Source organism: Panicum virgatum, chromosome 4N, assembly GCF_016808335.1.
Source record: "Panicum virgatum strain AP13 chromosome 4N, P.virgatum_v5, whole genome shotgun sequence".
NCBI lineage: Eukaryota > Viridiplantae > Streptophyta > Magnoliopsida > Poales > Poaceae > Panicum > Panicum virgatum.
In genome coordinates, this window is record NC_053148.1 from 27,203,902 (window position 1) to 27,345,609 (window position 141,708).

Sequence of the window (141,708 nt, forward strand, 5' to 3'; positions counted from 1 at the left end):
CATATGAAAATAACAAATTTCATATGCAAGTGCACTACAGGACAAAATTGTCTTCTAGTGCTTTATGCACTTTGAGTTTGTCGTTTTTGTTTGAATTTTTATAGATTGAGTATGCATCTCAACTTTTGATACAAAGTACATCTAATGATGCACTATGGATGTGCATCATTTGAATTTTTTTTGAATATTCCATATATGTTTTTTCACAGGGTTTTCACGTTTCCACCGAGAAGGTGGTTTGCACTGAATATTTTGCCGGCATCTTAGGCCTTCCGCAGCGTCGAAGTGAAGTCTAAGAAACAGCGGACTTCACTAAAAAAAACAGGCATCGGTCTTCATATGTTACAATGTTTAGGCATCACTAGAGGATCAACATCTGGATCTTTGCGTCATTGAGTTGGGTGAGCTGTTTGCTTATAGAAGAAGAATTTTCTATTTAGCTGGCACCAGCGCTTGTACATTCATCGCTCCCAAAATTTCAGTACTAGCATCACTAACTGTAATGCGTGCACCGTGCCCAAGCTTCTCTCTCCATTTGAACCATCACTTGATGCTGCCATTGTGGAGGGACTTACAACCTATTGATCCAAATAACCCACATATCTATAATTTAAAATATTTTAATATGTAGGTACCATCTTGATTATTATAACCTGTATGTATCCATCCAAAATCTGTCTTAGTTTTATTCTAACTCAAATTTATCTAATTTTGACCAAACTTATTGAAAAATACACCACAATCAACAACATTAACTTAGTTTTATTAAATCTACCATCAAATTAAATATATTTTTGCTAGTGTATATATTTGTTATTGTAGATATTAATATAGTTCTCTATAAACTTATAAAGTTTGACTTAGAACAAAATTAAATACATATTGAAATGGAGGGAATATATCCTTAATGCTATATATACTCACAATGTGTGATGTTGCTTTCTAGTGCTGGGTTGGTTAGATTTGTGCTATGGCAGATCCTATCCACTTCTTCGAGTTCTAGACTCAGTATGGTGCTTGTTGATGCCACATAAAGACATCAAGCATGAATTGCAAATGCACACATCATTTGTAACTTTCACCCTTTAAATATAAAATTCCAGTAATAGATCCAAAGATTTAATTCAGTGAAAGTATGAATAGATAGATATCATCAAGAGATAACCAACCTAGAAGAAGTCTAGACTATGCATAAATTTTAGCACCAAGCATGATAACAGATAAAAAATAGAGTTCTTATTAAAAGCATCTTTAAATTGCCAACTTCGGTCCGACTCTCGAATACTAACATTCTTAAAAAAACAATAGATTTGGATCCTGTATTTTTCAAAAGTATGCCTCAAACTAAGTGTAGCAGACCCACCGAAATTAAACCGGCTTAAATGCGCTAACTATCATCTTAATAAATAATCCAGTTGTCATGCACTTAAAACGGTGTAATCTGACAGTCCGTCGGGTAATTTCCGATTAAACTACTGTACTCCAGGACCACAAATTGCACGGAAATGCTCGCACGAAGACGAGCACAGATGATACAAGCGTACCGGAAATCCCAAATTAATTTACAATACCAGTTATACGGCTAGGTTTCGAAAAACAAATAACAGAGTTCAAACACAGCGGAAACTTTAAAACAAAGTTCAGTTTGAAATACTATAACTACGAAACGACGATACAAGGTGAGCTCCACATCTTGCCCACCGATGTGCGGCCAACCTGCCCGAGCTTCAAGGCGAAGACAGGACCCACTCGACGATCCAACTAGCAGGAAGAGGATGACCAGTCCAAGACGCACAGATCTCCTCAAAGTCAGCGGGAACACAACCTACTCATAAGGGTTACAACCACAACCCTGAGTATACTAATACTCGCAAGGCTTACCCGACTAATGGTATATACTTAACCGACTCCTAACATGTAAAGCTTTTTGGCTGTTGGTTTTGTTTTGATGAAAAGCTCATAAAGGTTGATCCTTACTCTCATTATTTTAGCCAAGTTTAACGTGCCAAGTACCACTAGGTTTGCATAACTAGCTCGAGCAAACATAGCGTAACATATTAATTCTTCAAGAACAACATAGACAACATTATCATTCTATTTTCATTCCAAACCTTTACTACGATGTTACAAAGTGACCAAGGTTCTTATAACCGCGAGTCACGGCGAATCGATCCGATTTAACCTTGCAAGGTGGACCTAACACACATGACGCATGCATGCCTCGTTGAGCCACACACGTCAACTGTTCTCATCATTACTCTGACATCTAAACCACGCCTGCCAAAACCCGGGTGACCCACACAGCGAACTCCCAGAGAACTCGAGGGTGACTACGACACCCGCCATCATACCACGCTCAGAGTAATAGGTCGCAATTTAAAGTATCATTGTAAATCAGGTCTACAACTTATCGATTTTGACTACCTCCTACTTTCGGCATGTGGTTAATACTGTTCAAACTTGATCAACACTTCCAACAATGGTACGGTCCTCAATCGACACAGGCCGAGGCTTACTTTCCATCTGCGTCCAATCTACAACCAAACTCATCTCTGCCTAGTCTCCATTTCTTTCCTCATTGATTCATTCTCAAGCACCTATTCCATCATTCGCAAGACCTATATCTCACGAGTGACAGTAAATCACTCGACTTCAATTGGGTTCTTACTTAGCAAAGCATTTCAAACGGTGCACATATACTAGTAGAAACTCATAGTGAAGCGTCCCCTCATAAGGGAAGACTTAAATGTGTTACAAACATCAGTCCCAGGAGGCTGATGACACATTTATTACATCAGATGGTTCATTACCGTACAACTCTACGCGGTAGTGAGCAGAGAAACGCCACTATCGCGAGGATTACAATCCACACACACGCAATGATATTAAAAACAAAGAGAAAATCATCAGAGTCTGGCGCCATGCGGTATCTCCTGCGGGTGACCCTAATCCACAGGTAAGGCTGGGTGCAGGATGGTACCCCTATTCAACGTCGTCGGGTACAAAGTCTGGATATTCCTCTGTAAAAATAAATAATGGGGTGAGTACAAACGTACTCAGCAAGTCCAACCACACCCACGGAGGGGTATAAACAGAGTATAATGCACAGGGTAAATCAAGGTTAAGGCTAGGGTTTGATTTGCGGAAAACAATATTTTATGCAGGGGTTCGTTTGACAGAAAGCATTTTTAAAACAAGTTTTCTTATATCGAGTAACACCAAGGGTTGATCCTCACAGGATCCAAATTTTAAGACTGCTACCGGACTCCTCGTCCGCCGTAGCACACGGCACAACTGCCGAACACATTTCCAAAACAACTCACGCCAACCCATCCCAAAGTAAACACTAGTTGTGAGACCGCACCATAACTCGCCCAGTACCGTGGGCACGGCTATTCGAATAGATTCTTAACTCTGCAGAGGTGTGCAACTTTACCCACAAGCGGGGTACCGCAACACGATCACCTTAGTGTCGGTGCAGATCCCAACAAAGCCATTACCCACCTTAGCTAGACCTGACTAGCCATCACGGGATGCACCAAGGGGTCATCGACCGTTCACCTAGGTTTAACCGGGGCATAAGTCACTCGGGGCTTATCCCTTCTCCTTAGTCACCCGTTGCTCTCAGCTCTCCTGATGACTATCAGACTAACTAGTGGGATTTATGCTAAGCCGTTGCCCATACAACGGTCGAGTGGTTTGCACGAAAGTGGAGTTAGGTGAGATGTAACACCAACTCGGTCCTTAGTTGTGACAAGATGGATATCTCCCTTCCTTGCCCTGCCACACCGGCACGAGCACACCAATCGGCAAATCACACTAAAATGCCATCCATCCCGTCTAGACCCATCTTTCAAAAATCCACTTTTATCCCTTCCCACACACATACCTTTTCTTTATAAAACAAGTTGTATTGTGTATAAGATCCTAAGCGTTCTAGCAGCGATTAACGTCCAAACAAAATCAGACATTAATCTAGGTGGTCAAGGAATGATTATAACAATCAAGGGGTGGCTATCCAACCGTGTTTCATGCAAGCAAAACATATGCAATTTTGTAAAACAGTCCAATAGGTTGTGTTTATAAAAACTAGGATAAAACTTGCATCAAAGGATGGGATTGATCTTGCCGTCTTCGAAGCCTTCGGGGAGGTCCTGGTCGAAGCACTGTCCTTCGGGCTCGGGGTTGCGGAACTGGTCCTCGTTCATGGGCTTGCAGTACTGCTCGTTAGCGGGCTCTCCTTCGTTCACACTGTGGTCTACGACACAAACAAGCAAGCACACAATCAAGACACAGAAAATAAAAGATTTATCAATGAGCTCGAATCGGAAACACTTAAGATACAGAGTTCGAAGTAATGTTTTCGAGTGGTTTCTTAATGGCATGGACGAAACTAGGTTAAGAAAGGCGTGGTAAAGTTTCGGGCCGATCAGAGTTCGTTTGGTGCATGAAATGATAGGTTATACGGAGGTCTAGGGGTTAAACAAAGAGTTAGGGACCTATTTGTAATTATATTTAAGGAGGCAGGGGCTTGGTTTGTATTTTAGAAACTATTTGGGTCATTCTAAAAAGGGTCAGGGGCTTATTTATAAATATGTTGCATAGTGGAGGGGTCTGTTTGTGAATATCATACAGTGCAGGGATGTTTTTGCATAAAAGCCAAAAGGTGGAGGGATTCTTTAATAAATATAATAGAAGGGAGGGGGTTATGGGCCAAACGCCCTGTCTTCTCCCTTCTCTCGCGCTGGAAAACAGGGAAGGGGGACGGCGCTCGGCGGCGGCGCCCGGGCGGCGGCTCTGGGGTTCGGGAGCGGCCAGGAGGAGGGGGAAAAGAGGAAGGGAGACCCAAAGGGTCGATTCCCCCTTCGATTTTGGGGAAAGGAGCTTACAGGGCGGGGTTTCATGGCGGTGGGCGGCAGTAGGCGGCGGCGGTCATGGAAGCGGCACTGTAGGGCTCGTCGGTGACCCGGACCCGGGGGAAAAGGAGGAGGGGGTCTCGGGGATCCCAATGCCTTCCTTGGCTCGGGCTGTGGTGCTGCGGGGAGGGGAGCTCCGTGGTGGTCGGCGTTCGGGAGCGGCGGTAATGGCAAGTGGCGGTGTTAGGAGGTCAAGGAGGCGGCGGCTCATAGTGGTGGAGCGCAGAGGCGAGGCAGGGGCCTCTTTATAGGCCAAGTAAGGCGGTGGGGAGGGCAGCAGGGCAGTGGCCGTGGTGTGGCCGGCCGGCTAGCCTCGCGGGCGGAATTAATGGCGGGTGGCCACGTTAGGTTGTCGCGGAGCGGCGTGCAGCGGCGAGGGCGTCGAGGCCGCTCACTGTGGCACGTGGAGGGGGAGGCTGGGCCATGACCTTGGCGCGAGCGGTGCTAGGCGACGCGCAGCGCGGCGGGTGCACGTGGAGCAGTGCGTGGGCGGGACCGGGGCGGCCGTGTCCGCGCGTTGAGGCGGCGAGCGGCACGGTGGCTCAGCAAGGCGGGGTCGGGCGGTGCGCGGCCCAGTGATGTCGCGACGCGGCGTGCCGAGCACCGTGCGCGTGTGTACGCGTGGCGGCGTCACGGCTCGGCGAGCGTGCGCGTGTGCCGCGGCGTCGGCGAGCGGCTCTGCGGCATCACGGCGGACGGCGCGGCGGGTGGCCCGGGTGGAGCACGTGGAGGGGAAGGTGGTGGCGACTGCGCGGCCTAGGGTGGCTCGGCTAGGGAAGGGGAAGCGGGTGCGCGGGCGCGGCTCGGTGCGCCGGGCGCTGCATGCGTGCGCGCGTGCGCGTGCGCATGGGCAGGCCGTGGCGGCGCGTGCACAGGGGCGGGGCGCGCGGGCTGGGCAAGCGGGTGGAACCAGGGAGCGGCCGGGGTGGCGCGCGGGGCAGGCAAGCGGGGGTGAGCGGCGTTCGGGGCGCACGCGCGGGAGCGGAGCAGAGGAGAAGGGGGAAGCGGGAGAAGGAAGGAGGGGGAAGAGAAAAATGTAGGAAAAAAGAAAATGGAAAAAAGAAAAAGAAAAGAAAAGGAGGGGAGATAGAGAGAGAGAGAGAAAAAGGAGAGGGAGGTGGAGGGATTCGCGCCGCGATCGCGGCGCCCGGTCTGCCACGCGCGGTGTCGGGCACGCGACGCGCGGGTCGAGGGCGAACAGGGAAAGGGCCGGGTTGGAAATTGGACACAGGAAAAGGTTTTTCCGGGAAAAGGGGTTCGGGGTTTAGGAGGGTTTTGAGCTCAACGATGAAAAAAATATTTAGCGTGTGTTTTTATTTGGTAATTTTTCTGGGATGTGACAAACCTACCCCACTTAAAATGAATCTCGTCCTCGAGATTCGGCTGGTTCCTAAAGAGATGGGGGAACTCCTTCTTCAGGGCGTCTTCGCGTTCCCACGTAGCTTCCTCCACTCCATGTCTGCTCCACTGGACTCTACAAATCTGTACCTCGGAGTTTCTCGTCCTCCTTGTGACAGTGTCCAGAATCTTGATCGGTATCTCCTGGTATCGCAGGTCTGGCTGCAAATCTATTGCTTCTATTGGCACGTGTTCTGCCTTGGGTACTCTTAAACACCTTCTCAACTGCGAGACATGAAACACTGGGTGTATGTCTGACATTTCTTCTGGTAGCTCTAGACGGTACGCTACTGCTCCAACTTTCTTCAGAACTCGGTACGGTCCAATGTACCAAGGGGCCAACTTTCCTTGCACTTGAAATCTCCGAGTTCCCCGGATGGGTGAAACCTTGAGATAGACGAAGTCTCCTGGGTTGAAACTGATTTCGCGTCTTTTCTTGTCAACGTAGCTCTTCTGCCGAGACTGGGCGGCCTTTAACTTCTCGCGGATTTCTGCTACTCTTTCATCGGCTTCTTTTATGAGTGCGGGTCCGACTAGGGCCCGTTCTCTGACTTCTGACCACATTAGGGGAGTTCTGCACTTTCTCCCGTAAAGAGCTTCGAACGGTGACATGCCTAGACTCGCTTGATAACCGTTGTTGTATGAAAATTCTGCATAAGGTAAACTTTGTTCCCAGTCCTTGCCATAGGTGAAAACACACGCTCTCAACATATCCTCCATAATCTGATTCACCCTTTCTGTCTGGCCATCCGTTTGTGGGTGATAAGCGGAGCTGAAATCCAACTTGGTGCCGATGGCTTTATGCAGACTCTTCCAAAACCTAGAGGTGAACTGGGTCCCTCTATCTGAAATAATGCGGCTGGGCACACTATGCAACTTTACTATGTTTTCCACATAGAGCTTGGCTAGTTTTTCTCCACCGTAGTTGGTTCGCACGGGTATGAAGTGAGCCGCTTTAGTGAGTCGGTCCACTACTACCCATACGGAGTCATGTCCTTTCTGGGTCCTAGGCAAACCCACTACAAAACCCATTCCTATCTCGTCCCACTTCCAAACCGGGATGGGTAGGGGTTGCAACAGCCCTGCCGGCTTCTGATGTTCGGCCTTGATTCTTTGACAAGTATCACAACGAGCGACAAACCGTGCAATATCCGCCTTCATCCCATTCCACCAATATTTTTGTTTTAAGTCCATATACATTTTGGTGGATCCTGGGTGAATGGAATATGCCGAGTTGTGGGCTTCATCCATAATTATCTGCCTGAAATCTCCTTTCTGGGGTACACAAATTCTATCTTTATACCATAAGGTTCCCTTATTATCCACTCTAAAATCTGGTGCCTTATTTTCTCCAGTCTGCCTCCGGATTTCCATTAGCCCCTTGTCCGAACTTTGTGCCTTTCGGATTCTGTCTTCTAGCGTGGATTGGACATTCAGCACTTGGCTGGAACCTCGAGGGACAATGTGCACATTTAATCGTGCTATTTCCTCTCGCAGATGATCATCCTTGGGTCCATATGATTTCCGACTTAGGGCATCGGCTACTACATTTGCTTTCCCTGGGGGTAATGGATTTCCAAGTTATAATCCTTAACCAATTCCAGCCATCTTCTCTGCCTTAGGTTCAGATCCGGCTGGGTGAAGATGTACTTCAGGCTCTTATGGTCGGTATAGATTTCGCACTTATTTCCAATCAAATAATGCCTCCAAATTTTAAGAGCGTGTACTACGGCTGCAAGTTCCAAATCATGGGTCGGATAGTTCTGCTCATGAGACCTGAGCTAGCGGGAAGCATATGCAACGACTTTCCCGTCTTGCATCAACACACAACCCAATCCTTGTCGGGATGCATCACAGTAGATGACAAAATCCCGATGAATATCCGGTAGGGTTAGTACTGGATCGGTCGTCAGTCTTTGCTTCAATTCCTGGAAACTCCTTTCACACGACTCCGTCCAGGTGAATTTCTTCTCCTTCTTGAGTAGCTCTGTCATGGGCCGAGCTATCTTGGAAAATCCTTCAATGAATCTCCGATAATACCCAACTAATCCAAAAAAACTTCTGATTTCACTGACGTTGGTCGGTTGCTGCCAGTTGGAGACTGCTTCGACCTTCTCGGGATCCACTGCTACTCCTTCTGCGGTCAGAATATGACCAAGGAAGGCTACTTTCTCCAGCCAGAACTCACACTTGCTGAATTTGGCGTATAGCCTATGCACTCTCAGCTTTTCCAAAACTACCCTCAAGTGCTGCTCGTGCTCCTGAATACTCTTCGAGTAAATAAGTATGTCGTCGATGAAGACTACGACAAACTTATCTAACTCGTCCATAAACACCTTGTTCATGAGGTTCATGAAATAAGCAGGTGCATTTGTCAGTCCAAAAGACATCACTGTGAACTCAAACTGTCCGTATCGGGTGACAAAGGCTGTCTTCGGGATATCGCTCTCTCTAATCTTGAGCTGAAAATATCCGGACCTCATATCGATCTTGGAGAAGTACTTGGCCCCTTTTAACTGATCAAAAAGGTCATCGATCCTAGGAAGGGGGTACTTGTTCTTGATAGTGACTTCATTTAGTGCCCGGTAATCTACACACAACCTCATACTTCCGTCCTTCTTCTTGACAAATAGAACCGGGGATCCCCACGGTGACGAACTTAGCCTAATGAAGCCAATTCGTTGTAGTTCCTCTAGTTGTTTCTTTAACTCTGCCAACTCAGAGGCTGCCATCCTATAAGGTCTCTTGGCTATAGGGGCAGTTCCTGGGACAAGGTCAATAATAAATTCTACATCCCTATCTGGTGGCATACCGGGAAGTTCTTCAAGAAAGACATCTGGGTATTCTTTCACTACTGGGACTTCTTCCAAGGACTTGGCTTCCATGCTAAACACCATCGTGTTTGATCCACTTTCCCGGGTATGACAGGTCACTCGGACTCCTTCCGGGTTTGTGAGGTGTACCACCTTGTCAGTACATCCTATGAGGCCATTGTGTCGACTTAGCCAGTCCATTCCAAGGATCACGTCTATTCCTTTGGACTTTAGTACTACTAAGTCTGCTAAAAATTCTACCCCACTTAAATTGATCCTTACCCGTAGACAACCTAGTTGACACTTGATGTCACCTCCAGGCATCCGGGTTATTAGGGGTGTTTTTAGTAGTACTGTAGGTATTTTGTGCTTTTCCACAAAACTCGAGGATATGAATGAGTGTGATGCTCCAGAATCAAATAACATTGTTGTAAGGGCTGAGCGGACTAGGTACTCACCGAGTACTATGCCCTGAGCTCCTTGAGCCTCCTGTGCGTTGATATGGTTGACGCGGGCTCGTCCAAATGACTGCTGGGGCTGCCTCATCTGTTGACTGTTATTGTTGGCGTTGCTGTTGTTGCGGATGGGCACTCGGTTGGCACTGGTCAAGACTGGCTTCGGTCCGTTCACCGTGTTAGAGAAGGCTGACGTAGCTGGCTTGTTCTTGGCATAGGGGCAGTCGGCGATGAAATGTCCCGTCTCACGGCAGTTGAAGCAGGCCCTCACATTGCTGTTGTTGGTGGTGACCTGGCTTGCATTACTCCGCGGGGCCCTCATGGCGTTCTGGCTTCTGAGCTGGGTGTTAGGGGCCCGTGGTCCTGTCACTTGTGACTGGGTTCTGTACTGCATTGGGGCTTGGGACCTTGGTGTGTTGTAGTTAAAGCTTCTGGGCTTCTGGAAACGATCCTGCTGGCGAGACTTGCTCTCCAGGAACTTGCGCTTATTATCCTTCCTTTCATCAATTTTGGCCCTCTCTGTAAGGATAGCCTTGTTCATCAGGGTGTTGAAATCCGGGTAGATCTGTGGAGTAAGCAGGGCCCGGAGTTCTGGATTTAATCCTTTCTTAAAAATATCCTGCTTCTTCCCATCGTCATTCACCTCTTCTGGGGCATATCGGGCTAACTCCATGAACTGATGGGTGTACTCCTCCACCGACATGCTTCCCTGCTGCAGAGCGCGGAACTCATCTGCCTTGCGCTTCATGGTGGCCGAGGGGATATGATACTGGCGGAATTCCTTCACAAATTCCCCCCAAGTGATGGTGGAGGCATCTTTGGCAGCAGCGCAGTAATTCTCCCACCAGGCTAAGGCAGACCCGGTGAGTTGATGGTCTGCTAGAAGAACCTTGTCCCGATCCTGGCACTCAAATGGCTCGAGCTTTCTCTGAATCACACGAAGCCAGTCGTCTGCATCCAAGGGGTTGCTGGATCCAGCAAAGGTGGGCGGCTTGGTCCTCAGAAAAGCTGCCAGCTTGTCATTCATGGTTTGTCCTCGTGGCTGCCTGTTGACAAGGGCATTGGCCAGTGTTTCTAGGATGAGGGTCTGATTGTGGATTATTTGTGCCAGGTCTCCGAGGGGTGGAGGTGGTGGCAGTGGCACTTCTCCTTGATTCTCTCCTTGGTTCTGACTCACTTCCTGTTCCTCCTGGGGAGGGTTCTGCCCATTCGGCTGCACTCCCATGTCAGCGACTGTAGGATTCCGAATGCGGGAGGCCCTCGTAATGCTTCGGGAGGCCATCTGTAAATTGGGTAGAGTTTTTGTGAGATTGGGATTAAGTGATGTTTGAGTTGTTTAAATCGTATTTTTGAAAAGGCAGAATCTACCTTCTGCCAAAAAGCACGCAAACAACAAGCACACACACACATCACAAACAAGCACAAACAACTTTATTACAGTGCAGGGATATTTTTGCATAAAAGCCAAAAGATGGAGGGATTCTTTAATGAATATAATAGAAGGGAGGGGGTTATGGGCAAACGCCCTGTCTTCTCCCTTCCCTCGCGTTGGAAAACAGGGGAGGGGGATGGCGCTCGCCGGCGGCGCCCGGACGGCGGCTCTGGGGTTCGGGAGCGGCCAGGAGGAGGGGGAAAAGAGGAAGGGAGACCCAAAGGGTCGATTCCCCCCTTCGATTTTGGGGAAAGGAGCTTACAGGGCGGGTTTTCATGGCGGTGGGCGGCAGCAGGCGGCGGCGGTCATGGAAGCGGTACTGCAGGGCTCGTCGGTGACCCGGACCCGGGGGAAAAGGAGGAGGGGGTCTCGGGGATCCCAATGCCTTCCTTGGCTCAGGCTGTGGTGCTGCGGGGAGGGGAGCTCCGTGGTGGTCGACGTTCGGGAGCGGTGGTAATGGCGAGTGGCGGTGTTAGGAGGTCAAGGAGGCGGCGGCTCGTAGTGGTGGAGCACGGAGGCGAGGCAGGGGCCTCTTTATAGGCCAAGTAAGGCGGTGGGGAGGGCGGCAGGGCGGTGGCCGTGGTGTGGCCGGCCGGCGAGCCTCGCGGGCGGAATTAATGGCAGGTGGCCGCGTTAGGTTGTCGCGGAGCGGCGTGCAGCGGCGAGGGCGTCGAGGCCGCTCACTGTGGCACGTGGATGGGGAGGTTGGGCGCTGGCCTTGGCGCGAGCGGCGAGGCGGCGGCTCTGCGGCGGCGCTGTTGCTAGGCGACGCGCAGCGCGGCGGGTGCACGTGGAGCAGTGCGTGGGCGGGACCGGGGCGGCCGTGTCCGTGCGTCGAGGCGGCGAACGGCGCGGTGGCTCCGCAAGGTGGGGTCGGGCGGTGCGTGGCCGAGCGACGTCGCGACGCGGCGTGCCGAGCGCCGTGCGCGTGTGTGCGCGTGGCGGCGTCACGGCTCGGCGAGCGTGTGCGTGTGCCGCGGCATCGGCGAGCGGCTCTGCGGCGTCAAGGCGGACGGCGCGGCGGGTGGCCCGGGTGGAGCACGTGGAGGGGAAGGCGGTGGCGACTGCGCGGCCCAGGGTGGCTCGACTAGGGAAGGGGAAGCGGGTGCGCGGGCGCGGCTCGGTGCGCCGGGCGCTGCGTGCGCGCGTGCGTGCGCGTGCGCATGGGCAGGCCGTGGCGGCGCGCGCACAGGGGCGGGGCGCGCGGGCTGGGCAAGCGGGTGGAAGCAGGGAGCGGCCGGGTGGCGCGCGGGGCAGGCAAGCGGGGGCGAGCGGCGTTCGGGGCGCACGCGCGGGAGCGGAGCAGAGGAGAAGGGGAAGCGGGAGAAGGAAGGAGGGGGAAGAGAAAAAGGGAGGAAAAAAGAAAATGGAAAGGAAAATGGAAAAAAGAAAAAGAACAGAAAAGGAGGGGAGAGAGAGAGAAAAAGGAGAGGGAGGTGGAGGGATTCGCGCCGCGATCGCGGCGCCCGGTCGGCCACGCGCGGTGTCGGGCACGCGACGAGCAGGTCGAGGGCGAACAGGGAAAGGGCCGGGGTTGGAAATCGGACACAGGAAAAGGTTTTTCCGGGAAAAGGGGTTCGGGGTTTAGGAGGGTTTTGAGCTCAACGATGAAAAAAAATATTTAGCGTGTGTTTTTATTTGGTAATTTTTCAAGGATGTGACACATAGGTACCTAGAGATCATACATCTAAGGTTCCAATCAATTTCTAGAAAATTAATGCACAAATACTTAATTAAGAATATTGCATAATTTTAAAATTAGGGTTATGCTCCGAGGCTTACCTTGCTGGTTAGCGGGGTTAGCTACTTCTTCCGGAGCTTGCTCGCCTGCTTCCTCCTGCTGCTCTCCTGTATGCGGCTCCTGAATCGGCTCAGCAACCAATTCGTAGACTACTTCGTTTGCAGTGTCTACACGAATGGAAGGATACCATGCAAGATTTAGAACAACAGTGCGATGAAGAGATGCATGAGTGCTCATGATTCGATGCATTTCAATGCAATGCAATTAAAAGACAGACAAACCTGACAGGCATTGACTGAGTAACCACCACAACTAAAGTTATAACTGAACGTTTTGGGTGTTGATGTGTGGGTTCAGAATTCAACTCCTTTTAGCCAGAAGTGTTTCCTTTAAAGAAAAGCTACCAACTCACTTAGAAAAATTAAACGCAAACCTAGAGCAACAGGAAGTAACTAAGGACTTAAAATTAACCATCAAGCAAACCTGAGCAAGGTACCTACAAACAAGCAACAACCTTGTCTTACAGGTTTAGCATGAATTACACAGAAACTTGTTTTGTTGAGATTACACATGTATAAAAGAATTAACTAGTAACAAAATAAAGGAAAAAGACTATAGCTAGGAACTAATCAAAAGCAAAAGCATAACTTGCCGACATGATCTAGCAACAAAACTTTACCAGATTAACATGCCATTGATAAAGTATGCCACATAATTTTTCCAGCATTTATTTATTTTATCCCTAATAAAATAAACTAAACACAAATAGATCTACACAAATTGCACAACATCAGGACATGAAAATTTTACAGTGGGCTACACATGAAAAGATTAGGCTACTGCATGAATTTCATAATTTTTGGATTAACAGAACTGCAGATATTAAATAAACAAGCTTAAGAACAAATTAAATTCTAGAAGTGATAAAACTGACATTTAACATGCATGAGTATTTTTCCTCTGAAGATCTGGATCTAACTGAACTAAGAAAAAAATTTATTTTGCATGTTTAGCATTTTTTTTACAAATTTTACAATGTGTCAGCTAATATATAGATGGAACTCACTAAACATCATTAACTCTGATTTTGCTGCAACCACATGAAGCCACATCATCACTTAAATGTAAACCGTTAGATTTCTCAAACCTCATATCATCCATATTGTTTTAACCATCCGATTTTTTTCTCAGCCCCTTTCTTTACTCAGCACCTTTGGCAGATTAAGAGCCTCCCCTCTTCTTTACTCGGCACATTGGCAGATCAAGAGACCACCACAGCTTATGGCACTAATGGCATTAGTACTCCATCAATCATCCACATTCCCACTCCTTCGTGCCTTGACGTGCTCCTGCCTACCAACAATTAAAGGGGAACAAAATGCTCTCCTTCCCACTCACGCCATTTGTCAGCCACCACGTCTCTCCAACTTCTTATCCATTCCAATTTTCAGTAAAGCCATAGGTTGCAGCTATTAAGAATCATACTAGTATATAATTACCAATGTGTTTCTCTGTTCTCCTAGCACATGTGTCTAAGATCAACATCTGGACCCTTTCATCATTCCCCAATTCTCCAATGGCCTTGGTGATGGGATTCATGTATGCTCAATTGGTCGATTTAGCAGGCATGCAGGAGCAACAAGTTTCCTGCCATGGCCACATCACAACGTACTTGATCTACTGCATTGATGTTGTTCCTTATACCCAGGTTATCCATCTAAATATTCCTACGACAATTCCTTCCAATGTATGTAGTTCTTCATATATTCTTATTGTAATTTTGGCAGGGGAATTATTTTTAATCATCTGATGACCCTCCTTATGTTGATGCAGCTAGATAAAAAAACCATTGTTTGCCTGAAATTCTTATTTTCTGAATTGGCAAGTTATATCTCTAGAGCACGAGAACCAGCTCTCTTTTTCAGAAGGTAGCATTACATAAAGTTAGGAATTTCATATGCTAGCATTTAATTGACCTTTTACTTATTTTTTCTTTACATCCAATGTCTAATTTACTAGCATGCCTATCTGCAGTGACCAACTTTAACGTTTCATCTGAATTCCAATTATTTTGTCACTGATTTTCTTTCTATGTTCAACATAGTACTAAAGAGATCCATCTTTCACTCCTCGACATGTATGCATAGCCCTCTTTATATCTGTGTACTCACTCAACAGTTGTTCCAGCATTTTTTTTTGATATGATCCAAATATTCCCGCAACAACACGCGGGGAATTCACCTAGTTTAAACAAATAATTGGAACCCTAAACCAGGGCTGACGGCCGGCCCCACAAGTCAGTGGGAGGCCACGGGCCAGCCCCCAGGCTTGCCAGCGCCATGGCCAGTGCACAGCCAGGCACGACAGCGGCGACGGCGTTCCTGCCGGCCGGCGGCGCGGCCTGGCCGGCCCATGGCCAGTGCAGCCTGGCGAGGCTGGTGCACACGGCGGCACGGCATGGACCCCACAGGGGCGGCCCTTGACGGCGCAGCGGGGATCGTGGTGGTTGTGGCGGCGTTCCACTGCCGGCAGCGCGAGAGATAGAGGGAAAAGAGGCAGTGGAGGAAGAGGGGACCTCAGAGAAGTTCACCACGGCACAAGTTGGAGGGAGAAAGATCTGGAAGGAGGTGCTTGATGTGCGGTTGGAGTTGGGGCCGATGGTGGAGCTCTGGTGGCCAGAAATCGGGCCGATTCGGCCAGGGTAAGGCTCGGGCTCGGGGAAGTGCGGAGGTGGTGAGGGACGTGGTTGGGGAGGTGCTTGTGGAAGGAATCGACGAACAATGACTCGAGCTGGCCGGAGCGGCGATGGGGGCGTGCCACTACCCCTGCTCGGCACTGGCCAACCAGAGGAGGAAGAAAGGAGGGTTTGGGAGGGGAATGGCGCTAGGAGCAGATAAGGCCGGCTCGCAGGGTGCGAGGAGCGTCGCGACGGCCAACGCGTGGAAGAGTCGGTGGCGACAGTCGCCCGCATGGGCAAGTACGGCGAGGGTAGGAGGCAGGTAGCACAGTGGGGGGTTTCAAATAATTTGATCCGATTGTGACTAGCTACAACTTCAAATTTTATATTGGAACTCAAAATTTGTCCAAAATAAAAGTTGTAGAGGTAGAGAAGATCTACAACTTTGATATTGGAAAAAGTTGATTGGAGTGCTAGATTTGGCAGAAAAACAAGAACTCAAGCTCAACTAAACATGACATGCAGCCAACCCAAAAACAATTAAAGCTAATGACAATGCTTAGCAATGATTTGGGATTAAGCAGTTGATTAGCATGCAAATTGACACCGGGGTGTTACACTAAGCCTCATGGTTCTGTTTCTGAGAGCCATACCCAACTATGTTGCGCCTCTCACCAATCAACTCTTTTCTGAATTCCGCCTTTCCCATCTAAGTTCCTGAGAGTATCTGAAGATACCTAGAGGGAGGTGGGGGTGAATAGACTAATTTGAAATTAAAACACTTAAAATTTGATCAGCAACAGGTAACCCGGACTCTACGGGTTTGGGTCCGGATACTCCGGACTGCCCGGACTATCCGGGTGAAAATCCGGACTCTCCGGGTCAAGGTGCAATGTGTTAAAAACTGAATAAGAGTATATGAAATTCAGATCGAATAAATTTGGGGTTACCAGGAGATAATTCTAAGACTATTCAACCAGATACACTTGGCAAAAAACTTGTAATCGAGTAGATCGAGCTCAGACCCTAACAAAGGTGTCTTACAAGCAAATATCAAGTAAAAGCAAGTAAAGTACCAACAAGAGACAGAGAATATGTTTCCTCAAGTTCACACCCGAAGGTGCTACGTCTCCATTGAAGAAGAGTTCAAGAGACAGTGCTCAAGAACCCCTATGCTCGTCACCCAAGGGCGAGACCAACACTCAAGCCCGAGTTCACTTACTATGGATTCCTCGGAGAGGAATGAAGCTTACAAACTTCCCGTGTAGCTCACAAATCAGCTTGAGCACTCACGAGCACGCCTAGCCATCTAGGAGCTCAAAGCTCCAAGAGTAAAAAACTTGAAACCACCGACTTGATGAAGAACTAGTGCTCAAGGGTTGGAATGAATGCTCAGTAGCTCAAATCTTTTCTCTTACAAGTCTCTCACTTGAATCCCTCAAGAAATCACTCAAGAATCAAAGGGGAGGGAATGAGAGAACCTTCTCTAGGGTTTGACCTGTTTAGTTTCGAAATGAACAAGAGCGAGTGATTGAAGGGGTATGAGGGATATATATACTCATCTCACAGAAAAAATAGCCGTTGCTCAAGGGTTACCCGGATACTCCGAGTAAACACCCAGATACTCCGGGCCTAGTGCCCAGATTCTCCGGGCTGAAACCCAGACTCTCCGGGCTGAAACCCGGACTCTCCGGGTTTAGCAGCATGCCTCACTCAAGATTGCTTCTATGTGGAATTTTGAGTGGTTTTTGTCTCTCGTTGGGTTTGTTAGTGTTCCTTGAGCACTAGAATCTTGTCACAACCATTAGATTCAAGTCCCCCTTGATAGTACGACATTCTTATACTCAATTATAAATTAAAAGTCTAATTTTTTAATTCATATTCAACACCGCTTTTCGTTTCCTTTTTGAGGGGCGTACTTCATTGTATTTATTTGCTTATCCAACCATAGCTCCTGCACACATGCTTAGATAACAATATTAAACGTATATGGTTTTGTCGTCAAATACCAAAACCCACTCAGGGGCCTAGATATCTCTCAGTTCCGCTCGTATAGACTAATAAGTCTAATCTTTATATTTAAAAAAGATCATAAAACCAAAGATCTAGATATCTGAAAACACGGGGTATGTCTTCAATTCAACCTACATAGAGAGAACATGAAGTATGGTTTGAGTAACTTATTAAAAGGAATTCCTTTTTAAACAAAACAAAAGAAGATTTTGAAGAACATAATAATGCCCATAGAATGTGGAATACATCCCATCATACAATCCACCTGCCACTACCTCATAATACAGAATTTACATATTTCTCATATATCTATTGCAATGTCAAGATAAGGTCATCTATTTTGGTATTAATTGGTTCAGGATTGATAGTCCAAATAATTACAGAAAATGACACAAGCTACAAGATATATGCTGGCCAGATCCATTGCTGTCTTATAGTTCTAGAGAAAATTATATCAGGCCATGTATTGAGGTAGATGTATCTTTTAAAACTTTCATATAAGGTGCAAATGAACGAATGATGGCAGCCTTATTCCAAAGCCAACCATATTTTATTTTGCACCTAAGGAATACCAATTATATCTGAATTAATTGAACTACATTTTTTCGCGAACCTGAGCACATATTTTAAATTAAGAGGAAATTAACTACATTTTTAGATGCACACATGCCATCGAAGTATTTGGAATTTATGGTATGAAACAACTACACTTCCAATTTGAAGCTGAATTGAATTTCATTGTTGACCCAATCTGATCTGTTTTTAGAGACAAACATGGACCAATAAACCAATTGATCCCCAGCTTTGTGAAACCAAATAGGCAAACCGCTAACGCGTCCTAGCCTGGCGCCTGGCGGCCACATCCTGTCCGATCCAAATTCAGAACACCAAAACCCTCGCCGGCGACGCCCTCCGCCGCCGCTGTTTTCGCGAGAAATGGACTTCCAGGTTGTCGTCCTCGCCGGCGGCACCTCCGAGACGCTCTCGCCCCTCGTCTCCAAGGTATCCCCTCCCTCCTCCCACCCCATCTTACCTCACCTTACCCGTTAACCCCGCACCCCCAAATCCCTGACCCTCCTCCTCGCTCAGGATGTCCCCAAGGCGCTGCTCCCGGTCGCGAACCGCCCCTTGCTCTCCTACGCTCTGGACCTCCTCGAGGCCAGCGACCTCAAGGACCTTATCGTGGTGAGCGCTCGCACTTCTTTTTCTCTTCCGCTTGTTAGGGCTGTGGTTCCACAGCGCGAGCGGGGGCTTGTTTGGCTGATGTGGGCGTGGTGCAGGTGGTGGAGGGGCAGGAGGCGGCGCGGCTCGTCGGTGCCTGGGTCTCCAGTGCATACCTGGATCGACTTCGTGTGGAGGTGAGTTTGGTTCTGGTTCCGTGTCTCAGATTGCAATGATTTCGATACTTGGGGCGCTGTGGTTGTGTTGGTGCTAAGAGATATGTAATTGTAGAAAATTGCAGAAACAACTACTGGTGTGCACTGTGCAATCACATCCATTATGCTCGAAGATAAATGATTTGGATAAATTTTCATGGCAGAACAAAATAAGTCTCTAAAGCTAGATAGACTATTTTTCATGTCAATTTTGAGGAGTTTTTTTTCACTAGCCACAAATCACATAGCAATATAGCATTGTAATGGTAGGCTATGCATAGAAATTGCTGCTCATCCCTTCAGTGTTCTTGGGACTATCATTTGTGTCACAATTACTTTTGTTATTGAAATTTATATAAAATAAACTGGTCATGTACTCTGCGGATCTGTGCACGCTTTGGTACCTGTCTTTGTCTAGGTTGTTGAGGTGCTGATATTACAATGGTTGTAGGATAGTCAGTGTTGTAATGGCTGCCCACGTAGGTGCTGGCTGGCCTTCCCCTCTTGTACTTCGGATAATTTGGGGTGAGTTTCTGTTCTTTTTTGCTGATAGTCAGCCACCTAAATGAACCGTAGATGAGGCACTAGGCAGCACCCATCTGCCTAACTATTGTCGAGTGCCTTCTAGAGCATGGATGTTAGTGGGTTTATGATCAAGGTACAAAATAGTGGGCTAAGTCATTTAGCGTTTGGTCTTCAAAAACAGCTAATAGCTAGCCAAATGGTAGCATCACATAAACAAGTTTTAATTCTAAATGAAAATTTGACCTTAAGGTTCGCTCCATCTCTTAGTATCATTTCACTTTATTAATTTATTATTCAAACGATAATGTACTCTTGTGTTCTCCAATTGCTGCTCTTGCTGGGGTTTTAAAATTGGAAGTAAGCAGGCTACAAGTTTGAATACTATAAGATTTCTATTATCTTTACCAATGCTTGAATGTAATTTTTTGTTGTTTCTTCAACACCTCTTTAGTGAAGTGAGAATGCGAAGCTAGCTTGCAGCCTACTCCCTCCATCCTGAAATATAAGGGATTTTGGTTTGTTCTAAGTCAAACAAGGACCAAATTTATAGAGAAGAATATTAACATCTAACACATTAAATAAGTAAATTATGAAAATATATTTCGCAATGGATCTAATTATTTATTATGAAAATATATTCCAAAATATTATTATCCTTTTTATAAATTTGGTCAAACTTAGACCAGTTTGACTTAGGAAAAACTAAAATGCCTGATATTTCAGGATTCAGGGAGTGCCAACTGAAACATAACTCCATTATAGTTAGAATAGCTCGTCAGCATGTCTTTGTTCTAACTTATTTCTTTTTTTTTATCATCAATGTCTTAGTGTATGTTATATAAAATCAGTAAAATATATGGATTTGATATTTCTTAGTAACTTGAACTGCTTGTTTGTTCTTTTTTTAATAAAGTTTTCTCCTAATTGTTCGTTTTCTTGCTATTAGTTTACTTTTTTATGCTATCCTTCTCATTGACAAAGCAATGAACAACTTTAGGAGGAACATATTCTCATTTGTTTGTGGAAGTAACTCTTCCTTGTGTTCAGGTAGTTGCTGTTTCTGAAGATCTTGGAAGTGCTGGTGCATTACGAGCTATTTCAAAGCGACTGACAGCAAATGATATTTTGGTAATGTTTGTGCTTCATACTATGGCAATGTTGACAAAAATTGCATGCTGGAGTAATCTAGATGCTAACACATTGAACTGCATTCGAAAAAGGTAATTAGCGGTGACCTGGTAACAGATGTGTTGCCTGGGGCTGTTGCTGCTACACATAGAAGAAATGGTGCAGCTGTTACTGCTTTACTATGTTCTGTTCCTGTTAGTGGTCCTTCAGAAACTGCTTCTTCTAGTGGGAAAGATAAAGCTAAGAAGCCAAATCGTCTGAACATAGTTGGGCTGGACAAGACTAAACAGTTCTTGTTGCATATCGTATCAGGTTTGCTTACTGTGACTTCATGACCTGTAACAGTAGGTTAGTAATGTCATCCATGATTAATATACTTCTCAATGTCACCTGTAGGAACTGATGTTGAAAAAGATGTTCGAGTTGATAAGAGAAAAATCCAGGCTGTAGGTCAGGTAAGGCACCTATTGCATGTATCAACAACAACAACATAGCCTTTTTTCCCAAGCAAGTTGGGGTAGGCTAGAGATGAAACCCGAAAGAAATAAGTTCAAGGTTCAGGCACATTGATAGCTAGTCTCCAAGCGCTCCTATCCAAAGCTATCTCTTTAGAGATGTTCCAATCCTTAAGGTCTCTCTTAACCGACTCATCCCACGTCAGTTTAGATCTACCTCTACCCCTCTTTACATTATCGACTAGCTCAAGGATCCCATTACGCACCGGCGCCTCAGGAGGCCTTCGTTGGACATGTCCAAACCATCTCAGCCGATGCTGAGTAAGTTTCTCCTCAATTGGTGCCACCCCGACCCTATCCCGAATAACTTCGTTCCGGACTCTATCCCTCTTTGTGTGCCCGCAAAACCACCGCAACATCCGCATCTCTGCTACACTCAGTTGCTGCACATGTCGTCTTTTTGTAGGCCAACATTCAGCACCGTATAATATCGCCGGACGAATTGCTGTCCTATAGAATTTGCCTTTTAGCTTTTGTGGCACCCTCTTGTCACAAAGGATACCAGAAGCTTGTCGCCATTTCAACCAGTCAGCTGAAATTCTATGCCTAACATCTTCATCAATGTCGCAATCCTTTTGTAACACCGATCCTAAATACCGAAACGTATCCTTCTGGACCACCACTTGCCCATCTAGACTAACGTCTCCCCCCTCATGCCTAGTCGCGTTGAAATCGCACATCATGTACTCGGTCTTGGTCCTACTAAGTCTGAACCCTTTCGACTCTAACGTGCGTCTCCACAGCTCTAACTTCCTATTAACCCCTGCCCTACTCTCGTCAACTAGCACCACATCATCAGCAAAGAGCATACACCAAGGGATCTCACCTTGTATATCCCTTGTGATCTCATCCATCACTAAAGCAAATAAATAAGGGCTCAATGCTGACCCCTGGTGTAGGCCTATGTTAATAGGAAAGTCAGTGGTGTTGCCATCACATGTCCGGACAAACGTCGTCGCATCTTTGTACATATCCTTAATGAGGGTAATATACTTGGTTGGGACTTTGTGCTTCTCCAAAGCCCACCACATGACATTTCTCGGTACTTTGTCATATGCCTTCTCAAGGTCAATGAAGACCATGTGCAAGTCCTTCTTCTGCTCCCTATATCTCTCCATCAAGTCAACTATATTTGTTTCCTGAGAATTCCGAGCTTAGTGCTATACTTATGTAATTCGACATTGTCATGCATCACAATTCATGAAAAACAAACAGGCCAATGCTAGGTTGTGTCTCAAGATTTTTGCATCTGGTTTGTCCTTGCATTGATTTAGATGATTTAAGTTTATCTGTTTGTTGGTTGGGGCTGATATCTATATTCAAGAAATTAGGTTGGAAACTGCTATGTCCTTTTTTTTAGCATCAATGTACTTGGTGGTATTTTTTTTGTTATGTCAACAAGACGAGGCTGTCAATGACAGGCAACATTCCCTGTCAAAGACACATTTAGGGATGTCAATGTTGGCTTTAGAAATAAAACTATACATTTTGGAGTGAATGAGTAGTCTATGGGCTCGTTTGGTAGGGCTCCTCACCGAGGGCTCCGCGTGCGGAGCCGGAGCCACAGAGCTACTTTTTGTGGCTCTGCCATGCAGCCCAAAAATGGCTCCGGCTCCTCTTGTAGATGCTCAGAAGCTACTCCTTCGGCGAGGCCGTTTGGTTCGGCTCCGGCTTCTTCGGTAAGCCGGAGCCGGAGCTCTCCCAAATGCGCCCTAAGAGAATTTGTAAGATGTGTAAAGCTAATGCTATTAGATTTGGTACTATGCCTGCCACTGTAAAAATGATTCAATATTCATGGTAATAAGCTATAAGCTATCTTTATTACAAAGTAACTTGATGTTACTGATTGAAGAACAAATCAATGTCAGTTACATCCGTAACTTCTAGCCTAGGCCTTCCCTCAACTTGTACCTCTTTTGTTTCCATCAAGAAGCATTGGAAAACAGGAAGAAACACTATTTCAACAATTCTATCCTATATGTAAAAACCAGTGTTTCAAAGGCAACTAGGTGACCCAAGGCGAGCTGGGTGCGCCTGGATGCCTAGGCAACGCCTTTGAAACACTATGTAAAATGCCCCTCTTTACTATTTCATGTCCTTGTTTCATATGCTGCCTTTTTATCATGTTCACAACTTCACATTGCTGTGTTGTTGGGTAATTTCATTGAACAGACTCTGGTATGGTTGTTTCTTTGGGTTTTGCTTTATTCTTGGATATGGTTCGAGCTCAAATAATTCAGGGGTGCAGGGAGTAATATTCATCAGTTTGTTTTTGGCCCATCTGTACTATGTTATGGTTAGCTGGTCTTCTCAGCAATCTCCTTCCTTCACAATATTTTATGCTTTCATAGTAAAGGTGCGCTAAAGAGGTCGAGCCGAAGTATTGTGACTGAACTATTGTAGCATGCAACAGATGGATTTGTTTTAGACCCTCCATCTTAAAAGTCAATAATGTAGAAATCAGATTATTGAGTTGGCATGCACCAACCAATTCAACCCAAAAGCTTAAGCTGATGGGGAGAGGTGGGCGATTCACTTATATTCCAACACAGATGACTTTGTCATTCATAAGTTTGAGTGAGATATTCCATTTTACTTTGGATCTTTTTTCTCCTTTGTGCCCTCTTCATCCTCCTGTGGCATTGGTATAGGATGTACTTTTACCAAATCAAGTTATTTCAAAACTTACTTTACCCTGAATCTTTAGAAACCTCCTTTTTGGCTGGATTGGTTTCACGAGACATGGCCATTTTGTGGCTAAAGCTTTAGTGCCTTTGCTGTAGACATATTGTCTGATGCAGAGTCTTTAGACTGCCGAAATTTGTTGACTGATGAGGCAATCTGGATTTTGATATAACCTCAAGCTTGACAAAAGCACAACTTAGCTGTGGCAAGTCTTAAAATCATAGGAAATGTACTGTATTGTAACATATTGGAGATGATTGGTAGACAGCCCAGAAAATCTCACATTATTCATTTCAAGGTTCAAAAAAACGCTGAACGCTGAGCGAACGCTAGCCGATGGTTTAGAGTTTTAGTAGTTTAAACGAGATTAAACACGATTAAACGTTTTTTTATTATTTTTATTATTTTTGTGATACTGAGAGCAAAATCAGTAGTAATAACACAACTAGAAGTAATAATAGTGACCATACCTCTTGCTGCACACTTGTTTTTGACATCCCTTACTTTCAGACAACATTCAGGCATACATATATCAGAGCAATCACATCCAAGCATACATATATCAGAGCAATCACATCCAAGCTATCACAAATCAGGCATTTAGAGACTTATTCAAGGCAGGGCTAAGGCAAACACATACACGTACATGCAGATTCAGTATTCAATATTCACTTATCCTGTCATCCAGAGCAGGGGAGAGGAGCAGGGGAGAGCAACAGGGGGTGGAGAAGCGAGCGGGAGGAAGGAGCAGCGAGCAGGGGAGGGCACTGACCTTGGGGGCTTGGGGCGGCTGCAGGGAGGAGCAGCGACGGGAGGCGGACGGGTCCCCTGCAGGGAGGCGGACGGGAAGCCGACGGGTCCCCTGTAGGAGGCGGACGCGCGACGGGTCCCCTGCAGGGAGGCGGAGCTGCAGAGTCGGCGGCGGACAGGGGCCCTGCAGGCCGCAGGGAGGACTAGGAGCAGCAGAGGCGCGACGCGAGTCGCGGAACCCTGGAGGCAGATCCGCAGATGCGCGACTGATTGCGCCGCCCAGACTGTCTTCTAATTCCCGCGCCGGCAACTCCTTTCCCGCGCCATTCTTTCCTTCCTCCCGCTCACGCGCCAACGTTTTTTTCAACGTTTACCCCATAAACGCAACGCTACCCCACCGTTCAGCGTTTAATCTTGATTAAACGACGTTTAATTGTGTTTTTTTGAACCTTGATTCATTTACAAGCAACTGCTAATGGGGGACAGGGATACTCTTCTAAGGAAACAAGCGAAGAACCTTACTGTCCCTTTATGGATGGGATCTATTATGTGAACTGAATGACAGCTCAGTTGGTAGAACCTCCAGTCGAGAGGTTCACCAGTCACCAGTCTTCCTGAGGAGTGAGGACTGGTTTCAGGGAGTTTCCTATCCAGCCAAAGCTTTTGGTATTCCCCTCCTTTAGAGAAAGGCAGGGGTAAGTCTTCCCCCTGTGGTCAAGTTCTTTTACTTTTTGGGATGGAATCTGTACCTTGAGAGTTTATCACTTGCAATATACTCTACTTAGACACAACTTGTGATGATAATGAGTGGTTGAATGGTTTGACTGAATACTTTCTCTATTTTATAATGATTGCATTTTGTTCGGTGTTCATATCAAATTTTAGTGGGCGGTGGTAACAGTCTTGTTAATTGGTTCAATAATGTGTTGCTTTAATTTAAAGTCATAAAGGTACACAGTTTGAATGGTTTATTGAACTAAATGTCTATGCTATCTCCCTTTTTTAGATGGAAATTCGAAGTGACCTGATGGATGCACATCTTTATGCTTTTAAGAGGTAAGTTTATATAATTTTCACATTTTGTGATGTCTGGTTTGGTCGTTCTTTATGCTCAGCCATAAATCTTGCGATAATTTACTGCTGGTTGCAGAACAATATTACAGGACGTAGTGGAACAGAAGGAAGCATACCGTAGCATTAGACTTGAAGTCCTCCCGTATCTAGTGAGAAGTCAATTGGTATGGTGATGCTTAACATGTAAATATATAACAGTGTCTTCTGAATCAGTATTCAAACTGTTGTAAACTTGAACAGAGATCAGCTCCATCAGGTGGCATTGGAACAACAGTTGGTGAAACTGGGAATAATGCTGTTTTCTCCAGTGGTAATTTGCAGTGTTTATCACAGCATCGTGTCATTGCACCATCTGCTTTCAAGCAAGATGTACTGTCAAGATCACATGGTGGACATAGGTGCTGTGCTTATATTGCTACTAAAAGCAAATACTGTCACCGCTTGAACTCGATTCAGTCATACTGTGATATCAATCGAGATGTAAGGATAATTATTTTGTCACATGCACCACTGTTGAATTATGCTTAAATTAACATTTTTTCTTTTGGTATTGCAGGTTACAGGGGAAGCTAGCCATCTGTCTGGTTATTCTTTCTCTGCACAAAACAATATCATCCACCCATCCTCTGTTCTTGGATCAAAGACTACAGTAAGTCTAGTTTAATGCTCAATTATTGAAGAACTAACATCAATGGTTGCTCGAGAATACGGAAAACACATGCTTTAATGAATTTAGGATGCAATTGTGTTAGATGCTACCATGTCATGTATGTGAAGATCTTCATCTGTTGGATTTAAGACTATAATGGTCAATCTGACATATGAGCCATGTGTTTCAAGTTTCAACCAACAAAGTGTATGGCAGCTGGAATGGATCTTGTGGTAGTCAACTTACAGTTTTACCTTATGCAATCATATCCTTGTTGTATACTACTTCCCTTCTCTAATATGACCTTGGTTAGCTTAATTTTGAACCAACCAACATCAAATATTGAAGGTTGGAGGGAGTACAATATAATACGGGAAGATGGAACACTTCCAATTTGCATTAGTGATATCACCGTCTGCAATAAAAGATTGACATCTAAATATCTATTGTTATTATTTTGTGTTTTATATATGTTTATGCTATTCACCTTCATTCCATTTCTTACAGCTTTGTTAGAACTTAGAAAATTGGATGCTTTTAGAATGATCTGCTTCTGTTCGTTTCTTAATCTAGATTTTTTTTCGTGAAAAGTCGAATTTTTTTATTGATAACCTTTGCTGTAGCCTGTGGGTTTGATGAACAAATCACAAAGCTGCACTTGTAAACAGGCATGTTAAGTAGTAGTTCTGTAGTTATAAGATCAATATGCTTCATTTAAATTTGTGAGTGCTGAGTTATATCATGAAACCTTTTAAAAAGGATCGCGACCTGAAAGTAATTCTATTGAGAAATTTAATAATATAATTTGCTTAGAAGTATGCCATTGTCAAAGTTTTTAAAGTTTGGTTGCCCACATTGAGGCTATCTATTTGACATCAAAGGTAGTGTTAAATTGCTTTTGGTACATTAATAATGAGCTTTTCCAGATCTGATTTTGCATCAATGTTCGAAATGGCTACTTTCTTTATTTGTCAAACTTGTATTTTTTGCTTATTTTTGTTGTTTCTTATGTTTGTTTAGATAGGGCCACATTGTATTCTTGCTGAGGGTTCGCAGCTAGGTGACAAGTGTAGTGTTAAGAGATCTGTGATTGGTCGTCATTGCCGAATTGGTTCCAATGTAAAGGTAATTACAGTATGCCCTGTTGTTCTTTTTTTTTTTGTATGCACTTGATTAAAATGATGCTTAGCAACTTGCTGGGTTAACTAGAAAAACCTAGAAATTGGCATATTGGGTGTGCCATGCAAGGTAAACAAGCTGGTTGTAACCAGTAGTATTTTTTTGGATCTAGCCCGCTTAGGCTTAAGAGTGTTAGCCTTCCATGCAGAGACATAGGTAACTTATCCATATTGATATTGCTATATTATTAATGCTTAATATCATGCCGTGTTCCTTAGAAAAAGAGGCAATATTCATAAACCCTTGAAAGATTTTCTGTAGCTAGCAAGATCCAACTGTTAATATTTGTTTATTGCCTGTAAGGCTGTCATTGTCTTGCAATATATTTGCAGCTTTATGGAATTACTAGTTAGATATCATACATGCCAGATTTAAGTTACATTTTGGTTTATGCTCCTTGGTTCCCTTCTCATGAAGAAATCATCTCCCCTGTTGCAGATTGTCAACTCTGTTGTGATGAACCACGTTGTTATTGAAGACGGCTGCCACATCCAAGGTTCTGTTGTATGTAATAATGTTCAACTGCAAGAACGGTCTGTTCTGAAAGATTGCCAGGTAGCCTCTTTTGGACTCTGTAGCAAAAACGAGAGAGAGCATTTTAAAATGCATGTAAGATTGAAATGGTAGCAATATCTTCCATTGTGCCATAGCTTTACTAGGTTTAATAGAAAATTTAATGACCAAAAGTTTCTCGGACTATTGATATCTTTAGTCACGTACTATTAATTGGGTTTTGGGGTTTTGGGCGCACGGGGTGGGGGTGGGGCAGCTGATTACTAGTCATCATTAACTAAAATGAAGCAAAGCTTAAATTCACACCTAGCTCTTGTTCAGTAACATCTTGTAATAATGTATTGTATTGTCTGCTATGTTTCAGATTGGAGCTGGCTATATCGTGACTGCTGGCAGCGAGCACAAAGCAGAATCCCTAGCAAGAAAGTAGAGCAAGTTTTCACAATTTTGGCAGATCCTGAACGATTTTGTGCACTTTAGATGCACCCTCTGAGAAAAAAGGGGGTGGCAGTATATCTTGGTCCCCATAATTTTGATTCTTGTGTAACAGTATGGAAGGTTGTGGTTAACTCTATTCTACTAGTCCGAGCTTGAGCTGCAGTTAGCGAAACATTTCATGCGTATGACGACAATGGCTATAAGTTAGGCTTGTAGTAAGCTAGCAATAGCCTATTAAGACACCATTAATCCTTATCTGAAAGTTAGAAACCTTAAAAACGATGCCGTACAATGCATCATCTGCAGCAATTTATCTGTCATCCCAGCCGCTGGCATCGGAGAGTAGAACGTTGGTGGCTACTATTGTGCGAAATTCTGGATCCACTTCACCTTCATGTGTTTGAATTTTTGCTGTTTCAGCATTTGCTTTCGGCTTCTAGTTAAAAGTCAACCTGAAACAAGCAGCTACCTTCGGAAATCAACTTTTGAGAAGCAATAAAATGGGTCAAACAACCAGCTTTCAAATTTGGCTTCTGACAAGCAAAACCTGTATTTGTTAGTCAAAAACAGGTTTGGAGGTGCGTTTGTTGGCCTCTGTAAGATGCTTTAAGGGTCTGTTTGGATGTTGATATTGGTAGGCGTGGCATTGAATTGGGTTCAATACCAATGCAGCCATGATATTGAAATGGTCATGATTCGAATTCTATTGTTTGGATAACCATTGTATTGGACCTTGGAATCCTAAATAGCAAAACAATTCAATTGTTGTTTGGATGTATAATCATGGAATTGAAAGAGGAGGGGGCCAGAGGAGGACATCGCCGCCGGCCGAGGAGAAGATGGACCACCGCTCCTCTCACCTCCCAACCCTGCTGCTTTGTCGTCGACCTCGAGGCCAAATCGACCTCCACCACGCCGCATCGAGAGGAGCAGAGCAGGGCTCGATGGAGGAGGATAGGAGGGGCATGGAGGAGCACCATGGCAGGCCGGCGGCGGAGGGGAGCGGAGCGGAGCGGCGGCGGAGGGACCGGCGCGGCGACGAAGGGATTGGCGCGGTGGCTTCGGGGCGCGGAGGAGCAGGAGGGGAGCGAGGCGTGCAGGAGCAGGAGGGGAGCAGATGCGACGGCAGGAGTGGCGCGGGGGAGCAGAGCGACGGGAGCAGTGCCGGGGAGCAGAGCAGCAGCGAAGGGAGCAGTGCGAGGCTGAGGGGCGCAGCGGAGGGAGCGACGCGGGGGAGGAGGGGCCGCGGCCGGCAAGGAAGGAGGAGGAGTTGGTGCGGCCGCGGCCAGCGAGGAAGGAGGTGGCTTCGGTGCGGCGGTGGAGGGAGGGACGGCGCGACTGAGCGAGGGTGGGGAGTCGCGGGGAAGAAGAAGGGTGCGCGAATGCAAGCGAATACGGAGCTGCTGGGGTCGGAATTGCGCGAGGGGGTGGAACTGCACGCCGAATACCTCTCGGCATTGGAGGATGTTTCCAATACCAATACCGAGAACAACCAAACAGCTGATATCAAGTTCATACAATACCAATTCTAAATTCCAGCCTTCAATACCTACATCCAAACGCTACCTAAGGGATATTATATGGATTGTCATTTCATTCATTTGAAAGTTAATCTACATAAAAGATATTTTTAGCTTTTCAAAACAAAACTAAAAAAACCCAAGCAACCCTAAAACATGTACACTGGTTTTTTTTATCTTAGGGTCGGTTTGTTTGGCTTTCTTCTTTTCACAAGTGGGCTTCCACGGGTTGCTAGTAAATTTAACTGCAGATTTGTTTTACAATTAGTAAAATATATAATGCATGTAATGCTCTTCAAAACAACATCAAAATGAACTATTGCGGTGCCCATGGGTTTCATAGTACAAATTGCTATTTTTTATCCTTGAAGTTTCCACCAAGACTCAATTTTGACTCTAAACTATCAAAATGACCTTTACAATCCAAAACTTCTTCCCCAGGCTTAATTTCATTTCTTGTTCTATCTTGCCATGTTGCCATGCCTCATTCACATCCAGTCAACTAAGGTGAGTTACCAGGTTTGAACTGACCGTGCTAGACCCTCATTCCCTTGCCTTGATGACTGGATGCCGATGAAGCCCAGTAGAGTGGCAGTACATAGAACGGGGGATAAAATTGACCTCGGGAAGAAGCTTGAGGACGGAATGGTCATTTTTAGTTATTGAATCTTCATCGAATGCTCAAGCGGACAAATGGCTCTTCGTTTCAGTTATTTTTCCAGTTCTAACCCTGTCACCGTTCCGTTCCAGCGGTCGTCGGCGCAGTAATGTATTGTTACTCTGCAGTCTTCACTTTGCCATGCCAATGAGGCCATGAGTTTCAGGTGACAACCGTTACCTGTAGCATAAGCACCTCGCAATGCATTTAAGCATGGCAGCGCCGAGTAAATGGCTCCTGGAAAGATCACCATTGCTTTGGGTGGTGCTTGTAGGAGGACACAAAGACACATCGACGGAGCCCTAGGCAATCTGACGACTGCAATTCAGAGCAGCGAGCTCCGTTCCTGATTCTTGAGATTGTCGTGGGAACCTTTCCACTGCCCGGCCCTGCAATGGTTTTGCCCCTGCTCCGTTCGAAAACTTGTTCGCTTCTGCTTATGGATTTGCTCATATTACTAAGCAAAAGCCGGTGGTGGGATTGCTCAAAGTTAACATCTAAGAGAAGGAGATGGAACAACACAGGAAAGTAAACCGTTCAAACAGCATAGGGGCAGAGGGTTCTGCCAACCAAACTCTGAGATTTCTTTTTTTTTTCACAGAGAGAAACACGCTAGAAATGTTTAATCGATCATGCATCATCAAGGGACAACGGTACTAGGATTTGGAGCATCTCATTCGATCCACAGCACAGCACGGGTAAAAACATGATTTCAACCTCGGGGTATTTAACTTTTTATCATTATAACGGATGATATCTTCTAGGATAGCACTCTTATTTTTAGCGCTACGAAATCAACATAGAAAAGAAAAAAACATTACATTTTTACCAATCTCGCTCACGTGGCTGCCAGCGCGTCGCTCGAGCTCGGCTCCAAATCAGCAGAAGCCCCCGCGCCCGTCCCGAACCCAATTTGCCCAGCCCGCACGTCCAGACCCAACCCACTCCACTCTTTCCCCACTCCCCTGCTCTGCAACCTCCACCCGTAGCGCCGCCGCTGCCAGTGCAACGTCATCCTCGCCGGCTCCACATCGTGGGCGATCAGCCCCAGGCTCTTGCACACCATCTCAATCGCCGTCGACCCGCCGGTCTTGAAGCCGATCTTTGGCCCTCCACCTTGGCTTGCAGACCTGCAGCGCCGCCGCCGCCGCCAGTTCCCTATGCCGACGAAGTCGAGGCGGTAGCGCTCGAGCAGGGGGTGCGAGATGGCCGCCTCTCCGGCGCACTCGCAACCCAGCAGCGCGACGTCGGTGAGGTTGGGGCAGGCGGCGATGGCGCCGTTGACCGCGGCCTTGGGGAGCGCCTTGCTGAGACTGACGACGAGGCGGCCTTCGGCGTCCTCAAGGTGCACAACGGCGGCGTGCGCACCGATGTTGGCGTCTTCTTGCTGGCCCCACCGCCGGGGCAGGGTCGTGCCGTCTACGCGCACGCGCTACCCAACGCGGTGGCGCGGCTGCTCGCTGCCCGTGCGGCTCGCCGGGGCACTTGGCGACCGCCTGCCGCTGGACGCCCCCGCGCTCATGGTGTCCCCGCAGGCCGACCCCACCGCCTGCGTCTTCTGGCTCTCTTTCCTCCCAATAATAAACAACCGTTACCGGGAAGCAAGCTGCACAAGATCAGCTCCTGCCATCCCAGAGGCCCAAGGAATTGAGCCGGAGAAGCAGGTTGTCAAGTGTCAAGCGATCTAGGGGAAGAAGAATTGGTGGTGGTTAGGGAACTGCGCCGCCGGAGGCGGTAGAGAATCCTGATGATGCTCATGGTGTCCCCGCAGGCCGACCCCGCCGCCACCATGCGCCCCGGCCTGGTGCGGAGGCGCGATGACAGGTACGGCTTCTCCACGGAGGAGCTCCGCGCGGGCCGGGCCGACGTCGAGGCGCCCGCCGAGGAGCACCCGGGCCAGGCCGATTACTGGCTCCGCCACCTCAAGGGGTTCGCCGTCGACGTGGTGCCGCACGAGCGCCGTGGCACTCGTTTGCGGTGGCGCGGCTGCTTGTTGATGATTGCCTCGTGTGTGCCGAGTGTGCCTGACACTCAGTAAAGACGCTGAATCCGGTAGTGATCCCATCCATCGATAAGGCACCGCCGGCCAGGAGAGCGACCGCGGCGGCGGTGCAGGAGAGCCGGGGGAGTGCGTCGCCGGAGCAGAGGAGAGGGAAAGAAGAGAGTGGGCTGGGCCGGATTTGGGCGCGCGGGCTGGAGATTTAGGGTAGGGGAAGCCACTGATGACATAAATCCCCGCTGGAGCTAGGGACAAAGTGGCGTCCACGCAAGCAAAAGTGGTAAAACTGTATCGTTTTTTCTCTCTTCTATTTTTCCGTATTGCCAAATCTAAAAGTATTATATGAGAAGGTACCATCTGTTACGTAAAAAGTTAAATACTCTTTCAACCTCTCTTGCAAAGATCCTAAACAATAAGCGTAAAATGAACGAAGCTGGTAGTTTTCTAATTTCTAGGATCCTCTGCAAAATTCAAATTACAAGCTAGTAAACGGTAGTGACGAAGAATCATCAGGCATTCAGGCTAGCTTGAGGCTGCCCTGCCCCGTCTGTGCCGGCCGGCGCGGCAGAGGGTTGCAGGCTTGCAGCTTGTCGGCGTGGCGCCGCACGTGGTCCCTGAGCCGCTGGAGCGCCCTAGCGAACTCCGGCAGCTCCGCCTCCCCGAGCGCCTCCACATCGGCCTCCCACCAGAACCGCTCGCTGCCCGCCGGGACGGCAGTGAGCACCTTGGCCCCGATGGCGCTCATACGCGCCACCCCCGCGGCCACGCGCGCCTTGGTCTCCTCCGCCCGCCGCACCGTCGCCTCCACGTCATCCAGCGCCGGGAGGTACGCGTCGCCGGGGAGCGGGGCGAAGCGGCGGACGACGTGGTCGACGGAGGGCGCGCCCATAGCGAAAGCGAACACGTTCCCGCCGCCGCCGGCCATGCCCGCCTCGTTGCCTGTTAGCAACCGGGAACACGAGATCGATTAACAGATTAGAGAAAGTACAAGCACAGTAGAGTCTGATACAAACTGAAGGGAATAGAGTTTGGGAAGGCAACAAGTAGGGGAAAATGGGAGGAGATCAGCAAGTTCTAGGTACTGGAAGCAATCAGAGATACACCGGAGTCTTGAGGAGGGAGAGAGTAACCAGAGGTTGAGGAAGGAGATGATATATGTGTCTGAATATTTCTTTCTAGCTTCCATTACTTCTGCTGCTAGTTGATATAGTCATTTCTTTCATGGGCCAGCTTGAGTTGAGCCCATATTGAGAAAGCCCATAGTATAGCACAAGTAGATACCTGACATTCCCCCCTTCTTAGAATTCGGCTTGCCCCCAAGCCGATGGAAAAGTAACAACCTGGATCCCATATAGTTTGCAACTTGAACAAGTGTCGAATAACTTATTCAGGAATAACCCTACAATCACCAGTAGCATAGTGCACTAGAGAGATATTATGTATCGGAGAGCTCCAGCAATTGATCTCTCCCTCTAATTGACAAAGAAAGCAGCCAATAGAGAAAAATTCCTTGCAACAGTAGTCAATGTTGCATCCAGTAAACTTGAAGCAATCAACGTCTTGCCATTTTTTCCGATATAATTGCAGCAACTTGAATAAGTGTAGCAGGAGCTGATCAATAATGTTATGCTTGTCGGTACCCTGTAGCAGGGATACCCACTCTTACTGCAGCAAGGCAGGACCTGCGTAGTTATCCGTAACTGCATGGAAATGACAGAGTAGCCAGGCCCCACGGGCCAGGCTCTTCCCTCACCAGGCCAACGGCCCCGGACCCGTTCCCCGCCTGGGAATGGGTCCGGAGACGCCACGTGCCTCTAAGCAAGGGAGGATCAGAGCCGACAGCCTAGACCTCGGACCCCATAGGGGTCCGGGACTTCCTGCACCCGAACGGACCCCCCTTTACCGCGCAGGGGTCCGGAGCCGCCACGTAGCCCGGAGGAACGGGCATGCGCTCGAAGACCCGCACGCCTACCACATTTAATGCAGATGGACAAGGCGAGCTCTGCCGCCGCTGCACGCGAGACAGCCTTTGTCAGGCCTCGCTGTACACCGCGTATTACCAAGGAGCACAGTGCAGCCGCCTGTGCTGCGGCCGCGCAGAGCTCGCTTGCAGTATTAATTGGATACGACAGCACGACACTTTTTCATCATGCCACCTACGCCGCAAGCTACACCGCCCGCTTAAGCAACGTGGCCGGCGATGCCACTAGCTACGTCAGGCTCCGTCCCGACAAGACAGCGCCAGGACATGATGGACGAAGGGCTCCGGGAGCAGGCAAGGGAATCCAGAGAGGGATCTCCTTTGCCTGCGACGCCATAATATATGAACAGTACGTTATTTTATACTACATCGTTGGACCCACCTGTCGGGGACCCAACAGCTGTGTACGCGCCCCCTTGAGATATAAAAGGGAGGCGCTCGCCGTGCACAGGGACATCCAGACAGACTCAAGCTCTCGCAACCCTCTCACTCTCGTGGGAAGGCAGTACAACACACAGTGGACGTAGGGTATTACGCTTCGGCGGCCCGAACCACTCTAAATCCAGCTGTGTTCATCGTGTTCTTGAGTGAGATCGAGCTAGGACTAGCTAACCCCCGAGTACACACCCTCTGGGCTTAGGCGGGTGCCTTCCGCCACCCGGCTGTGGTTTGCAGCACCACGACATTTGGCGCGCCAGGTAGGGGAATTTAGCTGGTCGCAGTTCATCTCTTCTTCGTCCCCATGGTTCGCGTGGACGACGTGGAGATGACGGAGGGTGTGGCGTCCTCCACGCCACATGCCTCTCGCGTTCCTGCTCCAGGGGCAACTGTGCCTGTGGAGCAACCACCATTGGCGGCGGCGCGCGCCGCTCGCCGACAAGAGTCAGGGCGCCCATCAAGGACCCCCTCACAGGCTGCGAGCGGCGGAGCACTGGCAGCGGCTAGGGAGTTGCTTCGCAACCCCCCGGCTGAGGCAGCCTCGCTAGACGCCCTGAAGCAGTGGCGGGACGACGTTGACCGTCTCCTCCACCTGGCTCAGGCCTCTCCCAGTTCTGCAAGGACTGGGCAACGACCTCCGCCCGGCAACGTGGTGGTACCGTACCACCAGTGTCAGGGCGGTGTGTCGGCGTCCGTGCGCTCCCCTACCGTGAGGGGTGCACGAACAGAAGACTTGCGGGCAGAGCTCAACTGCCGGCGCGTGGGAGAAGATGCCCGCATCTCCGTCGAGAGGGCGCGAGAGCGCCGTCTCAACATTGAGGGTCGCAACCTCAATGCTGATCTGGACGCGGTGGTACTCAGGCCTCCGGTGAACGCCCGGATACAGTCAGGCGCACCAGTGGCTGGGGTGGGCTGTGCTGCACTTGCGGAGCACCTTTGCGCCGTGGCGTGGCCACCCAAGTTCCGCCCCCACCTGCCGGAAAAGTACGACGGTACTACTAACCCGTCGGAATTCTTGCAGGTGTACGTTACCGCCATTACAGCGGCTGGTGGTAACGGCGCCGTCATGGCAAGCTACTTTCATGTAGCCTTGTCTGGGCCAGCCCGGACCTGGCTCATGAACCTCACACCTGGGACGATCCAGTCCTGGGAAGAGCTCTGTGCGAGGTTCACAGCGAACTTCGCCAGTGCATACCAGCAGCATGGTGTGGAGGCACACCTTCACGCCGTGAGGCAAAAACCCGGGGAAACGCTCTGGGCCTTCATCTCGCGCTTCACCATGGTACGGGGTACCATTCCTCGTATCTCAGATGCATCTATTATCACTGCTTTCCGCCAGGGGGTACGTGATGAAAAGATGCTCGAGAAGCTGGCGACGCACGAGGTGGAAAGCGTCACTACGCTTTTCTCCCTGGCAGACAAGTGTGCCAGGGCCGCCCAAGACGGAGACACCAATGCTGGTGGCTCCAGTGCTACCGATCAGGGCGGTGGCAAGAAGAAGAAGAACAAGAACCGGGGTCGCGGGGAGCCGCATTCTGGCGGACCAGTCGTTGCAGCAGCAGCGCCAGCGGCGGCGCCGGCAGCGGCTGGGGGCCAGAATGCACATGGTAAACGCCCTCGCCCGCAAGGTGGAAGCGGAGGTTCATGCCCAGTGCATCCCACCGCTCGCCACAGCGCCACTGACTGCCGCGAGATCCAAAAGCTCGCGAAGCGGGTCAGCGGGCGGCGTGAGCAGTCCTCCAAGGACGGTTCACCCCCTCCTCGCCAGCGGGCCGGCAAGGAGAAGGCCTCCGACAGCGGGGCCGCGGCCGGGGAGAAGGAGCTGGGGTACCAGTCCCCCGCTCGAGAGCTGAAGGGCGTCTATCACGACGACGACTCCGATTCCGACAACGGCGACCGCCGCAAGAAGCTGTACGTAATGTATGGCGGAAGCTGGGAGCTTGTCTCCCGGCGGGACGTGAAGACCCTTCGCCGGGAGGTCCTTTCGGTGAAGCCGGGGGTCCCGAAGGCGGCGCCGCACCAGAGGTGGATGAACACCACCATCTCTTTCGGGCCATCCGACTGCCCGGAGAATATGGCCGGAGCTGGTGTGCTACCTTTAGTCACCGCTCCTGTCATATCCAACGTGAGGCTCTATCACGTGCTGATTGACGGTGGGGCTGGCCTCAACGTCATCAGCTATGCAGCGTTCAAGCAGCTGCAGATCCCGGAGTCCAAGCAGACTCCCTCTCGCCCATTCTCCGGAGTGGGCCCACACCCGGTGTTCCCTCTGGGGAGCATCACATTGCCGGTCACGTTCGGGACCGAGGAGAACTTCCGCACAGAGAGCGTTCTGTTCGATGTTGCGGAGGTGAACCTTCCGTTCAACGCCATCATTGGCCGACCGGCACTCTACCGCTTCATGGCCATTGCTCATTACGGGTATTTGGTCTTGAAGATGCCTTCCCCTGCCGGAGTCCTCACCGTGCAGGGCGACCGCACCGCTGCCGTCACTGCAGTTGAGAGACTGCATGCTCTGGCGGCAGAGGCTGCACGTTCTGAGGAGGATCCGTCCACCTCGCAACCCAAGGCGCCTGCAAAGGCTCCCAAGGTCCAACCGTCCGATCCGGACCATGTTCCCGTGAAGACGGTGCAGATTGGAGCAGACTCCACCAGGACCACCCGCATTGCGGGGAACCTGGAGGAGAAATAGGAAGACGCGCTCATCGCTTTCCTCCGGGCAAATGTCGACGTGTTCGCCTGGGAACCGTCACAGATGCCCGGGATCCCCAGGGAAGTGATCGAGCACAATCTGAGGATCTACCCCGACGCCACGCCGGTGCGCCAAAAGCCTCGGAAGCAGTCTGTGGAGCGGCAGAACTTCATCCGCGAAGAAGTCGACAAGCTCCTACACGCTGGCTTCATCGAGGAGGTCCACCACCCCGAATGGTTGGCCAATCCGGTCGTCGTCCCAAAGGCCAACGGGAAGCTTCGGATGTGCATCGACTACACCAGCCTCAACAAGGCATGTCCAAGAGACCCATATCCTCTTCCGCGTATTGATCAGATTGTGGACTCCACCTCCGGGTGTGACCTTTTGTCTTTCCTGGATGCATACTCTGGTTTCCACCAGATTCAGATGTCTAGAGAGGATAGGAAGTATACTGCCTTTGTAACAGTAGATGGGCTTTATTGCTACATTGTCATGCCGTATGGTCTAAGGAATGCCTTACCCATGTTTGTACGAGCTATGAACAAAACCTTCTGTAATCTAATTAGAGATATTGTTGAGGTTTATGTCGATGACATTGTAGTCAAGACTAAGGTAGGGTCAACATTAGTGGAGGACCTGTCCCTCGTCTTCGACCGGCTCCGTGCCACGCGCACAAAGCTGAACCCAGAGAAGTGCATCTTCGGCGTCTCGGCAGGGAAGCTGCTGGGTTTCCTGGTCTCACATCGAGGCATCGAGGCAAACCCAGCCAAGATCAAGGCGATCGAAGCAATGAAGCCTCCTAGCCGTATCAAGGACGTCCAGAAGCTTACTGGGTCTCTCACTGCTCTTAGTCGCTTCATATCGAGGCTGGCCAAGAGGGCCCTTCCCTTCTTCAAGCTATTGAGGAGGTCCGGTCCATTTTCTTGGACCGAAGAGGCTGAACAGGCCTTCCAGGAGCTGAAGCAGCATCTCACCTCGCTGCCAGTATTGGTGGCTCCAGAACCCGGTGAGCCGTTGTTTCTGTATCTTGCTGCGTCTGCGGAGGCAGTCAGCATGGTGCTGGTCGCCGAAAGGACGGAGCAAGCTCGCCAGGGGAACACCAGGGTCCTCCCGGCCAAGGATGGTGAGCCGGACCCCGGACACGGGGGCCCGTCAGCCTCACCCCAGCTTGAAGGTCCGGATTCCGCACAAGCGGATCCGGAGGAGCCTCGTCCCAGTGGGAACCCAGAACCGCTGGGGGGCCAGGGACCTGATGTGGTGGACAAGGGCGAGCCGGACCCGGTAACTAGGGTCCGGACCATCCAAAAACCAGTCTACTACGTCAGCGAAGTCCTCCACGAGGCAAAGGCCAGGTATCTTGAGACGCATAAGCTTATCTATGCAATACTTATTGCGTCCAGGAAACTGCGCCACTACTTTCAAGCACACCGAGTTGTTGTAGTGACCTCTTACCCGTTAAGAGCGATCCTGCACAACTCCAACGCCACAGGCAATATCGCCAAGTGGGCAGCAGAGCTGGCAGAGTTCCAACTGGACTTCCAGCCACGCCATGCAGTCAAGAGCCAGATCCTAGCCGATTTCATAGCGGAGTGGACTCCTTCCCCAAGTAACTCTAGGGGTCCGGTCGTCAACGCTGGACCCCCGGAGCCGGAAATCAGGACACCAGTTTTCACTGAGCCTCACTGGACACTCTTCTTTGACGGGTCCGCCCGCGAGAAGTGGGCCGGAGCTGGTGTGGTCCTCATCGACCCAAACGGAGATCAGCTGAAGTACATGGTGCACCTTGAGTTCAAGGCCACCAACAACATAGCGGAGTACGAAGCTCTGATCTTTGGCCTGACACAAGCCCTCTCATTGGGGGTCCGGCAGCTTCTGGTGAAGGGGGACTCCCAGCTAATCATCAAGTAGGTCCGAGGGGATTCCAACTGCAACAATCCCCAGCTCGCGGCATACCTCATACACGTGAGGAAGCTCGAGAAGGACTTCGACGCCTCGGAACTGCAACACGTTCCCCGCGAGCACAACTCAGCAGCAGATGATCTCTCTGCGAGAGCATCTACCTGGGCATCCGTGCCCGAGGGTGTCTTTGAAAGATGACTGCTGAGACCTACCGCCCAGCCTGCCGAGCTGGGTGAAGGGGATCAAGCTAGCACCTCGAAGCCAGCGGTCCCGGCAGCATTCCACCTATGGCGCCCGGCCTGGGCTGTGTGCTCTGATGAGGATCCCGGTGACCTCACAGAGCCACCCCCACCTACTTTGGGAGCTCCCAATGCATGGATCTCCGAGATCCGGGACTACCTGAAAGATAACATCCTCCCTGATGATGATGTGTTCGCTGAGCGCATAGTCCGATTGGCTAAACGCTACGCGGTGGTAGAAGGGGATCTCTACTGCCGTGGCGCCAACGGTGTCCTCATGCGGTGCATTTCCCAGGGAGAGGGCCGCGAATTGCTCGCGGAGATCCATGGAGGCGAGTACGGAAGTCATTCCTCCTCCCGCACGCTTGTTGGCAAGGCCTTTCGGCATGGCTTCTACTGGCCAACAGCACTCCAGGGTGCGGCTGAGCTGGTAAGGTCCTGCAAAGCATGCCAATTCCATGCAAAGCAAATACACACCCCGGCTCAAGCTCTGCAGATGATTCCGCCCTCATGGCCATTCGCTGTGTGGGGTGTGGATATCCTGGGGCCATTCCCCCGGGCTGTCTGCGGGTACCGGTTCCTCTATGTCGCCATCGACAAGTTCACCAAGTGGCCGGAGGTTACCCCTGTGGTGAATATCACTAAGAAATCAGCAGTCACATTCCTCAGGTCCATTGTGTGCAGATTTGGCGTCCCAAACCGCATCATCGCGGACAACGGGACCCAATTCAAAAGCAGACTCTTCCAAGAGTACTGTGAGGACATCGGCATCCAGCTATGCTTTGCGTCCGTAGCACATCCCTGCAGCAATGGACAGGTTGAGAGAGCGAATGCAGAGATCCTCAGGGGACTCAAGACCCGCACCTACAACTGCTTGAAGAAGCACGGTGCCAAATGGGTTGACGAGCTTCCGTGCGTACTATGGGGCAACCGGACCACACCCAGCCGAGCCACCGGGGAGACTCCGTTCTTCCTGGTCTACGGGGCTGAAGCATGCCTTCCCCCAGAAATTCACCTGGGCTCACCACGGGTCCAGGCCTTTGACGAATCCATGCAGGAGCAGCTGCGGTGCGACAACGTGGACTTCGTTGACGAGCGAAGGTGGCGAGCAGCAATCCGAAATGCACGCTACATCCAGGCACTCCGACGCTATCATCAATGGTTCGTGCACAGCAGGGAGCTCCGGGCTGGCGACCTTGTCCTCAGACGGATCCTGAGCCGAGCAGGGCTCCACAAACTTTCCCCCAGCTGGGAGGGGCCCTTCAGGGTTACAGAGGTATGTAGGCCCGGATGCGTTCGCCTTGCCACAGAAGATGGAGTGCCGCTGCCCAACCCATGGAACATAGAGCATCTGCGTAAGTTTTACACCTAGGCAGAGCAGGGAAATAAACTTTTCCTTTGTAATAAGATAGAGTTAGCGTGTGGCCCAGAGCGGTTGGGGGCCACCCTCGTAAACCCGACCTCTGGCATCCATCGCACTGCCGGCTAACGCGCGGCTCAGAGCGGTTGAGGTCCGACCTCGTAAACCCGGCCTCTGGCATCCATCGCGCAAGCCATGTACATCAAGACTGCAAAGGAAAGTTTTCCTCCTAGTTCTATCTTTGTGTCAAGGTTAAATTATGCATTTCGATTCTCGGAGACTTCGCTTTTCTAACCCCCGCGGGGACCTCTACTCTTGTTGCTACAACTAAGATCTGCATTGAGCTGCTGGACTGCCGTACAGATCCGGACCCTCTTGCTGCTGAAGAGGGGTCCGGACCCCTAGGGACCTACTCTGGAGAGCGGGAGCTTGTTTCCTGGGGTGGTCCGGAGCCCTGTGTAGCCGCTTAGCTGGTTCCGTACCCAAAAGCCTACACACTCCACCACCCTGTAACAAGTGCTCTAGTACCTGGAGCCAGGTAATTAGGGCCCGGACCTCGTTCCAGCTCAACAATTGGCTTCCTAAGTTCAACACGGCATGTCCAGCCCTATATCTCAAAGGATCGAGCACAACAAAGCGACCTCACCCACTGCTGCGAAAGGTCTGGGACGATGAAGCCAGGTCCGGAAAGATCGTGCTGTTTCCTGGAGTGGTCTGGAGTCCTGTGTAGTGCCTTAGCCTGGTTCCGTACCCTAAGCCTACACACTCCGCCACTCTGTAACAAGCGCTGAACTGCCCGGACCTGCACATCTAGAGCCCTGGACCTGGTACCAGTCTGGGATTGGTCAGAAATGAGCCCCGCGGGTCTGCTACTAAGCTATAACTTTGAAGTGGTACACAGGTTAAAGCCAGGTTGGTGGTAGTCAGTCTCAAACCATTGAGCCTACCTACCAGGGGGTCCGAGTATCTGCTTCAAAGCTTTCATGCAGGATAAGATCCGGTCTCGATGGTAGACAGACTCATAACAACTGAGTCTCTCTCCCAGGGGGCCCGGGGCATCCGCTTTGTCCCAGACATCATGGATGGATTCTGCATACGTCAAATAGCTAAGTTGCTATGCGGCCCTATGCCAAGGAGGTCCGGAGTATCTTCTACGGCTCACGTGGCAGACAGGTCCAATCAACTGAACCTATCCGCCAGGGGGCCAGGGCGCCGGGGTGCTGCATACCGCAAATCAACAACAGACAAACAGCTAAGTTGAAGTTTTTTCTATTTCAAAAATTTCATCTCGTACAATGTTTGTTACCTAATGCAAAATGGAAAAGATACAATGCCCAGCTCAAGGGTCTGCAGGCTCTCACTTGAAGTAGGCGGCGACGAAGTCAACGACCTCCCGCACGCTGTCCCGGGCGGCGGCCTCCGTCTCCGCTACAGGACCATCGACCACGGGCGCCAGCGAGATGGTCGGGTCGTGGCTCCGGAGGCAGGTCAGGATGTGCTCCGCCACCACCCGGATCAGCTCGCGGCCCTCTGTTTCGAGCTGTCCAGCAAGGACCGGCCCTAGGCGCTGGAGCCTATCCGAAGCAGAATTCAGCACTGGGAGGGCGTCAGCTATCGAAGCTGGCAGCTCCGCCACCTGGATTGGGCTCAGTCCAAGTGGCACCAGTGCCAGGCTCACTTCGGTCGCCCAGTCAGCGATCCGCTGGGCCTCCACGCGCTGGTCCTCCTGGTGCTTCCGGACCGCCTCCCGGACCGCCTCTTGCACCCGGGTGTCCAGAGCCGCCCTGGCCACCTCCACCTCGCGGGACCTCTCCTCAAGCTTGGTCTCCTTCCGCTCCGCCGACTCCTTCAGCTTTTTGAGCGAGTCCAGCTGGCGGCCAAGTTCCTTCTCTATGCCGGTGACGTGGGCCTCCCGTGCATAAAGGGACTTCCGGGCCTCCTCCAGCTTCGCCTCGTCATCAGTCAGCTTGCCTCCTCACTCCTGCAGTTGCTCGCGCAATCCCTGCAGAGTAGCAGAGAAGACGCCGAGCTCCTGCCTCCGGACCTCGAGGTCCTCGCTGCGAGTCTCCAGCTCGGACTGTTGGGCTGCGAGGTGAGCCTCGAAGTCGGACCGCTGAGCAGCGAAGCCAACAACCTCCAGGGTGAAATCCTGCTCCCGCTGCGCCAAGGATTTCTCTCGGTTCGACATTGCGAACTCTCGGTCAAACACATTCCTAAGGTTGGCTCGGTAGGCCTCTTGGTCCGCCTTGAGTTTCGACCGAGCTTCTGCAGCGCGGGAGGCTTCGGCCTTCGTGTGCGCTTCCAGGCGGGTGTGCCAGTCGGAGAGGCGCTGGCGCTCGCTCTCCAGAGCAGACCACTCCCGCCGGAAGGCCGCCTCGGCGGAGGAGGTTGCCTCCTCGATCGACCGCCGAACCTGAAACAGCACCTGGGGGAGGGGAGTCACATCCTCCTCTGGGAGCTGGAGCTGCAGGAGCTGCCTGCCAAAGACCACCTCCAACTCCTCCTCTGCAACAGGACCGGAGCTGGAGGTGGGCGCTTCTGATGCAGTATTTGTCTCCGGCGCCTCCGCTGCCGCCGCGTCGGGTGCGGCTGTGCCCAGCTTCGGCGCCTCCGCTGCCGCTGTGTCGGGCGCGGCCGGGCCCAGCTCCGGCGCCTCCACCGCCGCTGCGTCGGGTGTGGTTGCGCCCAGCACCGGCGCCTCTTCCGCGGCGTCGGGAGCGGCTGCGCCCAGCACTGGCGCCTCCGCAGCCTCAGCGTCGGGGACGGCAGCACCCAGCACTGGCGCCTCCGCTGCCGCAGCGTCGGGGGCGGCAGCACCCAGCACCGGCGCTTCCGCCGCCGCTGTGTCGGGCGCGGCTGCGTTCAGTGCCGACGCCTCCGCCATTGCCGCGTCGGGCGCGGCTGCACCCAGCACCGGCGCCCTTGCCGCCGCAGCATTGTGCGCTGCTGAGACTGAAAATGACACGCCTGTCAGCATCACGTCACGCACCATTGGGCTGGCATAGGACGCTGTACCTGAGGGTCCCGCACCCGCTGTCGCCGTTGCCGTCGACGCCGAGGCCGCGGCCGCCTGGGCATCAGCCGACGAGCCAGCAATGGTAGAAGAACTGCTGGGGCGAGGAGCCCTGGTAACAAAGCGGAGAAGCCTTCAGGAAAAAAGAAGAGCACCAGCGCAAGAGAAGAGAGCAGGATAACACTAACCCAGAAGTACCGGGTACCCAGCGTCCTCGGAGCCCCGGCCTCTTCTCCTGCGGCTGCTGCTGCTGCTGCCGCCCCTGCAGCTGCAATGCAGGCGCAACCCGAGCCTGCTCCTCCTGCTGCTGTCCCCGTGGCTGCGGCCTGGGTGCGACCCGGGGTTGCACCTGTTGCTGCTGTTAACGCCCTCGCGCCTGCTGCCGCTGCTCTTGCGGCGGCTGCTGCTGCTGCTGTTGCTGCCGGCGGGAGGAATTCCTCGGCGGCGATGGTGGTGGTGCAGTCGCCCCAGAGGACGCGTGGGGGCCGGCAGCCCGGGAGCTACCCTGGCCCGCGCCCTCAGAAGACCTCTGACGTTTCGCGGTGGGCTCCGAGACCAGGGTCCCGTCGCCCCTGAGTAGCCTGCGCAGGCCTGCGTCTCACGACGATGCGCCGGAACTGCTCTGTGCTCGGCTGGAACCAGCTGCGGCCGCGCTGCTAGCCGCGGCCTGCTTCCCCTTCGTGGTGGCGCCGGACCCCGCAGCGCTCAGCGCAGCTTGATCTCCGGACGCGCTAGGGATCCGGAGCCCACGGTTCGGGTCGCCTCCGGTCTGGCGTGGGGCCAGTCCCCCGTCGTCCAGAGTTGGCAGGGTAGCCAGCACCGCCACCCTCGCAGGGTCCTCGCAGAGGGGGACTATGCTCTGCGGCAGGATCAGGTTCTCCGGGATGAAGGCGTCCCCCGTCACGTTCCGCACCAGGACCTCCAAGGCCTCCTGGGTCAGGTCGCTCCCCTCCCCGCGGTGGGTCCTGCTACAGTCGTTGAGGCCGGTAAAGTTCCAAGCAGGGCGCGGCCGCTGCTTCAGGGGGGCGATCCGGTGCTTCACGAAGTCTCCGAGCACGTGCCACGAGGTGAGGCTGCTCTCCGCCAGCGACCTGATCTTGTCCAGCACGGAGTCGAACTCCGGCTGCAGCGACGGCTTGGCCCTCCAGGATGCTTTGTCGGAGGCGGGCCCCTCGGTCGGCAGGGCGAGGCGCTCGTTGGCTTCGGTGGTGGCGATCACCCAATCCCTGCGCCACTCCTCCCACCTTCCGCCAGCAAGGCCGGGAATGTAAGGAGTCGGCAAGTCGCTCCTTATCTGGAAGTAGTACCCTCCCACTTCGTCCCTGCTCCTTCCGGACCTCACCAGAATGAAGAAGTAGCGGAAGAGGATGACGCAGGGGCACAATCCCACGAACATCTCGCATAAATGCACGAAGATGGACGTCAGGAGGAGGGAGTGGGGCGTCATATGCTGAAGTTGGAGGCCGAAGTCTTCCAGCAGCAGCAACAGGAACGAAGAAATCGGCAGTCCCATGCCGGCGGAGATGTGTGAGGTGAATAGCACAAACTCCCCGGCGCGGAGGTTGCCAAGGGGAACCGAGCCCGCTCGCACCCCCCAGCCGGTCTCCCGAGCACTCCACCCAAGCAGGCGGCGCACTGTGTTCAACTCTCCCTCGGTCTGGAAGCGGCGGGGATGGACAAGGGATGCCATCTCTTGGTGGAGTGAGGAGCAGCCTGCGTAGGGGAGAGAAGGGCAAGGAAAGCTCGAAGGCAAAGGGGCGCAAAGGTTGGGAGGAAGAAGACGAATGCGGAAAGTAACCGCGGAATGCGGTACGCCCCATTATAAAGCCTGACCCAACCGGCGCGCCCCGGAACCGTCGTCGGAACTCAAGCGACGTCCGCGCCTGGCGTTAACCGCTCAGTCCATGACATGGGGGCCCAGGCCCACCTGGCGGGGTGAGCGAGTAACCAACAAGGGTGCGAAAAGACGGGATCTGAACCGTCGCCTGCGCGCGCGGGGAGCGAGGCGGAAGCTGAGCTGACGTGTGCGTATTAAGCGCTGGCGTGGCCGGGCTTTTCGGGAACTACACCAGTGGTAAATGATCCGTTTACTCCGGCCGCAACAATGCCGAACGTCGCGCGCGTGACTAGGTGAACCACTGTGCGTGGGGCCCATGGTCAGTAAGCCGTTGCGATGTGATGAGGCAGCAACCAACCCGATGGGTGGTCAAAGCCAGTCAAGATCCCTGCAGTAAGAAGCTTCAAACTGTGTAGAGCCAAATCGCAAAAGTGGCCCCACCTGTGGGTTCGTACCCCCCCAAGGTGGGCCCGGGGGCCACTGTCGGTACCATGTAGCAGGGATACCCACTCTTACTGCAGCAAGGCAGGACCTGCGTAGTTATCCGTAACTGCGTGGAAAGGACAGAGTAGCCAGGCCCCACGGGCTAGGCTCTTCCCTCACCAGGCCAACGGCCCCGGACCCGTTCCCCGCCTGGGAATGGGTCCGGAGACGCCACGTGCCTCTAAGCAAGGGAGGATCAGAGCCGACAGCCTAGACCTCGGACCCCATAGGGGTCCGGGACCTCCTGCACCCGGACGGACCCCCCTTTACCGCGCAGGGGTCCGGAGCCGCCACGTAGCCCGGAGGAACGTGCATGCGCTCGAAGACCCGCGCGCCTACCGCATTTAATGCAGATGGACAAGGCGAGCTCTGCCGCCGCTGCACGCGAGACAGCCTTTGTCAGGCCTCGCTGTACACCGCGTATTACCAAGGAGCACAGTGCAGCCGCCTGTGCTGCGGCCGCGCAGAGCTCGCTTGCAGCATTAATTGGATACGACAGCACGGCACTTGTCCATCATGCCACCTACACCGCAAGCTACACCGCCCGTTTAAGCAACGTGGCCGGCGATGCCACTAGCTACGTCAGGCTCCGTCCCGACAAGACAGCGCCAGGACATGATGGACGAAGGGCTCCGGGAGCAGGCAAGGGAATCCAGAGAGGGATCTCCTTTGCCTGCGACGCCATAATGTATGAACAGTACGTTATTTTATACTACATCGTTGGACCCACCTGTCGGGGACCCAACAGCTGTGTACGCGCCCCCTTGAGATATAAAAGGGAGACGCTCGCCGTGCACAGGGACATCCAGACAGACTCAAGCTCTCGCAACCCTCTCACTCTCGTGGGAAGGCAGTACAACACACAGTGGACGTAGGGTATTACGCTTCGGCGGCCCGAACCACTCTAAATCCAACTGTGTTCATCGTGTTCTTGAGTGAGATCGAGCTAAGACTAGCTAACCCCCGAGTACACACCCTCTAGGCTTAGGCGGGTGCCTTCCGCCACCCGGCTGTGGTTTGCAGCACCACGACAATGCTGATGACCATTAAATGTAGTGGCTCCAAAAAATGGCTGAATGATTTCACTTAGCACTGAACTTTCCAAGCGAGTGATATGGTTGCACATTTTGATTGATGATCACTTTGCATCTTGCTTTCTGTACAACCAGAGCTATTCACGGCCTTTGCTATCAGTTGAATTTGAAGACCCACTCCTGGGAGTGGTAGCAACAATGCACTAGCATGATGTCTCATGACACAAATGTGGCTGTAAGCATTCAAGCCGTTTGGTTGCTCAAGTCCTGTCATTGCGACTTCAGGAAACATGACAGAACTGACGAGAAGTAATGTGTCGAGTAAACAAAAACTAACAACTTCTTTTCTTCTACATTTTCTGGTTGGAAAACTTGATTTCGGATGAGCCTGCACCAATCATCCCCCCACCTTTTCTGAACTTGCTTAAGAAGCCTGGTCACTTGCAATAGGGTCACCTGTCGTTGGTAAACTAGTGGTGGCCAAGGTGTGATCTCAACATTTCTCACTAAGAAGGTCAACATGTCCTTGTTAACAGAGATTGGTTGTAGTTCGAGACCATGACATCTGAATATCACGAATATGAATCCCAAGGACACTACCAGTTCAACCAGCAGACTTCTGAATAGTTGACAAACTGGAGGCAGACATGGTGATTTTGAGAGCAAACTAAAGCACACTTTAACCAAAATAGATTCAAATTAACCACCACACACACACACACACACACACACACACACACAAACACACACACACACTGATTTGACTCTTGTATCAGCATCCAACGACAACTTGGGAACTGATCAGACAATGTCACTGCAATTTTCGCGAGAACCAATGATGTCCATCTCATTTCAAGCCCGCTGTAGTACACCTGCCAAAAATTCATCAGTGGCATCTCAAGAACTTGGAGCATAGTGGCATCTCCTAGAGACAAGTTCTGTCTAAACCTCATCGCTGATATCTCCACTAATTTTTGTCCAACAATAAGTAACCATGTGGGCGGATGGAACAAACCAGAGCACCAGAAAGAACTAACCCCAACCTCTATGAGAAAGGATGGCCATGGCCTTGGCCGAATCTCAACATTGTCACACATGAATTCCATGGGCATCGATGGGAACCATTTCATTGGATGGAGATCAGGTCCATCAAACCTCAACGTAAGTAGCAGAGAGGTCAAGGATGACGTTGGTACCCTGTCATTCATTCTTATGGCTGTCACTGTCAAAGTATGAGCAAGAATAATTGGGCATTTTGTCGAACAATTGCTGGACATGCCGATGCTGATATTGCTGCCCACGCTGCGGTTGGCCGATGAATCCAGAACAATGAAGTCAGGACCAGGAGCAGCCTCCTTGACGATGGTCGCAACCTCTGGCACATGAAGCTCATCATCGATGTCACGATCTGAGTTGGTGACTAGAGGTATAGCAATAGTGCTACCGCCCGCCACTTCCACAAGAGCAGTAGCCTTAGTGTGTTCTCCACTAGCATCCGCCTCCACACGAAACTTCTCAGAGAAAAGCTCATCAATTGTGGACATAGAAGCAGCAGTAGAAAGAAACCACTTGGACGATGAACTTACTGCTGCCTCACCAGAAGGGAACAACACTGATGACGAACTAGCCGTTGTACTGCTGTTGCTCGAGACCACAGAAACGCCGCTCCTGGGAGAAACCCCACTTGATCTCCATCTGGCAGCAACCATCATAAATGTTCCGACCATGCAATTCACCAAAAGCATCACAAGCTTGTTGTTTTGATTGGAATATCACTCGAGCCTCCACCCAGTCCCATCCATTGTACAGATAGATATCCTCCACCACACCAAATGGACCAAAAATTTGACAAAGCAGAGATTTGGTGATGGGGTAGCAAACCTTGTGGATAGTAACCTTGAGGATGCGGTTTGGTCGCCTCAGGTCGTCAGACTCGCTTGTTAACATTTGATCGAACACCTTGTAGGCGTCCTCCTCGTGGGTGATGCTTTTGCCCAAATTCGACTGCATGTTGCTCCAACTGCTAGCACGAATCTCCCAATCCATCTCCATCGCAAAAACCCCAGGGATTGAACAGCTCTGAGTACCAATTGTTAGCAACCGGGAACACGAGATCGATTAACAGATTAGAGAAAGTACGAGCACAGTAGAGTCTGATACAAACTGAAGGGAATAGAGTTTGGGAAGGCAGCAAGTAGGGAAAAACGGGAGGAGATCAGCAAGTTCTAGGTACTGGAAGCAATCAGAGATACACCGGAGTCTTGAGGAGGGAGAGAGTAACCAGAGGTTGAGGAAGGAGATGATATATGTGTCTGAATATTTCTTCCTAGCTTCCATTACTTCTGCTGCTAGTTGATATAGTCATCTCTTTCATGGGCCAGCTTGAGTTGAGCCCATATTGAGAAAGCCCATAGTATAGCACAAGTAGATACCTGACATTGCCGCCCTGCTGGGGCAGCTCCTGCTTCTTGGAGAAGATGACTACGGCGGCGTGCGCGCCGCAGAGCTGGCTGAGCTCGGACGCCTTCTCGAGCAACTCGGCCTTGCGCTCCTCGTTCTCGATGAAGCGGATCTCCTCGTCCTCGATGAAGCGGATCTCTATGACCTGCTTCTTCGTGGTCTTGTTGCCCTCCGGCTCCGGCATCACCATGGTCGCTGCCGCCGTCGCAACGCGGCTCCTGCTGCTTCTGCTTCTTGCTTCGCTCCAATGCGATGCGCGCTCTATATGCTATGGAAGGAACGGAGGACGGGCGGTGAGGGAATATAAGTAGAGGAAGAGCATTGCCAAAAATTACTGCTAGAAGAGGTGAAAGTCGGGGCGGAGGTGGAGTCCGACTCCAAGTCGGACGCGGCAATTCATTTTGAGAAAGAAACGCGCTGCTCCATCATCATCATATTATTCGCGGATCAATGAAGGGTGCTAATTAAAAGGAAGGCGATCTCTCTCAATCTCCGTCCTCTTAAGCTGAGTAAGATCGAGGCTTAAACTTGCTGAGACTGCTGAGTGAAAGGATGGAATAAGTGTCCCGAAAGTTGGGAACGGATGCACCGTACGAAAAATTTCCCATAAGTTTCTTACTGCGCATAGCGATTTGTAAATTAGAGCCAGGTTCGGGACAAACTTTATTATTTAAATTTAAATGTGAAGCTTCACAGCTGAAAACAAATCCTCTTAAAGCAAAAGTAATTAAATTTGGACAGGTGATCATTCACCCGTGGTATACACACGGACCCCGCCATTGTTTTTCGTTTCTACAAGAAGCAATGATCTTCGTGGCACTCAGGCAGCAAGACTTGAGATCTTTGCCAGGGTCTTTGGACCCACGACCAATATTAACAAGTGCTTCATCTCCCCGATACAATGTGATTTGGAAGAGACTGTGGCTCTGATGGGGTTTTTTCCAGCCAAAATTGATTTTTTGCATAGATTTGAGATGTATAGAACTGATGATTTGAATGTGAGAGAAAGGTTATGGGATAGGTTGAGTGTAGGTAATTTATAGTGATTTTTTCAATTATTTTCAAGTAACATAGTTAGTTTGGTAGTTAGTATGCTTCTAATAGGTAGATATTTGTTTTATACATGTATATTATAGATAATTTACAATTTGAATGTTTATGTGTAGGTGAAATGTTAAGTTGAATAATTATTGAAAAGTGAAGCTAAGATTTATACTTGGTAATTAAATAATTATTAATGAATTATTTTGATACTCTAATGATGTATTTATTCAGACTAAACCATCGAGAAGTTAAAAAATCTTTGTTTCAGAATATTATGGGTCCGTTTGGTTGCTTGTGCTAGGCTAGCCAAGCTTAAAATCTAAGCTAGGCTCGGCTAAGCATGGCTTGGCAGTGCAATCTGTTGGTGTTTGGTTGTCTGGTGGAGATAGACTTGTGCTAGTTAGTTTCTGTTTGGTTGATTGGCTAAGAGTGATATAATTACCCTATACTACACAGAGGTGGAGTTACCGGCCACTCTTGCTCTTCCTGCTAAGGCACAGCCATTAACGCAGGCAAGCTCGACCGGGCGGCAGGCAACTCCTGGCGGCTGTGGGTAGAAGCTGCACACGCCAATACCCGCGGTCGAGGTCCGTAGAGCAGCACCTGGCAGGAATGTCGCGGAGAGCTCCCCCGAGCGGCTCCTGCTTGCGGCGGCGGCGGGTGAGCTCCGCCCAGAGCTCCCCTTGGTTGCGCGGGCGAGCGTCACCCGGCGGCGCGGGCGTGCAGGCGTGGGCGAGCGCGCTGGCTGTGCTGATGAGCTCCAGGGGCTGCGCTTGGGATGCCGCTGGTAGTGCAGATGAGCTCCACGCGCGGCGCAAGGGATGCCGCCGCTGCGGGGAGCGCATTTCCCATCGCGGCGGAGGCGGAGGAAGCAGTTTGGGGGCGGCATGGCAATTGCCGGAGGCGGAGACGAAGGGGTTATGCCTGATGGAGGTGAGAGGAAGGACCGGCAGAGGTGATACGATTCACTCGTCGAGCTACCGCGTGCTAGCCCAAGCCTGGCTTGCTGGGAACGGTCATTTTGCTCGTTCTCCATAAGTCTGGCTAGGAGGTACCTTTTGCATTGGATAAGCTAGGCTAGGAGAGCTGGACAGGCAACCAAACATGTTTAGGGTGTCCCTAGCAAGTCTAGTTAGGGCTAAGCCACCCAACCAAACGACCCTATATGTCATTAACCTTGGACCTGCGGTGATGACACTGCTATTTGGAACTAGCATCGATATTGTAACGCCCCAAGCATAGACATAGCTGGAGGTTACTACTAAAGACATTAAATCGCACAAAGTATAAATTTTTTAGTAAATTTCGTCAGAGTCTCCTCTGTAGATTCTAACATTCGCGGGCACACAAGTTATATAATAGCAAGATCGTATAAATAAATATTATCACCCTCCACATCGACTAACACGACCAAGTAAATCTAAGCGACATCCAAACGACCACACGACAGTTCTCAATATCAAAAAAAATTATTCAGCCTAGAGATTTGTTTAATGAATTGCAAAAATGTGTGCATGGTCATCATGAAGTGGCTACTCCCATCCCATGCAAACTTGATCAGCGAGTACCTAAAAGCCAAATAAACACAAGAGTGAGTAGGGATATTCAGCAAGCACAATTTGGAACCAGAACAACAACTGCAAATACATGAACAACTGAAATCCAGAAATCATGGGACAACAATGAAACAGTAGTTTTCGTCTGAAATGGACGTCACCTGAAAGTTCCTTTGCATTTACCGGTAAAGCCGAATAAGTGGGGCCAGCACTTATTCACAGGAACCTGAACATAAGAACCAAATTGCACAACCGGTGTTTATACAAACCTCCGGCACTTGAATGATATGAAAGGCAACACACGAATCTTGAACATTTGACAGAACCAAAAAATTATGACATGATTCTTAAAGGAATTGACATATAAAATAAAGACATTGAATAAACGTCGCCCAAGGGCAGCAAGAAAGCCAAAAATATAATCACACATCAAGAAATTCGTCATTGCACTTGCCTTAACCTTGTCAAGAATCTGACGTCACACGCTCGCCACTAGAATTTATCGAATCTATGGAATAAACCACTCTCAGGAACTAGTTCATATAGACCAAAAGCCTAAATACTCGAAGAAATACCAAGCTAAAAGCCTAAACCGTTAACCCTCACAATTTCTGAAAATTCGACTAGTTCTCTAAGTTACTCACTGTTTGGCCCATAACTTTTGATTCGCTTAACCAAATGCAGTAAATAAATACATCTTGAACATTTATAGAAAATTTCCAACATCTTTTGTTACAAGTGACAGAGCAAATTTGGACTCTAACTTGGTCGAAATTAGATAAATAGATACCTGCACAGATTTTTAACCTAGTCGGCAGCAGTACTAATTTGACGATTACTCCTAGCTCGCTGAACGGAATTGAGTGCAACCAGCGCTATCGGAAAGATAGTGAGTAGAACTACAATTATCGTATTGACGGGATATTGAAATTTTAGACCAATTGTTCCCAGATTTAAACTTAAGACCCCTGCAATAGAAATCAATCTGTACGAAGCAGATTTTTTTTTTTGGCTAGTTACATCCATTCAACCCTTGCTGGAGGCATCGAGTGACTAATTGAAGGCTAACCTTGTATGGAAGAACTCGGTTTCAAAGGGAATTTGACGAGATTGACAAATGCTCAGACTCCTCTTCCTCTTTGCTCCTCCTTTCTCCTCTGTCCCGTCAATTCCAAGATGTTGAGGCAACTGCAACACCATGGTAATTCAGCCTTCCCACATGTTGCAGCACAGCACTCACGCACAGCAGCATAGGCACATAAACAAAGTTGGGCTGCTGCAGAGAAGATGTAGATGCCAGCCATGACTTACCACCGGCGAAGGGCACAGGGGATGATGGAGTCAGGAGCCACCAGAAGACAACCAGAGAAGATCGCTAGCACCAGCACCAAGGGAAACAACGGCGACGACGCTAGGGCTAGGAGAGGCGAGGGCAGGGCGGAATAGATGGGGCAGCTATGGAAATAGGAGGCGGCGGCGCTGGCTCGAATGGGAATCGGGAAAAACAACGTGATGGAGCTAGACCAGACCAGAAACAAACAGAATACCTAAGTCATATCCAACGGTCAAGATTGATCGACTAGCAATGAACTAATCCATTATCGAAATGTAACATGTTAGTAGTAAAATGGATTCGTTTCGACGAGCTCTACGCAGTCACGGTCTCCGATCGTTCATACGACCAACGATTAGAAAAGTCAAATATTGGTCAACTTCCTAGCCCCCTTGACTTGAAATTAAAATATATATATATATAAATAATTGGAATATTACATATATCCATGACGCAATACGGTATAAGGATGTGAGAAAGGATAATGGCCTTGGTCCCTATATAGAATTCCTCACTTTTGAGGAAAACCTGCTGGATGAGGTTATAAATCCAAACCGAGAAATCCTCACTAGAAAGAATCAGGACAATTCAAGAATCAATCGGTAAATTCCTGTTGGGATGAGATCATAAATCCAAACTAAGAATCTTATGTAGATCCTAGAATAAACATGGGTCGAGTCGATCTAACCAGGAGCGACGACAACGACAACTAGTGTTGTTTACAAATTTGTTGAAAAAAAATTATGTGCATAAGCAAAAGCCGGTGGGATTGCTCCAAGTTAGTAACATCTAATGAAGCATGACAGAGGAGGAGATGGAACAACACAGGAAAGTAAACCGTTCAAACTGCATAGGGGCTGCTTTTTCCTTGCACGCGTCACGATCAATCCTGTTTGAGGACTGCCAACCAAACTCTAAAAGATTTCTGAACGTGACCAACCAAGTACAGAGAAAAACACGCTAGAAATGTTTAATCGATCATAAATCATCAAGGGACAAAAGCACTAGGATTAGGAGCATCTCATCCTCAGCACAACACGGGTGCAAATATGCCCTTCATCCTCTCTTGCAAAGACAAACCGTAACCTTTAATTTCTTCCCGAACAATAATAAGCGTAAATAGAACGAAGCTGGTAGTTTTGTCATTTCTCGGATCCTCTACACAGTTCAAATTAGGGCATGTCCAACGGCTCGTCTAGAGACGTAGACATGCAACATTTTTTTTTCAAAAACCCCCCTAAGGAGCAGCAGTTACTGCCCACTCGTCGCTTCATCCGTCTATGGCTTGAGCGCGTGCTCCCAGGCGAAGCGGCGTCGAAGACACCCGTTGTAGGGCGCGCTGCGGGGAGACGGCGGCGGCCATGATCCGCTGCGCACGCGGGGGAGGGGACGCGGGAAGTTCGTTTTGGCGTGCAGATTCGCGTCTTCCTCCCGCGAAAATTTCTTCCCTGTTTCCCATTGCAGCAGCCATCTCCGTTCTTCTCCAACCTCGATCACCTTCGATTCGCTACCTGTGGTGAGTTTCCCTTCGATTCCTCGCTGCCCCGCCCTCCCCTAGCCCTCCTCGATCCGTTCCGGCGCTAATCCCGCCGTTTCTATTGCTGTGCAGGGCCTCCCGGTGGAGCTCTCCCGCCGGCGTCGCCTCTGCTCGCCATGCCGCCTCCTTGTCCCGTCGTCCTCCTGTTCACACCTCTGGTCAGCATCGCGTCGCCCCGAACCATCCTCTGCGCGCGCTCGCCGGCCCCCGCCGGCCTCCCTAGCTCGATTCCCTGCTCGGCGGTCCTTGCCGCGGCCGCGCGCGTGCTCTGGCATTCTGGCCGCGCCTCGCCGCGAGTAGGCCCCTGGCCTGCCTTTGATTGGGGCCTAGGTCCCCTGATCCCCAGGGCCCACCTTGAATATATACTATACAATGTATATAAATATATATATATATATATATAATATAAATGTTTATGTTAAGAGTCATACAAATTATTTGAATGTATTGCATATTTTGTCATGTATGCCATAAAATGACTACAAAAATCAATTATACACTAAATCACTATGAGTTTGTGTGTCAAAGTTTGAATTAATCACTCTGCAGACAGCCAAACAGATAACCCATTGTACAAGCTGTCTGTTCAACTGTCTGTTTGTGACAAAAAGACAGCTACTGTGTGCACTGTTGTACTTGCCCTTACAAGCTAGTAGAAGGTAGTAATGACGAAGAATCATCACTCATCAGGCATTTAGCTTTTATTAAGTTGCCTTCAAAATTCCAAATTTTACAAAATTCCCCATCACATCGAATCTTTGAACGGATGCATGAAATATTAATTGTAACTAAATAAAATAATTAATTATACAGTTTGTCTGTAATTTACGGGACGAATCTTTTAAGTCTAGTTAACTCATAATCTAATAATAATAATTACCAAACATAAACGAAAACACAAAAAAAATTTTGCATCGGCTCAGGCTAGCTTGAGGCTGCCCTGCCCCGTCTGTGCCGGCTGGCGCGGCAGAGGGTTGCAGGCTTGCAGCTTGTCGGCGTGGCGCCGCACGTGGTCCCTGAGCCGCTGGAGCGCCCTGGTGAACTCCGTCAGCTCCGCCTCCCCGAGCGCCTCCGCGTCGGCCTCCCACCAGAACAGCTCCCGGCCCGCCGGGACGGCCGTGAGCACCTTAGCCCCGACGGCGCTCAACCGCGCCACCTCCGCGGCCACGCGCGCCTTGGTCTCCTCCGTCTGCTGCACCATCGCCTCCACCGCCGCCCGCTCGGCGGCGCCGCCGGCCACGTCATCCATCGCGGGGAGGTACCCTGCGTCGCCGGGGAGCGGGACGAAGCAGCGGAGGACGTGGTCGACGGAGGGCGTGCCCATCGCGAACACGTTCCCGCCGCTGCCGGCCTTGCCCGCCTCGTTGCCGCCCTGCTGGGGTAGCTTCTGCTTCTCTGAGAAGATGGTGACGGCGAAGTGCGCGCCGCACAGCCGGCTGAGCTCGGACGCCTTCTTGAGCAACCCGGCCTTGCGCTTGGAGAAGGTGACCTGCCGGCGCTCCTTGTTCTCGATGTAGCGGATCTCTATGACCTGCTTCCCCTTGGTCTTCTTCCCCTCCTGCTTCACCATGGTCGCTGCCGCCGTCGCAACGCGGGTCCTGCTGCTTCTGCTTCTTGGTTCCTCTGCTTCGCTCCAACTCCAATGCGACGCGCGCTGGAAGGAACGGAGGAGGGCCGGTGAGGGAGTATAAGTAGACGAGGAACATTGCCAAAAAATGGAAGGGATTTACTGCTAGAAGAGGTGAAAGTCGGGCGTCGCACGGGACGGCAGCTGCGGGGAGGCGGCGGAGGTGGAGTCCGACTCAAGTCGGGCGCGGCAAGTTATTTTGAGAAAGAAACGCGCTGCTCCATCATTATATTATTCGCGTATCAATGAAGGATGTGCTAATTAAGGAAGGCGATCTCTCTGAATCTCGGTCCTCTTAAGCTGAGTAAAAAGGCTTGAACTAGATGAGTGAAAGGATGGAATAAGTGTTCCGAAAGTTGGGAACGGATGCACCATACGAAAAAAATTCCCATAAGTTTCTTACTGCGCATAGCGATTTGTAAATCAGAGGTTTGGGACAAACTTTATTATTCAAATTTAAATGTGAAACTTTACAGCTGAAAACAAATCCGCTTAAGGAGAAGTAAATTTGGACAGGTGATGATTCACTGTCATATACACACGAACCCGCCATCGTTTTCCGTTTCTCCAAGAAGCATTGAGTTGTGATCCAAATTCAGTTGTACACGTATAAAGGCCAACCATCGCCGGAGGCTTTGGAGCCACCAGCCGGTACTAATGTACCTACTATAAATCAACGCACCTTCTTTCTCTCCGAGCTCAAGTCAGACATTTGACCGAGCTCGGACTTCTTCATGATGTTTTAGAGAGGAGGTGTTGACATTTTTTCAAGTTTTGTGGGGATTTCACTCATCTAAGTGCACCAAAGGTTTGGAACTTCATCTTTTCTTTGATGGTCTTCATGCTTTGTTTCGTGCTCCGTTAGAGAAATTTATGATTTTTAGAAATAGTGAGAATGAACACAATTTCTTTGATTTATGCATGGATTTGAGATGTATAGAACTGATGACTTGAATGTGAGAGAAGGTTTATTGGCTAGGTTGAATCTGAGTAATTTATAGTGATTTTTTTCAATTATTTTCAAGTGACATGGTTAGTTTCATAGTTAGTATGCTTTTAGTAGGTAGATTTTTGTTTTATACATGTATATTATAGATAATTTGCAATTTGAATGTTTATGTGTAGGTAAAATGTCAAATTGAATAATTATTGAAAAGTGAAACTAAAATTTATACTTTGTAATTAATAATTATTAATAGATTATTTTGATACTCTAACGATGTATTTATTCAGACTCACATTGAAACCATCGAGAAGTTTAAAAATTTGTTTCGGAACATGTATATGTCATTAACCTTTACCCTGCGGTGATAACACTGCTATTTGGGGCTAGTATTGATATCCATGACGCCATGAGGTATAATAAGGATATGATGGAGTACGACCTTGGTCCCAATCTAGAAATCCTCACCTTTGAGAGATTCCTGCGGGATGAGGTCATAAATCCAAATGGAGAAATTCTCACATGAAAGAATCATGCAATTCAAGAATCAATCTGTGGATTGCTGCTGGAAGAGGTCGTAGGTCTAAATAGAGAATTTTTTGTGGATCCTAGGATAAGCGTGGGTCAAGTTGATGCAACCAGGAGCGACCACAACGTCAGCTAATATTGTTTACAAATATGTCAAAAAAAAGCTTATGTGCATGGCTAGTTGTATATATTTTTAATCCCAAATGCATTACTATTAGAAGTAATTGTAATATTTCAAGTTTATATAAATATAATATATATAATAGTCTCTGCTTTGCTCGATACAAATACAAATGCTAGATACGAATACGAATACACAAATGGCTACGAGTACTAATTAATTAAAATTAAAAGGAAAAGAAAAGAACATAAAGGGAACAAAATAAAATGCGGCTCGTGTGAAGCATAAACGCTATATTGAGTACCGATAAACCCGATCGGTACTAAATACAGGCGCATTTTGTACCGATCGGGTGGTATCGGACGGGAAACCGGTACTAACCAGAGAATCCTGCCCAGTACAAATGCTAGTTTTTCTAGCAGTGATCAAAGTATAAGTTTTTTATCTGGCTTGTGCTACATGATCGCTGCTGGACTGCGGAACGGCGTAAGCGCCACAACCTGCAGTATGATGTTCGTTGTGTCAGATGTAATCAGCATTCGCGCCACAACCTGCAGTATGATGTTCGTTGTGTGAGATGTAATCAGCATTCGGAGACGATCTAACCAGGTGAAGCTTTCACCTGGTACCAAATTATTTTGCGTAAAAAATATTAAATCCAAGAAGAAGCTTTTGGCAGATAGGATTGGATCTCGCAACCTATTGCCTCGCACGTATCTTTTTTACTATCTTACCTACACATCATGTGGCTGGAAAGAGAGTATTGGTACCGAGTGATTTTCCACCGGTACTACTTTTGGGGTGGACCAATATAATAGTCCCTTTACTGCTACCAGTTGATGTAATTTTATTTATTTATTTCAGATTAACTAATTTTTTCTTTTTAATGAAATACATGCTCAGGCACGGTTGTGGAAAAAAAATCTGCATTAATTCAGTGGTGGTATGTCCTTAATTCAGTGGTGGTATGTCCTTAACAATAGATTATATTTGACAAGACAAACAAATAGGTCATTGCAAACTCGATCATTTCATATACACCTGCCCCAATATATATTTTTTTCTAAAAAACACTTATTATCAGATATAATCTGATTCAGCCTCTGATGAGTACATGAGTTCATGAACCCTACTAAATGTAAACTCATCACCTGGTAAAAATGACTTATTGTGCGCCCCCCAGCCATACATGGTGGAGGTGGACGTAGTACGTAGCAGAGGCCAACAACGCGGGCCGTGCGGAAACGATATGATCTAGATCAGCAGTAGCAGTGGCACTTGTGGTGGCCGCCGCGAAGCTTGCACTCGCCGCCGCGGCACCATGCCTGGCACCACGCGTTGCAGGCGCCGGTCTGATACGGCGTGCACCCCATCTCGTTCGAATTACCCCATGGGCGATGCTCTTGCAGCACATGGAGCCGGACGAGGCTGCGGCGGTGGCCAACAGCAGGAGGATCGGATCGGAGATCGCATGCACACAAGGCAAACACGCATGCGTTAGCTCTCAAGAACACGGATATACAGACGAATTGAAGGCTGCTTGCTGACGGAACAAGCTGTGGGATCCATCGTGTGTTGGTCGTCGAATGAATTACCTGCCGAGGCGACGAGAATGGCGAGCACGACGAGAGCGACTGCAGCTGCACCTAATGAGCGCGCCATGATCCTCTGAACTTTTTATATCTCGCTCGTTGGCTTATTGTTAACCTGGGCTTACGACGGAGTGTGGAGCGAGAACTTCGATCCCGATCGATGATGTTTTGATCGTCTCTTGGTGCTCACGGCGCTATTTATCGATAGAGAGACTGCATGCATGCCTGAATTTGGAACGTCGAAATTTATGGGAATTGCAGTTACCGTTTTGCGCATCGTAGTAAAAACAAGGAATTAATAACAACGTACATTATATATGGAAGTTCATCGGTTCCCATATTCTTGGCGGTCTATTCCTCTCCCAAATTGTGTTCCAAACTCAAAAGCCTTCCAACGCCTTTTTTTGGTGAGAAAAGTTCAATTTATACGCTCCAAGTATAGCCAAAGTCCGAATAATCTACTAAATTATAACTTAGACTCTTCAGTTTATCCCATAAACTATGCTATTTAGTTCATTTTACTCCGTAATATAATTTGTTTTTTTCTCCATACACAAGTTGAATTTAATTTCAAAATTTGCAATGCAGTAGTGGACATCATAATGCATATTAAAAAATTATTATAATTTTTTCATCACTGAACTCTAATGATTAATTTAATATTGAATATCCTAACCTATCAGAATATGATAAAAAGTTATGATGTGTACTACTCCATCCAACTATCCAAGGCCCATTAGAAAATTTGAAAAATCCAGATATGCAAGGTCCTCACACGGGAGGGGGAGGAAAAGCATCGACACTGGGTGGAAATGAAGACGACGACGGCGGCAGCGAGGGATGCGAAGGTGAGGATGGAGAATAATCGTGCGGGGAGGCAGAGTAGGGGTATGACTAGCTGAGGGAGGAGGAGGAGGTGGAGCTGGTGCTGGGTTCTCCGATGAGAGGAAGGAGAGATGAATGAGAGAGAGGATGAGAGGACGAAGAGGACTATGATATTTTGGTCCATATATTTTAAGAAAATATATTGAAGGGGTAAGTAGTGGCGTATTTCGAAGAAACTAAAAAATTATAATGGCATGATTCTAATATGACAAATTGTAATGGTAGATCAGTGAACTCGAAAAATTATAATTAATGGCATGGATCTAATTAACCCAATAAAAAAACTAAGTTCGATCCAACCCTCTCAACCAAAACTATATGGGTCGGATCCAACCTAGAAAAACTGAAATGGATCCAACCCATCCCAAACCAAATTCATGCTAACTCCAGCCTTCGCTGCAGCGGTGCTGTTCACCGACTTGCTATAATAAGTGGTTGAGGGGTTGATTGGTCCGAAAGAGGTTTTAGTCCAATCGGGATGGAAAATCGTAGAGCTGGGTTCAACTTGTACTAGTTTGTGATGTTGACTGTTTTGGCACCAAACCATGATGAACAGGTCTCCCAAACAAGCAGTAAATTATTTTTCCTTGCTTGTAACAAAATTAGAAGAACCATCAACCTAATTTGTTCCATTAAACTACTAGTTTTATAAATAATTGTCTCGTAGGAGGGGAATAGTCAGAAAAAAAAGAAAGACATGTTGCTTGGTAACCCATTTGATTGGGCGATGATTCGCTAGCGTTCCATGTAAATATTTTGGTAAATTGTGCTCATCTTTATGTTCTTGTGCATCAAAGTTTCTCGAAGGAAGTCAGAGAATTTCACTCCCTCCCTTCTGAAATGTAAGATATTTTATTTTATCCTAATTTAAAATAATCTAATTTTGACTAAATCTATATAAAAATTATTAGCATCTAACATATTAAATAAGTAAAAACAAAAATATATTTCATAACAGATTTAATTATTCTCATTTGATATTTAAAATATTATCATTTATTTAAAATTTTTGTCAAATCTCCATGTACGGAATGAGGGAGTAGTGCCCAAACTTTTGCGCCCTGTTCATATGCCCATTTCTGGCTGGGCTGGAGCTGGGCTGGAAGCCCAGCCGATCGGCTGCATAGGCCGACCAGCCATTCAGATGCCATTCTATTGCTTTAGGGTGTGTTTGGTTGCTGGGTTGGAGTGGGTTGGGACAGATCCAACCCAGTTAGACCCGCGTTTGGTCTGAGGTTTGAGATGTGTTGGGTTGAACCCAAAAGGGTATATTCTCTGTAGATCCGGGTCGGAATGGTCCGTCCAAATCGAGCGGACCACTCCGACCCACTTGGACGCCGTCCCGCTCCGTCTCTCGGGCGCGAGCTGGCGGCCGCCGGGAGCAGCGGGGCGAGCGCGGGCCGGCGCGGCCTTCCTAGGCAGAGCAGCGGCACGCGGCGGCCAGCGGCGGGTGGAGGCGCGGGCAAGCTCACCGGCACTGGGACGGACCGGCGAGGGCAAGTACGAGACGAGGAGAGGCGGAGGCTTGCCCAGGCGGAGCACGAGACGAGGACCGGCGTGGCTCGCCCAGGCGGAGCAGCGGTGTGCGCGCGGGGCCAGCTATGGCAGAGCGAGGCGTAGCGAGGAGCTTGGGTCGCGGGGCCGGCTTCGGCGGAGGAGCGAGGTGCGGTGGGGGGTGGGGGCGTGGCCTGCGACGGCCGGCAAGGGTGGAGGAGCGGCGCTGCGGGAGTGCTCGTCCTGCGGGCTGCGGCGGTCGATTCGGGCGGAGCAGCACGCCGGCGCAGGAGCATGCGGCGGGCATGCTCGTCCTGCGGGCTTGTGGTGGCCGAGCGAGGCACGGCCAGCTCGTGCGGAGGGGCTGCACGAGCTTGGACACGACCGAGCTCGCCGGCGCGGGGGCAAGCTCGCCAGCTCTGGGGCGGATCGGGGAGGGCCGGCGGCGCGGGGCACGGGGTAGAGCTCCAGTGGAAGAAGGGGAAGGAAGAGGAAGAAGGTGAGCGGAGAGAATGACATGTGGGTCCCGCAAAAAGATGACTAACGGTGTTGCAAACTGTTATCTCAACCCACAAATCTAGACTTCAAACCAAATAAAAAACTGGAACCAACCCAACCCTTTAACCAAACACTAGGTAGGTTGAACCAAACCCAGAAAAATAGGGATGGACCCAACCCATCTCCAAACCAAACACATGCTTAGTTCCTGTTGTTCGGCTGCACAGATTGTTGCGGCTGGGTGGCTTGTAGCTCCATGTGAGCCAGATATGGGCATCCTAACAGACAGTATTTGAGGCAGAGTCTAGTGCTACAAACCCTAAGCATTAGGGTGTGTTTAGTTGGTGAAATGGAAAGTTTAGTTTTGGGTATCACATTGAATATTTGACCAGATGTTAGAAGGGATTTTCAGACACTAATTAAAAAACTAATTTCAGAACTCACCTGAAAACTGGGAGACGAATCTTTTAAGACCTTTGACCGCATCATTAGCACATGTAGGTTACCGTATCACTTATGGCTAATCATGTACTAATTAGGCTCAAAAGATTCATCTCGTCGTGTACATTCAAAATGTACAATTATATTTATTTTTTAACTATATTTAATGCTTCATGCATGTGTCTAAAGTGAATGGCAAATTTTTTTGGATGAAAAATTTTGGTAACTAAATGGGCTCCTAGACGAAGAAATCGCGATCGTGCGCAACAAGCCGATTGGCCCGAGCCAAGATCAGACCCAAGTCCGACCCACCACCACCCCTGAAGGCCCAGCGCAGAAGCACCGTCCGATCCTGAATCCAACCGTCAAAACGCGTCCGCCCTCCGCGAACCCTAGCGCCGCCACCCTATTTAATCCTCTCTCTCCATCTACGCGCTGCCATTTCCTCAACCGAAGCCCTACCCACCCATCCACCCCGGCGGCGGCGGCGGCGTAGCAGCAGCAGAAGCACCCGAAGATGGTGAAGTTCCTGAAGCCCGGCAAGGCCGTGATCCTCCTCCAGGGCCGGTTCGCCGGCCGCAAGGCGGTGATCGTGCGCGTGTTCGAAGAGGGTACCCGCGACCGCCCCTACGGCCACTGCCTCGTCGCCGGCCTGGCCAAGTACCCCAAGAAGGTGATCCGCAAGGACTCCGCCAAGAAGACCGCCAAGAAGTCCCGCGTCAAGTGCTTCATCAAGCTCGTCAACTTCACCCACATCATGCCCACCCGCTACACGCTCGACGTCGACTTCAAGGACGTCGCCTCGGGCGGGCCCGACGCGCTCTCTACCCGGGACAAGAAGGTCGCCGCTTGCAAGGCCGCCAAGGCGCGCCTCGAGGAGAGGTTCAAGACCGGCAAGAACAGGTGGTTCTTTACCAAGCTCCGCTTCTAGATGCTTGGCGTCCCGCATAGTGCCTGCTTTAGGTGTCAGTTTCTTGTATCGGACACTCTTTAAGCTATCTCTGCTTTGGTATTGCCATGAAGACTTCGTGCTTAGTATTACGGATCTCGGAGATAATTTTATTAAGACATGTCGTTGATGTGCTAAATGTTGTCAATCATAGATCTGGCTGAAATTTTGTTCCGAATTGCTGCTTGAGATGGGCTGATTTTCACCTTCACTTGTTTGGTCCTGCTGCTGTCAGATATTTGTGATGCATCGTATTATAGCTATTACAACTCTTCATTAATGTATGTCCTTGGTTTGCATATAAGCTGCTGATATGGTTGACAGTCTTGGTTCCATGTATGTTCTGCATTTTAATTGTACTTTAATGTTAGGCGAATTGTTCTAGGAGCCTTGGAATCAAACTAAACAGTTGAATGATCAATTTATGTCTGTAGTCTACAATGTTTGGTTCTTGAAAATGGATCAGAACCTCTATGGTTGACAATACTAGTTTTCATGTTGGTTTTCCCTTCAAGTTGTTAAACTTTTAATGTTACTTGAATTGTGACAAGTTAAATGTCATCTAATAAGGTAGATTTTGTTAGTCTTCATGGATAAGACTGCTTTATCTTTATATAATGTGCCAGTTCCAAAGTGTTATTCTGTCTTTTTCTCTGCGGATTTTCTCTGTGGGGGGGGGGGGGGGGGGGGGGGGGGGGGGGGGGGGGGGGGGGGGGGGGGGGGGCTGAAAATCAATGCTATATGTGCTTCTCTTTGTAGTGTGTGCCATTATCATTTTATAATCTTCGACACTCTTTAAAGGAAATTGTTGCATAGTGTTTGTGCTATCTGGTGGGTAGAACCTTAGTAGGCATTGTTGTGTTTGATAACCTTTCCTTGCTTATTTTCAGCAGTGCACTATTCTGAAAGAACCATCTTTTCAATTAAACCTATGGAGGTTTTGACCCTGTTCAAACCAGAGCATTGCAATTGTTATAAAAAGAGTTACTGTTTGAGCAATACTTTAGTTGACCGGCATATGAATGCTTAGTATGTAAAATTTTTTAGTTTCTCTCTGTGCTGCTTGTGGTGCCTTTTTTTTTGTTTAATATGGTTCATTTGTACACTTTTTTTTTGGTGGTGTAACAGTTGCTTTCAAACTCAGCATTGTTATATGCCTCAATTAGTTTTGCAATCAAAAGCATGCAGCTCTTGCACCTTTTTTAGTTTTAATGGATTTTGCATCAATTGGTTGTTAACCTGTGCTATTATGTTTTGGACATCCCAGAATGTTTAGATCACAATTTGCCGTGGTAGTTTTATACAATGTTGAGTCCTGGGCATAACAGATTATTGGATTGATAAAATTGTTGCTTAACCCTTTTTAGATTTGAAACTTTGGGTGGTTCATGGAGTGAGATTGTGTTATTAATGTGTATCAGATTGTGTTATTAATGTGTATCTTGTATATGTATGTGTATGGCCCCGAAAGAAGCTGCTGCTGTGTTCGGCCCTGTTTGATCCCGCATGTGAAAAGTGAATTTAAATTCGTGTTTCTTTGGCCTTTCGGTTCAAATAAGCCTCGGTTCTGCACAGCTGAGGCCTTTTGTAATCTGCACAGCTGAGGCCTTTTGTAATCTGATATGTATGGTTCAGTCGGATGCTATTTGGCTCTCTGCTCTGCATTACTGCCCAGTCGGACGCAGACAACTTGTGTACGCTCTGTCACTGCCCCATGTCCTATAAGGGCATGTACAACGCTCAGCTGGTGCTGTTGATTTGCATCAAACCAAACAAAATACGTCTTCTGTCAGCTGATTCAATGAAGGGAGAGAGAGGTGTCAAAGACGTATATTTCAGACCAAAGTTTTCCTCTCCCTGTCGTCCCTTCTAGTGCTACAGTATAGAGAGGCGACTGGGAGGCGGAACCGCGTCCGGGGCCTAATCCGCTCCCTCCCCTCCTCCGGCGGCCGTTCCGGCGCCGGGAGAAGTAGGGGAGGGGGATTCGATTGCCGGTGTGCATACTATCTAGGCCCTCAGATCTAGGGTAGTCTAGGTTTTCTCCACGGCGACATGCTCGTCTGGAGATTTTGGTTCCTCGCCGGCGGTGGATCTTCAGCATACGGGGAGGACAGCTTGTCTCGGGGGCTTGCACATAAATAATGAGGCTGCTCGGAGAACCTTCTACCGGAGTGGCGGCTCCAGCAAGCGACGCCGTGAACGAGGGGATGACGTCTCTGGATCCAGATCTGGGGCGAGTGCATGCTCCCTCTTCTTCCATGGCGGTTTCCCTGTCTTTGCTAGTACTTTCTGCTCTCGGTTCGTTGTGATCTTCCTCTTTGTGTTGGGGAAGGATCTCATGTGCTCCTCTGTGGGCTTTGTTTCCTGGGTCGGCTTCTGTGCCGGCGGCGGAGTGCGGTGTTTGCTTTTGCTCTGCTTCGTTGTAACTGAGGCGTGCATTCGGCCTCGGGCGTGTTGGCGAGGATGGGTTGAAGGGCCAGGAAGCTCGACTGCCGATGCTCCGTTATCGCGTACGTGCTGCGGTTTACTTTTGGTCAGTTTCTTTGCCTTGGATCGTGGTGAAGTTGGTGGTTGGGGCTCTGGATGTGCTTCGATGTTCTCCGACGACGAGCACAGCGACGTCGTGCAGAGGAAGATGAAGACGATGGATCCGGTTGTAATTTCTAAATTTCTTAGGGTCCCTTCCGTAAAAAGGGAAGCACATGTACTTGATCCTTTTCACCCTTTAATATGATGTTTTCCTTTCTCGCAAAAAAAAGGGAGAGAGAGGTGTCGCCTCCTTCGTCGATTGCGGGGGCGCATGCTCCGATGGAAGTAGACAAATTCGAGCAACTGCTGCAGGAGCGGAGCGGCCGCAAGGTTCCAATGCGCGGGTGGGAGCGTGCTGTGCGGAATCCATTTTGACGGCAAATCGAGCGCTCTCCACCCCACCACGCCTCCTCCAAGCCCGCCTCTCGGATCCGCCGCCTCGGGAAGCTCGTGCCACACTGCCGCGTGCTGGCCGCTGTCGTGGTTGCGCTGGTCCTCGCCGCTGCCCCGGAAGCCCGCGTCGCGCCCTCGCTCGCTGGCCGCTGTTGATGCTGTCGCGGCCGTGCTCGTCCCCGCCGCCGCTCGCCTGCCGTGGCCGACGACGTTGCCCCGGGAGACCCCACCGGCAACCGACGCCATCCTCGCCGCGCTCGTCCTCCTCGCCGCCTCGGCCAGCGCTGGGTCGGGTCATTAGACTATGACCAACAATTCGAACCTAAATGCGAGATGCATTCGCCGCCACAGCCGGTCCCGCCCAGCACTTGCCATCCATGGCCACGCCCTCTTGACACGACTCGCGCCGTTGGCCTGGCCGGTCCTGTCTCGGGCTTACCACGCCATCGCCGACCCTGCGGTGGCCACGCCCTCGCTTGATCACGAGCCCACCGGCCGGCCCTCGCCTCGCGTGGCTGGGAGCATGTAATGACCCGAAAAATCCACCAAATAAATCACACACGAATTTTTTTTCAAAACTCTTTTTCATAGTTGAGTTCAGTTATCCCTAAACCCTAATCCCCTCCCAATTTTTCCGCCGACCTGTCATCCAATTTCAAACGCCGACCGAGCCCTCTCTTTTTCCTCACCACCCGTCGCGATCGTCGCCGTGAATCTCTCTTCTCTTTCTCTCTCCCCCTCCATGCCGCGTGCCCCCGGGCGCCGCTTGGCCGCTAGCGCCGCGCGTGCCCCACCTCCCCCTGGCCCGCGCACGCGTGACCGACGCCGCGCGTGGCCGACCGCGGCCGCAGTCGCCGCGGGCGCGCACTCGCCCCTCCTTTTCTTTCCCCTTTTCTTCTTTTTCCATTTTCTCTCCTCTTTTCTCCATTTCTTTTCCCCTCTTCCTTTTTCTTTTCCTCCTTTTCTTTTTCTCGTTTTTTTTCTCTCCCTCTCCTTCCTCCCTTCCCTCTCTCCTCCCCGAGCACGGCTCGGCCCGGCCCCCCCGCGTCCTGCCGCACGTGGCCGCCCCGCCGCTCCGCTCGGTGTGCCGCCTCTCCTCCCCGAGCATTGCTCCGCCCGCCACCGGCCGCCTTCCTCAACACGCGCGTGCCTCGGCCCCGACCTCGCACTCCCGCGCGTGGCCGCAACAGCTCGCCACCGCTCGACCCCCGCGCGCGGTACACGCCTGCACCCCGCGAGCGCCCCCGCGTGCGCATGCGCACGCCGCACCGGCTTGCCCGCGCGCACCCGTGCCACGCTCCCGGCCTGCCCCTGCTCTGCCCAGCCCGGCCATCGCCTTCCCTGCTCACGCGGCAGCCGCGCGTACGCGCTCGCGCACACGCCTCAGCTCGTCGCCTGCCCACGCGCACGCCGCACCCGCTCACCCCACGCACGCCCCGAGCCTGCCCCGCGCGCGCACGCCCACATGTTCCACGCGGCCGCCATCACCGCCGCGCCGCTCGCCACTGCCAGCGCTGCTCGCGTGCGCAGAGCGCGCACAGCGCCCGCCATCACCGCCGATCGCACAGCGACCTGGCACTGCACCCACGTGCGCCGCGCGCCACGCCGCTCGACCACGCCACCGCCTGCCCGAGACGTCCCATCACCCAGCGCCGCCTCGCCGCCCGCGCCGCCGCGCCACGACAGGAGCAAGTGGCCGGAGCGCCATTAATGGCGCCCCGCGATGCTCGCCGGCCGGCACCGACCCGCCACCGCTTCGCGCCCCTCCTCCACAGCCTCGTCTCGTCTATAAAAGACGCCCCAGTCTGCTCTCTGCCACCATCGCAAGCCCTCCGAGCCGCCCAGCTGCGCCTATCCCTCTCGTTGCCCGAGCAAAACTCCCCGCCAGCTCGCCGGCCGCCAACCGTGGCCGCCCGTGGTCCCCTCCTTTTTCAGCAGCAACCCCTGTCGGGAAGCCCCAAGATTGAATCCGCCCCAAGATTGAACCCCCATGCCCTCCTCTCTCTCACCATACCCTTGGCTTCGAGAATGGAGGCCGGTAGCGCCGTTCCCGTGGAGCTCAGGGAGCTCGGGCATGCTGCCATGGCGTCGTGGCCAGGGAGAGGAATGCGATCTGTTATGTTCCTCTATTGCCTCGTGAGCACGTGTGGGCTTGGTCAATTGTGGGTTAAAGCCCCGGATGCTGGGCCTCCCAGCCCAAATGCTCACGCCCACACACCCAAATACTCACGCACTCCATTTCTATAAATTCCAATTTTCGGAATTTAATTAGAAGCCACCAATTACAAAACCATATCTCCTCCATCCAAACTCCAATTCCATTGATTCTTTTTCCTATATTCCTATAAAATCATATACTAACCATTGTACCTATTTTTTTTGTACAGTTCAGATATTTCCATAAATCATAATCAAGTCCTTTCCCTCCCACAAATAATTACAAACACATCCCTGAAACCCGGTTTAGCCCCTAACCGTCTCTTTAACTCGTCATTTCATGCGCCAAGCAATCTCCGATCGACCCGAAACTTTACCACGCCATTTATAATATAGTTTTGGCCATGCCATTAAGAAACCACCCGAAAACATCACTTTTATCTCCATATCTTAATTACTTCCGATTCGAGCTGAATGATAAAACTTTTATTTCTTTTTCTTGATTGTGTGTTTGTTTGTAATCGTCGTAGATCATGGTGTGAACGAAGGAGAGCCAGTTGACGAACAGTACTGTGAGCCCGCGAACGAGGACCAGTTCCGCGACCCCGAGCCCGAAGGACAGTGCTTCGATCAGGACCTCCCCGAAGGATTCGAAGACGACAAGTTCAATCCCATACTTTTATGCATGTTTCTGTCCTAGTTTCTATAAACACATCCCAATGGCCTGCTTTATAAAATTGCATATGTTTTGCTTGCATGAAAACACGGTTGGATAGCCACCCCTTGATTTGTGATGACCATTCCTTGACCACCTAGATTAATGTCTGATTTTGCTTGGACGTTAATCGATATTAGAACCCTTAGGACTTTACTCATAATACAATTTATTTTATAAAGAAAATGTGTGCGTGTGGGATGGGATAAATGTGGTGTTTTTGTAAAGAAAGTTTAGACGGGATGGATGGCATTTCTACGGATTTGCCATTTGGTGTGCTCGTGCCAATGTGGCAGGGCAAAGAAGGGAGATATCCATCTTATCACAACTAAGAACCGAGTTGGTGTGTCATCTCACCTAACTCCACTATCGTGCAAACCACTCGACCGTTGAATGGGCAACGGCGTAGCATAAATCCCACTAGTTGGTGTGATAGCCATCAGGAGGGCTGAGAGCAACGGGTGACCAAGGAGCAGGGATATGCTCAGTGTGACTTATACCCCGGTTATACCTCCGAGTTAGGTCGATGACCGCTTGGTGAATCCCGTGATGGCTAGTCAGATCTAGCTAAGGTGAGTAATGGATTTGTTGGGATCTGCACCAACACTAAGGTGATCGTGTTGTGGTACCCCACTTGTGGGTAAAGTTGCACACCTCTACAGAGTTTCGAATAGTCCGTGCCCACGGTACTGGGCGAGTTACGGTGTGGTCTCACAACTAGCGTTTACTTCGGGATGGGTTGGCGTGAGTTGCTTTGGAAATATGTTCGGCAGTTGTGCCGTGTGCTACGGCGGATGAGGAGTCCGGTAGCAATCTAAAATTTGGATCCCGTGTGGATCAACCCTCTGTGTTACTCGGTACAAGAAAAACTGGTTTTAGAAATGTTTTCTTTCAAATGAACCCCTGCATAAAATATTGCTTTCCGCAAATCAAACCTTAGCCTTATCCTTGATTTATCCTGTGCGTTATATTCTGTTTATACCCCTCCGTGGGTGTGGTTGGACTTGCTGAGTACGTTTGTACTCACCCCATTCCTTATTTTTACAGAAGAAGACCCAGACTTTGTACCTGACGACGTTAAGTAGGGGTACCGTCCTGCACCCAGCCTTGCCTGTGGATTAGGGTCACCCGCAGGAGATACCGCATGGTGCAAGACTGATGATTTTCTTTTTGTTTTTAATATCGTTGCGTGTGTGTGGATTGTAATCCTCACGATAGTGGCGCTTCTCTGCTCACTACCGCGTAAAGTTGTACTGTAATGAACCATCTGATGTAATAAATGTGTCATCAACCTCCTGGGACTGATGTTTGGTACACATTTAAGTCTTCTCTTATGAGGGGACGCTTCAGAACCCCTCCAGCCGGCTGCACCCCATGCTCGCGCGCGCTCTGCTGGTCTAGTGCCGGGTGCGTGTGGCCATCCGGGTCGATGCCGGTGGCGGCATCACTGTTGTTGCTACTGCGTCGCCGGGTCCAGGCCACCCCCGGCGCGCGAACCGGCGAGTAGGGCGGGCGCGGATCGGCAAGCAGGGCGGATGCGGACCGGCGAGCCGTGGCAACCTCCACCGGCGGTGCGGACACGACCTCTTCCGCACGTAGCTTCTAGTTGGGGAGACTCCAGCCCAAGGAACGAAGGATGGGCTTGTTCATGTTCATAATTTGGGGAATTTGGAAGGAGCAGAACGCACAGCTCTTTCATGTATTCTCCATATATGCAACACAATGACTATAAAGATCAAATTATGCATTAGATCATCATGATTCATATGTCAAATAGTGAATTAAAAACTAGCAGACAACTAAACAGACAACTCGTTGTACGAGCTGTCTGTGTGTGATAAACAAACAACAACTGTCTAGGCCTTTATGCATGTCCTATGGTGCCAAATAATTAAAATGCATCTTATCGTAACGATCACTACCGGATCCTAGGCCTTTGCCGTGTGCCAAAGACACACGGCAAAAGGCCCAAAGCACACAGCAAAAGGGTTCGCCGTCGGGCGCCCACGGCGAAGACCCGACGGCAACCCTCCCGACGGCAAACACGCTCTTTGCTATGTGCCCTTTATCGGGCACACGGCACAGGCTTCACCGTGTGTTTTTGACGACACACGGCGAAAAAAATAGAGACGGCGCGGCGACAGAAAATAGCGGAGTAACGGCGGGGTGGACGGCTTCGCCGTGAGACAAATCCGACGCACGGCAAACAGTTTCAAAAAAATAAAAAAAATCCACTAGCTGCCCCCACCGCCGCCCGCACCCCTGGTACTGCCGCCGGAGAGAGGAGAGGCAGGTGAGCCACCGCCACCGGAGGAGGAGGAGGCCCCCACCCCGGATCTGGAGGGGCACCGCGGCGAGGAGGGAGGAGGCCGGCCGGGTGCAATCCTCCCTCTCCTTCACCTCAGCAACTCCGTCTGCGCCGGGAGGGAGAGGCAGGTGGCCGTGCGCCGTCGCTGGAGGAGGACAGCCCCGCCGTGCGCCGTGGTGGAAGAAGAGGGCAGACCCGCCATGTGCCATCGCTGGGAGGAGGAGGCCGGCCGCAGCTCGCCTCCGTCGCCGGATGTGAGGATGAGGAGGAGGCCGGCCGCAGCTCGCCTCCGTCGCCGGATGTGAGGATGAGGAGGAGGTCGCGGCCGCCACTCCTCACCCCGCCGCCCCTCCACACCGGTGAATCTATACCGGTGAGGGGCGAGCAAAGGGGGGAGGAGAGGAGCCACTCGTAGCCCTGCCGGCCGCTGCCGCCCGAGGCCTCGCTGCTGCCGTGGTCGTGCCCGCCCGAGGCTGCTTCCCGGGCCGCCGCCGCCGCCGCAGGTGCCTCGCCCAGCCGAGCCTCCGTGGCCGCGCCGCCGCCCCTACAATCGCCAGTTGCCGTCCGCCCGAGGCTCACGAGGTCTCCTAGCACCCAGGCTGCCTCCGGCTAAAGAGAGAGGGGTCGGGCCCCTTATCCATCCGATGGGAGGAAAGAAAGGAGGGATCCAGCCAAAGTCACTTCAACCAATCGAAAACAAGGATTTCATGCACATGGATCGCTGTCGTGGCGATTGTGTTTTTTCTGTGCGTTTATAACGAAATTTTGGTTGGCCAAATGAGCTCAAATGAAAAAGTTGTAAACTACAAAGTTTTAGAACTCATCGAGATGTACAAGTCTGATATAGAACTTATTTACATCCGAAGTCATTTGAAAATTCTAAAAATTTAAAATTTAAATTCAAAGAATTTATAATCATATTTTGAAGTATCAAACAATGTCAAATAAAAATGTGTACAACTATAAAGTCTTAAATCTCGTCGAGATCTACAAATTTGGTATAGAACATGTTTACATCCGAGATCATTTAAAAGTTTTAAAATTTATAATTTCAAATTAGATAACTTATAGTGATATTTTGAAATATTAAACAATATTAAATATAAAAGTTGAAAACTATAAAGTTTTATATTTCAGCGAGTTGTATGACTTTGGTATAAAGTTTGTTTTCACAAGAGATCATATAAAAAAGTTTGTATTCAAAACCAAATTTGATCGTCACTTCCACTCCCAAAACTAACCGCATCTTTCTAAACTCTATGATTCTTCTTCGGAGATGTTTCCGTTTGTAAGCATCGTACGTGATAAAATTTCAAAACTGACTTATTCAAAACTCACTCAATTTTTTACTATAGCCTCCACATATGATATAATGAGTTGTTGACAAATCTCACAATTTTTAGACTTCATTTGCATTTTTTAGAATTTTAAAATCATTCTGACACACGGTCGTGGTCGCGTTTTCTGGTCAAGTTGTTTGAAATTTCTTTGGATTTCATGGGTATGGCCTTAAATTGGGCTAAATAACATAAATATTATTTTTTTCACTCATTTTGGTCTACTATTTGAACCACTTGCAGTTCACATTTGACTGGATTCAAAAAATTGCTTGAAATATAATTAATTAGTTTTATATAGCAAACAAATACAAATATGTTCTAAATTTTAACACGGATTACAACCTGTTGCTTGTGGATTGGGAAAAAAATTTGAAAGGCAAGGGATAATTTTTTGTTGTCCGTTTTGCCGTGTGCCTTCAAAAGGCACACGGCGAAGCTAAAAGACACACGGAGAATGCCTTGCTTTGTCGTGTGCCTCTTCATGGCACACGGCAAAGCCTAACACCGCTGCCCTCTCCTAACAGCCGTCATACACGGAGAAAAAAAATTATTGCATTGCCGTGTGCCTCAAAAAAACACATGGCGAACTATTACTACGCCGTGTGCCAAAAAGAAAGCACATGGCGAAACTTGACTTCGCCGTGTGGCACTAAAAGGCACACGGCGAACCATTATTTCGCCGTGTACCAAAAAAAGCACACGGCGAAGAATGGCTTCGCCATGTGCCCGAAAGAAAACACACGGCGAACTATCGTACACACGGCGACTTTCGATTTTCCGGTAGTGGATGTATAAGCATTAGATTGTGAAACTCAACATTTTTTTTTCTTAATCTTGGTTTCCTATAAGGTGCCAAATAACTTAATTAAAATGCATCTTATCGTAATGATGTAATGATGCACCGCGTTTGATCGTGAAACTCAGCGACTTTTTTTATTCAATCTTGGTTTCAGAGCCAGTGAAATCATCCAATGCTATAATCGTTTCGTCGATGAATAGGCTATGGGCAAAATTTATATCTAAATTTTTACTAGTAGAGGTCAAGTTGTACAATCGAATACTCTAAAATATTGCATGAGTATGTCTTTGGTTATTGGGCTATGACAACCCTGGTCCAATTAAGCTGCTGGTCCAATTTTTGCTGAAGCGGGCGATGATCGTGTCACGCACGCACGCACGGAGTTTTAGGAGCCCGGGTGGACACGATATATTGATGCAGTGACGGACTTGGGATCTGAAACTTGGGAAGCTCTAGTAAAAAAATTTAGGAGGGTTTGGATGGATGTCTATATCAGCTAGCCTAATTTTAGCCACGGACCGCGAACTGAGCTGCAACCAGCTTTTCGTGCCCACGCCTTAACTCATTTTAGGGCCCCAGCGTGGCCAATTCACGGGCGCGCGGTCGAAATTTGGCCGGCTAATAATTTTGCCATGGCATACATGGGTCCGCATCCAAATGGACAATTAAAGCGCAATCTAATAGCAATTCGATAGCAATACAATATATAATAATCAAATTTGCAATAACATAGCTACAAAGATCCCATTATATACCTAGCTCAACAATATTTTCATTCTTCATGGCTAACACATCCAGATAACACATCAGCAATACAAATGGATGCAAACTAATCAATTAGTCACGTGATTTCTAAATTCAGAAGTGAGACTGAAATCAGTACACATAACTAAGAGCAACTCCAACAGCTTATTTTTCCCTATCCCCTTTCAACATTTTCTCAATATAGAGAATTGATGGTGAAAAAAAAACTCTTCTAACAGATTAATTTTCCATCTTCCTTTCCTTTTTATTTTTTCTCAATCTTCTATATTATCTCTCCAATCCCCAATAGAAAGGGGACTCCCTTTCTCTGTCCCGACGCCCTCCCGCGTCGCCTTCCTGCGGCCGCCCTTCTTCCCTGCTCTGCTCCGCCGGCGCGGCGGCCCTCTCCTCCCTCCCCCTCCCTGGCTCGCCGCCCCTGCTCGGCCTCCACCGCGCCCGCCGCAGTGGGGAGCCGCTCCCGCCGCCCGCACGCGGTGCTCCGGCGGCCCCGACCGCGGTGCTCCGGCGGCGTCGGCGACCCGGCCATGGCCAAGGTAGGGATGCCACCGAGCGCGCTCCTCGCGCCGCCGCCACGCCCCTCGTCTGCAGCACTGCGGAGCGTGTTTGATGCGCGGCCGCGCGGGTGCACCGTCGTGGTGCCGCTCCCGTCTGGAGTTGCGGAACCAGAACCTCCCCGCGGTTCGCCCGGCGGCGGCACGGCTCCCCCGCTCCGCTTCTCCCCGGCGCGGCGGAGGTGGCCGGCGAGCTCAGAGGGGCTGAGGTCCGCGCGATCGGCGCGGCGCAGCGGAGCGGAGGTGCCTGGCCCCGCGCAGGCGGCGCCCCCCTGCTCAGCGCGGCCGCGGCGTCGGGCCCCTCCTGGCGGCTCGTGGTCCGGCCGCAGCACGTGGTCCGCGCATGCTCCCGCGTCGGCCATGGCGAGAGCGAGGGGCGGCGGCAAGTGCGCCGAGCTCCTTCCATGGCCGGCCGGCCTGGTTCTTGCTGCAGCTGGTTCTTGCTGTGAGTCCGCGCCTAGGCTCCTGGGCACTCGCACGCGCACTGCAGGCACCGCTCGCCACAAGGGAGCTGCCGAGGGCGCCGCTGCAGCTGCGTACTGTGCGCCGCGGGCAGGCAGGGCAGGGCGCTGAGCTGCAGCTGCTCGGGAAAGGAACACGAGGGGAGGGGAGGGGAAAGGAAGTGAAGAAGATGTGTGACTGACAAGTTGACCCTACGTGACATGGGAGGGAAAGGGGAAAGGAAAAAAATCTAGCTGCTGGAGCACTTCTCCTCTATAAGTTGAAAGTTAGAAAGGGAATTTCTCTGAATGATGAGAAAGGAGATAGGGAAAAATCAAGTTGTTGGAGTTGCGCTAATAGAGATCGCAATAGGAGGATTTTGAATACTAGATGCCGCATCCTGGAATGGCTGCTGGCTTGCCGCGCGTGCCCCTGCTGCTCGAGGTGCGTTTGCAGTGCCCACGCGCCTGCAGCATGCCCGATTGCCCGCGCGTCGGGGTGGGCGGCGGGAGGTGGTGGGCGCTGGGCGCGGGGCGGCGGAGCCGCGCCGAGCGGCTGGGGTCAGGGCGCGGCCGCGCGGGCCCGCAGCGTAGATGTTGCACAACACGTACTGCCTGTCGCCGACGACGGCCTCCTCCACTCCAGGCAGCACGAGTACTCTTCCATGAGCCATCAGTCGTTGTACTTGCCGCCCTTCTCGTACCGCAGGTTCCTCATCTCGCCGACCTTGACCTTGGCGTTGTCTGGTCCAGGACATCTGTTGCTCCCTGCGAGTGCCACGAGCCGCCGGCGGCGGCGCTCATGGCCTCGCTTGGCTTCCCTGCCCTCTGCGGCTGAAGCTTGCAGCTGGTGAAGAAGAAGCGTTGGCAAGAGTTGGCCGGTCTTGTGAAGCGGGAGGAACAGGGGCGGGTGAGCTCGCCGGGCTCGCAGGCATAGACGTCGGCGTGGTGCACGAGGGGGCGCATTGCCACGTGCAGCGGCGCGCCGATGCGGGCGGGCCCAAGGGGGCGTCGGTGGCGGCGACGAGCCCGGCGCCGGCCTTGGTTAGGCCACAGAGGTAGGAGGCGAGCATGACGGCCGGTGGAGACGAGGACGAGGACGCCGACCGCGATGGCGATGCCGCAGCCGAGGCCCACGCCGCGTGTCGTCGATCTGCTCGGCTGGCCATGAGATGAGATCATGGATCATCGTCTCAAAAATTCCAAGCGTGATGTAGAATGAAAGCACGAAAAAAAATCGCAGCTTCAACCGATTTCTCAACAACAATCCCCACAATGAACTGTGAACAATGTAGCTTCACATCGCACCAACCATCAATCCAACCAGGTAAAAGTGTCACCGAAACTGTAGGAATCCCACTCCCCCCTACCCTCGACATGACGATGCCGCGTCAGCACTCGACGGCGGCGCAAGCGGCCCGCCGTGGCAGATCAAGCGCGCGGGCGCGGCTCCCCTTGCCGCCGCCGATGTTGTACACCACCACCATCCCTTCCAGGGCACGGCTCGTCGCTGTGGCCTCTCACGGCGTCCAAGTTCACCCCCGCCACCACCCTGTCGCCGCCCACGCACAGGGCATCGCCACGCGCACCGCCATGCCCAGCCGCACCGAGCCCCGGGACACGGGCGGCAGCCGCGCCTGCTCCTCCTCCTCTGTTGGCGCCACCGCTCCACCGCCGGAAGGAGAGGTCCACCGCGTGGTTCGCCACCAAGTGGAGGTGGCCGTCCCCGCGCCGCACGAGCCCACGATGCAGCCCGCGGCGGACGCCACGGGCAGCGCGTCCATCGACACGGCGCTCGCGTGCGCCTCGAGCTGTTCCAACTGCATAAGTTTTTTCATGTTTTGACTTTTGAGATGCCAATTATTTGGTCAGGAATCAAAACACATGCACTTGAAAAGTTTTACTAAGCTGATAGCACAATATCCACTTGACAATTTTGTACGTAGAAAATGGCAACCTCGTGTTTCTTTCTTAGCATGTAGGCTTGCATACATTTTCACTCACATGATGATGAGTAGAAAATACTACCTCGGCCTTGTGAATCAGGCATGCGTTTATTAGTTGGCAAAATTTTTTACTTGAAAGCAATGTGCTCATATCAACTACCCAAAATGGACCAGAGCTAAATGAGATTGGTAAGACACCGTTGTGGTATGGTTCATTTGCTCAAACTGTAATTCAGAACCGATTATTGTTTGCAGTTCCATGCTTAGCACTTCTGGTGAAACTTGTAAGGTAGCTCGTCGGCTGTCAAAAGAAGCCAAACAAGTTGCCATATACTCTTCTGATTTGAAGCGTGCTTCTGAGACTGCAGAAATTATAACAGAAGTTTGTGATGTACCTTTTTCTAAAAAGAAATAGAATTAGTGCATTCTATATTTGTTCCCTATCTCAAAAACCTTTTTTTTTTCAGTTAGTGCTGAATGAGGCACTGAGAGAGAGGGGGATATCTCCAAGGCTTGAAGTGGGATGATACTGTAAATAAAAATCCAGATGTTTTCAGAGGGCTCTGATCCTGGCAGCATAACCAAGAAATACTGGTAAGTTGGTAATTTGTCTAGATACAAATGGTAATTGGTAACTTGTAACGTACTGCTGCGCCTGCGATGTGATGGAACCACTAGCATATATTGTTGTACTTTTTTAATATTGTCAAAATGGTACTGAAGAATGAAGATCTGCCAAATTGCCTTGTTCTTCTTTCCATTTACAAATTACAATGCCTGCTGTATATATGTTCAGATTTGAATGGACTTAAGCTATCTGAATAACTTTGCCAATGTTTTGATCTGCTGGTGCTAGTTGCAACTGAAGGTATTTCGACAGGCAGAAAACACAAGTTTCCCTTAACTTCTTGCCTCAATGATAAACCCATGTAAAATTACTTCACTCTGAAGAGCTTGTCAACACCTTGTATTGACGTTCAGGGTGGTGGAGAGAACCTGAATCAGTTAACTGAGCGCTGCGTCTCCTACTTGAATAGGATTGCTCAGGAACACATAGGCAATCTGCAAACCTCATTCTTAATTATTTGTTTCCCAAACTCCACTGTGGCTACCGATACCACACTGAAATATGAAATAGGCCAAACAGATATTCTGAACCTTCTATGCCACATTGCGTTGCTGCTTCAAATACCTGCTCATTTGCAGCTCTGAACTCTGAAGTGTTTGGTTCGATGCTAATTTGCTAATAATGCTGCTACTGCATCGACAGGAGAGCGGGCTGTGGTAGTCTCCCACGGAGCAGCCATACTGAAGCTGTGCCGGCACACCGATCCATCCAACAGCTCCATTCGCAGGAACATCACCAACACTTCGCTGAACGTATTCCTTGTCTCCGGTGTCACCGGGCGGTGGATCCTTGAGAGGTGTTGAAATGTGGACCCTCTACACGGAAATGGCTTCATGGAGAACTCATTTGTTGGCGACAGGGCCCCCGTGTTACATGTGTGACAAGATGATTTTGACTAGTCACTGGGCTGAATAACCAATAGTCAGCATGCTGGCTCAACAAACATAAACATTATCCTTAAGTAGCTGTTGCTGTCCCAGCTGGTTTCTTCTTTATTTTTCTTCTCCATGAGATCTGCGTATCTTTTTTATTATATTCAAGAAGAAAGAGTACAACGTAAAACGTCCATCTGTCGCACTACATCCGGAATTCTATCACATGATTTTTGTGTGACCCACGGCTTGGTGCAATGATAGCGAGTGGTTTCATGTTTCTTAAGAACCAAACCATTATTATATATCTTTCGAAACGCGTTGTTGCTCTTCCAGGGTCCTTCCTTCTAGTTGCCAGCCATTATAATTGAAACTTAAACAAACGGTACAGTGAGCAGTATAAATAATGCAGGTCTGTGGTAATCATCACAGAGCACAAGAGCAAGCGGGTTCCAGCCTTCCAGGAGTCTGCAAGACCATTCCTCTCCCTTTTCCTGCACCGGTTAGGCGCCGATCGAGCGATGTCACCTGCAATTTCAGGAGCACCACACGGCGAGCACTTCGCGGAGGTGGTGGTAGTGCGCCACGGACAGACGGAGTGGAACGTCTCCCACACCATTCAGGTTGGTTCTTGATCTTGTGTAATTCAATTCTCACCATTTTTCCATTACGTTTCTCCATCAGACAGAGGCTCAGAAACTCTCTTTATGTTTGAACAGGGACGGTTGGATCACGAGCTCAACGAAACTGGAAGACAACAAGCTGCCATGGTATGCTATACTTTGCGAGATCATGACGTGTGGTTGTAATTTGGCCCTTTTATGTGATTCTGATTCTGTTTCGAACCCTGAAGGTTGCCCGTCGGCTCATTTGCAGCTCTGAACTCTGAAGTGGTTCGATGTTAATTTGCTAATAATGCTGCTACTGCATCGACAGAGGAGCGGGTTGTGGTCTCCCAAGGTGCAGCTATACTGGAACTGTGCCGGCACACCGATCCACCCAACAGATCCTTGAGAGGTGAATTTCCCCAACACTTCGCTGAACGCATTCCTTATCTCCGGCGTCACCGGGCAGTGGATCCTTGAGAGAGGTGTAGATGTAGACCATCTAGATGGAAATAGCTTCCTGGAGAACGCGTGCAGTGCCTTCATGGAGATAGAATCGACACAATCGGCACCAGCCACTTATGACGGCCACGGCGCCACGTGCTAGCTGCAAGGATTTTTGTGTTTTTGATATTGCTATTGTCGGTGTGCTCTTGTATACTTATCATGAACAAGATGACTTTGACTAGTCACTGGGCTGGTCAGCATGCTGGCTCAACAAAACATAAACATTATCCTTAAGTAGCTGTTGCTCTTCCTGGTTTCTTCTTTCGTTTTCTTTTCCAGGACATGATATTTTTCCATGATTTTTGTGGTTTCTTCTTTCTTAAGTACCAAGCCATTATCATATATCTTTCGAGACGCGTTGTTGCCCTTCCTTGGTCCTTCCTTCTTTCTCAAGTACCAAGCCATTATTCATTAGAACATAAACAAACAGTACAGTGAGCACTATAAATAGTGCAGGTCTGTGGTAATCATCACAGAGCACAAGAGCGAGGGGGTTGCAACCTTCCAGGAAACCATTCCTCTCCCTTTCCCTGCACCGGTTAGGCGCCGATCGAGCCATGTCACCTGCAATTTCAGCATCGCCACACGGCGAGAACTTCACGGAGATGGTGGCGGTGCGCCACGGAGAGACGGAGTGGAACGTCTCCCACACCATTCAGGTTGGTTCTTGATCTTGTGTAATTCAATTCTCACCATTTTTCCATTACGTTTCTCCATCAGACAGAGGCTCAGAAACTCTCTTTATGTTTGAACAGGGACGATTGGATCACGAGCTCAACGAAACTGGAAGACAGCAAGCTGCCATGGTATGCTATACTTTGTGAGATCATGACGTGTGGTTGTAATTTGGCGCTTTTATGTTATTCTGATTCTGTTTCGAACCCTGAAGGTTGCCCGTCGGCTGTCCGAGTCCGAGGAAGCCAAGCCAGCTGCAGTCTACTCCTCTGATTTGAAGCGTGCTGCCGAGACTGCACAAATGATAGCAGCAACTTCCTCTGTATCTAACGTATGAATATTATGGAACAACTTGAATTACTATTAGTTTGTGCTAATTTTTCTCTCTTTATTCAAACAAATGGACTATTGTTTGTTTCAGGTGGTGATTGATCAGGCACTGACAGAAAGGCACATGGGATCGTTCCAAGGAATGAAGCGTGAAGATGTCCTCAAATCAGAAGCTTACAAGGCTTACTCATCCAAAGATGAAAGAAAAGAAGAACTACCTGTAAGGCTGTAACTAACTTCCATTCTCCTCCAAAGTCCTACTTTGTATTATTTGAAGTAAAACACTAGGCGTTTACCGTTTTGACACAGCCACATGCTTACTAGCTACAAATTGCAACGTTTTACCGTTTGACAAATTGACTTTCTGAATCTGTGAAAGTGACAAATTGACTTTCTGAATCTGTGAAAGAAGGCCTTTCCTCCGATGATTGTTACTACTTAGTACTCACTAGTCATCTTCTTTTTGATAACAGGGTGGTGGGGAGAGTCTTAATCAGCTTTCCGAGCGCTGTGTTTCCCGCTTGAACGCGATAGCTGAGAAGCACAAGGGTAAAGCACCAATCCACATGATTTCTTGCGCTCTCTGTATTCAGTAACAATGCAGAGCACCAGCTCTGTCAAAACTCTCACCTGGTGTGCATAGCTTTGACTGCCAGTTTCATGCTGCAAACTGAAGTTGTCGCATCGTGTTGCGTTGCGTTAACAGGTGAGCGGGTGGTCGTGGTCACCCATGAAGAAGTCATACAGGAACTCTGCAGGCACGCCAATCCGACGACCTCGGTTCGCAGGAACATCCCCAACACCTCGATCAGCATTTTCCATGTCTCGGGTTCCGACGGCCGCTGGATCTTGGAGAAGGTCGGGGACGTCGGCCACCTGAACGAAGATAGCTTTCCATAAGATAAAAAAAAACGAAGATAGCTTTCCATAGCATGCACATTGATACCGCATTACAGTCAGCGATTGTGACATGTACAATTGAAAAATGTCTCTGTTCTGCTGTAATAATGAACTTGTGTAGTATTCAATGAATTATAGAGTTATGCCTTTTTTTTTCCCTTTGAACGAACTAGGTTGAGATTCATATTGCAATCTTTGGGAATTGTAAATGATATATTAAGATATTGTTATATTTGCATATGAATTTGGTCAAAGTTGGACAAGTTTGATTTAAAACGAACTGATAGCAACAATGAGATCAAGTCTAAACGGCCATGTGTCCTGGACTCCTGGTGGCTGGGTGGGAGTCTCTGCCTCTGTGGGGGCTTTGGCCTCTGGGCCTTCAAGCAAGGACGGTCGGATGCGGCTTGAGGGCCGTTCAACAGCCACGAATGCGATGCAGTACAAATCTTTCTACCCGTCACTCCGCGCCCGCGCCGGCCGCTTCGGGCCCATGCGCGCCTGCCTTGGTGCGCTGGCCGTCGCCTACGCCGACAACGGGATGGACGGGAAGGGCGCTGAGATGTGCGCGCGTTCGCACCTGGGAGCTGCACAGCACGCTCATGGCAACTGCTAGCGCCAGCGATGGGAGGACACCCTGAAGCTGTATGACGAAGTGCTTGGCCATGAGGGCGGCGCGGATAACTACATCACCTGCGTGACGTTGGATAGATGACTTGGCGTAGAAGCGAGGGTTCATTTGTTTGTTTACAAGTCATCATCTTTCGATCTTAAAGCAATGAGGCAAGACGTGCTTACGGTCAAATCAGAAAATTATTGAGAATAGAATAAGAACGCAAGGCAATGGATTCCTCGCAAGGACAGTGGCGGAGCGAGTTTGACGAGATACACATAGAAATGACGTATCTCAAAGATTTGAATTGGGATGATGCTATAAATAAAAATCCAAATGTTTTCATAGGCTTCGATATTTTTAAAATTCGTGAGGGCTATCCTGGCAGTAGAAACTAAGAAATACTAGTAAGTTGGCAACTTATCTGTATATTGAAATGGTAATTTTTAACCTGTATTACTGCTGCGATGTGATGGAACGGATCAATGGAACCACTAGCATTGTGGTTGTACCACTACTACAGAACAACTCTTTGTTCCAGGCTATTTGTCCCGACAGTCTTTGGGTCCGGGATAATAGGTGGCTTTTGTCCCGGGTCCAACGGCTAGCCGGGCCAGCGGGGGACAGGGGCCTTTTATCCCGGTTGAAGGCACCAACCATGACAAAACTTCTTGGCCCCCTTATCCCATTACCTCCCCCCGCCCGAGCCATTCAGCTCACTTGTTCTTATTGTTCTTGGCTCGGGAGAGAGGAGTTTTTGCTCATTTCTTCACCACATTTGTGAAGATCTTTGATTCTCTGTCCATCCATCGGCGCTAAAGGTTTGAGGCTTGTTTTTCTCTTCTTCCTTGTCTTGTATAGCTCATTTCATGCTTTAGAAATAGAGAAAATGTGTAGCTAGCTCATTTCTTGGATATTTAGATTGCATATGTAGGTGTGATTTTCTTTTAGATTTAGATGAGTATGTGGATAATAGAAATTTTTAGAATGAGTGTAGACACTTCATGTGATGTACTTGTATATATGACCATATTGTGGATAGTTGATTTTTGTATTCATGAATGAATTAATGAAATGAGTATATTAGAATTTTTTATTATGAATGGATTATTTTGACACTCTAGTGATGTATTTATTTAGGCTCACATTGAAACAATCTAGAAGCTAAAAAAAATCTTTATTTCGAAACAAGTATACGTCGTTAATCTCCATCCAATAGTGATGACACTATCTTTCGGGGATACACGATGCGCTATAAGGACGTCGTGAATCGGTTGGTCGCATCATCAGCACTTCCGATTGATAAGAAGACAGCATTTGACGCAGTCAGCATGGCCGTTGTTGTACTGAGAGCATATCGACGAGCATGCTGCCTGTGCCAAGTGTTGTGCCTATTAATCGTAAATGTTGGTGTAGCGACTGGCCGATTGGTGACATCCTTGTACCGCACCGTGTCCCCCCGAAAGGCAGTGTCATCACCGCAGGGTTGAGGTTTCTGACATATACATTTTCAGAAATAAATGTTTTTTTCTTCTAAAGGGTTTCTGGATATTGAAAAGAGTGTACTCCTCGAACTGAAGGGTGTCGAAGTAATTAGAAGTTATAGAGATTTCTTTCAATTAATTAGAGATTTCTTTCAATTAATTAGAGATTTCTTTCAATTAATTAGAGATTTCGTCTTTTTTATATGATTTCATTGTTATTTGCAAGAGTTATTAATCTGATCATTGTAATTGTAATAGTAAATAATATTTGCATTATAATGGTAAGAATTTATAATTTTGTGGAAAATAAAGGTATTTTTCAGTAAAATATGGCTTCAGCAGCCGAAGGGTGTGGCACCGGTGGGGTGATCGTTGCCCTTCTGGAGAGAAGGGCACAACTCGAGTAGGTCGTCGGTCCAAAAAACCTAGTGCTTTTCATAGGACAGCGCTCCGTTATTTGGAAAAAGAATATAGAGAATGCATGGCAACGGGCGAGAAACCTCCGTTTGATCTCTAGGATTTATTGCGGCGTTACGGTTCGTCACCACCAAACTCGGAGGTTTCAGCTCCGCCATCTTATTCTGCGCCAGCAAGAAATCCGTTAGAGCATTCTGCGTTTCAACGCAAGGACGGTTGAAAACCTATGTGTTGTTGTCCGAATTTTTAAGTTTCATGTATAGTACTCCTTTGTTAAGTTCTGTAATAGATTAAGTACTCCTTTTAATTAATCAAGATGTATGATGGATATTGCAGATCTTTTAATTATTCATGTTATGTTACATTTAGTTTAATTTAGGTTTGATATATTTTATTTATTCGATACGTGTAAAGAATTCAAATCAATTTATTTAAAATGCAGATGGACCGGCAATGGATGTATAATGCTGACCGACGTTCGAAATAATTCATTGATAGCCTGCATTATTTTTTGTCTGTGGCTGAGGCAAACAAGCAGAATGGTTTTATGTGCTGCCCGTGTGTGCATTGCAATAATAACAAGGATTACTCATCTTCATGAATCCTACACAGCCACATTTTCGCAAATGGTTTCATGGAGAAGTATGTTTGTTGGACGAAGCACAGAGAACAGAGGTTACCATGGAAGACAATGAAGAAGATTTTGACAACCACTTTCCCAGGAATGCTGGAATTGGTGCATTCGATGATGATATTCCCATGGAAGAGCCCGAAGTAGATGTAGCAGAAAATGATCCCAGCGACGATCTGGGGCAGGCATTACATAATGTGCAGGCAAACTGTGAGAGTGAAACGGAGAGGTTGAAGTTCCAGAAGTTGTTAGAGGACCACCGTAAGTTGTTGTACCCAGATTGTCAAAATGGATTGAAGAAACTTGGCACCACCTTGGAGTTGCTGCAATGGAAGACGACAAATGGTGTATCCGACAAGGGATTTGGTGAATTACTCAAACTTGTTAAAAAAATGCTTGCTAAGGACAACGAATTGCCTACCACAACGTATGAAGCCAAACAACTTGTTTGCCATTTAGTATTGGAAGTGCAAAAGATACATGCATGCCCCAACGACTGCATCCTCTACCGAGGCGAGTACGAGAATTTGGATGCATGTCCCGTATGCAGTGCATTGCGTTACAAGATTAGAAATGATGATCCTGGAGATGTCGAGGGGGAGCCTCCCCGGAAGATAGTTCCTGCGAAGGTCATGTGGTATTCGCCTATAATACCACGTTTGAAGCGTCTGTTTAGAAATAAAGATAATGCTAAGTTGATGCGATGGCACAAAGAGGAACGCAAGAAAGACTCGATGTTGAGACAGCCCGCTGATGGGTCGCAGTGGAGAAAAATAGATGGAACGTATCCTGAATTTGATTTGGATGTGAGAAACATAAGGTTCGGTTTGAGTACGGATGGCATGAATCCTTTTGGTGAGATGAGCAGTGGTCATAGTACTTGGCCTGTGACTCTTTGTATGTACAATCTTCCACCATGGCTCTGCATGAAACGAAAGTTCATCATGATGCCAGTGCTTATCCCGGGTCCAAAGCAGCCCGGAAATGACATTGATGTGTACCTAAGACCATTGGTCGAAGAACTCTTATTGCTCTATGGCGATGAAGGTGTACGGATGTGGGATGAATTCAAACAGGAAAACTTCAACCTACGAGCATTGTTGTTCGTAACGATCAATGACTGGCATGCTCTTAGTAACTTGTCAGGACATTCGAACAAGGGATACAAAGCATGCACACACTGTTTAGATGATACCGATAATATATGGTTGACTCACTGTAAGAAGGTTGTATACATGGGTCATCGTCGGTTTCTTCCCATCAGACATGCGGTACAAAAGAAGGGCAAGCATTTCAAAGGCCAAGCGGACCACCGAACAAAACCGATGCACCGTAGTGGTAAAGACGTCTTCAACATGGTAAAAGATCTAGAAGTTATTTTTGGAAAGGGATCTGGTAGCTAACCTGTTCCGAACGAAAACGGAATGACACCCATGTGGAAGAAGAAATCTATATTTTGGGACCTACCATATTGGGAAGTCTTAGATGTTCGTCATGCAATTGATGTGATGCACCTCACGAAGAATTTTTGCGTCAACCTTATAGCATTCTTGAGAGTATACGGAAAGACAAAAGATATAGTAGAAGTACGTTAAGAATTGCAACGTAAGGAAGAACGAGATGCCTTACATCCAGAACAGCGAGATAATGGACGACAATACTTAAGTCCTGCCAGCTATACTCTTAGCAAGGAAGAGAAAGAAACCATGTTTGACTGCTTGAGTAGTATAAAGGTTCCATCTGGATACTCATCCAATATAAAAAGAATCTTAAATTTGGCAGAGAAGAAATTTACAAATCTCAAGTCCCATGACTGCGATGTGCTTATGACCGAACTTCTTCCGGTTGCGCTGCGGGGTATTCTGCCTGATAACGTCCGGTTAACCATCGTGAAGCTATGTTCCTTCCTCAACGCAGTTTCTCAGAAGATAATTGACTCGGAGAATTTGATAAAGCTGCAAAATGATGTGGTGCAATGTCTTGTTGGCTTTGAGCTGATATTTCCACCATCTTTCTTCAACATCATGACACATCTTCTAGTGCACCTTATGAAAGAGATTGATATTCTCGGACCAGTATTTCTACACAACATGTTCCCATTCGAAAGGTTCATGGGGGTACTCAAGAAATGTGTTCGTAATCGAGCTCATCCAGAAGGAAGCATCGCCAGTGCCTACGGAACTGAGGAGGTCATTGACTTTTGTGTTGACTTTATTGATGACCTTAAACCAATTGGAGTCCCTGAATCGCAATATGAGGGGAGACTAACTGGAAAGGGTACATTAGGAAAGAAATCTTATGTCTGCACAAATGATTTCTCATTCAAGAAAGCGCATTATACGGTTCTTCAACAATCATTCTTGGTTGACCCATATATCGAGGAACACAAGAAAATTCTGCTCTCCAATTTCCCGGAAAAGTCTGAGGCATGGATTACACGTGAGCACATGAACACTTTCTGCAGCTGGTTGCGGAAGCATCTAATGCATAACATGGATATAAGTGAACAAATGTTCTTATTGGCTAGGGGACCATCTTGGAATATCTTAACATACCAAGGGTACGAGATAAATGGAAACACATTTTATACGATAGCTCAAGATAAAAAGAGTACCAACCAAAACAGCGGTGTTCGTATGGATGCCACGAACAATAATAGAAAAAAGGACACATATTACGGCTACATTGAAGAGATATGGGAGCTAGATTACGGTCCCAATTTCAAGGTGCCTCTATTTTGTTGCCAATGGGTTAAGCTATCTGGAGGAGGGTAACAAAAGATGAGTATGGGATGACAATAGTTGATCTCAACAATCATGGGTATAGAGACGAGCCATTTGTCGTAGCCCAGGATGTCGCTCAGGTTTTCTACATTAAGGACATGTCCAGCAAGCCAAAGAAGGGGATAAACAAGCAAAAGGATGAGCCTAAGTGACACATAGTTCTATCAGGAAAGAGAAACATCGTTGGAGTGGAGGACAAGACAGACTTGTCAGAAGAATATAATAATTTTGTTGTCATTCCACCTTTCAAAGTAAATGCTGATCCATGCATCCTTCTAGCCAATGATGATGCTCCATACTTGCATCGTGATCATAATCAAGGGACATTTTGTGGCAGAACCAACTGAATTATCCCGACTCAAGTGCGCTGGCCATCACCATAAAGGCAACACCGACACAAACGCACTTCAAACGGAACAATTCTTGGTCTGTCGGGTAACGTCCCGATACAACCACCGGTTCTCGGATCGAACAAGCATACCCCGCACGAAGGCGAGTCCAGAGATATTACAACCACATGTTTTATAACACAAGCTCAGTAGTGATTACAACCAGTTCGAGACATTATTACAAAACCAAACTTAGTAAAACAGTTATACAAACCATAACTTTAAGTTCAGAGTTTGAAAAGCAGCGGGAAGAGAAAACGACGGCTACAACACGTCGCAAAGGTATACCAAGCTAGCCCAAGCAAGGTATCACTCGTCAGGGTCATTGCCGGCCGATGACGGATCCCACTCTACGGACCAGCCAAGAGGCAAAGAGCAGGGCCAAGACAAACTAGCGACCTGGTCCTCAAAACTCGTACCTGAAAAAGGGTTTCAACAACAAGGCTGAGTATTCTAATACTCAGTAAGACTTAACCGTCAACGGGTATACGTAGCCCACCTAACTAGACTATGAAGGGTTCTGTGAGACTCTGTTTTTCCTTTTGCTGAAAAGCAATAAAGAATAGGTCCTTACTTTCAAATTTAGCTTCCAAGATTCTAGTTGATTAACCATTCTATGTAAGCAACTACTATTCAACCATGGTAGAACTTTAAGCAATCATCAAGATTGATCATAATAATGTTGCTCTTATTACTTTGTGTGGCAAAGAGATCAAGCAGTCCCAAACCGTGAGAAGCGGACGATTCGAATCGAATTTGTTAACCTGGCCAGGCAGACCTAACACACACGTTTGGAACACCGTCGGGTCGTTCCCAAACAACCGTTTGCCTTTCTTTCCGGCTTGTGGATAGGAACACTCTCCCCGACTACAGGGCTCCAAGGTCCAACCTTGTCCCTAGTAGTCGCGGTGTTGATCAACATAAACATAATTAAAAACCTATCTCTAAGAGGGAGTGTCAGTATATCCATTCCCCGGTCCGATCAGTTACTAGGCTTACCGCGTACCATATTTACGGCATGTGGCTAGTACGTTCAAAAACTTAACCAGCACTACCACACACCGCGACATTAGCAAGTTCATCAACACAGACGGGGTCTCACACAAGGTAATGATATCGAACACAACCCCATCCGTCGTCCATATATTGATAACAGAAAGTAAACAAGCAATTCCTATAGAGCTCGCGAGTGACAGGCAATCACTCGACTTTTACCGGTCCTATAAGCTTAGCAATTATTCGAACTCAGTTCTAGTGTTCAGTACATAGGTTCCTAGGATCATTCATCTAGGGTTTCTATTCAAATCCTAAGAATTGTAAATGCATAAGTAAGTAATAACAATAAATGGTATTAATTTGAAATATAGGTTATGTCCGGGGCTTGCCTTCTCGGTAGTCACTAACTATTTCAGCCATGGGCTCTTCCGAACTTTAGTCCGGGGCTTCAGTTAGTACAGTAGTGTTCACTTGAGCTTCGAGATCACCTCCTTCGGAATCCGGGATCAGCTCGTATGTTCCGTCCTATAGAGCAGTCGTATCTATATGTAATGCAATAGATGAAATTACAAACATGCCCATTTCACGATAAAGTTGTAGTCTACAAATAACAACACAACTTATGTATATGGGCAATCGTTTATAGAGTAGATAATTAACTTTTCTAACTATACAAGACATCATGATCAACAGCACAAAAGAAGCTCACTAATCTTCATAAACAAGTGGTCGTTGTTTCCTATAGCAAATAAAACATGGTTTGCTAATAAATCAATCACTCAGTACACATTCAGTATTAAAATCAGCAAAAATTACATCAAACAGAAGGGAAACATAGTGATCTACCCTATAAATTTCATACCTAAACATGCAGCTATTTAATCAGGACAAATCATTTATTCAGACAACTCCTAGAACAAGATTGAATTATACAGGTTAAACCAGAGCAACCTAGAAGCTAGAAACTTAACATGAGATTTACACAGAGCTAACTTAACTACTGTAAATTTTTCAAGATTTAATCTACACATAATTGATTCTGAGAAAATAAACAAAACTGACAGCAAACTAACAAGATTCATTTGTAGCTTCTGTTATATTCACGATCTGGTGCTCAAATTTTACAGACAGTAACATATGATGAAAAAAGGCTCTACAAAAATTACCATGTTTTTCTAATTAAGGAAACTATTTATCATGATTAAAGCTCACTTAACAAGTATTAAATCAAAGAAATAGCTAAACAGAAGGAATGACCACGAAATTTTTATAGAAATACTACGGTCACATGAAAATCTCACCATAAAATTTTCACAGCAAGACATGTTTTCAATCATCAGTTAAGAAAAAGATAAAAACAACTAGCATTTAAACACTAGTAACATAAATCTATTTTTACAGCAAAAACTTTCAACTAACACCCAACATATTATGATTCCACTGCAAATATATCTTCAAGAGGATTCCAAAACATCAATATTTACACTTTTCTGATTTTTCTATGAATTTCTATGGAATTTCAAAGTTTACAGCAAAAATAATAAAGAGGTCCCTGCTGACACTATTCACTTGAGTCATGGGCTTCGCAGACAGCCCCCTGGAACTTTTGTTCCTTTTAAAACGAGGCCCTTGGCCGTGGTCGGAGAGGGGGAGCGGGGGTTGACCGTCCAAATCCGGCGACGGCGATCGCCGGCGGCGAGGGTGGAGGGGCGTGTGTAAGGAACATGGCACCTTTTATGCCATTTCAAGTGATTTTGGTGATCGAATGACAACACAACACTTGGACTAATATGATTGTTAAGATGATCATTCTCAGGCTTTTAGGTTCAAGTGATGACAAAGAGAAAGAGAAGATAGGCGTAGCAAGGGCCGAAGGGCATCGGTGCATCCGATGGTAGTCGGAAGAACCGACGCTATGAAACTCTGGTGCAGAAGGGAATCGAAGCCAAGTCAGCCTATAGGCACCGGTTGAACCGACGGGTCAAAAAGGGGCATCGGTGCATTGGGCGTCCTATGTTCCAGAGACGATGTCAAGCGCCCAGGAGAAGATTCTTCAGCACCGGTTCAACCGACGGTGCATCGGAGTATTGCGTCGGTGCAATGACGTCAGCGCCCAGTAGAAGATTCTTAAGCACCGGATGAACCGGTGATGCAACGGTACAAAGCATCGGTTCAACCGGTGGTCACTACGTCAGCTGTCAGGACTTCAACGGCTACTTCGGTTTATGAGTGACCGGAAGAACCGACGCTACCCCTGCCAGAGGCATCGGTTCTTCCGGTGATACGCAGATTTTCAGTTGACCGTTGGAGCAACGACTACAAGACTTGGTGGCCTATATATACGCCTCACCCCGGCCATTTGAAGCTTGCTGGAGTCCCAAGACACCTCATACACATCCAAGAACATCTCCAAGCCATACAAGAGCTCATAGATCATATCCTTAGCTTATAGCACTAGCTTTGTAAAGTGTGAGTGCTAGATTAGCTCTTAGTGAGTGTGATTGCAAGGCCTTGAGCCTTTGTGCTGTGGTTCATTAGCGAACCAAAACAAGAGTGTGGTGCGCCGGCACCTTGGAGCGTGAAGCTCGCCGACAACGTCATCGACCCTCCGACTTGGTGTGGAGCGGCGGCGACATCTTTGTGCGGGGGACGTGGAGACCCCCATCCTTTGTGGAGAAGCTCCTTAGTGGAACCCGGGGCCAAGGTGACCGTGATTGTGTTCACGGAAGAGACTTGGTGGCCGAGTAGCAATACTCTTAGTGAGTGCTACAACAACGTGGATGTAGGTGTGCCTTTGTGGCTAACCGAACCTCGGGATAAACACCCGCGTCAAGAGTTTGCTATCTCCTATCCCGCTCTTTAAGCTTCCGCATTTCATTCTAGCAATTTGTGTGCCTCTACTTTCATAGAATAGTTTCTTGATAGGAAAGGCTATAGGTTGCTAAACTCTTTTGGGATAGGCTTTTCACACTAGAACAACGTAGTTGCACATCTAGATAGCATGTTTTAGTTTAAGTTTTGTGCAAACTAGTTGGAGCTATAGGTCTAAGTTTTTAGAGTGCCTAATTCACCCCCTCCCCCTCTTAGGCTAGAGCACCCGATCACTTTCAGCGTGGGAGGTTCAGCAGGCCAAGGCGCACCTCTGGGTGGCTTGTATTGACGTTGGGGTGAGTTGTAGCGGCGGCGCGATGCGAGCAGGCGGGTCGGCGGCGGAGAGGAACGGCGGCGAGGGTGCTCCGGTGGCGGTCTGGGGGCGGGCTTGGGCCTGAGAGCTGCCCGAGGTCGAGGCAAAGCTAATGGTGGGGTCGATTGAGGGCGGAGAAGGGCGGAGGAGGGGGTTCGACGGTGAGGTCGAGCTCGTCGGAGCTCGGGTGGACGGCGGCGGCGTTCTGGGGCGTCGGAGTGGGGAAAAAGCGAAAGATTGAGAGGATCAGCTTGCTGGGTACTTGTAGTGCTCATGCGCGCGAAAGAGAGGGCGGCGGGGCTCTATCCCGTGCTGTCCACGGCGGCGGCGAGGTGGCGGCCGGCGGGTGGTCTGTGCGGCGTGGCAGAGCGGGGAGGGCACATCGCGAGGTGTAGAGGGCGGTGGGGAGCTTCAGCGCGACGCGTGGGAGGCCAGCGCAAGCAGGAGGTGGCCTCCAGCCGGCCCTGAGCGGTGGGCGGCGCTGCTCTCTGCGCCAGCGGTGCGAAGCAGGGAAGCAGGCCGGAGGAAGGAGAAGCTAGACTGATTTGCAAAAACAGAAAATTCCAGGGACCAGTCTGTAAAACAAAGATAACTTTTAATCTAGGGCTCAATTGAAAAAGCGCCCAACATGAAAGTTGTTTAAATTTTCAAGATCTACAACTTTAATGTTGTGCAAAAATTGATTTGATCAAAGGTTAAAGAGTTATTTTTGAAAACATAAGGAGGATTTGAATTCAAATGACTTTTGTCTTTTTCAATGCAAAATCACTTTAAATCTGGACTAAAAAGTAAAGTTTGCTGCCATGTAATGATTGCACTGAATTTTACAAATAAACCCTCCACAAAATCAATATTTGCTATCCCTATTTAAATTAAACTATAGAAAAGACCTTGGAATAATTCAAAATTACGCAAAGGTCCTTAAAATTTTAAAATAGGCCCTTGCTCAAACAATTTCACATATGAAGCAGATGAAATAAATGTAGTTTTATTGTGCAGACACCTAGGGTGTTACACATTTGTGAAGAGAAAGTCTGTTACCGCTAATCCTTCGTGTACTTGAATCATTTTATATTATTGTATAAAAACATAATCGCAATTCAAATACTTTTATTATATATGTACTGTACAATTATACTTTATGTGTTATATATATATATATCATTTTTTATATTTTTCACTTAATTACCAGACTCAATTATAATTTTCATTCAATAATGAATTACTGAACTAATTTTATTTATTTCATGAAATTACATTCACATTAACACACTATACTCTCTCACTAACACACACAATCTCACTAACACACACTATCTCTCAAACTCACACACTACTCATTAATATCATGAAATTACTTAATTTTATGTAAAATTCACTTTTTAAACGTTAATATTGTGATAGAATCCACTTTCTGTCGAAAAGCAACAGTTTGAAAAAATTTGTTCACCTAATATATTTTTGCATGGTCAAAATAACAAATATGATTTAAAAAAAATATATATTTCATTGACCCAATCACTTGAATGAAAATTAATTATTTTTGTTGCATGTATCAAGTTTATATAGAGATAAGAAATTTTGTTCCATAATTTTTGGAATCAAAATTTATTAACTAAATTAACAAATGAAAGCCTATTTTAAAAGAGAAGTAAAAAGAAATAAAAACAAACATAAGATTTGGCGGGAATGAGGGAAAACGGGCCCCTTTTGTCCCGGGTGGTACATCCACCGGGACTAAAGGTGCGCCGCGGGCTGGGAATTTTCCCGGCCCGCCCAAAAATACCTTTTGTCCCGGGTGGAGCCACCACCCGGGACAAAAGGTCCTTTTGTCCCGGGTCGTGGCTCCACCCGGGACAAAAGCCCCCTCATATATTTCTTCCCCTCGCCCCCTTTTCCAACACTTAGCCACTTCTGCGCCGTCGATCCTCCTCGCCGCCGCCCCGACCGAGAGCTCTGCACCGCCGCCCCGAGAGCTCCGCGCCGCCGCCCCACGACCCCACGGCGCCCCGCCAAGACCCCGAGACCGCCGCCGCGTCGTGGCCCCGACCACCGCTCGGAGGACGTCCCCGCCCAGTGCGCCGCCGTCGTCCTCCCCGAGCGCCGCCCGGAGGACTTCCCCGCCCAGTGCGCCGCCGTCGTTCTCCCCGAGCGCCGCCCGGAGGACTTCCCCGCCCAGAGGACCGCCTCCCCGAGCGCCGCGCCTAGAGGATCGACACGCTGCGCGGTCTCATCGTCCCCGACCTCCGCCTCGCCCGTGCGCCGCCGCGACCTCGCCGCCGTACGTGAGCACGCCGGCTGTGGGCCGCCGCCACCCCGCCCGCAAACCCTACATTTTTTGTGAATTAGCCTCAAATTTTAGTGATTTATGACCAAATTTTAGTGAATTTTGTGCAAATTGAAACCATAATTTGATGTAAATTAGGTGTTAATTTGTTTAATGTGTTAATTTACAAATTTGAGGATATGAAATTTGTTTAATGTGTTAATTTGTAAATGGTAAATTAGGGTATTTAATTTGATGTAGTATGAAATTAGTTGATAATGAATTTTAGTAAATTTAATTTGTTTAATGTGTTAATTTTTTTGTGTGAATTTCTTAAATTGTAAATTATGGTATTTAATTTAATGTAAATTAGGTGTTAATTTGTTTAATGAGTTAATGTATAGTGAAATTATATTTAATTTGTAAATATATGAATGTGTATGTATATGTGTGTATGTGTGTACGTACGCCGATCCAATCCTCGTCCAGCTAAACGTACGCCGATTTGATCCTTGTCCATCTAAATGTACGCCGATCCAATCCTCGTCCATGTAAACGTTGTCGTCCCATCCAATACTCGTCTATCTAAACGTACGACGATCCAAAGAAACGTCCTAGCTAAACGAAGTCCGATCCAAACATAGTCTCCTTCTCGATCAGGGCAAATAAGGACTTTTTGGAATCCTTGTGACTAGATCTATTCAGTATAATCATAATATGGGAATTACTTAGTGAATATTTTATTGAATTACTTAGTGACATACTTGGAATTACTTAGTCAATATTGATGTGAATTATTTAGTGAATTTTTAAGGGTTTTATTTGTATTCATATTTTAGTTACGATGGACCTGCGACACACAGACGCGGAAGACGAACAGTTCCTGTTGAATATGATTGGCGGAGGTCAAGGAGATGTCTCTGAACAAGCTGATGATGGCAGCAATACCGACATATATTTGAATATGTCCGGTGATGGAATTGAGCCACCATCTATTCAGGATGACGTTGCTGGTGAACAAAGTGCTAATGTACATATCACAACTATACTTATTTGTAGTGAAAATCATATTTTCATCTGAATCTATATGAATACTATGAATGTTTTTCTATAGCCGTCTGGATCATCGTCGCAGCAGAAAAAGATGAAGCGAGGCCCGACAAAAAATCTGGAAGGGCGGTTCATTATAACCGATCGCTCCAGAAGCTGCCGCTAAAAAATTCATAAGACAATCCGGATGTATTGTCAGGGACCACATCCCGATCAGCTTCAGGCTCTGGAAAGCTTCCAATCCAAGCGAGGAACGGGATGAGATACCCGAAAGAGAAAAAGAATGGTGCTGGCGGGAGCTTAAGAAAAACTTCACGATTCCAGCTAAATCCGAAGAGATATGCAAGCGCTGGACCCTGAGTAAGATGGCCGAACAGCTGCAATCATTCAAGAAAATTTTGACGAAGAAATATATCAAGACCGGGACCACACCCGTATTTACCGGCGAGCTCGAAAAGCTCAGGGGTCACTGGGATGCATTTGTGGAATACAAGTCTTCAGAGCTTGGTCTTCAGAAGGTGCAGAAGGCCAAAGACAATGCCTCGAAGAAAGTGTACCATCACACTCTAGGCCAAGGAGGCTACAAGCTTGCAATACCCAAATGGGAGAAGATGGAGCAGGATCTGCTTGACAGAGGCATCCAACCTGCGACCATGAACTGGCATGAAAGGTCAATGACTTGGTTTTATGGTCACGGGGGAAGCTTGGACCCATTGACTGGTGACTACATCTATGGGCCAAACATCCAGCGAGCAGCCCAGATACTACAGGAGGCCATACAAGCAGCGGCTGAGAGAACATTCTAGCCGGATAGAGAGAGGGACGAGCTGACTTACGCCCTTGGGAATCCAGAGCATCCGGGCTGCACAAGAGGCAAAGGCGTGGTTCCGTGGAAGTATAGGTTCAGGGATTACATTGAATCATATAGAAGCCGGCAAAGAAGAAAAAATGATGAGCGGGAGCACTTGCGAAGGAATTCACATATATAGATATGTGTATACATATATATATAAGTGAATTAATTTATATATGAAAACTATCTAGGACAAATATTATATAAGTAACTATATATATATGTATATATTAGTGGAGATCATACACACTGAATTTCAATACATAAGTTTAATTGAAATGCAAAAGTATAATTGAAAATGAAAAAAAAATTGAGAAAAAGAAAACATGAAAAAAAGGACCTTTTGTCCCGGTTGGTAACACCAAACTAACCGGGACAAAATGGTGCGCCAGCCACGTGGCGCTGGCAGCATCTTTTGTCCCGGTTGCCAGACCCGGGACAAAAGGACCCCATTTTATCTCGGCCTGGCGTTCCCGGTTGGGAAACCGGGACAACAAAGGTTTCCCAACCGGGACAAATTAGCACATCTGTAGTAGTGTACTATTTTAATCGTGTTAAAATGGTACCAAAGAGGCCAGGACTAAGGGCAATCTCCAGTGTATAATCTTTTTCCATGGTGCTAGCCTAGACATGTCATGAGGTGCTACCATAGCTTCAAATGCTCCAGTTGAGTTCCCTCAGATTTTGTAATGGTGGGACCCATAAGGAATTAAATAGATTTTCCCCTTTTATGTCCATGTGAGCTTGAATGATGGATAAGACAGCAGCACGTAAACGAGAAAGAAAGAAAGAAGCATTCTTTATTTAGGGCACCCGGTGCAAATCCTGGCTCCAAGTGCTAGCATTTTCATCTTAGCTCTACCCGCTCCAGTGTATGGCATCTTATATTTCTCCTTCTCTCTCCTCGGAGCACCCCCCTAAAACATCAAACTGGATCGGAGCTGCTTTTATATGTTCAGATTTGAATCGACATAAAGTGTGTGAGCATGCTGGTACAACAAACTTGGAAGTGGAAGACTTGAGACTTGGCCCAGAAACTAAATGCTATTTTTGCTCTTCTCTTGTTTCATTCTTAAATAGTTGGTGATTGCATCCGAGGAACGAGTCTCCCAAGGAATGGCATAAAAAGGACATGGCCCATCAAAAGCCGAACAGCGGGGATGCGCGCGCTGCCCCCGCTTGGAAATGCCCCAACAGTCTGAGTTGATCCAGACCGTCTTCGGGGAGGATGCCATTGTCCTGGGACGAGCAAGACCGTTCGAGGTGAAGCAAACTGCAGTGAGCATTGAATGTGTGCTATCATGAAATGATAGGAAGGTCTCATGCAGAGATGGGACCCACCATGGACGCGCCCTCCTTGTAAAACATCATGATTACAGATTTACCCAGCAGCAGATACACCCCTCCTAACAGTTACGGGCCCACCACGCCTCCAGCCCTAGCAAATGGATGGTGGTTATAGGGCACCGTGGCCTCCCCCCCCCCCCCCCCATTTACCTCCCATCAACTAGTGGCGGATCGGTGTACTCCAATGGGTCTGTTTGGTTTACTAACGCAACTTGCTCTACAAAAGAATCTTGTATGAAGGAAGTACTAAATGAAGTTTTTTTTGCAAAACCTTTTCACATATGGGTGTAATGTTTTAAGACAAATCTAATAAGACAAGTTCCACCATGATTGGCTACAGTAATGCTACAGTAACCATCCTCTAATTATGCGGTCAAAGACCTCGTTAGATTCGTCTCGCGAAGTAGCACAGGAGTTGTGGAGTTAATTTCGTAAATTGTGTTTATTTAATACCTCTAATTAATGGTCAAAGTTGTCTACAGTAATTTATGCTACTAAACCAAATAGGAACATTGTGACGTCATGGGATAAGGGTAGTGGTTCCTTGGGGCACGGAATGGGTGCCCACTTTATGACAGGGTCCCATCCCAAAGGCAATTGGGATTGGCAGCGGAGTTTAGGCTGAATTAGCTCATCTTCGGGTCCCTGAGTTTCCCGAGGAGTTTCGGTATGGTTTAGGGTTTAGCTGTTACTTTCCTTTGTAATTCTCGGATATCTGTAATAGGTATATCTTCTAGATATTTATATTTGCATGACTTATACTTTGCAGGGTGAGACATGTACTTCATAATTAGTTTATATTCATACTTTATACCTTGCATAATTAGAAGAGTAACTCTAGTGTCACGACATTGGTTCCAATATTCGTATCATGAGTTGGACTTTATTAAATCAAAAACTTTAGGCTATGAGCCAAGAACCCTAGGACATGAGATAAAGGAGAGGATCAATGAGAAACTTACTGGTGTAAAGGTAGCTATCGGAGTGGACAGCCACCGTCGGGCAGCCGAATCCGCTAGGCTACCTCCGCCAGACTCACGCCGCCCGACCGCCTCCTCATTCGTGCTTCTAGGAAGAAGACAGGGTGTTAGTAGTGTCGGTTAGCTAAATTTAATACAACTAACCTCTATATTTTTATTTTTTATGAAAAATATTATAGATGCAGATGCCTAAATAATTGCATGCATACTCATCCATATGAATACATGTACACAACTATATCTCTATGAGAACCTCGGAAGACTAAGACACTTTCTAAATTCTTAACACCTTTGCAGATAGCATGAGGTCCACATCATTTTATTCGTTATATTACTTGTACATTTTGAAACATCAATACTGTCGGTGTTTTTACCACCGCTCACCAAGGGATACCCCCTGAGGTGGTAGGTTGTAGGTAGAGTGTTGTCGAGATCACAACTCGAAGGTGCAAGGAACACGAAACTTAAGATAGGTTCGGACCGCCGTATACGTAATATCCTATATCCTGTATGGTGGTTTGTATTGTCTTAGATGTGGATTGTTTGGAGGAGATCACTGCCTGCCCTTATATAATCTAAGGGACATGGTTACATGTAAATCGTTGCCAGATACTAGAGTAGGACTCCTATCCGAGTACTAGTCGGGTAGTTTCCTTCTAATCTGACTAGTCCTAGTCATGTCCAAGTAGTTACAGCACGTATAAGGTAGGCCCATGCCCCATTCCTTATTCTAGAATATCTATACCATGTGCGCAATGCCGTGGTCTCATATCTGACAAGCCCTCGAGCTCTTCGTAGTCGAGTACTGCAGGCTCTACGTATTTCTAAAGGCATCTTCCAGTTCTTTCAAACTTTTTCTTGAAGGTGTCTTCCAAGTACTCCCTTTTCGGCTTCATCGAGGCTATGAGGTGCTCAAGGCCTGAGTTATTTTCTTCTATATGTTGCGCAATGACAATCTCACTCTGTATGGAGTAGCCCCCAAGCCTTAGGTTGCATCCAAGAATCAAGCATAGAGTCAAATCAGTCTTCAATTTTTGTCTTTATCTTCCAAAAATTTGAAAAATAAAAATAAGCCATCGATGACACGTGTCCCGCATCCTCTGAGGCTAGAATCCAAATCCCAAGATTTGGAAAAAAAGAGATCCAAGAAATGGTGGCATGTTGTGTAGAAAAAAGTATGAATTTATTTTGATGGTGAAAGTGGAAATTTTGATTTTGAAATTCGAAAACAACTTTTTTGGATGAAATCCCCAAAAAATTTTTAATCAAATAACATTCTCAAAATATCCCAACTTTAACAATCAAAAATAAATCTTATTCTGTGATAAATGCTTTATCTTCCACACAATAAATCTGGGCCCGCCCGCCGCTGGTTATTTAACCGTTTGGTGATTTAGTGTTTTTACCTATTCACTTTCGAGCCTTTCACTGTTCGGGCCTTTTGCTTCCTTCGTCTGGCATCTGGATCCAGAAATATGGGTCCGGAAGTCTGAGTCCCTCCTAGGACAGCGGCGGTGGGGTCCTTTCCTCGCGTATGGGCGTGGCTCGAGATGATCTGGGAGGTCTCGTGAGTGGCCCGCAATGGCTGCCGGCTTCAGGTCGATCTGCCAGATCCGGTGGCCACGGAGTCGGAGGTCCCTCGTTCGGCACCTGCGGCGGCCAAGGCGGCTCCGCCTCGTTGCTCGGCCGCCCGCACGCAACCGAGGACGTCGGCGGCGGCGGCGGCCACGGGCTACAGCGGTCGGGCCCCTCAGGGTCTTCCCGCATGGGAGTCCCGCGGCGGGCGGCGGGCGTGCGACTCTAGCGGGTCTGCGGCGTGGCGGATCCAGATCTGGCAGCGCCGGCTCTACGGTCCCGTCTTCGTGGGATTCCGTCGGAGGGCGTCTTCGCTGCAGCCACAGATCTCTGGATGCAGATCTGACGTCGGCTTGGCCTCCAGTGGTGACTCCTCTCCGGCAGTTGTGCTTTCGGCTTTGGTGTTGTTGGAAGGGCTAGCTCCGGACTTTACAATTACTTCTGGTAACGACATCTTTAATTTTTCCTTTGTTTTTCATATAGACCAAGAGACATGAGTCATCTTGGCTTCATTCGTGGATTCTCTTACTCGAAGACGGATTTCATCTACACTTTGTTCTGGTGGATTATGCACGGGTACCCAGTGGCTACTTTGCAGCATGGTATCTCAGGTTACAAGTTTAGATGGTCTGCCGGACTTGGAGTTAGTGGCCGTTCGAAGTGGGTCAAGTCTGGTCTATATGGAAGCATTGGCCTGGTAAGAAGGGGGTAGCAACACGGTGTGACTTTGTTGTGGTGGTACTTGTTACTAATTCACCGGTTCCGGGAAGAAATCCCTAGATCTGACCTTAATTGGTTGAACCTGGCAGTGACCTTATTGAAGCATTGTTTGGATTAAGATGAATTACTCCCTCAGGTGAAAACTTTTGATTTGGCCTTAATTGGTTGTGTCACTATAATGTCGGCACGTGCCGTTTCCTCGTTGGAGGCGTTGTCTCGGGAGCCTACTTCATAGTCCAAGAGCTGCTTTGGTTTGCGAAGCGGATGAAGGTGAAGTCGCTTGTGGTAGTTTGCTGCGGCATAATCTTTAGGTCATGGCGTTCTCTTTTTTTGTTTTTTTTTCATAGGCTGTGTGCATCTTAGTTATGCAGAGGCCAGGATGGATCTTATATAATTGTATCACCTTGATGTAATTGTCTAAGATCAATAAAGCTTTCCTTTTCAAAAAAAATGGATCTAGATGTGCGCCCACAAAGCTCCATTTTCCACCTGAGTATTAGTCACCCTGAGCCCTCTTGCACATTCGATCACTCCTCCACCTCCCCAATCCTTAGCCCCTGAGGGCACGCGAGTGAAGCGGCTCATGACATCAAGGATGGTGTTGACACTCGATAACATCCATTTTAAGCGTCATTTTGAGCTAAAAATCATGAGAATTCAAATCTCATGCCTACACATTTTAACCAAAAAAGGCTGATTCCACATTTCCCCTTCATATGCTATATCGGAATTTGGGCAGAAATGCAGGTAAATCATGCTCCAACCTCCAAGTTACAAAACCTGACCAGTCAGAGTCAGAGCACGCCAATTAGCCTCTCATGGATCAGAGAGAGTGTCAGCTCCTGCATGAGCGTATAAAAGACAAGCGTCAACATTAATGGTAGGATTAGTACAAACAAATTCCACGAAGTGTTGGTGATTATTTGAATGCAGGTTGCTTAAGCTTAGAGAGGGAAGGAAACACATTATCAATCCAAGGGAATATCCTCTCAGCGAATCAGGTGTGAGTACGAGGATCCATGGGCCTACTAGAGCTTGCAAACCACCTTAGGACAATTCCACTCATCCATAACCGACATTGGGACTCACGTGGAGCCTCCTGGACAAAATTGGGACCGATTGGCCATGTTTTTTGGTCGGCCGACCATGTAGGTCGGCCGAGCATCTTCTGGCGCCACCGAGCTTGAACTTCCATGTGTCGTCTCCTCATTCGATGCTAAAGGCGGTTCCAGGAGGCTGGGGCTCCAACTCGTGGCAGAAGAACCCATGGCACCCCTCTATAAATAGTAGAGGAGGGGGCTCAAATGAGGACACATCTCACACTTCTCCTCTTGAGTTCCACTTTCACATTTGAGCTTAAGGGCTTGCCTTGGAGGCTTGGTGCTGGCTTGCTAGTGCTAGGAAAAACATGGATAGAGTGAGGGGGAGTCGGGCAGGTGCCAATTGGCCCCCAACACTCTTCTCCAGTTTGTACCTTGACGGATGCTTATCAATCATATTAAGTGTTTGTGATGTTCTTTATGCTTTATTTTCTTAGTTAAGTAGTGCTAGTTCCCTATTTGTTTACAATATTGATTGTTCACTAGTTTAGTGGATGCCTCTAGAGTAGGACTTCCGATAAAGATGGATAATCCTAATCAACTCTAGTAGTAGAAGACTAGCACTCTTGGGTACAAACTTCTATTGTTGTGACATCCCACGATTTGTAGAGGTAGTATGCAGGTGGTGACATCACTGTTTTGTGCCTTCGTAATCCTTCACTTTTGGGTGTACGACAGTAGCCTTATTATCAGAACTTCTGGTTTTATCCAGGTAACCTGATAGTCCGAAGTAAAGAACTAGTTAGTGATATCTTACCTTTGATTCTGAGCCTTAGAAATCCTCTCTACCCCTTACCTCTTCAGTAGTGTGGTGTCCTTGGATGAATTCGAGCCTTAGATAATATACTCACGTTCCTCAGTGGATACGACACCCTGGAATACTCCTAGGTCAAAGTTGCGATGATATCCATGCGCTCTCAGATTTTATTGGCGACGCTCCAAAATTTCAACAGATAGCTCCAAAAAAGTTTGCTAGCAAGGGGAAGGGAAAGGAAACCCAGGCTGCCGAGCCTTCCAGCGAAGCGTGGATGATAAGTAAGTGTACCCATGCTCAAATCCTGTCTTTGATAGATGAATGCCTGCTGCAAAGCCAAGAGCTTGTTCAGTGGTGATCCGACGAGGGAGATGTGAGGCTGTACGAGCAATCGAAGGAGATTGTCATGTTTCTATCTTTTATTGAGCGTGGATTTGGCCATGTCGACCTCAAATTTCCTGTGTGGCCTTCTTTTCCACTGGGGCCTTGCAGCCTTCAACTCCATAATTTGAATTCCAACTTCAAATATCCATTTTCATTCATCTTTGCGAAGATTTTTTGGGAATAGAGCCCCATTTTGACTTGTTCTGCTATCTTTTCCATGTGATGGCTCATCTGAACTCCAAAAACATTGCTGAGGTTGGAGGGGCTGTTGAGGCAGGGGACGGAAAGTAAGTACATCCCCTGCAAGCTCCCAAGCAATGTGTCCGGGTGGAGAGAGCGCTGGTTTTACATTGGAAACCATGAGCCCGCCCTCCCAAAAATGACTCCTGGAGCACCGTACCCAAAATTGTTGGGGAATTGACATTGGAGCCCCAACAATGGATCACGGGAACGAGTTGCTAGAGAGAATCGCAAACACTTGCATGCGAAGAATCCCCCCCCCCCCCCCCCCCCCCCGCGCTGTTGGTATGTAGTAAGCTGCCTATTCGTGTAGTGTGTAGTCATTGATATTTGCTTGCACTGATGAATACTTGCAGTGTTGTCGGAGATTGATGTTGAAGTGTATCGTAGCCATGCAGTTTTCGAGTCGGTTCAAGTTAGGTTTTTTTCGAACGGGTTGGGCAGCCTATGATTAGGTATACTCAAGAGTCGATCATGTATATTTGATTTTATTTTCAACAGAAAACATTGTATTTCAGGTATTTATTCTAGTAGTTAAGCCTACCGTTCTAGTATATATTTGAATTTCTATTGTAGTGAATTTTCTTTAACCTAGAACAATTATTGTATTTCTTATAGAAACAAGTTTTCTTGCTTAGAGTATTATTCCGTGCTTAGCACATTTGTTTTCTTTGATTGGTATATTTTCCTTGGTGCTAATTAAGAACAATTGCTATTGTTAACCGATCTTTTTCCATGCTCCGATCATTTTGTCGAACCTAACCTGGCTCAAATGGCCAAATAAATCCTCTCTCTCTCGAACCTAACCTGCTCCACTACTGCAAGTTCTCGACTCAAATCTCTCTGGAATCGACTTTCGGTCGAGACTGTGCTGAATCTTTTTGAAAGTATGTAAATTCTGCTCAAGTGTATGTGGAAAGGTAGTTAAAAACAAAAAAAACGCGTGGACCAATGACCAATTACTGTATATATATCATCTTAATTAGAAAAAGGGGCAATTTCGCACAGAATCCCTATACAGTTAGCGTCGATCATCTCTGTTTGTTTGTACACTAGCCCCTACATGGTACAGAATAAAGGACTCTTGCCCTGCCTAGCTACCTTTATCTTACTGCTTGCATCCAGAAACAAGAAATTAAATGTGACACTGCAAAAACAATAATGATCTTGCGTTGCATTGGCGAGTGATCACACATCGATGCCGCCCTGTGTGATCCTGTCGTCCGGTGGGCTGATGGTGATCCAGAGCAGGGAGACGGTGATGGAGATGAGCCCCGCCCAGACGTAGACGAGGGTGGGCGTGCGGCCGCGCCGCCCCATGAGCCCCTTGGCGAATGGGTAGTAGTGCGCCAGCACCCAGAAGCTGAAGAAGCCCCCGCCCAGCAGCTTGCTGTACTGCGGGATCTCGGCGTACACGGCGCGCGACACGCCGACGACGAGCGCGATGATGTTGATCCCGATGACGGCGAGCGGCGGGATGAAGAGCGACGTCCACTTGACGAGGTAGAGCTCGGCGAAGGGGTCGTCGTCGTCCTCGGCCGCCGCCTTGGCGGTGAGCGTGAAGGAGATCTCGATGCCCGCTATGACCTTGAGCAGGCCCTGCAGCACGGCCGCCAGGTGCGCCGACGTGCCGCCGATGACCCAGAACTGCTCGTTGCGCCACCACTCCTCGAGGCCGATCCCGGACCACTTGACCTCCAGCAGGCAGAGCAGCATGAGCGTGATGGTGATGAGCAGGAGGTAGCAGAGGAAGGTCGGGTCGAGCGTGGCCACGATGAACTGCCCCGAGAAGAGGGACAGCGCCGGCAGGAGGCAGTACATGATGAGGAAGAGGGAGGTGAAGGGGTAGATGCCGACGTTGAGGTAGGAGAGGCGCTGCAGGAACTTGAGCCGCCGGGAGGCCAGGAGCGCGTTGTTCTTGGAGAAGAAGATCTCCACGGAGCCCGTCGCCCAGCGCAGCACCTGGTGGAGGCGGTCGGTGAGGTTGATGGGCGCCGTGCCCCGGAAGGCGTCGCGGCGGGTGATGCAGTAGACGGAGCGCCAGCCGCGGTTGTGCATGCGGTAGCCGGTGACCACGTCCTCGGTGACGGAGCCGTAGATCCAGCCGACGCGCAGCCCCCACTCGGTGCCGTCCTCGTACCAGCAGGAGATGACCGCCACGGACTCCGCCACGGTGGCCGCGTCCAGCGGCGGGCGCGGCATGAGCAGCGCGCCGGGGGGCCGGCCGTTCTGCACCGACGGGTGGTCCTGCAGCGGGCGGCCCTGGTACTCGGCCACGGCGATGGTCTCGATGAACATCTTGGACTTGCCGAAGCGCTGCGGCGCCTCGTGGTCCGGGTGCTCCTCGGGGTGGCCGTGCGGGTCGGCGACGGGCACCTTGACCTGGCCGTAGATGCCGCGGTACTCGTTGGTGCGCGGCGGGTTGAAGCCGTAGACGGCGTAGCGGCGGAAGAGGCAGCCGGTGCCGACGTACATGGGGCCCTGCAGGCCGTCGAGCGCGCGCATGTTGCCGTCGAAGAAGACGGTGTTGTGGTTGGCGTAGCGGTCGGAGGGGTCGATGCCCTCGAAGCGCTGCGGGAACTGGATGTAGCAGATGCGGTCGCCGCCGCGGTCGAGCATGTAGCACATGGCCTCGCGGATGGCCGTGCAGTTGTAGATGTAGTGGTCGCAGTCGAAGTTGAGCATGAAGGGCCCGTTGGAGAGGATGGCCGACGCGCGCACCATGGCGTTCATGGCGCCGGCCTTCTTGTTGTGGTCGTACCCGGGGCGCTTCTCGCGCGAGAGGTACACGAACATGGGCACGCGCACGTCCACGCCGGTGAAGTCCAGGTACGGGTGCGACGAGGCGTCGCCGGGGACCACGTCGTAGTGAGGGTTCTTGATCATCACCTGCACTATGCTCGCGTGGTCGCCCTTGGCGTGGTCGGGGGCCGGGTCCAGCCAGGTGCCGGGCCAGTGGGTGCCGTCGGCCATCCAGGTCGCCTTGACGGCCGGGACGTCGGCGGCGGCCTGCTGCTTGTCGCGGGCGAGCTTGCGCTCGCGGGCGTTCATGGCGTTGGCGCGCCGGCGGATGAGGTCCGCCAGCCCGTTGATGCGGACCTTGAACTCGTCGTACTCGCGCTTGATCCACCGCCGGTCCTTGACGAAGTCCGGCCGCTTCTTGCCCTTGGTGGGGTCTCCCTTCTGGTTGAAGTACGAGTCCGGGTTGCGCGGCTCGATGGAGTGCTTGCGGCAGAAGGGCACCCACACCTTGGCGAACTCGCACGCCTCCGCCATGGCCTCGAAGGTCAGCAGCGCGCCGCCGTCGTCGGAGATGTAGACGAAGAGCTTCTCCACGGGGTACTCGGTGCCGAGGATGGAGAGCAGCGAGTTGGCAGTCGTCAGGGGCGGCTCCTTGTAGGGGTCGGCGGTGGAGATGAAGACGTCGAGCCCGGGGAGGTCGGAGCGGCCCGTCGGGTTGGCCGGCGTCACGGACTCGAACTTCTCCCGGAGCGCGGTGAGGTCGACGGCCCGGTTGATCGGGTTCAGCTTGGGCATCTGGTCCAGCAGCCACGAGAAGGCGAACCAGAACTCGCACACGATGGAGATCCCCCACAGCCACAGCGCGTCCAGGTTGGGGTTCGTCGCGCGCCAGATCAGGAACAGGAACAGCGAGATGAAGCGCACCAGCACCAGCAACCTGCAGCCACATGCAAATCAAAATCCATGCCAAGAATAAGTAGCACTGGTCGATCGGTCGAAACGGCGATGCGAATATATAGAATTCAACCTGTAGGGGCTGAGAATGCCGGGCGGAATGGCCACCTTCCGGCTGAGCGGCTTCCACGGCTTGTCCACGAGGTCCTCCATCTTGACGGGGCCGCCGCCCGCGCCGCCGCCGCCGTCGGCGGCGGCGTACGCGCTGTTGTCCTGCGGCCAGTACGCGTTGCCAATGCCGTACGTGCCCTTGGTCTCGAACAGCCACCGGTTGTGGTCGAAGTCCCCGGTCTGGCTCCGCACCAGCAGCGACTTGGACGGCGCCGGCACGCGCGCCGTCGACAGCCGCCGGTCCATCTTGCTGCTGACGCCCCCGGCGACGTCGTCCCCGCCGGCGCCCCCGCGCCGGTTGACGATCTTAGGGGACGCCGACGGGCCATAGGGAGGCAAGGGGAAGTCGTCTGGCCTGGAGCCACCACCCGTCGACGTGGAGGACGGCGCGCCACCGCCGCCGCTGTACGGCTGATTGTCCGGGGTGGGCGGCATGAGGACGGTGTAGTTGGCATAGTCGCCGCTAGTAACACCGGACATGGTGGCGGCGAACTCCGGCGCGTCGTCGAGATCGACGTCGTTTGAGGAGCTAGGAAGGCGCCCGCTCGACGGCTTCCTCGTTCAAGGGACGGGTGGCTACCAACAATGTTAAAAATAGCGAAACATTTAGCGGTCAGGTTTTCAGAGGGTAATAGCAGTCTATAGTGGGATATGGGGATGTGATTATACCATTGCCTAAAGGGGATGCGGATGCACTCCCTGTTTTGGGCTTTACATTAGACTTTTAGGCTGTGTTTAAATCAGTTTGCATTTTGCATTTTTTGAAGAGAATCTTCAACATTTGAAGTATTAAATGTAGACTAATCACAAAACTAATTATAGATCTCGTCTTTAAACTATGAGACGAATCTAATGAGCCTAATTAGACCATCATTAGAGCATGTTTACTGTAGCATTATTGTAGCAATTTAGTATCTAATCACGTCTTAGTTAGGCTCATTAGATTCGTCTCGCAATTTACAATCCATTGGTATAATGCAATTTATTTTTTGATTACATTTAGTACACCATGCAAGCGATTTATAAAAATTTTACATTTTGCGTTTTGGATCTAAACAAAACCTTAGTATGCCTAGTTATATTCATCAGCCTCACAAACTTCACGGGAAAATAGCTTCACGGGTAGTACTCCCATCATCAAAGAAAAGAGAATAAGACATGCGTGCATGCAAGTGGAAACAAAAAAAAAACGATGACATCAGCCATATGTACATGGGTTTCAAACTAAAAAAAACCTATAAATCGTAAATTATGTATCTAAATTAAATTCTGATTACACCATAATCTTTATGATGACAAGATCTTCAAAATAAAACCACACTTGCCTATGTTTGAACTATATTTTTGCAAATTCATTTTTTAAGTATTAAATAATTATTTTCGGCTACTGAAAACAAATATTTTAACAACACAAACAAATAATTATTTTCTACAAACAAAAAACTAAACATGACAAACAAATAATATCAAAATACTAAACATCGAAACATTTTATTGTATAGAATAAATAATAAAAAATACATATCACGAACAAATAAGTCAATCATAGTGAACAATTGAGTTTACAAAGCGAACAAATAATTTGGCATTGCGAACAAATTAGTTACGCATAGATAAATAATTTTACATGAGAACAACTACATTGTACATTTATTTTATAAACACATATATACGTGCTAAATAAATTAGCATATAAAGAAAATAAATCATTTCACACCCAACATATAAGTCTGCAATAAAAATAAAATAGTATATATTAAGCAAAACCCACTCTTAAATGTGAACAAATAGTTTATACTATAGTATAGGTAAAGTGTAACTCTATTAATATATTGTTATACAAGAAATAAACATGGTTAATATAAAATATAAAAATTAAAAAAATTAAGAATAAATAAATAAATAAAGAGGCTTGGAAAAAGAAAGGAAAATAAAATAGAAGGAGAGAAATAGCAAAGAGAAGAACAAGATAAATAAACATAGGAAGAAGATAAATATATTCATATGTGTTCTAGTTTTGTTGCATTAATTATGAGGGGCATTGGTAACAAATACATAATTTTCTATTAAGGAATCTATAAAAAATGGAAAGGAAAGACCGGAAAGAAATAGGAAAAAAAGTAAGATAATGGAAAGAGAAAAAACGGAAAACAAAAGTAAGAAAACTGAAAGAGAAAAAAAAAAGATACACTAGCTTTGCATGCTGCATGCAGACTACCAGCATACAGAGAAGCAGTTACTTCCAAGGAAATGCATGGTGGGTTGCCCAAATTTAATTGGCCGCTTACCCAAATTGGTCCGTCAGAAGTAAGGATGGCTGAATATCCGAATTATCCATATTCGTATACGCTTAAAACGTAAATATGAATATCCGTATTCGTATTCGATTTTAATATGGATGTCATATGGATGCATCCGAATCCGACTTTGAGAATTTTTCTCTATCCGATTCCATATTCGTATTCGAGGAATATCCGATCACATCCGTATCCGTAAAGAAAAAATGACAAGTGAGACAATCTTAAACTTATCTTTATACCTAATTACTTAATGATGTATACTATTTAAATTATTTAGAAGACTAGATAACTAATAATATATTTATTAAATTAGTAATGATATAAAAATTAACTTTAACTATTTAATATATTTATTTCATGATTAAAATTATTTTATACGATTCAAATTAATCATTTATTTAATGATAAAATCTTTTTATATATCTTAATTATTAAGTATTTAAATATTTATTTATTTTACATTTAAAATTAGTATTATATATTTAATATAAAAACTATACATATATAATTATATTCTTTTTTATTAGCTATCTTTTAATCCGTTACTCCCTACTTGTATAATGATTTTCATCTACTATAAAATTGTTGACAAAATAAACTGATACTTGTGATAGCTCTATATTTCAAATCGAGAAGGTATCCGGATCTGAATCCAGATTCGAACTACCCGTTTTGTATTCGTATCCGATAAGATCCGCATTCGCATTCGTATTTGAATTAAAATATAGTAAAAGATGACATTTGAATCCGATTTCATCCGTATCCGATCCGAATCCATCCTTAGTCAGAAGGCTTAGGGTTTTGGCGATGGGTACAAAATTTGCAGCGCGAGCTGTATATACGCGAAGCTAATTCTGCGACCGACCGTCAGCCAGAAAACTTACGGTCGATCACGTGTCTCGCACAGCTCCTCCTCCTCCTTCCACCCACCAGTCAACCTTATCTCTTTGTCATTTCCAATTTTCTTTCACCCAGCCTTTCTCCTCTGCTCTCTCGATCTCCAGACAATTCCAATTCGTCTTCGTCCACTGGCCACCGGGGCAGCTTGGAGCGGTGGCAGAAGGGGCGGGGCCAACCTCCGGCGACCCGCGGCTTGAGTGAGGTGACAAGAAGTGAGGCGTCATGAACACATCTTGGAGCGGCGGATCCGTGTGGCATCTCGTCGGAGCGCCGGATCCGAGCGGGCACAGCCGAGCTCTGGAGCCGTAGATCCCTTGAGTACTAGAGGCCGCGATGTTGTGTGATGCCACTGCCGGCAGCAAGACATCCTGGCAAACTACTTCACAAAAGTAAACACTCTGTTCTTCCCATCTGTCCCAAGGCATGCCCTTATTTGCTCCGTGAAATTACACTTTGCTGCATAGGTACCGGCATTAATAAGTAAACAATGGATAAGATGGCCAAGTCATGGGAAGGTTTTAGTGTTTGATGTTTGATCCATATGAATAGCTCGTAGAACAATTGGATTGGTCATTCTTCTGGTGCCAGGTCAATGTATAGTTCTGTTTGACTAACCTTCGACTCAAATTATATATGTTACTGGTGGAATTGATGGTATTGAACTAGCTTACCCAATGACATCTGCCATTAGAGATTGAGCACACAGCAGTTCTTGAAGAGAAATAAAATTTGATTATACACATAAAAGTTGCCTTTTTCTATTATTCAAGTAGTAGTTTGTTATAATTGTTCAGACTTTTATTAGTCCAAAACTTATATACAGTAGCCTTAATATAGGCGATGAGTGCTTCCTATACCATTATGGTTCCACTTTTTCTCTGTATTCTACTACTACTTGATTTACATGCTCGTTACTAATGTTAATGATTTGGTAATCACTTGTGGGTAGCATCTTAGGCCAATTATTTTCAGTAAATTATTTTTGTCTAGTAGAAGTTTTTTCATACAAGCTCTCTAGAAAAGTCTTGTGTGAAATTTACTATGTATAAAGCTTATATAGTACATAGTATCAATAAATATTTATAGTAAAAAATTTGTTAACAAAAGTTTAGTAACAAGTTTTATACAAAAAATTGTACATAAAGCGAAAGGCTATATAGAAAATTTATATTTTAGATAAAATCTTAAATTTTTCTACAGGAGTTTTCTAGAAAATTTATGTAGAAAAGCTTAAATATGTTATCAATTTACTTTTAGAAAAGTTTTTTCAACATAGCTTTTTATACAAAAGTTTTCTCAAAAAATTATCAGAAAAGGTCCTCTGAAATGTTTTTGGGAAATATAGACTTTTGTCTACATAAGTTTTGTAGATTAAATTTTGTCTACAAAAGTTTTTTAGATTAAATTTTGACTACATAAATTTTGTAAATTAAATTTATCTACAGAAGTTTTGTAGACCAATTTTTTTCTGCATAAGTATGTTTTCAGGAATATATGTTGTACGTAAGAGTTCTATGGGAAATACTTCCATTGTATAGTTTCAAAGTATTTTGTATACTAAAAAATTATATACAAAAATTTACTTATGATAAGATGTATAGAAGAATTTTATGAATAAGTTATGTTTCAAAGTTTCATGGAAATATTTTATGCTACGCTGCCAAAAAAAGTTTGTGGAAAAGAAATATACATAACTTGTGTATAAAGATTTCTTTCACAGAGAAGTTTGTTGTGCAATTTGTACAAAAGTTATCTTAAAAATTTATAGAAAAAATAAGTATAAAATTTTCTAGCAGTTAGAATATATGTCCCAAAATTTTATTTCATAACCTTTTTTTATTTTCCCAAACTTGTGTACATAGTTTTGTATATAAACAAGTTATAATATATAGTTAGAATATATATTGTGTACATAGTTTATACAATATATATATAATTTTTTGTCTTTGCATAACTTTTTTATTCTAAATTGTTCTTACATAAGTTGTCTATGTTTTTGTATATAAATTTGTTTATATAAACGTATGCAATTTTTGTTTGTTCGTAAGTTTTTTCTAAAAATGTTTGTTTGAGTATCTTTTGAAAAATGAAACAAAATTAGTCTTATGCTCCCATCCAAACTCAGATTCATGTTTAACTTTCTCACATGGAATGTGTCATGATTCTCCTCCAAAGTTTATTATGATTCAAAACTCAGATCCTATTTTGTTGATGGTGTTTGTCATTCTCACACACACACCAGTTGAATTCTGTTCATGCTCCAATTTAGCTTATCATGGACACCAACTTTTCTCATAAATAAATGGCTTTTCAAATTTGCTAGATTGAACTGAAGGACCCTGTTGAAAATATTGAAGCTAAATTGGTCCGCTAAGCTGCTGCTAAAGAAATGATTTGGCTGGTGAGGGAGCAACCACTTCGGTCATCCTTGCTCAAGGGATGATTACTAGGGTGTAAAGGTACATCAATGCAGAAACCTCATGTCTGCTTATATCGTATCTGTTTTGCACGCTATTGTGAAAGCTATACTAAGGTTGCTTTCCCATATGGTAGCTGCTGGTGCTAATCCAGTGCAGATGACCCCTGGTAAGAGAAAACAACCAAAACCACTAGTGAATGACAAAAGATGTCCAATGAGGTAAATTCTGGTGCGGTTATCATCTTTATTATGTTGTGGACATTAGTATTTTTTTAACATCTGAAAATCATGTTGCCACAACACAATCACATATTGCATATGCATATCTGATGATTTATCGCACTGTACCAGCTAGAAAGCTAACCATAATTACCATATATGAGATATATCTATTATTGCTATAGGCCGTTTTCAATTCAGACTATGTGTGCAACATGGCTTGCCCTGTTTTATATGTGTCGGTCAAATATGTGCGTAACTCATATCGTTATGGAGTTTGTTATGTGCTACACCAGCACAACCAATTTTCAATCTTTTCGGCACTAAAAAAAATCCTTCACATTCATTGCACATCACATCAGTTCTGAATGAGTACTCATGTTGGAACAACTTGTTTTAACTATGCAGGTATTACACTTTCTTTCATGTCTCAACTCAAGGAGCTTAGAGATAGAAGGAGGTCTTGTACCTAGGCCTCTTAGAATCTCATTCTGGCTCTTCTGTAATTTTGTTCAATTAGCTGGCACGTGCTCTTGGCCTACCACTGGAGTGGCTAGAAAACTACTGCATATAACAAGGCTGCTCCTATTTTTATTTGTACAAGCAAACGTATTTATTCTATCCTGTTGAAACTAGCTTTTATTGCACTCCCCCCCCCCCCCCCCCCCCCCCAATTTTTGTTCCCATTTTCCCACAGTCCCGAATGATTTTTGGCATGTAGAAAGTGAAAGTGAAGATTTGGCGTGCAGTGAAAAGCAACACAAAAAATTTGCAGGGAAAAAAGGGTTGGAGCGCTATCAGCGGTAAAAAAAATCACAGTAAACAATTTCTCGGGACGTGCGGGGGAGTCAGGACCCTCTTTGGTGCTGAGAAAAGAAAATGACAAAGACATTGGAAAGGGAATGATGCGGGGAAGAAAACTTACCTAAAATAGAAAAACACAGGCCGGTCGGAAATCGACCACTAGAATCCACTGCTACGGGCGACCGCAAATTTGCAGGCCTCATATATATAGCCTCAATGGGGATATAGGCGCCGCTAATAAGGTCGTTTCTCACTATTAGTAATGTGTCTGAAATTTTCTAAACGATGAACCGAAGATCCATGTGTGTGGATAAAATATGTCAATGCAGGGCCCACCAAAGAATTGTAAAGAATTGTGACATGGACGTCCACACATACAAGTATGGGGTAGCAGGCCGAAGTTGCTAACATGTGTAATTATAGGTCTTGGTTGTACTGGTCCCAGATATCTACCTAGCAGCCACGAGTTCTGGCCTGGACACAAAGGTCGAACATGTTAGTGTTATGGTTCAAGTATGTCAACACGAGGTCCACTGGTGAGGTAGGACCCAGCCACCCACATGTACGTGCGGTGGGGGCAGGTAGTCTTGCAGTCACATGTTGGCGTGTTGCCTGCCCAGTCTAGCATGTCCACATAATGCCCATGTGTTATGGTGGTGCCGGGGGATAATAAGGCCTGGGCATTTTTCAAAGTTAGGCGTGATACAAAATTGTTGTGAGACGGTCCAGGTTTGAATAAGCAACCAGGATCCACTCGATCTGGCCCAAGAAGAAGAAAAGGCCCGCTGTGAAAATAGGTGTGCCGAATGAGCACAAAAGGGAGGAAAATTGTGCCGCCACACGAGTTTAAGCCTGGGCCAAGGCCAGCTTTATAGTTGCTATCTACCACTACGCTACTCAAGTATTTTCGCCTAGCTTTTCACTCGCATTCTTTTTGACACGGGACAGTTGACTCCTCAAGAATATTGGACCATGCATTTTCTTCTATGAAATTGATATGCGGGTCCCACATATTGGTGACCGGAGATGAGGGCCTGGGTCCTATCAAATTGAAAAGTATGTCCGAATTGAACTACGTGTGCCTCCAATAAAATTCAGAAAAATATAAAAATATATATTCATGATCATATACACAATTATAGAATAAGCTCTAGATATGAAGGCAAAAGTCAATTGTTTAGTATCGATAATTCAAACATCTATGTCTAAGGCAGTACATAAAAAATTGATAAAAATCAGAGGGCAATGGCGGGGTGCCGTGCCGAGCCCAGCCAGCAGCGTGTCCTTACGGGAATAGGAGATGGGCCACCAGATTTTCCCATCGGCAGGGTATCTTGACTCCACCTTAGGCTGTCCACACTCGTTCTCCTCTCTATCTATCCTCTGAAGGGAATATTTCTGCTCAGTCATCAAGATTCTCTCATCTATACCATATTTTTCTGCACCCATCGATCCTCCAAATATCTCCTCTATACCCACTATCAAATAGTGGGACCCGCATTTCTTTTTTTCTTCTCCTTTTTCCTCACTCCCTCCCCATTCTCTCTCTCCCCTGCACCTTCCCCGTCGCCGGCTCCCCTCCTCCTACAACCCCCCGCCACCTCCCCCGCCACTGCTCCTCCCTCGCCGGGCCTCACCTCCCCGGATCTCGGCGGCCGTATCCTGGCGCTGCCGGCTATCCACTCCTTCCCTCCCTCTTGTCTCCTCCCCTGCACCCCATGGAGGCAGAGCGAGGCGGCGTCCCCTTCTTCTCCGGCAGCGGCGTCTCCCTCCCCGGCAATCCCCAGCCTCTCTATCCCCTTCTCTCCGCGGTTGAGGTCAGCTCATCCTCGTCAGGCGAGCCTACTGCAGTGGACGCGCGACAGGGGGCGCGGCTAGGGGGGCCTTCGACCACAGCAACAGGCTGCCGGCCACGGAGTGCGCGATGGCCAAGCCGTCCTCGGTGAGGTCCGCGCCGGGCATGACGACCTCCGCCCTCGGCATGCGTGGACGGTGTGGTAGCGCGGGAAGACCCCCTTTGCGGGCTGCTCAGCAGCAGGCTACAGGAAGGCGCCCGGCGCGCCGGCAGTAGCAGGAGGCGAGGCCGGGGCTGCAGGCGAGAGCCCTGTAGCGGCGGGAGGTGGTGTCGAGGCGTAGGAGGCTCTTGGGGTAGGCCGGCAAGGGAGACCTTGTGGGCCGCCGGTGGCCTGGGGAGCCGCGCGCCACCATGGAGCTCAAGGCCGCCACCGGATCTGGCCGGCCCCGCCTGTCTCCCTAGCTCAGCGGAGCTCAACGAGCTCGAGCTCGCCGCCCGCCCAGTCCTGAGCACGTGGCCCGGAGGCCTCTGCCGAGCTCGAGCTCGCCGGCCGCCCAGTCCTGAGCGCGTGGCCTGGAGGCCCCCAGCATGTGCGGCCGCGCCGGGTCTGGCCGCTGTTGAGGCGGGGCTCCGCAGCCGGGTCGGGGCGAGCTCTGGGCGACCCGGACGGGTCAAAGCGGGGTGAGCCGGGTGGCGGCCGGAGGCGGAGCCGCGACCGGCGGGTGGAGGTTGAGGAGCAGACGGGGTGCGGCGGCCGAAGGCGCGTCCGGCGAGCAGTGGTTGCCGCACAAGGAAAGAGATGGGGGCAAAGACAGAGTTAGGAGGAAGAGGGCCGGAGGAGGCGGAGCGCGGGTAGGGGGCGGCATCGGAGGCGGGGGACTGCGCGGGCAGGTCGCGTCTCCGAGTTGCGCCAGAGGAGGCGGAGCGCGGGCAGGGGGCGGCGGACTGCGCGGGCGGGCGGCGAATGTGGTTGACGATGGCGCGCGGATGGAGTGGAGCGCGTGGGCCCACGAGGTTAGCGGGCTCCTCTGCTTCCGCTCGCAGTAGCGTAAACGGAAGCGCCTGCGCAGATAGCGGAAGGTTTCTCGGACCCCGCTGCAGTCAAATTTACGCTAAATGGATCCTCCAGTACCCTTTTCCGTATGCCGGTGCGAGCAGCCTTAGAGCTTTGCTGTGCCCTACCAGCTCGCAGGTTGGGGGCGGCGCGGGCGGCGATAGGAGGGGGAACATGGTGGTGGTGGCCGCCGGATTCGGGATGAATGGCGGCACTGTGGTGGTGGTCGCCGGGATCGGGGTGAGCACCTGCGTGGGGCTGGGCAATGGAGAGGGTGGAGGAGCCATATAGCATTCAAGACGGGTGGATTTAGAATATGTACCATAATTTGTGATCTTCATTGATAGGAATGAATTCAATGGTTAATCTTAGACTATTCAGTTGGAAATATTGCAGCACAAGATGCTAGGGGAATAACCAGGGGATGAGGCGTCACCTCCCATGGGCCAAGCCCAAAATGGATTGGGCTGAATCAGGCTTAGCCGAAAAGTAGGCTGCTCGCTACATGGACCTTATGAGTCTATTATCTATGTGACATTTTATGACCATTCAAATAGTGATGAAAGAATGTTTGTCACAAGAATTATTCTAGTGTTTCAGTTATAGGGTATAGATTACAAATGAATTTTCATTATGCAAGCATCACAAATTGCAAAATATATCATAGTCTACCAATTATGTGATATAAATGGAACATCACAGATGATCACATGTATTATAATCTTTATAGCTTCGCTACAATGCGTCGTCATACGTGACATAAACAAGTTTTTGGAGGTCGCTGCTAATAGGTAAGGTTCGTTTGCCGTTCCCTCAGACTAAAGGTCAGTTTGTTTGAGATCTTGGCAGCTTTTTAGCGTGAAAGCTAGAAGCTTAAACAAACAACGAATTTCTGGCATAGCTTCTAGAAAACTGGAAGCTTAGAAAAGCTAAATTTATATGGAAAGCTCAGTTGTATGAGTCCTTCGTAGCTTTCTGAGCTTAGAAACTATCTTCTAAAAATTAGTGTTGGATTTTCAGAACCAAAAAATCAGAAGCAACTTTTCAAACATTTTTATTTGCTCGGCTTCAAATGCTTTTCAAGGTGATACTATATATAACTCCACTGCAAATAAAATTGTTTTACTAATGGTCGCGGGATGTGTTGTCAAATTGGTTGGACCAAAAAATTGAGCTGATGTTATTACTTACTAGGGAAGATGTACGTGCCACAGGCACGTATTTAATTTTTGTTTCATCAAGCAATAATGTTATTTATTTTCTTTTCAAAAATAATACACATATTTCTTTTCCTCCCATAAAACAATGATGTCAATTAATATCCTTCCAAAACCATCAAGCAACGATGCCATTTATTTTTATTCTAAAAATAATACACGTATTTCTTTTCCTTCCATAAACAATGATGTCAATTATTATCCTTCCAAAAGAAAAAAATAACGTGAATTATGGGTTAACGTATGTGCAAAGGAAAGTATGTGTATAGTAAAGGAAAGTAATACGTTAATACACGTCTTTCTTTTCCTTCCATAAACAATGATGTCAATTATTATCCTTCCAAAAGAAAAAATGACGTGAATTGTGGGTCAATGAATATGCAAAGGAAAGTATGTGTGTGCTAAAGGAAAATAATATGTGGGTACAAGAGGTGGGTATAGGAAATTGCTGATGTAAAAAGTAATAGGATTTTGGTGGAAAACATTGACGAAATCAATCTTCCCCTCCCTTTAGTCAAACCTTTTGGCCTGACAAGTGGGGCCTCAGTGAGGGATACGGTGGGCCTAATCTTGGTGAGAATTGTTTTCAATTGTTTCAACTTTTATAGTATAGATAGATAGATAGATTAATGGTCACGTGATGTCAAACCTGTTGTTGTCAAATTGGTTGTCCTCGAGAGTTGTGTTGATGGGATTTCATATGACGGGATAATGATAATGCCTGATCCGGCATGGATTTCTATGACTTACTGCTAAAGACAAGTAGAAGAATGGGGTAGGGAGGTCAAATAGATGGGAGTAAGAAGAAACATGATACTCTGTTTGATATGAAACTTCCGGAACCAATAAGGAGCAAAATCAGTGGAAGGAAGAAGCATGTTACAATGACTGCAATGTCGTTGGATTGTAGCATGAAAAGTAGGTTGACTTGGTACTTGCATAAAAGTTGGTACTTGCATAAAAGTCAATCAAATTGATTTAAAAATATTGTATTCATGTGCACAGTTTGTTTAGGGTACAAGTAATGTATCTCATGGATTGTTGTATCAACAGTGTCTATTTCATGCTCAAACTTGAGGTATAGATATAAATTTGTTGATTCGGTAAGGGATCAACATATTGTGATGCTTTGTTATATCAATTTTGAATCTCATGTTATTTTAAATATAATTATTCTTTAAACATGTGATAGTTTTAAATATAAATGTTTTTTAAATACTGGGACACGTGCATCTCCACTAGTCTTACAAACGGAAGCTAATAATAAGAGGTTGTTTGGATGGAAGTGCTAGTGTCTAAAATGCTAAAGTTTAGCACTAGTCCATCCAAACATGTGTGTTAATAAGGTGAGCAAAATTTCAATTTAGACAAAATTCAATAACTTTATTAAAAGTATAAGTGCTTCATATATGCTAAAGTTCAGCACCTAACTTTAATCCATCCAAACAGGTCAATCTTAACCATGCAGAAGGCAGAAACTAAATATAAGTTATTGCAAATCTCGCAATAAAAGTAAACACTAAACAGAAATGCATGCTCTGGTTCTGGAACCCCACCAACTTCACACTAATAAAGTTACAAAAATGAGAAAATGGAGAAACATGACCAATCATCCAAGCGCATGTGCACAGCCTCCGGGGCTTTGATCTGAAGTTCCGAACCAAACACGACATGCTGCGATGCTGCTCATCACAGCCTGACCCTCACTTTATGCTGCCAACATTAGGATTGGGAGAAACCAAACAACAATGCACGCCGATCGACGGCCCTCTACTTGGGGCGCTTAGAAGTCGCTGCTGGCGACGGGGGCGTGGTCGCCGCACATGTAGATGTACCGGTAGACGATGCCAGCGAGGCCGCCGCCGATGAGCGGGCCGACCCAGTAGATCCAGATGTTGGTGAAGTCGCCGCTGGCCACGGCGGGGCCGAAGGAGCGGGCCGGGTTCATGGACCCGCCGGAGAAGGGGCCGGCGACGAGGATGTTGGCGCCGACGATGAATCCGATGGCGATGGGGGCGATGGTGCCGAGGGAGCCCTTCTTGGGGTCGGCCGCGGTGGCGTACACGGTGTAGACGAGGCCGAAGGTGACGATTATCTCCATCACGACGCCCTCGAACGCGCCGATGCCGGAGAGGCCGTGGGTCGGGGTCGCCTGCCCAGGAGAAAAGGTATCGATGTCAGTGCACTGTTTGCATGCTTACTTTTGGAGCACTGGCGGCTGCCGGAGAGCTCCTTGTACATCTGGAGAACTTGACGTCGTACCACGCCGGTGGAGAACTGGACGAGGACGGCGCCGACGATGGCACCGAGGAGCTGGGCGATCCAGTAGAAGATGCCGGTGAGGATGGTGATCTGGCCGCCGAGGGCGAGGCCGAAGGTGACGGCGGGGTTGACGTGGCCGCCGGAGATGTTGGCGCCGATGGCGACCGCGACGAAGAGCCCGAACCCGTGGCACACCGCCACGGCGATCAGACCCGAAGGGTCAAGAGGCGCGCCACCGGACAACTTGGCTGCAACGATCCATTGATACAGTTTGCTCAGCTAATTAAACGCATCGTTCATCATGGGCGGGCCGCGCACGCAAATCATTTAGTGGTGATGAGTGACTCACTGTAGGCGATGGCGGAGCCGACGCCGGCGAAGACGAAGACGAGGGTGGAGATGAACTCGGCGATGTAGGCCTTGATTGAGGCCGCGCTGAAGGAGTCATCAAACCGGCCGAAGGCGATGTTGCCCGACATTGTGGCGGTGGGAAGGGAGGTTGCCGGGACGAGCTGACTGGGCAGGAGTTGCGATGGTAGCCACTCGCTGAGGATACAGATCCAGGACGGGGCGATGAGCTGCCGTTCTTATAGGGGAGCTGCCTGCATGCCTCACTCAACTCTCTTCAGATGCTAAATAAATGGGCGAAACAACTATTTCAGACTATATTGGATCGGGTTGGTATTACTATTGATCCGATGTGGTACTTAACTTGCCATAACCCATAAGTACGATGACATAGAAAAGGACATTATTGAACTTTGTTATTAGGATGGAACAGTTCTAACCAAGTTGTTCGTTACTTTTACATTTAGTGAAAATGTAAATAGAACAATAAATTTGGAAATGCAGCGCAATAATTTTCAAGCCATTGAATTCGATGCATGTTCCACATCTAATTTTAGCAGAGGCATACCCTTGACCAGCATGTACACATGCCACTGAACCCGTGCCCTCCTTTGCCTCTGCAAGTCTGCATGGATGGAGCCAAATCGAGCCTCACCCCCTGCTAATCCCAAATTATTATAAGTTCTGCCAAACAGTTTTTTCTGAAAAATAATTCGAGACTTAATTTGTAAAGGTAAAGTAATTTTCGGTAAAATAAACTAATAGACTATGAGCTAATAGTGGTGGTAGTGGCTACAATTGCTGTAGAGGCCACCACCTACTGCTACCGCTATAATAAGATAGCGGCTTTAGCTAGGGTAGTACCCAAGACTTAGCGGGCACTATTTCGGTTAGCGGACTATAATTACATATACTGTTTAACATATGGTATCTTTTTTGAATCAATTCTTTAATTTATAAGTGAAACATATCATCTATTTGTTTTATTTGACATAAACATGGACTCTTTGCGTGCATTTATGTACCCATTTTTACTCTTAAGTCATACGTGTATCTAATCTAAAAAAGAAGTCATACGCCTATTGCTATTAAGCTGCTAACGGTTTAAAACCCGAACCAAGATCGCACCACACCAATTACTAATATTCTCCTCGGTCGAACCGTACCAAACAGAGCTGCTTGCCTCAGAAACCAAACCAAGACCAAACTATATGCGCTTACGACCATGGTTGAGATGGACGCCATCACCAGCTACTGAGCTCAGGGCACCGCTCGCTCACGCTCGTGAAGAGCCTGAGCACCGACCACCGGCCGTTGCCGCAGTTGAAGCGGCCAGCGTCGCAGCCCCCACCACCGTTGGCGTTCATGCGGCCGTCCGCCGATGAGCACCGCGAGGGATTCTTCCTATGAGGACCAAGCATGTTCGATGCTCTTGACTGGAGGTTGAAGATGAAGGACAGTCATAGGATCTTCATCCAGTGGTTGGAAAATTCGAGTGCGCTGATTCTGCAAACAGTCATTTAAAATCTCAACCTGAACCAAACCCAGACCATATACAAGTTGTATCGGACCAAACCAGACTAGACATCTTACCCCATTTGCCACCGAACCAAACAAGTCCATATAGCAAAACCAGACCATTAAAACTGGATTCAGCCCAGACCATTAGCAGCCAGAATTGCTATGACAGTAAATTTATTCAGTTTGACATAGAAATACGGTGTGTGGAATAAGGGACTTGCCACAATTTGCTAAAAATGTTTAGGCCTAGAACATGACGCACCTTCGGCTTGCTGCAGAAGATCAAGCTGGTGTCATCTTTAATTGTTGTCTAGCGGACCGTTAATTGTTGACGCAAACACACCGTTAACGTTCGCGTGACCCCCACGGCCCCACCTCATGCATGCGAGCCGATCCGACCCGACCCGACCCGGGCTGAGCCAGAGCGCACCAAGACCCGCTACCAACAACTGGGGGGTCACGGGCGACGTGGCGTCTCCAAGGGCCCTTATCCAATGATGGCGCGCCAGCTGTGCCCAGCTAGCTAGCCTCGCTCGCCGGCGGCGGATCGGAGAAGCGTCTCGACGGGGGTTTGGATATGGCGCTCGGCGTGCTCCGCCCGTGGCCCGTCCCGTCGCATCCGCGTCGCCGAAAGCACGCGACGTCCGCGGCCACCAATCATTCGTGGGGCCCAGGGAGGCCGACCAATCAGCCAGGCCCGCTCGTGGCCGGGGCCACTAGGGGTGCAAAACGACGACAGGTCTTGCGTTCTTGCCACGAGCTTTATTGCTGACAATGCAAAGAGAGAGGAGCGCATGCGGATGACAAGGTTTGGATTAATTAGGTTTGTACGGTAGTTTGTGTTTATCATCATTAGTCGTTGGATTAGCACAAAGCAGACGTATCTCCACCATTGAAAATGTTATCCCTGGCTTGTAGTTTCATTTGCAAACATTCATTTTCTTTTTATTATCACACGGATGGAGCCAAGACTGACGCGACGGGGGCTGCATTTATTTATTACTTCTGTCTTTGTTCGCGAGGACAAAAGTTTCAGTTCGAGGTTGGATTACTACAAGGGCTTCTCGTGGCCGACTCCTCATCCTACATGGCAGCGTCAGGAATCGATGCAACCACTGCAGGCAACGAATCATGGAGGAGAGAGATGAACCGATTCCTCTTTGGGAGTCGACTCCTCGGTGAATAAATAAAGAAGTCCCATCAGTTGCTGTTGTTGTGAGGAGCGGCACCGAGCAAAAGGAAAGGATAGTTATTTTTAATTATGCAGTGGGTCTCATTGCTGATTATTTAGTCGATGAAACAACCAGAGAGAGAAAATGATGATCTGCCGTGGACTCCATGAGTCGACTCATGTAAAAAGGTCACTGCGGATGCCCTAAAAAGAAGTCTTGGGGATCGGATATCCTCTCTGATCTCGAGTTACCTACACGCTTGTCTGTTGGACAGGGCATTTTTGTTCCTCCTAAGGGGGTGTTCAGTTCCCAAAAAAAATTTCTTACAATACCCATCACGTCGAATCTTTGGACACATGCATGAAGTATTAAATGCACCTAAAAAATAACTAATTACACAGTTTAACTAATTAGAACGAGATGAATCTTTTAAGCCTAATCAATACCCAAACCCAAACCCAATTTTTTTCACCAACTAAACACCCCCTAAGAGTTTTATTTTTTTCTGTTCCTAAGAGTTTCCTAGTGACAGTGTTTGATAGGAATCTTAAAAAAAATGTGTTTGATTGGATCTCAAGCACAAACTTTAATTTCTTTCCTAGTTAAACTTTAGATGCATGAAGATACCGGGAGCATATACCGCATATGATATTGTTGCTCCCATAATGTATGGATAATCACATCATTTTCTTTACATAAGTTTCCTTTTAGTCATATTAAATTAACCGACGCTCATGAACCACATAAAACTTTTTCCACATGAAAGATGTTTATGTTGTGGATCGGAGGAAGCTATACATAATTACACAGAACAATGGGGGTTTTTTGCGAATAGAACAATGGGTACCATTCCTAGCAGAAATTGAACTCCAGCGTGGCAGCATGACTCCAGTTACTTGATTATTCCGCCAGGAGACGGGTTCGACTGTTTTGAACAAATTTCCTCTTTCATGTGGTGGAATTAATTAAATGAAAGCAACGTCCATGTCAAGGGTGGGATACGAATACAAATCTGGATACTCTCGAATAAGAATATGAATCTGATATAGTTATGCCGTATGCATTCAGATATATAATTGATTACCTCTTCCGGAATAAATATCCATCCACAAATCTATACTAATAAGTGTAATTGATTGTATATATAAAATAATACTTGGCCATGTCAAGTTATCAACTAGATAGTGTGCCCTAGATAACTCTGTGCATGGCTGCATGCTGGAAGAACATTATTACCATTGATAGCAACTGCAACCAGAGGTTTGAATTGATGAACCTTATGCATGGATCAACAGTTGGATCAATGCAAAATAGTATGTCAACAAAAAAATAAATCAGCATGTGTAGGTCCTGAAAATTTGTACCGTACATACTTGCCCGATCCGTGTTAGGGAATAGTCATGATCCGTGATTCACTGAAAGCACACATGCATGTGCACAAGTATCCGCTGAAATTGGCATCACAAACTTGTACTTGCGCAAAGGATGGATCAGCACGATGACGATGCATGGCAATGGCAGACAGCAACATGTGTGAGGATTGCAGCGGCGGATAGGATGGAATCTTTCGTGCGGAGCTAGCCGATGGAGAGCGAGCTGGTCCATGACCAGCCTAGCAATGGAAGCAGTAGGGACAAGATATGTTATCAAAGATATTTCTTAAATAACGGCAGGAGCACTGGTGGTCACATCATATAAGAAGAAGGAGAAGGTCAGCACTTACAAATCTGCGATTACCTAAACGAGAAAAACAAAACTCCGCTAAATTAAAATTCATAAGAACTAAGAAACATCTAGGGCGCCGCACGCCCTTACAAATTTGATGAGTTGCACCACCACCAGTGACTCAACTTCCTTTCCTTCCAAAGTTCTTCTGTTCATCTCCCTCAATAGATTCCTGTATACATGATCACTGCCGCTTTTGTTCTTTCAACTATCCTTTGGGAGATTTTGCAGCGGCCCGATCCACCAATCTTCAAAGCATACATCAGTTGGTAATGATAGACTAGAACAGCTAGCATGTTATCCGGATAGCTAGTACGTTCTTGCAAGAGAAAAATACAGATTGTGATGTAGGATGCCAATGATAGAAGAATTGGATCATATCGGATCTGATGAATTGGAGATGCTGGCATGGTCCCAGTATTCTCCAGAAATATTCTTGGGCCCTGTACTTTAGACCATGATCATATAGAATGTTTACTTATCTTCCACAAAAGGAGAACAAGTGCGTGTTCTCTCGAAATTAAGCTAGTCAACATCTTGTAATTAGAAAAAAAATGTAAAAAAGTGGTCTATGTTTGGGTTAGCTAACTGATCTGCTTAAGCAATGGTGGTTGGAAACAGTGAATGCCATCGTAAAATTCTTGGTGAACAGGAAATACAATGGTCAACGGATGGGTTACATTCCAGTTCCAGAAAGTCTACAGTTAAAGAGTCCTATCGTCTTAACATAAAAAAAATTACAAGAACAAGCGACGTAGATTACCATATATATTTTTCCCAAATCCCAACGACTACAAAAACAGAGTTGCTGAGCAAACTCGCAGCGCATAGCGTCTCCACGTACGGACTCTTAATTTATCCAAGATGACTGCTGATTTGGATAATAATGCAAACAAATTCAGCATGCAACCAAAGAAGCTGTCAGGTCAGTGACAGCACAGGGCGATGGCCCGGATGGCGGATATGCCTGTGCCGTGTGGGCGAGGGAAATATGCTCTCTGAGTGTGCTACCTGAAGCTTCTGGTAGAGATCGATCAGGATCAGGGTGACGAACTCGGTGCTTGGGGCAACAGGGAGACGAGGGAAATGTACAGCGTCTAGCCCGCGCCCTTCGCGGCGTCACCTTCACGTGGATTGATTGGTGCACGATGCGACACGGCGATGGTAAAGTCACATGCTCGGCCACTCATCTTGTCTGCTCAAATATCACTAGGCTGTGTGTTTGCTCCCGCAATCTTGACCTGCATGATCGCACCTGTCTACTCGGCCACTCATCTTTTTTTTCTCAAATTCAGATATATGAGCAAATTGCCGCCACTACAAAAAATCTGGTGATCCATGACGATTAAATTTTGTCACAGATCACTAAAAAACATCATAAAACAGTATTTATGACGATCTCGAATTGCGTCATGTATTGAGCGTCACATATTACACCTCGTGACGTTTCTTAAATTTTCGTCACGAATTTCTTGATCCATGACGTTTTGAAATCGTCATAAAATGTCCCCGGGCCCCCAAAGCTCAATCCAAGCCCATTTTCTATGACGAAAATAAACGTCACAAACAGTATAATTTTCATCACGGATTCAATTGCCATGTCACACATTGATGACATGGTGGATAACATGGCCGTTGACATGGATGCAATGATGATGTGTAAATTGACGTGGACAATAACATAACTGCAGACATGGAATGTGGTGCTGACATGGCAATTGACGTGGCATGTGACATGGCGAGCGACATGGCGAGTGACATCAGCAGCACAACCTATGAGTGTTTGGGCCCAATTCAGAGTCGGCCACTAAACTGGGTCTAATTTCAGCCCAAGATTAATTATCAGCTGACCAAATTTAGCTTTATACATGGCCCATTTATTAAAACAGAAATCACAATAAGTCGTTACAACCCATTTTCAAAATTACAACACCAATTTTCACAAGATACAAGACAATATGAAGTGATATTTCATCATAAATTAGAAGGTAACAAAAAAAAGTAATGGATCAACCCCTTAGTTGACATCTTCAAATTTTCAATCTCTTGCAATGGGGTGTGTTGTCCTCCCTCTCACCTTGTCCACTATCTCCCTCTCTGCATGAACCAGAGAAAACATGGGAACAAATTAAATGCTGAACATATGTGAATAAAGAAGGGAGACATGGAGAACTGAGACTAGACAGAACCAAAAGAACATATAGTCCTGCAACACAACACTACTAATAAATATGACAATCCACATAAATTAGTGCTATTGTACAAAGAGAAGCTCAAACATGAATAGGTAAGATGCTTCACTCTACATAAGCTCTAACAGGGTCATGAAGCAGTCGCACAAAAGAAATTGTTAATGTGCCGAGCTTGTCAAGTAAACAGAACCAAAGAAATGATCAACCAGTTGCTTAAACAATCATGCGTGAGAACCAAACAAAAAGATAAATAAGTAATATCATTGAGCAAGCAGTACTTTCATTATTGCAAGAAAAGACCTTTCACAAATTAACATTAGCTGAGCTTGGCCATCTAATTTGCTTCTGGATACAGATAACAGAGATGCACAAGAAAGCTAGAAGCTTGCAGCTGTCCAAAGCTCGTGAAAACACTACAATAAACTAGTGCTAGCAGAATATAAAGCTAAAACAAGTAGCTCGTGATTACTTGATTTTCAGCACCAGATTGAGTACTCACTTGAACCACTTGCACATAACAGAGCAAATAAGAGATCAAACGACGCAAGGACCATCAGTGAAAATTACATGTGAATTGAGGATCTCAGCTCACCTGGCAGAAGACGACCATAACAATTGTCAATCATCACCATGCAGTTTGGATTTTGCATCTACCAATCCAGACGATGAAAACTATCAGCACATACAAAAGCTAATCATAAAAGGACAGTATCACATAGGAATAGAATGGATCGAAATCTATTAAGTCCGCACATAGTTAAAACTTGTGCTATTGACAAAGAAACTACCTCTACTTTCATATCACCAACTGATTCTAAAAACCTTACAACTGTCCGGAATATACTGAAAGAGCTAACTCCAATAAAAATCCTTTGCAGGCAATGCAAAATGGCAATAATTTTAGTTATGTGTCTAGAAACTGAACAACCCAAAGTTGAAAGAACAGAGAGCCAAATAGTAGATAAAGAAGCAATTATTTTTTACTTAACCTGAATAGGATATGCTGTCAGATGAGTTGCCAGCTACCTTCAATTACTTAAACTTGATCTTGTCTGCAAGCTACGAACAATAGTGCCATGCAATTAAGCTTGTGGAGTTTGCAATATATTTCAAGAAGATAACTGATTCATTTCACAAAGAAGAATAATCATACCAAGCTCTAAGCAATGAAGACTCATCTCCAGCATATTATTTTGTAAGGAAGTAAACCTGTTAATTTAAATTTAAACTCCAGCATAAGTTCTCAGTTCAGCTTCAACTTGACTAAAAATAGGTGCATATTTACTAATTGAAGAGGTGGGTCTAGTACTATGGCAACCTGTTAAAGGAGTCTGAGATTTTTAATACCAGATTATGCATATCCTCGGAAAAAATAGTATGAATGATGGAATCCCATAACTATGGCAACTAAAAATAGGTGCATATTTACTAATTAAAGAGGTGGGTCTAGTACTAAATAGTTTGCACTGACATTTTAAGTGACTGATAAGCAAGAACCGTACCATACTAGTTCTAGGATCAACTAAGTTATCATCTTCAGAAACTCCATTACTAGAGAAATAATCCGAGGTGATGCATTTTTGAAAAAAGTCATCAAGTTTTATAGGATAACTGCTCCTGAAGCTATAATACACATGATGTAAGTATGTGATATATATGGTTCTAGACTGCACAAGCAACAAGCAACAGTAGATGATTACTTTAGACTTTGAATACAAGGAATGCACAAGCAACAATCTAAACTATAAGCAACTTCTCTATCATTCAGAACCAACACAACAACAACAACATAGCCTTTTTTCCCAAGCAAGTTGGGGTAGGCTAGAGATGAAACCCGAAAGAAATAAGTTCAAGGTTCAGGCACATTGACAGCTAGTCTCCAATCGCTCCTATCCAAAGCTATCTCTTTAGAGACATTCCAATCCTTAAGGTCTCTCTTAACCGACTCATCCCATATCAGTTTAGGTCTACCTCTATCCCTCTTTACATTATCGACCCACTCAAGAACCCCATTACGCACCGGTGCCTCAGGAGGCCTTCGTTGGACATGTCCAAACCATCTCAGCCGATGCTGGGTAAGTTTCTCCTCAATTGGTGCCACCCCGATCCTATCTCGAATAACTTCGTTCCGGAATCTATCCCTCCTTGTGTGCCCGCAAAACCACCGCAACATCTGCATCTCTGCTACACTCAGTTGCTGGACATGTCGCCTTTTTGTAGGCCAACAGTCAGCACCGTATAACATTACCGGACGAATTGCTGTCCTATATAATTTGCCTTTTAGGTTTTGTGGCACCCTCTTATCACAAAGGATGCCAGAAGCTTGGCGCCATTTCAACCAGCCAGCTGAAATTCTATGTCTAACATCTTCAATGTCGCCATCCTTTTGTAGCACCGATCCTAAATACTGAAAAGTATCCTTCTGGACCACCACTTGCCCATCTAGAGTAACGTCTCCCCCCTCATGCCTAGTCGCACTGAAATCGCACATCATGTACTCGGTCTTGGTCCTACTAAGTCTGAACCCTTTCGACTCTAACGTGCGTCTCCACAGCTCTAACTTCCTATTAACCCCTGCCCTACTCTCGTCAACTAGCACCACATCATCAGCAAAGAGCATACACCAAGGGATCTCACCTTGTATATCCCTTGTGACCTCATCCATCACTAAAGCAAATAAATAAGGGCTCAAGGCTGACACCTAGTGTAGGCCTATGTTAATAGGAAAGTCAGTGGCGTTGTCATCACATGTCCGGACAAACATCGTCGCATCCTTGTACATATCCTTAATGAGGGTAATGTACTTAGTTGGGACTTTGTGCTTCTCCAAGGCCCACCACATGACATTTCTCAGTACTTTGTCATATGCCTTCTCAAGGTCAATGAAAACCATATGCAAGTCCTTCTTCTGCTCCCTATATCTCTCCATCAATTGTCGTATTAAGAAAATCGCCTCCATGGTTGACCTTCTAGGCATGAACCCAAATTGGTTTTGGGTCACACTTGTCACTCTTCTTAGGCGATGCTCGATAACCCTCTCCCAAAGCTTCATCGTATGGCTCATCAGCTTAATCCCACGGTAGTTAGTACAACTTTGAACATCGCCCTTGTTTTTGAAGATAGGTACTAATATACTTCTCCTCCATTCTTCCGGCATCTTGTTTGACCGAAAAATGAGATTAAAAAGCTTATTTAACCAATACTATTGCTCTATCTCCTAGGCATCTCCACACCTCAATGGGGATACCATCAGGGCCCATCGCTTTACCTCCCTTCATCCTCTTCAAAGCCTCCCCGATCTCTACCTCCTGAATTCTCCTCACAGAACGTCTGTTGGTATCGTCAAAAGAGTCATCTAACTCAAGGGTAGGGCCCTCACTCTCCCAATTAAACAACTTGTCGAAGTACTCTCTCCATTTATCCATGATCTCCTCATCCTTCACTAGCAGTCGATCTGTCCCATCCTCAATGCATTTGATTTGGTTGATGTCCCTTGTCTTCCGCTCGCGGATCCTAGCCATCCTATAAATAGTCCTCCTCCCCTTCTTTCGTGCCTAGCCGCTGATACAAGGTCATCATACGCATTACCCTTTGCTACACTCACAGCTCGCTTTGCAACCATCTTCGCTAATTTATAGCTCTCGATATTGGCTGCACTCTTGTCAAGGTGGAAGCGCTTGAAACACTCCTTCTTCTCCTTAATAGCCCTTTGCACCTCGTCGTTCCACCATCAGGTGTCTTTCCCCTCCTGTTTGCCTCCCCTACTCACGCAAACACCTCTGAGGCCACCTTCCGAACACATGTTGCCATCTTTAGCCACATGTCATCTGCGTCTTCTCCTTCTTCCCAAGGCCCCTCACCTAGCATCCTTTCCTTAAATGCTTGTGCCGCTTCCCCTCTAAGCTTCCACCACTTTGTTCTCGCAATCTTGTCATGTTTGTCCCGGTGGACACGTACCCGAAGACGAAAGTCCGCCACCACAAGCTTGTGTTAAGGGACAACACACTCCCTAGATATCACCTTACAATCTAAGCAATCACGTCTATCCTCCCTCCTAGCAAGGATAAAGTCGATCTGGCTCGAGTGTTGTCCACTACGAAACGTCACAAGATGGGATTCCCTCTTCTTAAACACGGTATTCGCTATCAACAAGTCATAGGCTAATGCGAAGTTCAACACATCCTCCCCCTTTTGACTCCTGCTACCATACCCAAAACTCCCGTGCACTCGCTCGAACCCTACATTAGTCGCACCCACATGGCCAGTTGAGATCCTCCTCCTATGAAGAGTTTCTCGCTGGTAGGCACGGTACTAACCATGCTATCTAGATCTTTCTAGAACTGCATTTTGGTGCTCTCACTAAGGCCTACCTGAGGGGCATAGGCACTGATCACATTCAAAACCGAATCTCCAACTACCAACCGGATTAGGATAATCCGGTCGCCTTGCCTTCTAACCTCTACGACTCCATCCTTAAGGCTCCTATCAATCAAGATGCCTACACCATTCCTACCCGGAGTTGCTCCCGTGTACCAAAACTTGAAGCCAGTATTCTCAACCTCCTTCACCTTCTAGCCCTTCCATTTAGTCTCCTGAACGCATAGAATATTTACACACCTCCTAATTGCTGCATCAACTAGCTCTCGTAACTTACCCGTTAGAGACCCTATGTTCCAGCTACCTATACGAATCTTAGTTGGCTCGGCTAGCTTCCTTACCCTTCGCAACCGTCGAGGGAAGTGCGAAGACTTTTGCTCATTTTTCACTACACCCGGGCATAGATGTAGCATGCCATTCAGGTGACGACCCGACCCTTGCTCACTTATCTTCGTACCCAAGTCATGATACGATGCGCCCTTGGGGGGATGGCAACCCGGCCCTTGCCCATTTATCACCACACCCGGGTTCCGATGTAGCGCGTCGCTAAGAGGGTTACGCCCCAACGAGTTTCTTGTGGGTTTCAAATACATTAGAGTGGCTATTTTTTATGCTGGTTTGCCAAAACCTAACGCAACCCTCCTCCTTTACCCGGGCTTGGGACCGGCTATTCAGAACCAACAATAGCAGCAAACAATATCAGAAATACTTTTAATTTGAATCTACAGATTAGAACTAACACCAACAGCAAGGGAAAACAAGCAGCGCATATATGGAAGTGTGCCCAATCTTCCCTTTCTGCATATATGGAAGCACCGCATATATGGCACGCTGGCGAACTCACCCGCCTCATGGTCGCACATGGCCAAAGGCCCGCCGCCAGTTGCCAGGGTGTGCGCGGGCCAAGGTCGTGGTGCCGCAACCGCGTGCCACCTCCCCATCCTCTAGGGGCCAACGGGATGCGAGCTGCTGCTGCAGTGCCGCTGGGGCTCCACCTCCACCTCTAAGGCCATGTGGCCGGCCCGCGCGGAGCTCGCGCAGCGCTCGTGGAAGGGAGCAGAAGGCGCGAGCAGAAGGAAAGAGCCGGTCTTGAGCAGAGTGCCGCACCCAGGGATGGGGAAGGGGAGGGATCCGACGTCGAGGCGGCGTCGGCGCCGGCGGCGGCCTACAAAATGGCGTGGGTCACCGCTGGAGAAGGGGAATGACCGGAGGTCGAGCCCCTGGCGGATGAGGAGCAGCGGATCTGAGGAGGGGAGGGAGGAGAGAGGGGGGAGTGGAGGTCGGAGGGCCACTTAGAGTTTCGACAAGAGGCGACCGAGCTTTTATGCGATGTGAGATAGAGTTTGGCCGTCGATCTCGATCCGACGGTCTTGCACGAACCTGAGTGAAATTGGGCCTAGCGATTTCAAAGTTTGGGCTGCATTAAAGTGGTCATAGCCCATTTACTATCTTAGACCTTCTCTGTTTATTATTTTTCTTTTTTATTTTCTTTTAAAGCAACCTTGTGAAGAAAGTTATAAAATTATTTATCTTGTATGTGTAAATATATTTTGTATATGTAATAGATTTAAAATAATTTGTTTTATATGAATTTTAAAAAAATTGTAACTAATTTACTATTTCCTATAGTTTCAATGAATTTCTATGTGTTTATAGAAAGTAATGCAAATAAAAATATGTGTACCTCGAATCAGATTAAATAAATAAATAAATTCATATTTTTAATCATATGGTTTGTTATGGCTCATGTCCAGAGATACACGAAGAATTTAATTATTTTAGTAGGAGTAACTCAACCTTCTATTTCAAAATAACAATTGAATAATTATAATAATATCTAAATTTGATCAAAAAATTTTATAATTTTATATGACAATATATTTCAGATCCATGAAATTCTGATAAAAGTTTTAAATATTTTTAATAAAATATGTTCATATGTTGTTCACAAATTGATATATCACTCACATAGTTTCTAGTAACTGAAGTTAAACTTTGAGATTTGAACACCTCATATCATTATCGAACCCAAATGCAGCTCAATTTTGGACAGCCCCTTATCTCGATCATAACATTGGATACTATCAAGTTATATTAGCAATTATTATTTAAAAACATATTGTTTCTATTCTCTATTGAGTTGGAAGAAAACATGTTGTGCGGAAAAAACTTAAGACATATCAATTAACATAAAAAATACCATTAAATAAAATATCACGATTTTAAAAAAATTAGAAAAAAGAATCATCAAATTTGGAGTTCTTATGAGGAGTAATACCAATTACAAAATTTAATTCAGAATTAAAAAGAAAAATATGGATTGTATATATCTATTCTTCATCGTAGAACCATGTGACAAAGATATAATAACCCACCGTTAGCAACACAAGCACAAATTAGGTCGCTGCGTAGTTGTAGGGCGATATATTGTGACCGCCAAGTCCCAGGTTCGATTCTCTTCTCCGCCTCTTTTTCATTTTGGTCATTTTACCTCCAAAACATGGGGAGCTGTAGCCTGAGCTTAAGCTGGGCATGGCGCAGCGAGTGACCGCCTCTTTTTCATTTTGGTCATTTTACCTCCAAAACAAGGGGAGCTGTAGCCTGAGCTTAAGCTGGGCTTGGCGCAGCGAGAGAGTAGGCCCAAAGGGCAAAAACGAGCTTGGCCCAAAGACAAGGTAAAACGAGCTGGGCCCTTGTATTTCTTCAATTCTTTTACTACTGCTGGCCTAAGAAAATGTTGAGGTGGCCTAGAATGATTTTTTCATGACAAAAAGAATGACAGATTTTCCTATACCATAGAATTTTTGTTAATTTTTTTGGATTTAAGCTTGTGCAAAACATTATGTTGTTGCATATGTGAACTCACTATATCTTACGCTGATTTGTGGGTTCATGTTAACTATAATGTATTTTTCGTTATCACCAGTATAGTTTGAGCATGTTATCAAATCAGTGACGATTTCTATTTTCATTCATTCTATGACATTTTCAGAAGTTTGTCATAGAAACTGAGCCCAAAGTAGAGCCCATATGGGCTTTTTGCAAATCTATGATGAAAATTCATAAATCGTCATAGATCTTGTCTGTTTATGACGGTTTTTGTAAACGTCACCAAAAATTCGTCATGTATCAAAGGATTTCTTGTAGTGTGCTGTAAGAGAGTTGCTCGCAACTCTCGAGACTTCATTGGTTGAATCAACTTGATTCCCACTTATGACACGGTTGGAACAGCGAAGTACATTGTTTCATCTTTTAAATAGATCTCTTATCACTAGTACGGAAAGGGGTTTCAGATTTTGCATTATTTAGTTCCGGGCACGGTTAGATCTAGGACTAATCTAGGTATTAGTCTCGGGTGCAACGGCTAGAACATGGGGGCTCTTTAGTTCTGTTTGTTTTTCTAGCGAAAAAACGCCTTTCTGAGCGATGATCTCCTACAAGCTAAGTATAGTAAGGTTGACTTCAATTGAGACAGAAATGTCCGTTCTTTTAAGATAAAGGAGCAGAAACCTTTTTCTTTTTATTACTATTTCCTCGGCTGCTGTTGCAGCCACCAGACAGAAGAGACTGAATTGGGACCATCAATCCTCGAAGTTCAAGGGATCTGCACTATGGTTTTATTCATTTTGCTCACTCTTCTTTTTCTGAACCGTTCTGCTTAACTAAAAGTCCAAACCTTAGGTCCCGGTTGGTAACACCAACCTAGACTAAAGGATCCTCCATGGGTTAGTTCAAAAGGATAGTATCCCAACTTAAATCATGTGTATTGTTTAGGTGGGGTGGCAACAAAGCTATGTGCGAGCATGAAAGGTCTAGTGTTCAAGTCTTGCAGATTGCATTGTTGCTGTTGGTTGCTAATTACTTTTTGAACTTGCATCTATACGGGACTAAAGGCTGGAACTTTTAGTCCCAAATTCACTACTATTGTGTGCTTAATTTGTATACTTGATGCTGGCATTATGACCTTTACCACAATGGTGCCGTCCATGGATCACACCCCTGTGACCTTTCATTAATTTGTATACTCTTGAGCATATGTACAAAGCTGAGTCCCATATATAGCTCCAAAAATCATTATTCCCGACCATTGTATTTGATCAAATATATCCTGAAACTGCAAGAATTGTTCAAAAGCTTCGTATGAAAAGGGCATCTAGAAGAGATTATATATGTAGCTCATTATTCTGAATGCTTTGCATGGTCTTGTGTAGCTTTAGTTTTTTGTTTCTAGCAAAGGAATGCAACTGTGGATCTTTAACTTTAAGAATAAGATATTCCATAGATTATCCAAATGATACACTGAAACAAATCTAGGAGCTTCGGAGAGTCCCTCCACCTTCACCTCCACCAAAAGAATCCTTTTTTTTGTTGAATATGGTAACTTCCCATTTGTATAGTAGTTTTGCCAGACTAAATGAAGCCATGGTTAAATCCTTCTTATTGAAGAATTTTCGCAAGTTTTTCAATAAAAGAGCATTGTTTCGAACTCTGCACCTTGGAGCAAGATGAGGGTGTGCTGTCATGGGAGTGGTTCAAGGACATCTACAACCTGCGCTTCGGTCCCACAATCCGCTCCAATTGCCTCGCTGAACTGGCACGACTGCCCCTTCCACTACATGGTTCAGGACTTTCAGGAGCGCTTCAACGCGCACCACACCTGCTGCCCGACTAAGGTCGACTTGTTCATCAGGGATCTACCCGAACAAATCTGGGTCCATGTTGAGCTACAGAAATCACAGGACCTCCAGACAGCCTCCGAGAGGTGCACGGCAGTCACCAGGCTGCCCCAATTGCAACGGGCCTCCCAGCCTCCCTAGCGCCCTCCCTTCGCGCCAACCGCCCCGTAGCGTGCTCCTGCTATAAAAGCGCTGGCACCAGCATGTAGCACCTGCACTTCCTGCATCCACCACTAGAAAACAGGTCCTCAGCACCGGCTGAGAAGGGCCAAAGGAACCGGTTTCGCAACCGGTGCCTCGCAACCACGACCAATGGCCTCGCCTTAAGACACTGGGTTTTTCAACTGATGCCTTAGGCTTCCATTGGTACCGGTTGGAAACACCAACCGGTACCAAAGAGGCTGCCACGCTGACGCAAGGTGGCAGTCCCTTTGGTACCGGTTGGTCTTTCCAACCGGTACCAGTGACATTTTTCTCTTTTTATTTCTAAATCCAGTTTTGTTTGTTATATTTATTATTGTTTATTTTTTTATAATTGCTAAACGCACTCAAGCTCTACAGTACTATACGTTCATTGGTCGTTCGTGTTCGTTTTCAGAGAATATTTGAAACTAACTAAAAGTGAAATGCGAGCATATAATTAAGCTAATTAGATGAACTAATATATTTACAAATTTACAAACATCAAAACATAATATTTAAAAATATTTACAAATGTACAAGTCATGTTTGTAGTCCAACTACTGGTCCCCTCAGGAGGTTGTTGACGCTCCCTAGAGCGCCAATTTACATACCGCAAGCACACGGATCGTGTAGCTTTTCCCTTAGAGTATTCCCCCAAGGTTTATCAATCTACGGAATAAGTGTATTACTATGCTTAACTAAGCACTAATGATGTTGGTAAAAGATCTATATTGAGTGATTGAGTGTGAAATAGATCTAATCTAACCAATCTAATCTAATCTAGACTAGTGATCAATGATAGGTGTGTGCACAAGATATGAAGAGCATTTGTCCATAGGGTCCAGCATCACTAGATGTGTAATCGCTAAGCAACGAAGAATGGATCTAATCTACCAAAGGTGTATTCCAAGATCAAAACCTTTCCCTCCCGCATACTGTCACTACACGAGGATAATCGGTAATGAATCAACAAGAACACGATAGTTGATGTAATCTAAGTAAATCATGCAAGAGCAAAGCAAACCCTAAGCCAAGTCGCGAACTATTAGGCATCAAAGCATCATCAACAAGAATCGTGATAGATCAATCTCATAAAGGATTCGGCAATTACAACTCAAGATCTCCTTACAACCCCATGAACAAACGAGGACTTTACCCCATGAAGCTAAGCGAAGCGTAGTCGATCATGGTGATGAAATCTCCGGCAAGGGATGGATCCCTTGCTGTCCTCCAACTTGCAACATCGCCGAGGGACGATGAGGCCACCGGTGTCGCCTTTCTCTTGTGTCTAACTCGAATGGATATCTGAAACTCGTCTCTCGATGCTCTCTTCCGAATCTCTCTGCGATCCCCCTCTTTGACGGCGGCTTCGGGGTATATATAGGCGGTTCTAGTCGGCGGTTTTGGTAAAACACAGATTAGGATTGACGCATACTTCGCGCTGAAGAAAATTGAGGCCGATTGGGCCCCGGAATGGGCTAGGCCGGCCGGCTCAGAGGGCCCCAGGCCGGCCGGCCTGGGCCCTTTCTGGCCCCTTTCGGTCCCATCTTTCGTGTGCGGCCTCTTCTCCTTATTCCTCATCTTAGCCCAGTTGTGACAATGCGTCAAAACATCTCTGAAAATGTCCAATTTCCTGCCAAAATACAACATGCTCCAAAATCCAGGACAAAATCGAAAACGGTCAAGTTCGGGTGCCAAGTGGCGGGTTAGTACATGAATCATCCCGAAGAAATTACAAAAACCTCTCCTAATTGTATAATAAAATGGGTACTTAAGGAGTGCCAACATTCCCCCCATGCTTAGTTTTTGCTCGTCCTCGAGCAAATTAAATCATCAAGTCCTTCCATGGGTTGCTCGAGAGTTCTCAAACTGCAAAATTTACTTATGCAAACAAGTCTAACAATATTTCTTCAGACAAAGGTCAGAGGAGCAGCGAGGATAATCATATCATGGGCATTTAAAAACTCATCCAATATTACTCCACGACTCTTACCTTTAGCCGGCAACTTGAATATCGACAACATTTGCTTTTCTTGCCATCCTTGGAGGTTTTTCTTTTTTATTTTAGTTTTTAGAAGAAAAATACCCTGCAACAAAGGTTAGACCAAAAATTCTTGCACAAGTCCTTTCATGTCTCTCGATATAAGTGGCTATCCTATTATTATTTGTAAACTCTCATCTCCCAAAAGTCTCTCAAGTATAAAGTGGGGCTACAGGTGAGGCTAGCAAAGTATATACATATATTGTCAAGTTAAGAGAACCTTCTAATGATTGCTTACCTTCCGAGCCAATGATCATGAGAGTTTCTTCATAATGTAAGGGGTTCAAGGGTAAGAAGATTTAGAATGGTGGACATGTGCAAAGGCATACAAAAAGATTGACTTCAAGGCACAAGCGTCGTCCTCGTTGTCGGATTGCACATGGTTGGAATTGAGGATATTGTTCAAACAACGAGGTGATATCTCTTTGCACTTCTCTAACCATAGAATCCCTTCATTTATTCTTTTCTTCTCTTCTTATTTTTTTCTTTTCTTTCTTTCTCCCGAATTTTCCTTCTATTTTCCGAACATTTTTATAGGACACTTTCTATAAAACATAGATAGACAAATCTCCGAAGTGGCTCCCTGAATTTTTGGAGCCCGAGCCGAGGCCAGAGGGGCCTAGGCCGTCCGGCCTGGGGCTTTCCCAGGTCGGATTCGGTCCATCTTTCCAGTACTCCTTCCTTTCTTCGTCCCAAAATTATGTTTTATACAACTCATGCGCAGGAACATAACATATCCTCATAATTGGGTCGTGGTCAAGGAAGAGGATAATAAACAAGATAATCTCATGTTCGGGTTTTGGAATCCAGTAGATTTCATGAGTTGTTCCAATTAGGAATTCTCATTACCGAATATTGACATGGCTAGCAATTCAGAGATGAAAAATACGGACATGATCATCAAGAGAAAGAAATCATAACTCAACTCAATGTACATCCAATACTTATGGTGGAACGAATATAGCTTGTGGATGATATGATTTTTACTCTCGACTTGTCAAGAACTTGATCAACCTTATGTTTGTAGGGGTTTTATTTTTATGAAATTAAAGTCATCCAAATCATGCCTTACTCGCAAGCGTAATCAAAACCAAGTGCTAGATCAAAGCTCAAGTGTGGGTATTAACATGGACGAATAATTTACTAAGCTCCACAAATACGAATTAATTTTCATGACAACGCTCGTGAACAATTGCTTTAAAGAAAATAAAGTAAAACTGAATGCATAAATAAAATGCACGATCCAACAAAAAACAAAGACTCTTTTTATTTTGTTTTCATGACTCAACACTAATTTAAGACTCACTCTCACAGATGCGAAAAATAAAGCACTCAACGCTAGACTATGACTCTCACACATGCGGAATTAAAAGACATGCACACGATGAACTTTCGACTAAACAAAGACTAACAAAATTTAATCTACGAGTCGTCACACCTTTCCCCCCATGCTTTGATTATGCGGCGTCCTTGTCGCAATGATATAAAAGACGGGTGTGACGCTCGTCGGCGTTCTCAACGGCACCTAGGACAATTGCATCTAGGGCGCCCTCCTCCTTGCTTTTGTAGATCTCCGACCATCCCGAATAACTTCCTTATGTTGCGGACAAGGAAGTTGTAGTCTCTCTCAACCAATCTCTCGATGTCGTCCATCCTTCGATCCATTGCCACGATTCGATCGTGACACCTATCGATGGTGGCGTGGAGATCCATGATTTCATTGCGGCACTTGAAACAGCACCCGGAGTGATGCCTGCTGCGGTTGGGGCTGTCGTCCTCGGGCTCGTCGTCGTTCTTCTTCTCTTTGCCGCTGTCACCTCCGGAGGGGTCATCTTCCTCCCTTCTCTCCTCTTCGGCCCACCCCGGCCAATCATCATCGTAGTCACGACCGGTGGCGTCCCATGAACCGGGGCTCATGTAGCTCTCCCAATCGCTGTCCCCTGCATAGTCCTTCGGCTCCGGGGTGTGCTCGATGTAGTTTTTCCTTTTAAGTCCGAGAAGGCGCAAGGCGCAAGGAATGCCTAGGTGCGGG

The 141,708-nt window shown here is 47.6% G+C and overlaps 9 protein-coding genes, 3 long non-coding RNA genes and 1 pseudogene across 16 annotated transcripts; 6 read left to right on the forward strand and 7 right to left on the reverse strand.

Annotated features, from left to right (window-relative positions):
* Nucleotides 1–18,257: 18,257 nt before the first annotated feature.
* LOC120669942 (translation initiation factor eIF-2B subunit gamma-like) lies at nucleotides 18,258–28,586 on the forward strand. The gene is made up of 13 exons (XM_039949862.1): nucleotides 18,258–18,447; nucleotides 18,535–18,630; nucleotides 18,726–18,803; nucleotides 20,394–20,474; nucleotides 20,567–20,786; nucleotides 20,871–20,929; nucleotides 25,431–25,480; nucleotides 25,575–25,662; nucleotides 25,739–25,978; nucleotides 26,055–26,147; nucleotides 27,168–27,272; nucleotides 27,765–27,881; nucleotides 28,204–28,586. The coding sequence occupies exons 1-13, from the start codon at nucleotides 18,382–18,384 to the stop codon at nucleotides 28,267–28,269; spliced, it is 1,359 nt and encodes a 452-aa protein (XP_039805796.1). The 5' UTR covers nucleotides 18,258–18,381; the 3' UTR covers nucleotides 28,270–28,586.
* Nucleotides 28,587–32,792: 4,206 nt separating this feature from the next.
* On the reverse strand, nucleotides 32,793–50,437 carry LOC120670070. 4 transcript variants are annotated; one of them, XM_039950057.1, is made up of 2 exons: nucleotides 49,863–50,437; nucleotides 32,793–33,393 (listed from the first exon to the last, which is right to left on the reverse strand). In XM_039950057.1, the coding sequence occupies exons 1-2, from the start codon at nucleotides 49,867–49,869 to the stop codon at nucleotides 32,972–32,974; spliced, it is 429 nt and encodes a 142-aa protein (XP_039805991.1). In that variant the 5' UTR covers nucleotides 49,870–50,437; the 3' UTR covers nucleotides 32,793–32,971. The 4 variants fall into 4 exon arrangements, with proteins under 4 accessions (XP_039805991.1, XP_039805994.1, XP_039805993.1 ...); XM_039950060.1 differs by having other exon boundaries at nucleotides 32,793–33,416; nucleotides 49,544–50,426; XM_039950059.1 differs by having other exon boundaries at nucleotides 49,312–50,407.
* LOC120670069 lies at nucleotides 48,037–49,312 on the reverse strand. Its single transcript, XM_039950056.1, has 2 exons — nucleotides 48,187–49,312; nucleotides 48,037–48,148 (listed from the first exon to the last, which is right to left on the reverse strand). Exons 1-2 carry the CDS (start codon nucleotides 49,173–49,175, stop codon nucleotides 48,130–48,132), a joined length of 1,008 nt encoding a protein of 335 aa, XP_039805990.1. The 5' UTR covers nucleotides 49,176–49,312; the 3' UTR covers nucleotides 48,037–48,129.
* Nucleotides 50,438–52,269: 1,832 nt separating the features above from the next.
* LOC120670277 lies at nucleotides 52,270–53,950 on the reverse strand. Its single transcript, XR_005673180.1, has 3 exons — nucleotides 53,802–53,950; nucleotides 53,560–53,678; nucleotides 52,270–52,998 (listed from the first exon to the last, which is right to left on the reverse strand). It is a non-coding gene; the product is annotated as an uncharacterized LOC120670277 (long non-coding RNA).
* Nucleotides 53,951–56,279: 2,329 nt separating this feature from the next.
* On the reverse strand, nucleotides 56,280–57,084 carry LOC120669257 (agamous-like MADS-box protein AGL61). The gene has a single exon (XM_039949038.1). It carries the CDS (start codon nucleotides 56,928–56,930, stop codon nucleotides 56,280–56,282), a length of 651 nt encoding a protein of 216 aa, XP_039804972.1. The 5' UTR covers nucleotides 56,931–57,084.
* A 6,807-nt stretch (nucleotides 57,085–63,891) lies between these two features.
* LOC120670349 (60S ribosomal protein L27-3-like) lies at nucleotides 63,892–64,649 on the forward strand. Its single transcript, XM_039950432.1, has one exon. It carries the CDS (start codon nucleotides 64,007–64,009, stop codon nucleotides 64,418–64,420), a length of 414 nt encoding a protein of 137 aa, XP_039806366.1. The 5' UTR covers nucleotides 63,892–64,006; the 3' UTR covers nucleotides 64,421–64,649.
* Nucleotides 64,650–75,968: 11,319 nt separating this feature from the next.
* On the forward strand, nucleotides 75,969–76,568 carry LOC120669258 (skin secretory protein xP2-like). Its single transcript, XM_039949039.1, has one exon. It carries the CDS (start codon nucleotides 75,969–75,971, stop codon nucleotides 76,566–76,568), a length of 600 nt encoding a protein of 199 aa, XP_039804973.1.
* Nucleotides 76,569–78,605: 2,037 nt separating this feature from the next.
* On the forward strand, nucleotides 78,606–79,890 carry LOC120669259 (annotated as a pseudogene).
* A 1,471-nt stretch (nucleotides 79,891–81,361) lies between these two features.
* LOC120670231 (phosphoglycerate mutase-like protein 4) lies at nucleotides 81,362–83,136 on the forward strand. Its single transcript, XM_039950297.1, has 6 exons — nucleotides 81,362–81,652; nucleotides 81,749–81,799; nucleotides 81,883–81,999; nucleotides 82,090–82,218; nucleotides 82,472–82,547; nucleotides 82,705–83,136. The coding sequence occupies exons 1-6, from the start codon at nucleotides 81,551–81,553 to the stop codon at nucleotides 82,896–82,898; spliced, it is 669 nt and encodes a 222-aa protein (XP_039806231.1). The 5' UTR covers nucleotides 81,362–81,550; the 3' UTR covers nucleotides 82,899–83,136.
* Nucleotides 83,137–105,696: 22,560 nt separating this feature from the next.
* LOC120669260 (putative cellulose synthase-like protein D5) lies at nucleotides 105,697–108,951 on the reverse strand. The gene is made up of 2 exons (XM_039949040.1): nucleotides 108,434–108,951; nucleotides 105,697–108,343 (listed from the first exon to the last, which is right to left on the reverse strand). The coding sequence occupies exons 1-2, from the start codon at nucleotides 108,949–108,951 to the stop codon at nucleotides 105,853–105,855; spliced, it is 3,009 nt and encodes a 1,002-aa protein (XP_039804974.1). The 3' UTR covers nucleotides 105,697–105,852.
* Nucleotides 108,952–111,640: 2,689 nt separating this feature from the next.
* Nucleotides 111,641–114,956, forward strand: LOC120670825. 2 transcript variants are annotated; one of them, XR_005673390.1, is made up of 4 exons: nucleotides 111,650–112,060; nucleotides 113,995–114,130; nucleotides 114,225–114,309; nucleotides 114,718–114,956. It is a non-coding gene; the product is annotated as an uncharacterized LOC120670825 (long non-coding RNA). The 2 variants fall into 2 exon arrangements; XR_005673389.1 differs by having other exon boundaries at nucleotides 111,641–112,060; nucleotides 113,995–114,956.
* Nucleotides 114,957–120,563: 5,607 nt separating this feature from the next.
* On the reverse strand, nucleotides 120,564–122,123 carry LOC120670218 (probable aquaporin TIP2-2). The gene is made up of 3 exons (XM_039950281.1): nucleotides 121,791–122,123; nucleotides 121,442–121,689; nucleotides 120,564–121,331 (listed from the first exon to the last, which is right to left on the reverse strand). The coding sequence occupies exons 1-3, from the start codon at nucleotides 121,918–121,920 to the stop codon at nucleotides 120,963–120,965; spliced, it is 747 nt and encodes a 248-aa protein (XP_039806215.1). The 5' UTR covers nucleotides 121,921–122,123; the 3' UTR covers nucleotides 120,564–120,962.
* A 6,516-nt stretch (nucleotides 122,124–128,639) lies between these two features.
* On the reverse strand, nucleotides 128,640–133,665 carry LOC120671192. Its single transcript, XR_005673533.1, has 4 exons — nucleotides 133,621–133,665; nucleotides 129,553–129,608; nucleotides 129,389–129,458; nucleotides 128,640–129,049 (listed from the first exon to the last, which is right to left on the reverse strand). It is a non-coding gene; the product is annotated as an uncharacterized LOC120671192 (long non-coding RNA).
* Nucleotides 133,666–141,708: the final 8,043 nt, after the last annotated feature.

What these genes read in the sequence shown, in the direction of transcription:
- LOC120669942 (XM_039949862.1), top strand. Translation starts at nt 18,382, where the DNA reads ATGGACTTCCAGGTTGTCGTCCTCGCCGGCGGCACCTCCGAGACGCTC. An exon ending in TGGATCGACTTCGTGTGGAG is followed by an intron (nt 18,804 to 20,393) that starts GTGAGTTTGGTT and finishes CCTTGTGTTCAG; the next exon opens with GTAGTTGCTGTTTCTGAAGA. An exon ending in CTGTTCTGAAAGATTGCCAG is followed by an intron (nt 27,882 to 28,203) that starts GTAGCCTCTTTT and finishes GCTATGTTTCAG; the next exon opens with ATTGGAGCTGGCTATATCGT.
- LOC120670069 (XM_039950056.1), bottom strand. Translation starts at nt 49,175, where the DNA reads ATGCTTTTGGTGAATTGCATGGTCGGAACATTTATGATGGTTGCTGCC.
- LOC120669257 (XM_039949038.1), bottom strand. Translation starts at nt 56,930, where the DNA reads ATGGTGAAGCAGGAGGGGAAGAAGACCAAGGGGAAGCAGGTCATAGAG.
- LOC120670349 (XM_039950432.1), top strand. Translation starts at nt 64,007, where the DNA reads ATGGTGAAGTTCCTGAAGCCCGGCAAGGCCGTGATCCTCCTCCAGGGC.
- LOC120669258 (XM_039949039.1), top strand. Translation starts at nt 75,969, where the DNA reads ATGGCCAAGGTAGGGATGCCACCGAGCGCGCTCCTCGCGCCGCCGCCA.
- LOC120670231 (XM_039950297.1), top strand. Translation starts at nt 81,551, where the DNA reads ATGTCACCTGCAATTTCAGCATCGCCACACGGCGAGAACTTCACGGAG. An exon ending in CAACTTCCTCTGTATCTAAC is followed by an intron (nt 82,000 to 82,089) that starts GTATGAATATTA and finishes TGTTTGTTTCAG; the next exon opens with GTGGTGATTGATCAGGCACT. An exon ending in GATAGCTGAGAAGCACAAGG is followed by an intron (nt 82,548 to 82,704) that starts GTAAAGCACCAA and finishes TTGCGTTAACAG; the next exon opens with GTGAGCGGGTGGTCGTGGTC.
- LOC120669260 (XM_039949040.1), bottom strand. Translation starts at nt 108,951, where the DNA reads ATGTCCGGTGTTACTAGCGGCGACTATGCCAACTACACCGTCCTCATG. An exon ending in GGCATTCTCAGCCCCTACAG is followed by an intron (nt 108,344 to 108,433) that starts GTTGAATTCTAT and finishes ATGTGGCTGCAG; the next exon opens with GTTGCTGGTGCTGGTGCGCT.
- LOC120670218 (XM_039950281.1), bottom strand. Translation starts at nt 121,920, where the DNA reads ATGTCGGGCAACATCGCCTTCGGCCGGTTTGATGACTCCTTCAGCGCG. An exon ending in CGGCTCCGCCATCGCCTACA is followed by an intron (nt 121,690 to 121,790) that starts GTGAGTCACTCA and finishes GGATCGTTGCAG; the next exon opens with CCAAGTTGTCCGGTGGCGCG. An exon ending in TCCAGTTCTCCACCGGCGTG is followed by an intron (nt 121,332 to 121,441) that starts GTACGACGTCAA and finishes TCTCCTGGGCAG; the next exon opens with GCGACCCCGACCCACGGCCT.